This window comes from Hippichthys cyanospilos, chromosome 9, assembly GCF_059441005.1.
Source record: "Hippichthys cyanospilos isolate Australia breed blue-spotted pipefish chromosome 9, RoL_Hcya_1.0, whole genome shotgun sequence".
NCBI classification, from domain to species: Eukaryota; Metazoa; Chordata; class Actinopteri; order Syngnathiformes; family Syngnathidae; genus Hippichthys; species Hippichthys cyanospilos.
In genome coordinates, this window is record NC_142377.1 from 5004215 (window position 1) to 5126110 (window position 121896).

General features: G+C 38.9%; 5 protein-coding genes across 8 annotated transcripts; 4 read left to right on the plus strand and 1 right to left on the minus strand.

Annotated features, from left to right (window-relative positions):
- Window positions 1-59875: 59875 nt before the first annotated feature.
- Window positions 59876-70533, plus strand: slc16a1a (solute carrier family 16 member 1a). Its single transcript, XM_088424282.1, has 5 exons — window positions 59876-60202; window positions 64205-64472; window positions 67404-67547; window positions 68147-68920; window positions 69597-70533. The coding sequence occupies exons 2-5, from the start codon at window positions 64256-64258 to the stop codon at window positions 69818-69820; spliced, it is 1359 nt and encodes a 452-aa protein (XP_088280408.1). The 5' UTR covers window positions 59876-60202; window positions 64205-64255; the 3' UTR covers window positions 69821-70533.
- A 753-nt stretch (window positions 70534-71286) lies between these two features.
- On the plus strand, window positions 71287-83169 carry sycp1 (synaptonemal complex protein 1). Of its 2 annotated transcripts, none has more exons than XM_088422655.1 (32): window positions 71287-71378; window positions 71644-71790; window positions 72339-72423; window positions 72514-72554; window positions 73876-74040; window positions 74118-74185; window positions 74270-74343; window positions 74417-74475; window positions 74690-74756; window positions 74831-74904; window positions 74972-75080; window positions 76017-76111; window positions 78002-78118; window positions 78205-78297; window positions 78386-78489; window positions 78554-78671; window positions 78740-78810; window positions 78880-78961; window positions 79042-79104; window positions 79169-79228; window positions 79293-79355; window positions 79430-79546; window positions 79626-79736; window positions 79817-79909; window positions 80001-80066; window positions 80138-80230; window positions 80325-80414; window positions 81899-81952; window positions 82053-82124; window positions 82193-82297; window positions 82373-82438; window positions 82529-83169. In XM_088422655.1, the coding sequence occupies exons 2-32, from the start codon at window positions 71677-71679 to the stop codon at window positions 82661-82663; spliced, it is 2724 nt and encodes a 907-aa protein (XP_088278781.1). In that variant the 5' UTR covers window positions 71287-71378; window positions 71644-71676; the 3' UTR covers window positions 82664-83169. The 2 variants fall into 2 exon arrangements, with proteins under 2 accessions (XP_088278781.1, XP_088278782.1); XM_088422656.1 differs by having other exon boundaries at window positions 71370-71502.
- Window positions 83170-83277: 108 nt separating this feature from the next.
- On the minus strand, window positions 83278-95699 carry slc5a8l (solute carrier family 5 member 8, like). Its single transcript, XM_088422657.1, has 15 exons — window positions 95171-95699; window positions 93950-94015; window positions 93714-93765; window positions 90674-90741; window positions 90385-90539; window positions 90128-90268; window positions 89923-90052; window positions 89757-89845; window positions 87576-87688; window positions 85231-85298; window positions 85071-85157; window positions 84805-84986; window positions 84338-84447; window positions 84171-84256; window positions 83278-84085 (listed from the first exon to the last, which is right to left on the minus strand). Exons 1-15 carry the CDS (start codon window positions 95522-95524, stop codon window positions 83972-83974), a joined length of 1815 nt encoding a protein of 604 aa, XP_088278783.1. The 5' UTR covers window positions 95525-95699; the 3' UTR covers window positions 83278-83971.
- On the plus strand, window positions 87340-104807 carry tshba (thyroid stimulating hormone subunit beta a). Of its 2 annotated transcripts, XM_088422660.1 has the most exons (7): window positions 87340-87443; window positions 89751-89833; window positions 92596-92701; window positions 93724-93808; window positions 95178-95525; window positions 102225-102416; window positions 104304-104807. In XM_088422660.1, exons 5-7 carry the CDS (start codon window positions 95523-95525, stop codon window positions 104574-104576), a joined length of 468 nt encoding a protein of 155 aa, XP_088278786.1. In that variant the 5' UTR covers window positions 87340-87443; window positions 89751-89833; window positions 92596-92701; window positions 93724-93808; window positions 95178-95522; the 3' UTR covers window positions 104577-104807. The 2 variants fall into 2 exon arrangements, with proteins under 2 accessions (XP_088278786.1, XP_088278787.1); XM_088422661.1 differs by lacking the exons at window positions 87340-87443; window positions 89751-89833; window positions 92596-92701; window positions 93724-93808; window positions 95178-95525 and adding an exon at window positions 102137-102151.
- Window positions 104808-105960: 1153 nt separating this feature from the next.
- On the plus strand, window positions 105961-118312 carry LOC148418593 (mitochondrial glutamate carrier 1-like). Of its 2 annotated transcripts, none has more exons than XM_088422659.1 (10): window positions 105961-105978; window positions 106493-106568; window positions 106979-107104; window positions 110593-110648; window positions 116288-116378; window positions 116468-116586; window positions 116839-117034; window positions 117119-117273; window positions 117354-117429; window positions 117588-118312. In XM_088422659.1, the coding sequence occupies exons 2-10, from the start codon at window positions 106549-106551 to the stop codon at window positions 117745-117747; spliced, it is 999 nt and encodes a 332-aa protein (XP_088278785.1). In that variant the 5' UTR covers window positions 105961-105978; window positions 106493-106548; the 3' UTR covers window positions 117748-118312. The 2 variants fall into 2 exon arrangements, with proteins under 2 accessions (XP_088278785.1, XP_088278784.1); XM_088422658.1 differs by having other exon boundaries at window positions 105978-106113.
- Window positions 118313-121896: the final 3584 nt, after the last annotated feature.

Genomic DNA, 121896 nt, shown 5'->3' on the forward strand with positions numbered 1-121896 from the left:
CTAGTCATACAGGCAACTTGGACTAGAAAATGACCTTTCGTTCCATGGTATGTGGGGGATGTTATGATTGAACTGTACCAACCCTGTCTGGCAACAACATGTGACATATCCTGGAAGAAGAACAACTTGAGCAATTTTGTTGATGTACGCTAGTGTCTCGAAGATACAGTATTTAAAGGAGGCAAATCATGCATTCTATTTCTACTATCACTAAAATATCATATTTCCCCAAATTTAAGACACGCCTGTGTATAAGACATACCCTCAATTTTGGGGTCAAATTCTGGTATTTTCTATGATACCGTGTAAAGGGCACCAACACTTTGACAACAATGTAAAAACTATAGCAAAACCATATTGATAGTGCATTTTACTGCTTAATTCAAACTTGAATGGATTAGCCATGGGTCCAAAGAGTCCTAGTGATGTTGAAGAGAGTAAGAAGTAATAAGATGATTTATATGGAAACGAAGCTGGAGATAATCAAGAAATACGAAGCTAGCCTAGTCCAGGCTACCATTACTTGAGAATATGGGCCTAACAAGTGCCACTCAAAGGTAAATAAATCCTTTCTATATTTTTTATTAATGATGTTTTCTGATTGTTTACATGGATATTAGCCTATATATATATATGTAGCACTTAATATACTATTTTGGTCCCAATTTTTAAGATGTATGTACAATTTTGATCTTTTTACCTGGGGTTCTAAATGCATTAGCTATTTAATATAGGTTTGGAATGCCCGCCATACGGTGAATTCGCCTTACGAGCCCCAACCGCGGAACGGATTAATCTCGTAACACGGGGGCCCACTGTATTAATGTTGGTGAACAAGGATTGAATCGGATATTGGTTCAATCTGCTCACTCATTTTATTGAAAATAATGTAACAACAACCTCAGCTATCACAAGCTGCTGTCAGCTGCAACAGGCGCTGGTTGCTAACAGCCAACTGACATCCCCCTCTAGCTACTCCAATTATTGTAAGTAAGAACACGGGCGATATTAAAATGCACACATGTGCGTCAACACTCAGCTTTTGTGACTGACAGATCACTCTTCCTTGAATGGTTTTGAATTCAAACAACAACAAAAAAAGAATGTTTATCAATCAATCAATCAAATTTGATTTTTATAGGCCTGAATCACCAAAGTCTCAAAGGGCTTCACAGATTATAAGAGGTCCTGTCGAGACTTCTTTCGAAAAAAGAAGTCACACAGAGACATCTTTTCGGTGCAAGGTACACAACGGCATCCGCTGTCAAAGCTCCCAGAAGGGGAAGGAAAAACTCAAAAACCCCAATTTGGGGAAAATCAGAAACCTTCAGAAGGAACCACAGGTGTGAGGAGCTCCCTTCCAGGCCCACAGGTTGAAGTGGATGCTGCATGTACCAAATACAGACAAATAGATACACAATACAGACAAATACATGTACACAATATAGATTACAGAAAACCTATTGTGCTATATAGTGCAATGGTGACTTGACAGCAGTCAAAGCCATTGGGCAGGAACCCTCTCACAGTCCAACCAAGTGGACCGCAGACGGTCTATCATTTACTGAACTGAACTTCCATAGGTAGAGCATTCCAGAGTACTGGCGCGCGAATGGAAAAGGCCCTTACTCCCGCGGACTTCTTTTTAGACCGTGGGGTCGATAACAAGCTGGCATTTTGTGACTGAAGTTGTCGGGACGGAACATATGGTGATGCTAAGTCGATGGTGTGTAATATCGCCAAAAGGAATCATGTAGATGTTAAACAGTAAAGGACCAAGTACTGACCCCTGCGGGACACCACATGAGACAGCGAAAGATTCAGAGATCGCATTGCTATAAGAGACACTATGCGTCTTCCCAGGATGGAAGATCTGAACCAAGAAAGTGCCGATCCCAAGATATCAATACATGATTTAAGACGTTCTATGAAAATATGATGATCAATCGTGTCAAATGCGGCACTAAGGTCAAGCAATAATAGTATTGATGAGATGTTGGAATCCATGGCTAAGAGAAGCTCATTCGTCACTTTTACATGGGCTGTCTCAGTTAAGTGGTTGGCCCTAAAATCTAAATGAAGGAATTCAAATCTATTGTCATCTATCATGAAATCGACAGACTGTTGTGCTACAACTTTCTCAAGAATTTTGGCAATAAGTGGAAGATGTGACACAGGTCTGTAATTAGAGAGATTTTTAGGATCTAGGTAAGGTTTCTTAAGTAATGGTTGAATGACAGCCGTTTTAAAAGCTTCAGGTACAATGCCAGAGGAGAGCGACAGATTGATAATATTCAAGACAGCTGACCCTAAGATCGGGAATAAGTTTAACAAGTTTGCCTGGAAGCGGGTCGAGCATGTAGGATGTCGGCTTTGCTGCATTAACCAGGTGTGTAAGACACTCCAGCGATACTAAATCAAACTGGGACAGGGTTACCAGACTTTCATGAACCTGATTGTCCAAACAAGCATCAGCAGTCACAGAACCCGAGGGGGTAAGTGGCGCTGCCTTTTTTATTTCGGCCCTTATTAGCTTAATCCGCTGAGTAAAGAATCACATGAAATCGTGTGCTGAATGGAGGGAACTATGATTAATCTGCTGCTGTTGCGTTAGCTTTGCAGCCGCATCAAATAAATATTTTGGGTTGTTTTTATTAAGACCAATCATTTTGGAAAAGTAACTTGTTTTTGCTAACCTAAGAGCCTCTTTATATTTCAGCAAGCTATCGCCCCAGGCCTGAGGGAAAACCCCCAGTTTGGTTGTTTGCTATTTACACTCAAGTTTTCTACTTAACAATTAAACATACGCGTTTCATCCGTAAACCATGGAGTGTGCCGCTTCGGACGAGTTTTAAGTCGTATCAGTGCTATAGAGTTTAGGAAATTTAAAAGAACCGTATTAAAATTGTTTGTGACCTTATCATCATCGAATTGAAGCAAAAAATGTGGTAAAAATGGACTTTTTTTAAATTTCACTGTCATTAGTGTATTCTGTAAACTAGAGTGCTACTTTTTTGTAGGAAACTACAAAAACATCCAACATTTTGGCTGAACAACTCTTAAGATTCCCAAAGCATTATTGCACACAGCAAAATATAATTACAGCATAAGTAAGGAAAATATTATTAAAATTAACATAGTTAATGACTTCTTGCCATTTTGGACCTATGGATTTCAATATAAAACGATGAGGTGGGATAGATCCTACCACAGATCTTGAGTTTGACTCCAACGTAGGCAGAAGAAGTATGCAGACGATTACCTGAATGTTTTACATGACATATCAGAGCGACATCATTTTTGCTGTTCCCCAGTCCCGCCAATTGTCATCATTCCACGACAGTAAATTGCTGCCAAGTTCTCCCTCTCAATCTACACTTCCATGACAACGTGCTGCAGAGAGCTCGACCAAGCCTGAAGGCCTCCGCCGGTCGAGGGGGCTCTGCTCGCCTCTGCAGATGACTGCGCCCTTTCATTTATTTTCAGGATGGGGGGGCAAAACAAAAAGCAAGATTGAAGAAGTGATAAAGCTGCCTGACCTAAACACGCCTGTGAGACAGAGCCCACATAGTGCTGCTGGCAGCTCGCAATTTGACAGGGGAATCTCTGCTGTCTGCTGTCATTGAGCAGACAAAATGAAATATTTCTCCCTGAGATTAATTACCTATTCTGCTGTAGGTCCTGAAAAACCATCTGGGCTTGATGGTAAAAATAATTTAAAAAAAACAAAACTTTTAATTCAGAGGGGAACAAAGCAGCTACAAAACTTCAAGTAGCTCCAAACAAAATAGTGGAGTGTTTGTATTGAAGTGGACAGTTATTTAAATATGAGGCTCACAAAAACAATGTGGTAATCATTACAGTGGGCTTTTCAGGATGAAATATTGCAGCAACAGGAGCAATAAGAGTTTAATAATTCCAATTTATATGTAATACACTAGTAAAGTCAATGTTAATACGGAGAACATTTTTGATTTGGATATTGTATTCTTTTTTTTTTTCAGACCAAAACAAAGTCTCGTAAAAATAAACCAACCCTTTGTGATGAGCTATATATTTCAGGACGGTCAAAATTGTTTTTACCTCAGGGGCCGCATGGAGGAAAATCTATGCTCATACCCACCGGACAGGTAAATTCTTACAATACATCTGTGTGTACATACAAGTGGTACGCAGGTATGCATTCGAGACAGAAATCATTGATGAGTAATGTCGCACATGAATAAAGAACACATGAATGTAACACAACCTCTGGCTGACAACCAAGCTAATTGAGAAGCAAAAGCTAATCACTCTCTTGCTGGGAGGAAGACAATGTGCAGGAACAACGCAGTAGATTCCACTTGCCCCACAAATTCCACAAACTGCCACGTCACCGCAACAACGCCGCACACCCCCACCCACTGCATGCACACCATATTGCAATGGCCCAGCCACAACTCAGCGAGGCGGATACTCAGGATGTGGAAACACTTCCTTTTATTTACATGGCTGCGTAGTGCTGCACAGTTGGGATGCAACACAGTATGTTTTATCCACGGTTATAATTTTTTCCTCGCTTTTCATCAAGCTTAGAATGCGCAACCTATGTCATACTATTCTAAGGATATTTGCTTGTTTACTGAAGCAGTTTGCTCTGGCTGTTGGCTGTGTAGTTGTTTCATGAGACCGTTTACACTTTACAGTGACAGAGAATTTACCTCTGAGTTGGGCTAAGTAAACTCGGTCCCAAAGGAACCACATAAACCACAACTGAAGGACTTGTGAAACTTTTTGAGCACGCAGGTTTGAATAATGCGATATTGCGTTATGCATACAGACTAAGATTTATTTTTCATGGAATAAAAGGTAGAAAAAAGAGTGAGTACCAAGTACCACACCATGTGCATGTGAATAACCCATGCACAAAATGTATGTGTATACTGTATGTAACTGAGTGATATATGCTTTGTTAAATTATGGTGGCGGTGACGCAACAGTGCACAGTGTTGCACCTGTAGCGGTCTGCAGCAGACTTGTCTCCCTCAGCTCATGGACATGTGCTTGAAGCAGGTGGGGGGAGAAACAGTGAAGGGCAACCTTCCAGACTGTGATCTCACAAGAATGTGGGCAGTCAGGACAGCAATTAGTGATGTAACTAAGTGAGTACCTAATTGTTTTTCCCCGAATGGGTGTGGCTGGGACCTGGTAACATAGCAATGATCAGAAATGCTCTGATGAATGGAGGAAGTTAAACACTATTGGAGGGGGGGTAAAACTGGTTGAAAGCGCCAAAAAGTTGAATTTGCATGGTACAGGGCCTTTAAATTTTAATGATCTATAATAATCTTCAACAAAGCACACACACAGGCACCTGTTTTTAGTTTTTGAAGATTTGTTCATAATTGTTTGCTTGTTTTCGACACTCCTTGCCTGTCACCATTTTACGCTTATATTTAACACCAAAGAATTGAGCCACGGATTGATTCATTGTGTCTTGAAAAAGTCAGGTCACTCCTAAGTCAAGGTCCAACTGTCTGAATTCATGGTTTAGCTTCCTACATCTGCCAAGCACAAGACAACTACTCCCTGTAGTGAGTTTCAAGAAGACCTGACTTGACTATCCAGTCAGGTCTGAAGAACAGCTAGGTGCACTGGTCTTGAGTCTTTCAAATGAAAGCTGCATCACGCACTTGATGCAGGCTCTGATCGGAACAAAGTGCGTCGGTGCCCTACAGCGCTCATTAATGAGTGCTTAAGCCAGTTGCCAGAATTGATGTGAACTTAGAAAATAACTCCAAACTACTTTGAAAGAGAAGGGGAAAGTGAAAGTTCATTCATCGCCACAGTTGCCAGTTGAAAAAAGACAGCTTGAAAGACGGCGTGGCGTGCCTTTAATGAGGTGCACAGCAAGATGCAGACGATTGTGCTTCTTTTTGGGGTGAAAAAAATGCCAGTCAGCCTCTACGTCTACCCACTTTTTTTTCTGCTTTGAAGGCGCCGCCAGTGCCCGGCTGCGGGAGGAAAAAATGGAGAAAGAATGAGAAAAAGAAAGAGGCCTCTCGCTGCTTTGATGCCTCCACAGGACCACGGCCAATCGGGCACAAAGAAAGGCGGAGAGATTACTGATGCAACTTAAGCGAGGGGATGGATGGCTGATGTGCTCTGGGGCACGGGAACAAAGTCGGACGTTCAAATTTCACAAGCAACCTTTCCTCGCTCGTGACAATTTCAAGCAATTGCCCCAGAGAGGTTGGGTCTTATGGTCTGAGCTGACTTTAATGTTGGCATTATGAGAATTACAATTTCAGGAGGCGTTATTCAACACTGAAAATATTTTTCTTCCCAGACTGAATCCACTGGGTATATAATTTACACTTAAATTTACCTGAGCCTTACGGAAGTATGGCGTTGTCAATCGGCGTGAGCATTCCTGACTGGCAAATACTCTCAAGCGTATTTGCAAATTCGCTTGCGTGTACTTGTAGGCTACATGCTAAACCCATTTATTTTCATAGTTCAATGGAGGCCTGAGTTGCACGTGCACATATGTCATGGTGTTATGGGATTAAAAATCATCATTATACCATAAAACATTTGCTAATGAAATATATTTATTTGATTTTCTAACTTATTGGTACAGCATTGGCCAAATGCTAAGAAAGAAAAAAAAATCACTTGCACATGCACAACAATTTGCTGTGGCATTATGGGAAAAATACTGTTATAGCATTTATCCAACAACTCCAAATTGAACATATTTTGCAAGCACATTTGAACATACTTGCAAACTCAAATCAAAAATACTGTTTGCAAATGTTTTCAAACGTAGTTGCAAGTATGTTGCACCATGCTTCCATACATCCCAGATTTCGTTCAAGTGGAAAATATGTGGGTCTGCATAAAAACGTTTGTCGTACTGTAATACTAAAAATTTCGACACACACTTATATATATTTTACTCTAAATAATCATTTTAGCCAGCGGTCACCAACTCCCTATCTATCCAACATGTTTTCAGTCAAATCCCCCTATGACCGAGCTATCAGGTAACTTGGCAGCAGCTTGATAATGATCCTGGTCATTTGAATCAGTTGGACCGAAGTTGACGACCCTTGGTTTTAGGGTGTGCAACATTATTTTATTTTATTTATTTTTGCCTGAGATAATACTACGCCCCAAAACTGATTTAAATGTGTATAAGTCCATGTTAAGTTTGTAATTCAACAGAAAGCTGTCAGAGACGTTTCATTAAAACATCTATATTGTAAAAAGTCATGCCTTTTAAGGCCTTTTTTTTAATTGCACGGGCTATAGGTCAGGGTATAGGGCTAAAATCGTTCATAATTTTTGGGGGTGAATTCAGTTTTCACTTTGTGGAAAATTTGAAAATCTTACTTGAGCATGGTTCATTTTACTGTATAATTTAGGCACGCACAAATCTGCTACATTGAAATGTGTCATGATTCGGCATGGAGGAGTGAGGTGGCGGAAGGTGTGGACCCGAATGCAGGGAGGCAAAGTGCATTAAAAAAAAAAGCTTTGATATAGAGAGGGTAAAAAATCAACAAGGGCAAAAACTGCATAACAAACAAAAACCCAGAAATACAAAACACTTGAATGATGGGGGAAAACACAGGAATCAAACTCACGGAGACTTTGATGAAATCTCAGCTACAGTACCATCAACAGAATGACATCAATGATCCAACAAGAACTGAAAGAAAACAGGAAAATAAATACACTAAAAACGGATGAGACAACAAGGAATACCTGATCCAGACACAATTGGAGCAGGGAGCTAATTGGTAAACAAGGGAAACAAGGCCAGGTTAATGAGATCACACTAACAAGACACAAGCGAAACAGAAACATTAACAAAACAACCCACACAACCCAGAACTTGAAAAGACTAATTCGGACTGATAATGAGGGATGACGGAATAATCAATTAAGTTGTACACGTTTAATGGTGGGAAAAGCTTTGAAATGATTTATCTTGTTCTTTTATACCACAACAACATTGACATCAAAAAGGGGTGGGTTAAAATCCACAGGTATTATTCACTTCTGTTTCGTTACTGCCTGGTGTTTGTGACGTTACTGTATTCATGTGCACGTTCTTTGATGCATTCCCTGAATACAGCCATACATTGTCACTTGAAATGTATATGGACCATGACAGGCCGCCCAAATACAGATATGTTGGAATTGAGAATTTGATCCTGTGTCAATGCACCCTTGGGGTCACAGTTTAAAAGAATGCGGGGCTCAAAGAATTAAGCAGATTCCATGCACTTTCTGCAAAGTGACCATGATGATTTACGTAAACACGTTTAGTGCAGATGGGCTTGGAACGAGAGCAAGGGCAGCTGACTCGGGGTCCTCTCTTCTGTATTGCATGCTGTGTAAGTGTGCCTCTTTCCTTCCGCACGCTGCTTTATGGTAATGTGATTCAGTGAGGTGTCAAACACGACTCCAGGCGTATTCCCATTCCCAACTCTCTCCTCAGTGGCAGTCCGAAGAAATGAAGAATTCGACAGTTGCCGATGTAGCCTCATCATGTCATACATGACACTCCGGTTTGAACAGCGCGACCCTCTCGTAGACAAACGCAGGGCTGAAGACTCATTTAGATTGGACATATTTCTGTGTGGGTGAGGCCCCTTTGCTGTCGTGTTATCCATCCATCCATTAAATCAAATCCTGCCTCGGGGGCTGGCATGCATTTGGTTAGGAAAGTGCATGAGATGGAAGAAAACAACAGTATGTGCGTGAATTTCTTATTTTTTACACCAACAAATATCAAGAAGGTGTGGGGGGGTCATCTTGGGCTCAGTTGGCAGCAGTGGACCACAGAGCAAACCCAGGGAATCATGTTAGCAATGAAGAGGGAGAACTGTAGCGCGGTTTGTTACATTTTCCATCCCCAGCCTCAACATAAGGTGCACCTCTAATGAAATATAATGATGACCTACTGTACATGGAAAAAGTCTGCCAGATGAAAGAACTGTTGTAATAAATAGTGCACCAAGTGCAGCTTTTCCATCACAATTTGAGAATTTACAAAGAAACTGTTCATGCACTCTTTCCATAAAATGGCTGCAGGTTTACGCCTAACTTACGCCTAACCTAGTTACTGTAAAGTGACGCCTTGCCCCAATGCTGTTTACAGGGATGCGCATAACTGGTATGCAGATACACATGTAAGACGGAAATCATTGATGCGTACAACAGGTCTGTTTGATACAGGGGCTAAAATTTTCAGCCATCCTTTATTTGACAAGTATGAAAAGAGCCTGTGAATGTAGCGCAATTTATGGCTAGCACACAAGCTAGTCGAGAAGCATTTTTTTACTGGCCTCTTACTCGGCAACGAGACAAACTGCAGGAACAATGCTGGTTCGTATAGTTTTCTCCTCGTTCTACATAAGCTAAGGATGCGTCTCCCATCTTCTCCTATTCTGAGGATATTTGTTTGATTAGTGAAGAAGCTTGGACTGACTGAGCGTGTAATGATAAGAGTTTGAGCGCGCGCCAATGGAGTTTGAACACAGAAAAAGAAATTGCTCGCTCAAAATTCCTTTTTGCTCGCTCGCAATAGCATTCTCGCGCTCAACATCTCCCTCTCGCTCGCGATACTCCTCCCTCCCTCGCTCAACATCGTGTTTGCTCAACATCGAGCTCTCGCTCGCTCGAGTCGTCCTCTGCGCTCGCTCAGTTCTGCTCACGCGTTACGTTTGTGCCACAAAACCAGCCAATCAGAGCTTGTAAAAGCACATTGATTGACAGCTTGGTATCCAATGAGATTGCTTGTTGTGTTCACCCGGAACGAGCAAACGAGAGTGCGTCACATCGACGTGGGCGGGAGGGGTGGGCTTATATTATTAAAGTACAAAAACTAACAAGGTATTTCTGTCAAATGATACAATACAGTAATAATAATAATATTAAAAGTAATTCTCCAGCCTAAGTCCGTGTTGACGCACTCTCGTTTGCCCTTTTCGGGTGAACACAGGGCAAATGAGAGTGCGTCAACGGATAGCGTACAAGCAATCTCATTGGATACTAAGCTGTGTCAATCAAAGTGCTTTTACAAGCTCTGATTGGCTGGTTTTGTGGCACAAACGTAACGCGTGAGCAGAACTGAGCGAGCGCAGAGGACGACTCGAGCGAGCGAGAGCTCAATATTTAGCAAACGCGATGTTGAGCGAGGAAGAGAGGAGTATCGAGAGCGAGATGTTGAGCGAGAGAGGGCTATCCCGATCGAGCAAAAAGGAATTTTGAGCGAGCAATTTCTTTTTCTGTGTTCAAACTCTATCGGCGCGCGCTCAAACTCTTATCATTACGCGCTCATTAGTTTTTTTCTTGCTCTCAAAATCTGTTTTCGCTCGCTCAGTTTGATTTTCTCCGCTCAATTTTTTTTTCCGCGCGTGCGTAATTGTGGCACAAATATAACGCCATATTGGGGCTGTTTATCATTCTTGTGAGGGTGTGAAAGAGAACAAATGTTGTCACTTTACAGTGACAGAGAATTTACATATGACTTCCTGGGACAAATTAAACTAGGTCCTGTACGAACAGAGCAAACCGTAATTGATGGACTTATGAAAGACTTATGATTATAACGAGACATCGCCGAGTGCACACAGACAGTGCGCTTAATGTGGGAGTCACACTAAGAATGATATTGAGGAAGAATTTTTATTGAAAGAAAGTGTGTGTACCAAACACTACACCCCTGGTTCTAAGGTGAGTGACCCAAAATTCTCCACAAGGTGTTACAAGCGGGTTTGCTTTCATTGCTAATAAGACAAGAGGTTTTGTCCCTTTTCATTGCTTCTGATTTTTGACATATTTCATTGTCAACATTGTAAAGCCATTTGAGAGTGGCAGACTGATTGCTTTACAGGCTATGTTGCTGACTCCTCTCAGGTTGTTAGCTAATAAGAACTAGAAATGTCGGCCTGTAAAGTGTAGACAAGCACATGGATGTATCCACCAGTCCATCATTCCTTTTTAAAATGAAATACAACTTCAATCCAGGACTGAGCTTTCCCGTAGAGAAAAAAAAAGAAATAAAAAATCATAGCACCAGTTATAATGTTTCTAGGGGTACTGGTACGAAATGACCTCTGACCAACATGTTGTACATTTAAACGTTTGGGTTTCTTGACAGATGTAGCAAATATTGTCAATTATTTAAAGATTTGCATCTTGGGGTTAATTTCCTGCATTTAACTCAATGTGCCTAACAAGACACCATGTCAGTTTTTTGACCAAATTGAAAGGACGAACAGACAACCATTTGGAATCAGTCATTAGTGAGAAGCATGCTACATTTGAAGACTTTTGAGTTTTATTTTGAAGTACAGAGGGGTAATTGGTTTTTTTATTTTTTTTTATTTAAACACACACAGACTACACAAATCTATGCATGCTTATTCTGTAATCTTTTCTTAAACGTTATTGCTTAAATATGTAGCTACATCACAAACACACTAACAAAGGGAAAAGGAGTATCAAAGAATGAGAACGTAATGAGATCAAATAAAATGATAAAAGAAAATCCAAAGGGCTGTTCTTTAGATGAGATGGTATTAATTTTCAAAAGAGACAAACATGCGACTCACGGCCTAATTTTACCACTTAATCCCAATGTATGCATCAATTTGTACACCGTCTGGCTCATGTTTGCAATGTTGCACTCACAAGATTTTCAAGTTAGTCGCCTAAATAAAGGAGTTTTGGGAAGTGCACCCTGATTTGAATCACCCAAGCAGAGGCTAGATCATTTTAAAAAAGGATATGGCAGGAGAAAGTTGGAAAAAAAAAAACATGATAAACAAGAAGACTTTTGTGTGGTCTCACAGCACACGGTGGGTTGTTTGAGGCAAGAGATGTGCTCTGGTGAACGAGTTCCTGTTGCGAACGTGGTCAAACGTTTGTTTGGGCCAGCAGACCACACATGGGTCTGTCTTGCTTGACAATGGCTCAGCAAGAGTGAATGACTTGCACTCAAATATAAGAAAAGGGTTAAGAAAAGGAAAGGAACAAAAGGGCTCAATCACAACTGATTCTGGAAGAAAATGCTTGGTAATTCAAAGTTGTGGATCTTGTACATACAAAATGATGAGTCTAGATAATGCAAACTGAAGAACTGTATACAAACATAACACAATATTTGATAGTGTCACTGATAAAAATTGCATGGATAGGAAGTTTCATAGTTTCAAAAGAAAATATCCACACTTTCTATGGTGCAAGAAGAGTCCAGAATGTTTGCAGTGGGAGCTGGGCACTTTTAATTCGGAGATAAGAAACGTCCCTTCCATCACCTGGTCCTGCAGCTATTGGTATTTGCTATATTACATATAAGTAGGTTGAAAAATCGGGCGAGAATCAAAATCAAACCAAACCTAATTGAGGAACCAAATTAAATGGCCATTGTCAAATCATTACAAATGAGCCGAACGGGAGGGAAGACCTTCATGAAAACGTCCACTATTGCCTTGTGTATCATCTATCACTTATGTGTGATTTATTCTTAAATAATTTAAATGCAGAATAATTGCCAACTTTGTAAGGGACCATACACACGTACCGTGATTGCTTCATTAAAAAAAAAAAGTATATATATATATATATATATATATATATATATATATATATATATATATATATATATATATATATATATATATATATATATATATATATATATATATATATATATATATATATATATATAGAGAGAGAGAGAGAGAGAGAGAGAGAGAGAGAGAGAGAGAGAGAGAAAATTAAAAATTACTGTTCTGACTTCTATTCTTTTGAATTTAGTTTTCCAAGTCAGTTTCTGAGTTTAGTGTTTCAAGGCAAGTTCTAGTTTCGGATGGAGACATTGAATTCTTCTACATAAAGACTTTCTACTGCTCCACTTCTGTGTCCTGTCTGCTCTTGAGTCCAAATCTTTCCTCTAACCTGAAGACTTGATTGAAAAAAATGTTGACTGAGTTACGTTGGTGGCCAGCAGCAGCAATAGCAGTTGATGCTTTCTAAGATGGAACACAGCCAACGTGGTGAGACCAACTTCAAAATAAAATCCTCCTGGAAGTCGGTACTTGCAACCCAGTTTAGGTTTTAGTTGCCATCCAAGGGTGTGGTAGCCTGAAGGATTTCCCTGAACTGCCAGTTTTGGTCCATGTAAGTCACCAGCCGTACAACATTATCCCTAAAACTAGAAGTAATTCAAAACAGCAGCCAAAATGTACCCAGAAGCTATTAAAATGTCTGATCTCAATACTAGTCATCAGCCATTTTATAGGGCGGGGCTGTTAAAGTCGTTCAAGCTTGCGTGCAGCATGGAGGAAAACAATTTTGCAAGTGGGCCAGACCAATGAAATCATGGTGTATATTTATATGAAGAAAACAAACAAAAAAAGAAAACCCCAGCTCATTTTCATGCTTCATGCTACAGAGTCATCTCACGTGCTGGATTAAACCCATTTGTGGGCCAGAACTGGCCCACGGGTTGTATGTTTATCACCCCTGGCTTAGGGGCTAGGAAATGCAGTGCATTGTTAATAGTTGTCCCCAAAATGAAGGGGAAAAAAATTGTGAGTGTGTCTCCTTGGTTTTTTGCTACAATATGGGGAACAAGACCCGTTTTTGTAGGAACCTCTTGCCCTTGTTGGGACCATTTTGGTGGACCCCTCAAGTTGAGACCTCTTTCTAAGGGTCAAGACATGTTTATAGAGTTTGGTTGTGAGGGCTAACATTATGCCATCTGTTGTAATGGGAAAGAAATGCAATGCATTATGTTAATGGGATATCCCCGCTATGATAGAAAAAAAGGATGTGTTTGTGTGTTTGTGTGCGCCCTTGGTTTTTGCTGCATGGAGTCAACCAAGACCCAGATTTTACTTTTTGGTGGTAACTTCTTGCCATTGTAGTCAGAATCTTAACGTCAACATTTGAACATTGCGGGCCACATAAAATTATGTGTCCGGCCGGATTTAGCCCCTGGGCCTCTAGTTTGACACCTGCGTTATCGGGTCTTCCTGTCGTCATGAGCACCATGTGCGGTTTGAGAAACTAAAAGGGGCAGACATAAAAAGAGATGATAGTCATAACGATGATTTGTCTTTTTCTTGCTCAGACATAAGGCACATTCCCCTCATTGGATATATTTTGGCTATTTCCATACAAGTCAGCACTCTCCAGCATCATTAAAAGCAGCAAGAAAAAGGGAATAGACAGCTCCTGGCTAAACAAAATATTTCATTCTTTCCCCTTTTGTCATTGTGCAATCGCCACCCCACGGTGGACAGTACCCCTACAAATACATGCATCCCAGATGGAGCTTGCAATTGGAGACCTCTAGAGAATAATCTTCTCATTACTTATCATGATGAACTGTGGCATGCAAATATCAATAAGGGACTGCAGTGTAGCAATCCAATTAAGGCCCAAATGCTGAAGTCTCATTAGTGCTGAGTCTCTAATAATGCAAATGACACCCCACTGTTAATCAACCTTGAATATAAACAGCGCCAGTGAATGCACCACCACAGGTGACGGCGCGCACCTGCACATGATGAAAGGCCAGCATCAACACCACTCAGGAATAGAGGTTTTGGATGGTAGAAATTAGCTGCTACTTCCCCTCGGTGAGACAACACTGGCCAGAGAACTTTTCCCAATAATAAAATCTGCTGATGTTTGAAAGTACCGAAAGGAGTCAGGGCAACAAACCTATTTATTGTACTCATTTACTTTTTATTTTCTTGCCTTGAATGACTTTACCAAAAGTTTTTTGTTTAGTTGAGGGACCATTTGTATTCTGCATGCTTGTCGCATTTTGCACTAAACATTCATTTTCATGGAAAATGGTCAAAAGACAGTAAAACATTAGCTGGAGTAGGTAAAGTGGCTTCGTAATGTTGCGTCGGAGGTGACGATAGGCGTTGAGCAATTGTGCACATGAAGGAAAAAGCGTAATTGATGGTCACCCAAATAGGTCGCAAATGCCTGATGATTCCACACTATAGAGTCAAGCGCCGCTTTATTGTCTCTTTGTTGTCAACAACGTACCTTGTTTGATTACACACAAGGCAATAACCTGACTCGATGAAGCTCCTCCTTCCCATCTATTCAACCTGACCCAAAGACAGCACCAAAGCAATATTTTTAATTGGGTCCAACTGAATAGTTTGGTTGTTGATGTTTTTAAATACTGCTGTTGGTACAAATTGGTGGCAGAAAAAAATGCCTATTACTAATTACTTAGAAAATTAATGAAAAAAAAATTATAAAGAATAACATTGTTTGCATTTCGCACACTTGGCTAGTACCTATTTCCCACAAATAGCTGTAGACATGTATAATAATGACATTTTTAACTTTTAATAAAAATTTAGCCAGCTAAGTTAAACTCCGGGCGGCTTGGTGGCGCAGAGAATAGCACGTCCGCCTCACAGTTCAAAAGTCCCGGTTCAAATCCACCTGGCTCCAGCCTTCCTGTTTGGAGTTTGCATGTTCTCCCCGAGCCTGCGTGGGTTCTCTCCGGGCACTCCGGCTACCTCCCACACCCCAAAAACATGCATGGCAGGTGAATTGGACATACTAAATTGTCCTTAGGTGTGATTGGGTGCATGAATAGTTGTTTGTCTCTGTGTGCCCTACGACTGGCTGGCAACCAGTTCAGGGTGTCCCCCTCCTACTGCCTGAAGCGAGCTGAGATAGGCGCCAGCAAGCAATCCCCTGTGGGGATGAGTGGCTGTAGAAAATGGATGGAAGATAGACTACAGTTATTAATGACATGACTTTCACAAGGGTCATGCACCCTAAAAACAAAGACAGATAAAGTATAAGATATTGAGAACTAGCTTTAGTAATTAAGCCGTTTAAACTAATAACAAGGGCCTTTTTTGTTGATTAATGGAGTAGTATATTTTGTTTTCTCTTGATAACACTGTTATCATTATTGTATGTTAAACAAAAAAAACCAGATGTAACTCTTTTGTGTTTTTTTTTTTTTTTTAACTCTGGCGCAAGCACAAACAAACAATAAAAAAAGGTCACACAGGGATAGAGAGGAGAGCGAAGGGAAGGGTCAGAGCGAGTGAAGGGTGGGCCTTGTGTGGAACGGAGCAAAGGATCTGCCAAAGAGGTCGAGTGGACGTGAGTGGATAGAGCAGAATTGATAGATGATAGTTTTTGTCAAAACATTTCAGATGTGGCGTACATACCTATGTTCTAAAGAAAATAAGAGTACAGTGAATGTTTTCTTTCAATGCGTAATGTACTTACTATTAAAAATATTTCAGAAAAACACAATATTAAATGTCCTATCCCTTAAAAACTTAGAGTATGACTAATACCAGTGTTTATTTTATGAGTAAAACATTGCTGTTTTGAAATAAACAAAAAAGCATAAAAGAGACAGTCTTTTGAACGTCTCTTTTTAGTGAACGCTTCATGAATGAATGGACCTGTAAAACACCTAACGTCTCATCATTGCTTGTTACATGGTTGGGAGACACAGGTACTCCATGGCGTGGAAAAAAGTCCACTGAGCTTGCTGTCCTCCAGATGTATTCTGCCATTTGCCAGTGAGGGTGGGAGATGGTTACCAAACAAACAACAAAGGATGGGGGTCACACCGCAGTGATGGCTGTACAGTATTTATGGCACTCGTTTCTGATGTTCATTAAATTCCACTCAAGATACTTATATGCTTATAGTTTTCCTTACACAGTTCCCACACAGCTGCACATGCAAGGCAATTAAATGCATGAATATGGAAGTGTGTTCAAGTATAAAAGTTTATATAATTGATTGTTTATTCTTCTCATTACAAATTTCTTTTGAAAAAAAAAATCATCCAAGTAATTTAATTTAAGGCAATTTTCTAAAATTGTGAAAACAGTTAGTTTACATGGTAACATGTTACCTTTACTGTGAAGTAACTCAGGTACTTTTTTGAGTTTGCAATGAGTATCTTAATTCCCGACAAATGATGCCCAAAAGTATGGGTGTGTCAAATAAATGGTATCTTAAAAATATTTTTTTTTAATTTAGTTTAAGGCAATTTTCTAAAATTGTGAAAACAGTTAGTTTACATGGTAACATGTTACCTTTACTGTGAAGTAACTCAGGTACTTTTTTGAGTGTGCAATGGGTATCTTAATTCCCGAAAAATAATGCCCAAAAGTATGAGTGTGTCAAATAAACAGTAACTTAATTTTTTTTTTTTTTTTTTTTAAGTTTCTTTTTATTCAACACCATTCAAGGGAGATTGATCCGTCAACGAGATGAGACGAGTTTTGACACACAGATGTGCAATTTTATACCGGACGTATTCATACATATTTACCGCAATGGGACGAGCTGGAGTGCGGAGGTCAGATTGCTGTTTGCTGCAACAAGCAGTGGTTGCTAACAGCAAATCCTGTTAGCTGAGGTTCATATGGCATTATTGTCAATAAAAGAAGTGAGCAGACTGAACCACCTTCCGAGTCCATTCTTGTTCACACACAGGAATAATTAGCAAAACAGAGAGGATTATGTAAAGGTTATGACGTCTCCAGCTCCTTCAACTAAGAGTGCACCGGTTAGAGAACACTGAAAGCTATTCTCTTTGACTCATTAATTAATTCCGGTCGTATGGCATATACACATATACATCATAAACTTGGTGAAACATGAATGGTGCTCAACTTAAGTATTTATGGTCAAATGTACTCGCGCCGCATCGCAAGAAAGAGGAAAAACAACACAGGAATATTATTAAAAAAGGTTTCAAAACAAAAGTTATGATGTCTCCAGTTTATTCAATTATATATATATATATATATATATATATATATATATATATATATATATATATATATATATATATATATATATATATATATATATATATATATATATAATATACACACACACACTATGTTGGTGCGTCTTATGCACTGTAACATAGAAAATACCAAAATTTGATGCCAAAAATAAGGGTGCATCTTATACATAGGTGTGTCGTATATTCGTATATTGTATGTACAATTAAAATCACCATATTGCTCTGAGTACAAGCCAACCTCACTTACAAGTCGACCCCCCTTTTTTATTGCAATTTGGGTGAACTTTACAAGAATGTTAGTATAGGTGTAGCCTACCCCTGACTTTAGAGGTTACATAGATCATTCTGCCCAATTAAAACACATGGTGTGTGTTATAAAATGACGATATTACGGTACTTTTAGAAGAATTTCTACATTGTATATCGAGTGACATACTGCTGCGGTTATGGGGGAGAGGAGGTGGGGCGGAAACGAGACAAGTACGATGCAATGTACGTGTGTGCATAGACACATTTTCTGAAAGTAATGTTGCAACGATAAAATGATTTGAAGTTTCAATGTTTTTTGTTTTTTTTTTGACACAGCAGAATTTTTATTTTTAGGGACTAACAGCCCTAAAAGCCATCATTCCAATCTGAAACGCAAAATAGTTCCTCCCATTTAACTCAAGGATGTCCTCTCCTTCCTGCTCAGTATTTGTTCAATCATCCTCGTTACTCTTCCACGGGTAGTCATCTTCAGATTCGTCCAATTTCTTTGAAAAGGAGGTCTTCGGAGATGATTTGCTGGTCATCTTACGTGGTATATTATCCCAAGCTTTCTTTACCCAAATGACGACTGTTGTGAGATCAGAGTGTGGAATGTTGCCATTCGCTGTAATAAGGCGGTGCTTGGCTAAAGTGCATTAAAAAGTCCAAACGCGCTAAAACAGATGCATACTATATCGAATTAAAGGTATTTATAATCATATAATCATTTTAAGCCTTGTAAATTGCACAATATCCCTTATGTCAGTTCAAATTTGTGTTATTCAAACACTGCTATGTGTTTGAAGTCGAACCTTCTAATGTGAGGGTTGAAAATGAGAAAGAAAAACTCGACTTGTACTCGGAGGAATACGGTAATTCTTTTTATAATCTCAATGCTAGGAGAGCAAAAGCAGAGAAAAATTTTATTGCAAAAGGGGAAAATGGCTCAATATGGGTTATGTGGCATACTGTAATTGAATCTTTGGATGGAATTTACTCTGGATACCCGCCATGCACCAATTCTTGTAAACAACTTCCACTTAGTAAATCAGCTTGTCATGCCCAATTGTTCAACTCATGATGGGGGCAATCTTCTCTTCGTTTCTCCCCTGCTGGGAATTCCTGTCACACAGACCGCCCCTCGCTGTCAATATCCTTTTTGTTTGTGCTTCTGAAATTACCACTTGTGTCAAATCATTGTTCTCCCAGCCAATCACTTCTAGCCGCTAGCTTTTAAAATATCTGCTGCTTCCCTCTTTCAGATCTCTCATTACATGTCCCACCTATACCTATTTCTCATTATTCAGTAGATGGTTATGGATGCCAATTCCCATTTGACCTGGATCCTCGTGATGGCTTAGGTGGCCTTCACACTTATTGTTCCTCCAGAAGTGATAACAGCAATTATATTTCACCGTCATTGTGGACTCAAAATGTGAACATGCGTGTACCTGCAATGGAGAAAAAAAAGCTAGGCTTAACAGTCAAGAGCAGACATTCAAATGGGCATTTCAAATGGGCAGGTACTGACACTTTAATTATTGTACAATTTGCACTTGAGAAAAAAGTCAATCAAGCTGTACAAAAACTATAATTTTTTAAACCAATGTACAGTATCACCAATGTATGCCATGTTTTAGTTACAGACAAATATAATGAACTCCATTCTGATGGAAGCCTAACTGCTGATCTTGAGCACATCATGTTTTGTAGAGGTAACACCGCTCACACCTCTGTGTGATGACAGATGACATTTTGGTATCCACTGAAAGACTTATTTTTCATAGCAGTTTCAAAGAAAAGACAAGAGTTGACAAATCCATTCCAATTGCTAGTGCTTCATTATGGAGGTGCTAGCAGTGGAATGTCCTGTACTATGCCCCCATCTCAAGTAAGTCCAGATCAATGTTTTATTTGCCTGTTGCAAATCACACCCAGTTTTACCATTTAAACATCACTTTAGCAATACAGAGGCTAAATTTGTCACAGGAATAAAAACATTTAAGCAACATTTTCAGGCTTGACACAACATATCATTATGTGCTCGGGGGATAAAAAAAGTGTGTTGTTGCGTGTGATCTAAATGCAAAGGTTCATTAACATAATATGACCACCTCCCCATTTCACACATAGTAACAACCACCGTTTTAATAAAAAAAAATATATGAAGCTAGTAAATCTAATTGTGGGTACTTCAGCTTGATCTTCTTCTCATAAACCATACGTATGAAACATTCATAAGAAAGAAAACTCAAGGGCGACAATATATAAATCGTGTTTTATATTACACATATTTTGTCCTAGTTTATACTATGTCATTGTAGAAAAGCTGTTGGCAGCTGTCTGAGAGGTATGCTAAGAGTCTTTAGAATAATTTGAGACTCATTCTAGTGTTTTGTAGTTTATTGCTTAATTTGTCTTTATGTATTACTGAGGCGTAAAGTGCTGAACAACAAGCATTGATTCTGTTGATCAAAATAAAAGGGGCATTTCAAATTAAATTGATATCGGACTTATTATCTTTTAAGGAACAGACTGTCCCTAACATAAGCTATAACTACTACTTTACAGTATCTGCTCCGATAGTAAACTATACTAACAATATAAAATAATACTACCTCTAATAATAGCAGCAACAATACCATCTGCACATTAAACAATATTTACCAGTCCAATGGGGAGAGAGTAAAATAAACCTTTTTAATTTGGCCTTTGGCTTTGCCACCTTGACACAATTTGGCCCTCAGTAAGAACTAACTGGGGAACCCTGATATACAGTCAACCATTAAAGCTGGAAAATAAATAATGCTAAATATCAGAGGTGAGCAACTTATTTCTTGTTTTGCCCCCCTTCCGTCATCGTCTGTCTGTTAGTTTTTAAACAAGACGAAATTGACATCGTCAGTCCGCTGGTGTATGTTTGCCCCATCTTCTGCCACCACTAGAGGGCAACGTTTGACTTTTTTTAGGTCCGTCAGTCATCAGGCACTGGTGTACCTCTGGCTGCACTCATACTAATTCTTTTTTCTGTATCATTATTTACACTTACCATTAACACCATGTCTACAGTTCTACAGTTACACTGCAATACAAACACAACACAGCAATATGGGTGTAACATGAAAAAAAACAAAAACAGCTAAGGGGTTTAACCCAAAGCTATAATACACCATCATGTTTAATACAGGGGGCGAGCGTGTAATTCACAATCATGTCTACTGGTTTTATCATGCTTTACTTGACTCTGAAATGGTAGATGTTGATTCTCATTTGTAACTGCCTGCCCTACAATTATACAAGATGCATTCATTGACATTTCTCTAAATTCTATCTGTCATATACACAACAAGTGAACCAAAGTATTGCTGAGGTTGAATTTACTAAAATAAAAACATCTTTAATTAGGGAATTAAAAAACCTCTATCTTGCATTTCCTGGCCAAGAGACAATCAGAGAAACATTGCATATTTGGTCTGCATTCGTTGGTTATTTGAAACGCATACACGAATGCTCTTATCAGGAAGAACTGAAATCAGGACTAAGACAGGGAGTCTACAAATAAATCTCTGGTATGACAAGTATTTAATTGAATCAACCCAATTTATTTATTATTCAACTGAACGTTAACTGCAGGGTCATTGCAGTTTGAGCTGTAAAGATGCAACAATATAGCAGATAAACATCCAAGTCAATTGAATTATATTTCCGTAAGCAAAAAGAGGTGTTTTGGGCTAACGGACATTTGACATAATGTCTATCCCGACGGTTACAACTACGTATGAAAACTGCAATCCCTACATTTTTAATTTGGTGTTCTTTTTAGCATTCTCGTCATTCGTCAGTCCGTCAGCAAAACGGGCTTCCGTCGGCGACAGACTGACAGACTGTCTGTCAGTGCTGATGAAGTACCCACCTCTGTTAATTATATAACATGGCAAATGCTGATAAAATATGTTCACCTCATCTACAAATTATTTGGTCCGTCAGTTCACGTAAAAAACAAAATGTGGCCCCGGAGCACAAAGATTTGCCCACTTTTGAGCTATAGAATCTAGGATTGTTTATGATCAGGAGTTTGGAGATGGATGCATCCAGCAATGCTCTTCCAGTCTGCTCTATTTGTTTTTATTCCCGTGCAGTGTCTGAAGTTTTGCACACTGTGGTAAACACATTCTTCTACATCTCTAGCCTTCCTCTGCTCCTCCATTATGAAGTGCTTATTGAACATAGAGTGAATCCATTCAAACTTTATCCGGTGAGACTTTTCCACACTCGCATCTAATCAGATTTATGTTGAGCGGGCGCCTCCAGAGGAGGTTATTTTTCACCAAGCTTGCTCAGCTCACAATCATTAATAGCAAAGTGAGCGGTGTGTGTAAAAAGCTGTGAGCAGCCAAGAAAAGAAAATTAAATGTTTTTTTTTTTTTTAATCCTCTGCAGAAATTCATGTCATTTCCAATAATGTCGTTTTTAATGAGGGATTGTGCACATATAATACATGTGACTGTTACCATAGCAGCAGTTTGAGCAGAATTGTCTTCATGAAAACAGAATCAGCTTAACAACAAACTCGTTTTTTGAAGTAATTCAGGAGCATAACTTTACTGAGTGTCCAAGAATAACCTTGGTTGGGCTGTGCCACTTTTCATCTTACGTATTAGATGGCTTGCTGCAGAGGTCCCTGTAAGAAAGACCAAAAGTAAAAATGATAGCAAAAGGCCATCAGCCTTTCCCGACATATCAGAAAGCTGGTTGGATGAGGTTATGTTTGTCAGAAGTGGACTCATGGGTTTCGATCTCATTTTCATGAGAAGTTATCTTTTTAACAATGTTCCAATGTTGATTTCCCACCCTAAACACTCCCAGAGGGTTATTTTCCTTCACTGATGTGTTTCGAGCATTCCTCGCTAATTCCGCACTCTCACACTGGCCCCGTCCGAGCAGATAAGAGAACTTATGACAGAAACAGAAGATTTTCATATCTCCGCCCCGCTTCCATACACGCCAACCTTATCAACATCTTTTCCTTTGGGTTCCGCAGTGGAGTATTTTGCAAAGAGTCGGCCAAGTAAACAAGGAACGTTTCAGTTATTAGTTACAACGTTTTACTGTGGAAAATGTCGAAGTGGGAAAAATGTGTGTTTGGGAGCATTCTTTTTTTTTTTAACTGTAAAAACATGGTTAAGCAGGTGTTCCCTTGGTAAGTATTCAGCACCTTTGTCATATAGGGTTTTGTACTTATACCCGTGACTGGTTCCTTGATATATCAGTTGTAATGTAGTTGTGGTGGTCCTTTGTTTCGCTTTCTTATGACATATATGATTGCTGTATGGCAGTATTTGAGTTCAAGGTTGTCAGTAACACGTCAATATCTCAGTAGCCCTTGAAAGCGGTCACATGGAGCTGTCTTCCTACTTTTCTTAAAAGTCAAGTTTTCGTGTCTCATTTTGGAGTTTAGTTCTGGACTTTTGGTTTTGTTGGATTTTGTATGTAAAGACTTCCTGCATTTCCACGTCCATGTCCTGTCTGCTTCTGGGACAAAAATCTGCTTCACTGTTATTCAGAAGACCTTTTACATCCAACATTCAATGTGTCTGCTTTGAATAAGCTCATTTGCTTGCAAGTAAGACAACACTTGCTTTCACCATTTGAAATAAATCCCAAAAATGTAAAGTGGAAAGATGATTAGAATTTTCAAAGAATAAACAGTACAAAGTGTAAGAAGAATGTAATTGCACTGTGAATATCTCCTGTGCACTTAATTCTGACAATGGTTTCACAATGCGAGCTCTTTCATCGGTTGTTATTGTTGGACGTAATTGACTTAGGAACAACAATGATTTGCTCTAAACTTATGCATCATTCATGAGCTCATAGTTTAGCACTGTTATGGATTTTAAAACCCCTGAAGGCATCACACTCATCATGGGACGCTGGAAAGGCGCCTCAGCAGCAACCACCACAACTATTTTCAAATAATCTAATTCTTTCAGGAGGAGAATATATATGTAAGAGGGATGTCTCTTCCCTCCATTCCGAGGCTTCACAAAGAGAGCCAGCAGATAATCACCCTCCGGGTTTCTCCCAAAGTTTCTTCGCCGTGTGCTGGGCCTTACCGTGTCGTCATGTCGTTGCCGCTGGAGGAGAGCTTGTCATTTGTTATGCAGCATGTCAAATGTAACAAGAGCACCTGTCAGTGTTTCTACTAGTGATGCCTCCAACAGCTCTGGAAGCTTTTTTCTTTCTTTCTTTTCTTGGACCCATTGGCTCACAGGGTGAGTCTTCGCTCCAAGCCATTAACGCTCTGGACCTGAGGCTAAGCGCAAGTCCCCAAAAGAATATGCTCAAGTTGAGATCGTGATGGTAACAAATTTGAAAGTAGCATCCTTTGGCTCGAATTTCCAAGCGTGGTACAAGTACCACGAGGCCCAGGGCAAAAGTGTCATTCGCTAGTCAAGTCATCCACGGCCAGGATCATGCATGTTTTTGATGTTTCTCTCTCAACCACACCTTATTCAAATGGTTATGATGATTCCCAAGCTCCTGTTTATCTTGCTGACGAGCGAATCCTTTGAATCAAGTGTGTTGAGAGAGGGAAGCCTGGAAAACATGCAGGATACCAGCCCTCCAGGACTGGATTTTGACACCTGTGCACTCAGGGCACATGGTCACCCTCGAGTGTGTGATGATCACCCGATTAAATAATACATAAAGCAATGATGTATTGCAATACTTACTATAAAACATGGATACAATCGATATATCAGAATGAAGCTTGTAGGTTTAATTAAATATAATACAATCATATAATAAAACTATTTACGCTGTTAATAGGGAGTGGAAAACCAGCCAGCCCTCCCCAGGTTCCCTCAGCCCCAAGTCCAACCCCCTGCAGCCATACTAAACTTCTTAAAGGGCCAGGCTTAGCTCATGTTGTTCATTCCTGCTGCCATTCCCTGAAGTTGTTTGGAGGTTCAGGGTATGCCCTATTCAGATCTCAAGTTGCCCTCAAGGTAGCGCGGCCATTGCACGTCGACCAACCTGGAGCCTGTAACCAAATCAAAACAAGACAATGCAGAGGGAGAGTTGACAGTGCAGCAGTTGTTTTATCTTAATTAATTTTATTTTATTTCACACAGCCTCTGCACAGCTTTCTCTTGCAATTGGTGATTATCAAGAAACTTCCTCTTATTTAAAGATGTTGTCAATTAATCCCAACTGAACAAACAAGAGAATGTCATATCTTGCGATTGGTGATTGGCAAGCAATAGATCTCTGTCAACAATGAGCTTACGGTCTTAAATAGTAACTACTCAGCAATACAAGAACATGTGGACACGGTACAGTGTGACAATTCATTTACTTTCTATCACCAGCATGCTAACCCTTAGTCCCTTCCCGCAAATATGTTAACGTGCCAAAAGGAACCCATTCTAGGTAACATTCCAAGGTGTGTCGATGGATAATGTGCATATGAGATACTGTCACTTGGCTTGAAAATGCAGATTTTCCATGTAAACAAAACTACAGTGTAAATAGTTGAAGTCTATGTGAGTCACATGAATACGTAGCTATAGACAGCACAAGTTTCTACATTAAGTTTTTGCAAAGTGTCTTCCAAGTCCTAAACTGTCCTGATTATGATCCGAATTCCATGTTGAATGCATCCACAAATTCTCTTCCAGTCCACTACATTTGCTTTTATTCCTGTGCAAAGGCTGAAGTTTGTGCACCATAGTAAGTAAGTTTGCCGCGTAGAGATGGACGCCAGCTTTTTTAAAATTTGGAACAAGTCTGTTAATTTTTCACTGCTTGGAGCAAAAATGTGCAGTAACACCAGCAGGGCAACTCTCTTCTCACTTGCTGTAAATTATTTTCAGTGATGCATGGCTAAGTAACTTATACTTAAGGTGGACATTTTTGATTGCATAATTGTAGGATTCAGTCGTTTTGGTTTTTTTAAGTTTCCTCACTGACGCTAGTCAGAGTCTGCAATGTTGACATTAAAACTCAAAGCATACCATAGCATCATGCCAAGTGAAATTTCACCGCGCTCCCTATGGGAAGCTGGGGAGTTGCCAGCTCCAGATGAATAATGAAACTTCGCCTGCTTTGCTCATTTTTTATTTAATGTGGAACTCTCCTTTGTTGTTCCCCAAGAAGCGCCCACAGGAGTCAAAAGAAAACACTCGAGTCGGCTTTTCACACATGCGTGAAATTGCGTGTGAAGGTTAAATGGCAATGAATAGTCTTTTGTTGTGAAGTTATGGATCATGGCTGGCATTCATTCTGACGCATGCTAAATGTGTAAAGTGAGCATTTTACAGTGGGTCTCTCTTGGGTTGTAATTGAGCTATTCACGAACACAGTTTAATTGGTGCTTTTAAGATGAGGTTATTTCAATTCGATTGCATGTACAAAGCTGATTTTTCATGCAAAAACAAGTTGTATATTATAAAATGCTTTTGCTGAAGTTGTTATCGCTGGGCAATCATTGATCTGTGTTCATGATCAAACACAATAGGACGTCCATATACAGGTATGAAAACCGGTCAGAAAGGAAAAAAGTGGAAAGTATGACTGAACTGGTGTGGGGATTAGGAGACATGCTGACCCGGACAAATATTGGTATAATAATAAGTTACTTCTCAATATTGTGTGCCCCCACTATTTGCAGTGAATAGGGACCGAGCCAGCCCATAATTAGCGAAATACCAATTGCTCAGTTAGTTTTTTTTATTGTCCATAATGTGGACATTTGTCTTTTGTCTCAATTACAGAGGGATAACAATAAACAGCGACAAACGCAAAACATCTTGAAAGTAAAATGCAAAAATACTAATTCACCTTCTCTTATTTTTGTTTCAAAATGGCAAATTTCACAAAAAAAGTTTATCTCCATGCTTAATATAATAAAAGCAGTGTTTAAAGGGAGCCTTTAATGAAATGCATCGTAGTACCTCGGGCCCCACATCGGCAAAAAATAAGTGGCCATAGGACCAAAATTTGCGGATTTTTTTTTTCTTTATACACACGAACAATTTACAGCAGTTGTAAACAAATGGCACAACTGAATTGACCTGCATTTCCCGTCACTTTACAATCAACCTAATGTCTCAGTTTATTATTTTTTCAAATAAAAACACAATGCAAAATTAATCAAGCATGTGTTAAATATACATTCACCTACTGGTAAAAAACAAACAAACAAATGGCATGATCTATGACTAGCAATAATACTATTATCTTTCACTCTTCTTTGCTACTAAATATAACAATGATACTCTGGACTACGACGGAGTGTTAACTCTTTATTAGCATAGTACATAGTAGTAGCAAAAGGCGGTATCACGCAACCCAGAGCTGGGTTTACCCATCATGCATTGCATGACAAAACTGTGGGTAGCATTACAGCACAAAATACACCACAGATATTGCGGGGAAAAAAAAAAGATTTTCTTAATTTACGTTCATTTTTTTAATCATTTATTTATTTTTGTTTTTTAATTGATCCATAATCTGTATTTTTATCTGCCCCAAAACGGCATTAGTCTCAATTAATCGACAGTCATAACCGAGAGTAAACACAAGTATAAATGAAAAGGCGGAGTATGAATGACTTTTCATTGGGATTAAAAGGGGAGGTATATTTATTTTGCCAATCCTTATATCTGCTCTGAGCGAAGACTGCCCCCTCGGTCTGCCAGAACGTGCCGTCTGCCAATTTCTCAGATTCAATAAAGTAGACTTGCCCTGGCATGAAAATCGAGGTGTAAGTTTTTATGCCGAGCATATGCGCCTGGTCTATGAAAAGCTTGTTCAGACCTGTGCTATTTAAGCCATTTTGAATGTGTCAGTTTCAACAGGTTTCTTGCTTAGGCAAGGGACAGCAGCCAGTCAGCAAAGGTTTATGGACGTTTTGTGGTTACTGTCCTTCACATAATGGGAGCATGAGGAAGAGGAGGTGGAGATGGCGTACCTTCCTCGCTGTGCTGCAATCACCAAACTGCACCTTCCAATGAAAACAATGTTTTGTCATCTTGAGAACACACACACGCACACACACTTATGCTGTTGTATTGGCTGCCATTTCTATTTGTCAGAGGCTAGCACATCTTTGCCTTCTGGTAACAAGCTCCTCGCTGCATTAAAAATGGAGTCGCATTCCCAGCAACAAGATCCATATCCAGCCACTCATGTATGAGATTATACTTGCCACAACAACAAAACAAACACACACACATAAATACACACAAAAGTGCTGTTTGTTGCCTTTCTACTGAACACATTCATTGGGCTTTTCTTTTTTAAGCATCTGTTGCCATTCTGGTCTTTCCTCATTCACCTGTTTCTACTCCACCAGCCCACGTAGCCTTGAGGGACCTTTGAATAAGCTCGCAAGGCCTAAAGGTTAATAACCTCAAGGGAAGTCCAAAGCTGAGTGCGAGGGGGGAAAAAGGAGGTAAGATGGAGGGAGAACCTGCCAAGGTAGTGTATTGGATTTTGATTTAAAAAAAAAAAAAAAAGTGCGGCACTGCATTCAGCTTAGGGCAATGGAGCTTTTGGGTTCTTTTTTATTTATCTTTTTTTTTCTCTACAGTTCACAAGGTCAAGGTGCGTGAGGGTTGTTTGTGTGTCTCCCGTTATGTTGTTGTCTTTGAGGCAAGGCGGGGAGAAATGGTGCGTGCTGCCAAACACAAAGAAAAATTGATTTGCCGGCCACATCATCAAAAGACAAATGGCGTCGTTAACCTTGTGAGCCAGAAAATTAAATATTATTCTCTGTCCATGAGTGTGGTGAAGAGGTGATTTCTATGTGTTTTACACAATGTTAGGACATAACAAATTAAAAGTATTTTGTTGCTAAGTTGCTTGTTCAGGTGCAGTGCATATAAAAAAGCTGACATCCGTTTTGAAATACCAGATTGTGATTAAAAAATAAAGAGGACAATCATTTAAACAGTTTTTCCTCCTTCAGTCCAATAAAATCTGTGTAAATTCTTTTTTATTCCTATTTGCATTTGAATTTTAGAGGTTATAGGCTACAATGAGGGTGGAGCAAGTTTATCTTGTAACGCAATCCGCAAGTGGATGCCGATTGTTTTATTACTGACAGAGGAACAGGGCCGATGAGTGACAGTGGCCTGCTTGCACACAGAGATTTAGGAGGGATGGCGTCCCATCAGGGGCAGGCAGAATCGTAGAGAGGCAGGCAAAACGGGTCTTCTTACCAGAGAAGCAGGCGATAGGGTATTCAGCATATCAATATATAGCATATCAAAAATTTAAACAATCCATTATATACATTGCAATTGTAGCAAAAATACAGAATTGAAATACAGGGGTAAAAAGAATTTACATGGTGATTTTTTTTTTGGCCCCCAAAAAAGGTTTATGAGATGTATAAGACGCACTGGATTATAAGGCGCACTGTCAGGTTTTCAGAAAAGTGAAGGCTTTTGGGTGTACCTTATAGTGTGGGAAATACAGTAAATTATGATACGAATAATGGAAACACTACTCTGTATCGATAACTCGATGCCACACATGGTAAAGGAGGTTAATCATTACTTCTACTTAGTATCAGAGCAGTTTTATTCACAAGTATTTACATCTCCTTGAGAGGTGAGTGTTTTTACCACTATAACTGGCAATACATTGCGGTGGGCCGAAGGACACATTATTTTACTCAGAGTGACTTTCAAACCCCTAGTGAGAGTAGTGCGTCATGTACCCGTGAGACTGCAGCACCTCTGGGTCATGCTAATGAGCAATTACATACACAATCAGCCATGCTAATTCACTTAGCGGAGGGCTGAATACGTTCTAGGGAACCAGCAGTCACATTAAATTAATACACCTAATGTGGTGTTTAAGTACCAGATTCAGTCACACTCGCATGAATAGTCTACTAACACACACATAACACATACACACACACGCACACCTACACACACACAAAGACACACACACACATGCAGGGTTTCTATATATTGTTAAATTTTTACTTCAAACCCTCGGGGACAATCTTGATCTTTTCTCAGTCCGCGCCAACTGTAGCTGAGATTTCATTTCTCTTCAAAAATAGGATCCAATCTATCTAAAACGAAAAAGAACAGTGCAAGATCACACTTTGATTTGTCTCTGGACTGTAGTTTTCTATTGAATGTAAAACGTGGAATTCAACAAAAGACAAATTCCATTTTAATGAAACCTCATTAATATGCATTGACCTTAAATATCCTAATACCTTAAACTAGCCCCCAAGGGCACCTTGGACTAACATAATTCCATGAGATAACTGGAAAAAAAAAACTTAATTTACTACACAGCGGATTATTTCATTCTGAATATTAATTAATTTTATATTATCAGAATTACATGTTCACAATTCTCACTCTAGATGAAATCTGCATTATTTACATATTTAGATTTTTCATTAGAATTTTGATTTCTTGAACTCTGCTGTGATAACCACTGGTTGTTTTCACGTTTAATATGATTTTAAAAGTTTTACATTTCTCTTGATGAATTCATCCCATTTCGTATTTAATTTGTTAATATTATATTCAATCAACCAATCGAATTGTATTTGGCTGAGGTTCTTTTTGGCTGAGGTACTGGTTAGCAGTAAAACCCAATTTTTGGGTGACTATATTAGATGTGAGGATTTGCTTATATTCTACAGTGAATACATGCAAATGAGCACATCTTTAGGGAGATGGAACACCTACTAATATGTATTATTTTGTGGCAAGACATAATTGCAACGAGCAATCAGGAATTCTTTCCTGGCGCGTGGAGGCGGCACGCCATCCATCACGCGGCTCATACGCCCTATCAGGAGATTACTTGATAAGTTGCCCTGCCTAATCTAGTTAACATGGTAATTTTTCAGATTTTAACGATTCATTTCCTCAATAAATGTGTCTGCTGACACTCCTTGTGTTAAACTGGGTAGCCAAAACATTTAAATATTCTCAAAAAGAGAACTCTGTAGTATCAACCGTTACAAAAAGTGTACAGTAATAACATGATTCAACAGAATGTAAAGAATTAAATTGTTTCTGCATCATGATTTCATGCATTAATCATTGGTGGTACTCCTTTAGTTGTGTGCCCCTTGGCCACCAGGGGAATATAATTAATACTGTAACTACGCGGTGGTCTGTGTTCAATGAAGTCATTGTAGATAGTACTATATACAATGACTTCATTGAACACAGACCATCACGATTAAGATGCACCAATAGTAGTAATTTTATGCAGAGGATAAAGAATATACATCTGCAAATCTAGTCCTATGCTCTGTTTGTATGTGATGCAATTTATGTCCAAATGCATGCCATGTAGGTTTGCAACCGCCACAAAATGGACGGTAGGCCATTAGCCTTTCAATAGTGTTCTAGTTGTGTGGTAGTATAAAATAAATAAATAATAACAGCAAATTTGCAAACGCATAGGTGCCAAACCGTGAGTATGTTGACTGCATCAGTGCTTTATGTTCACTTTGCCAGTAAGCTTCAAGTGACATCAAAAGGCCAAACATCTTTTTAAAGAATTGTTTACCTGCCTGCCTCCTTTGAAGTTTGTGGCCACCATCTAATTTTCACTCACAATACAAGATACGAAGGCCCCTCAAAGAAATTTGGAAGTACCACAAAAGTAGTATAGGAGTATTTTATTTATTTATTTGTAATCACATTTAGTCACACAGCAAATAAAATTGCCGCCAGTATGCTGAACCCCCATGTGCAGTATATCTGCATTTGTAGATAAGCACATGTAGAAACCCTAATATGTGTTGCCTTTTAAGTCCAGGAGCGGTCCACGCATCCTGAGGTATTCTGCGCAACTTTGGACCTTTCGCTGAGTGTGAAACGGCAAACGCGGACATCCAATAAATTGCATCAGATGCTATCGTAAGCCAGCGTGTCTTTTAATCTTGCCATGAGCAGGTGGTGGTGTTTAGTCGTAGTACGCTGTATCTCACTCACGCAGGCCTTTTCACCCAGGTCTGTGCTGTGAACCGTTAAAAGTGGTCACGATCGACTCGATAACCCACACACAGAGTTTAGTTTTACAGAGGGTTGGTGATCGTTGATAATGCTTTTTGTTCAAACAAGTGTTTTTCTGGATATTACATGTTGCTCGCGTGGTGCCACGTGTAAATTTGGAGTATTAACTAGGATTTTTAAAACTCACTTGTGCGCAGACACGCTATCGGATGAACTGCATCATTTTGATCCTTGAGCGTACTGTATCATTCGCATCCTAGTGAATACGACAGCAAAAATACATGACGTTTTTTCTTCAGGTCATTTTTCTGCCATTTTAAGAGGTACTCAGGGGGTAAAAAGTAGGTCAAGGAGTATTGGAAATCTTTCCACAACCACACTCCCCTCTATCACACTGGCAAACAGTGAAAAATGAAATCACTTTTCTGGTGAGGTTGAAGTGTCACTAAAATACGAACTATTTGGTTTCAAGATTTGGCAAAACCTTCATGTCAACACTAGGGATTTTAAGTGGACATAGAAAGGGCAACACTTTGCTCATTTTTGTTGTGAGGTTGTTTATTCAATAACAAAAAGTAGTACTCTGAAATCTTCAACAAAGAGGCCAAAGGCCAGTCTCCTATGTGCCACATAAAATAAATAAATAAATAAATAAATAAATAAATAAAGTGTTTCTCCAGAGGTTCCATCCATTCATTCCATTATCTATGGCCGCTTATCCTCAAAAGGATCGCAGGCTTGCTGGTGCCTATCCGAGGCTGGCTACAGGCAAAAGGCGTAGGACACCCTTAACTGGAGCAAGCCAAAGGCACCAAAGGACAATTTAGTATGCCCAATACATTTGAGGATATCTAGTGGTCGTTGTATGGCTCAATGAGGATACAATATCTAGTGGTCGTTTTCAACGCAGGTGGTCAAACTTTCAAGCAACCTCTTGCACTCAATTTTTGCATTTTGCTATGGGACAGAAAATGCAAGATTCACATTTTTTAAATTCCCTAATTAAAGACTTTCTTCTTTTTTTTTTTCTTAGTAAATTCAACCTCTGCAATTCTTTGCTTTACTTGTAGTGTATGTGACATGAAATGGAGGCAAATTTAGACAAGTGATAATGAAATTGTGTTCTAAAAACATAAGATAGACAGGTATAAAGCCATAGCTGACTTACTTCTAATCACAGCCATTTAAGGCATTTAAGTGATTGGCAACTACGCCGATGTTTTCTGATTTTCCATCAAATGAGGAGTGCTAAAAATGGCTTTATACTGTTTAAATTGCAGAGTAACCATTCAGTTGAGTTGTTTTTGAGCGTAAATACAAAAACAGGGAAAAAAAAAAAGAAACGATATAATGAATGCAGTCAGAAAGAGATCAGGCCTTAATGAACATCAGATTAGAAATAATTGGCAAATTTCGCACTTTAGTGGTGATGGGAAAAAAAATCTAGTGGTGGGTAAAGGGTTAAAGGGTGGACATAATACAATGATGGACCAGAAAAAAGGTAATTTTTGCCCTCTAGTGGTGACAGGAAGGGTGGGCAAAAATACATTGGACGTCGGACTGATTGACTGATTATTACAGTTTTGCCTGGCTCAAAAAATGACGGATCGACGATAACAGAAAAGGGGGCAAATGCCAAATGTCGGACCAGCAAAATACTCTTGCCCACCTCTGTTTTTTTACATCAAAATATTAATCATCATCCATCTATTAATGACATGTAGCTTCAGCGGGGTGGGGGAGGTGGCCGGTGTCGCAGGAGATCTGCAGGAGATGAGAATCCCAACAAGTCAATAAGTTCATTACTTTGATGACTTAAAGTGGAACTCCGAGGATATCAGAAAGTTATTTGCATGCAGCAGGGATAAAGCAAGGAGGACTGCTGGAGGTAAATGAAGTCTTAGCTATCTAGGCGACATAAGTCTGTCTTAAGTTCATGCAAAGTTAGCTAACATTATTCCTTGGCCAACCATATTCATTTGCTGTAGGAGCTATTGGTGGAATTTGCATTACTAGAGTAATTAATTGTTACTGTTAACTCCACACAAACAAATTACACATGGCTTATTAATATTGTCATTTTTTCACATGTAGCTGCATAAAACATAATACTGCTTAGTGTTTGTTGGCTCTGCGTATATGATAATTTTGAGAACATAGCATTGAGCTTGTGTTACATATACTGTAGCGTCTGAATCAGGGGTGTCAAACACATGGCTCACGTTCTGGCCCGCAAATGGGTTTAAACTGGTTCTCGAGATAATTTTCTGAAGTACAAAAATGAGCTGATTTTTTAATAAATGAAAAACATGAAATGTTATGAATAATAAATTTGAAGTTTTTGTGTTAAAGTTATATAAATGTATATCATGATTTTATTGGTCTCGCCCACATTGGATCAGATTTTTCTCCATGTGGCTGCAAGCTCAAACAAGTTTGACATTCCTGCTCTGAATGGTGCAGTGGTTCTCAAAAGGTCTACCTTCAGGAAGAAAAACAACCATTATCTGTTGTTGGTTTTTGCTCACGTCTTGTAAATGCATTTTGAACCTTGGACTTAATTTGTCCTTTTTGTTGCTCAATTTTTGGGATTCCAACCATTTCTGTCGGGACCCATAGTGTTTTTAGTATTGTCCTGGGGACCCAACGGCCTTTAGAGGTAATAGCGGGAGTGACCGGAGAGAACCCACGTGGGCTTGGGGAGAACATGCAAACTCAACACTGGAAGGCCAGAGTCAGCTGGAATCAAACTTGGGTCCCTTAACTGTGAGGTGGATGTGCAAATCAGTACACCACCAAGTCGCCTCCAGAGGTTCAATTTTTTTAATCTCGCATCACAAATTTGAGAAATCTTGAAAATAAACACACCAACATAGGGATTTGGACTTGTAAATGGCAAAACATTGCATTTCTTTGTTTTGTTGTTGTCCTCACCCCCTAAGATACTGCGTTTGCCCTAATATTTTAACATTTCTGACATTAAACCTCTAATAAGCTCCAACCAATTTCATTCAGGAGGTGATGATCCTGTGTGTTTTATTCATAGGTTCACCACCTTAAGCTTTACTTTTGTTGCTGCAAAAATACAACCTTTTATTGAGTTGACAAAAGCCCAGGATAATTCGCATAGCAGATCAGTCGTCCTTAAAAATCTGTGAAGCGGTGACAGCTTGTTTTGTGAAGAATGTTTCTTGTTTAAGTTCCAGGCATTCACTTTCAATTAAATTGATACTTCATCAGTTTGCCAACTTCCATATGCACACAAAGGCAAATCTAAAATAAACAATGTGAACAGTCAACATGCTGTGTGGGGCCCTTTTGCGAGCGCAGTCAATTATCCACTGTTTTGTGTACTTGTCCTGTTCACACAAAGCCATTCTTGATGCACATTTGTTTACAGTGTTGCTCACACACACAAACAGACTAATGCAAACACACGCATTTATTTACCAAGGCATCAATGGCAGTTGCAAGACAATATGCACGGATTGCGTCAGCATAAACATCCAGCGATGCGTGACCTTTTAATCATGGCTGAGCCGTGAACAATTCTATGGAGATGAAGCAGCTCTGGTTTTGTTGCGAAAGTGTGTGGCATTTTTGATTGTCCATTATATTTGCGGCATAGCCTGTTCATCCGTGACAAAAATTGGAAACTGCAGCAAAACTTGTTGCCGACTGTTGGTGATTCAAGTTGCACGACATCACAAATTGCGCAACAGATAAGTGGATCAGGTAACGATGCGGAGAACATTAGGCTTAATGTTCTGTAAATTGTATTGATTGATCATATAGCACCTGGTGGGCAGCTCAGACTGGTTCATCTGCTGTTTGTTCATATCGAATGGATTAAAGGTCAGAGTGTAAATCTTATTTTTGAATGGAAACACTCCCCTTTAGAGTGTTTCCAAGAGATTGAGAGAAAACACTAATCCTTAATATCACAAATGTGTATAATCCCCTCTTTTCTTCTCTTTTTGGTTTTTACTTTGACCTTTTGCTTCGCGAGTGGCTTCAAATCCAATTCCATGGCCCGCCTCATCACGCCGATCTCGGCAAGCTGTGAAAAGCCGAAGTCGTCATCCAGCGCCGGGTCCTGACATTTAAATAAAAGATGATGCAATCCAAAAGAAACGCCACTCCTGCTACAAAAATCTGACAACACAGAATAGCTTTTACCCCATTTCATAAGAAGGTCCTCACTTGACGGGTGAATTATTTTTATCTCCTGTGCTACACTGTCAGGCCGTTAAATATTCATGGGGTTGCTTGCGCCATATTTACATACAATGTGCTCTCTTTAGGTTACCCCCCCCCCCCCCCCCTTCAAGGGCAGATTTTTTTTACAGCATTAATGAACGAACTTTACGTTCTGCTGAACTAAAAGCAAGCGATGGTGTAAGGTGGTGGATTTCATCTCACATTTTGATATATAGAACTGCCTTGCGTAACTTCATCGTCGAGAAAGGGACGGCCTGAATATTTCATCCCTGCTTTGCGATGCACCTTTGCTGCCTGCATACAGATGTTTTACATCGCATTAAAAAACGGACGCTTCTAGTTTAGGGAGCTTGGATGGTATCATCAAGCACTTTATCAGAGAACCTCCTCTGTTTATTGTCACCTCGCACAAATGAAATTAAAAAATGCTTGCTTAGTCTGAGTCTGTAGCAGAGATATTCAAATCCAATACTAAAAGGACAGCAAAAAATAACTAAAAAAGTGTGTAAGCTAAAAGCTAAGCAAATCAACAATATTTTTGAAAACTTCCATGTGTGTGATGGTCGGTGCTCCCACTGGACAAAAACGATGACTGTGGCACAAAGAACCCAAAACCCATAAATGGAGGAAACCACATGCTTCGTTACTGCTTTACATATTTGGGGTGTTATTACAGCTTAAAGCTTTAAACAAATTGCGAGCGTCAAGAGCAGCTCATGCAATGCTGTTTTGTGACACTCTATTGGTACAGTAGCAGAGAACGCATGCAGTAGACTGAGGGAGACAATGTGCTTTGACCCTTGTCGTGTGTGTGGGGAGCGTGTGATTTGTTTCAAAAGAACAAATCTTTTGAGTGAATGTGAGCTTACGGGTCACTTCCTAAAGTGATTTGTTCTTCCCTCAGTTACGACCAATCAGCAGCCGGCATCAGGCAGGGGAGGGGTTCTGCTGAATGTATTGCCATGCTATTTTTCATTTAATTTATTGAGTGAATAAACCCTTTGAGATGGACCATCTCGTTTTCAAGAGGGTCGGTCCTCAATTATCACAAAACAAACAAATCAAACAAGCAGATACAGCAGCACAGTCATTCAAAAGAATCCAAAATAAAAAACAGATTGCACACTCACTCACACTTTCAATCAACAACCACAGCTCTCAATCACTCTATACACACGCGCAAACACATACACACACATACGCACGCATAAAAACGGGACTATTCCAAAACAGTTTACACCAGTGGTGTAGTGGTCCCTTGAGAGGTGGATATACTCCAAACTGCACCCCTTTTTTAAGTATTAAAAAAAAAAAAGGACAGTTTTAGAACCAGTGACATATAAGACAACTTTTACCAAAAATCTGTCTTTATTACTATCATGACTTAATTACGAGCACTACTTAAAGTATTACTAGTCACACAAGCAGAATGGATGGATAAAAAAAATGTATCATGTAAAATATATCATGTAAAAAAATGTATCATGGGGCAAGCATGTTTTAAGTATTTTTTAGACATTTTTGGGAATTCTTAAAATTGTTTTGAACTCCACAGGTCAGGACATTTATTATTGATATCTACATAATACCTCAAAAGCCAAAAATGATGCATCTCCCGGTCTCCCTCACACACAAACTACTGTGATCACGACAGTCATCGGCAAGACATGAGCCCCCCTCTTTCCATTGACAGTCTGTATCACCAAGTGGAAATATTTTTAGCTAGATGAAGTATACAGAAGATAAGTGAATGAATTAGCACAATTCCCCAAGTATAAGACGCACCTGTGTATAAGACACACCCTTAATTTTGGGATCAAATTCTGGTATTTTCTGTATTACCGTGTATAAGATGCAGCAACACTTAGGCAAATATGTAAAAATTATAGCAAAACAGAATTAATATTATCTTTTGTGGACTTTATATTTTCTTGTCTTCGTATCCGTAACTTATATATTTGTTCTGCATCAAGTTAAGCGTGTTTCAGATTTCCCACATTGTGAGCTGTCGGTGAATGCCTCGCCAGTTTATGTTCAATGCGCTCAAAGTTTTAGCTTTTCCTTTTCCCAGCGACTTCGTTTGAGTTCCTTTGACCATAAATACCCGAAGTTGAGCAGTATCCGTGTTTCACCAAGTTTATGATTGTGTGTATATGCCAAAAGACAGCAATTAATAAACGAGTCAAATGAAATACATTTCCGCGTCCTTGAACCAGTGCAATCTTAATAGAATCAGCTGTAGACATCATAACTTTTACATGATCCTCTCGGGTGGACTTGGACGTTGGTTAGTCCTCCTCTTTTATTGAAAATAATGCCGTAGCAACCTCAGCTAACACGAGCTGTTGTTAGCTGCAAAAGGTTCTTGATGCTAACAGCGAACTGATGTCTCACTCCTCTAGCTCAACACATTAAGGTAATTATTGTAAGTAAAAATACGGCTGATACAAAAATGCACATCTGCACATCAAAATCAACCATAGATCAATCTTCCTCGTGTTGAGCCATTCTTGGAGGAAAGAAGCTATTCCTGAATGGTGCACATCGGGGGAGGTTAGAAGTGGGTATACGCAATTCTTACTTTAAAGTGGGTATACGCCTTGTACCCCTGTATATCTGCCACTACACCACTGGTTTACACATACTGTGCAAAAAAATGGGCTCAAGACTCACACAGACATATAATACTGATATCCATAGTTTGTTAGTCTGAGCAAAAATAGCCCGCAATGGTTCAAATATGGTTCAAAAATGGGTGGTAAATGGTTCGAGTCAAAAGTTGCCTTCTAAATGAAAGTTTACCAATTTCCTTTTTGATTTGTGGAACTACAAAAAATATTTGAGATACATGTCTTAAATCTACTGAGTATGTTTTTGATGTTTCTGTTGTTCACTGCAGCTGATTCAAATGATCAGGAGCTTTATTATGCTTCCACTGAGCTTGCTGATGAGCTGATCATTTGAATCAGGTGTGTGTTGGGAGGATAGAAATCTCAATACCATGCAGGACAGCGATCCTTGAGGAATAGGTTTGGACATGTCTGTCTTAAACTGTGAGAGGAGGTAAATGGAGTTAAGTACTGCTTCAAATAGTCAGGACAAATGAGGTGGATGCATTCGAAAAAAAATCATTCATGAGCGAGTCAATGAGTGAACGTACTGTATGTCCTTTCACTTTCAAGATAAAACGGGGAAACATGTCATTTCCCACTCAGAACAAGTCAGTAAATGAACATACTGCTTTGTCACTGATTTGTTTGTGTCTCTCTTGAGCCAATCTATGAGTGAAATGTAAATCATTTTTCGCTGAGAAAGAGTCAGCGAGTTCATGTACTGCTATTACCAGTTCAGTAGTAAAGGTGAGTGCTTTGTTAATTATCAAGGCGGGAACCTTAATGTTATCACTGAACCACCACTCTTAAATCTTGAGGGGATAAACTTTCATTAGCTCCTTTCAAACCGCAGGAACCAAAACAGGAACTTCCTGATTTAAAGTACACTGGTAGTTTTGGTTCCCTTTTGTTCGCACTCAAAAACGTTCAGGGTATGGAATGGTTCCCCTAGAGTTAACCTGCGACTTCCTAAGCACCTAGTCCCTACTAGGGTCTTGGTATACCTACCGAGTAGGTATAGGGGGCGTGTTGTGCTAACGAATACTGAATGATTTGTTGAACTTAAGGATGTTTTGTTTAGGTACGAGCAGTCACCATTATGCAACTCAGCAGTTGTTTTCACTGTGGCCAGTTTAATAGAGAAAATTGATAGGTGGATCTATGCTCTGAAACACACTCTACTGAGTATGTGCGGGGACGAGGACATCCAACGCTAATTCGCTTCTACAAGAAAAGGCGAGTCGCTGACACAACGCCTAATTTGAGCGAGCGCTTTTTTTTTCTCAAAAGTATTTCAAAAATACACGGACCGAACGCTGACTAAAGCAAACTTATGTCCCGGCAATCTAGATCAGACGCCCACTACAGTTTGTGCTCAATCCGTATGTTATTTTCATAGCTTTTTGTTGCAAACAACACGGAAGTGCGAGTGCAGTTTTTTTTTCCGCCACTTCACATCATCAATCTAATTTGAATAAATTATCTTGACCTCTGTCAGTGGGTGTGAAGCTTGGGGGCCACAGACCAGGAACCTTGGAACAGGAACCCCTGCCACCAGGCACTCAGTGTTCCTATGGTTCTTGTCTGGATTTCCTGTCTACAGTTAATTGTTGAGCCCAAAAGGGCATATGTATCCTGTAGTGCACAAGGGTCAAACTCCAGTCCCCGAGGGCCGGCATCCTGCATGTTTTCCAAGCCACTCTCTCAACACACCTAATTCAAACGATTAGGCTCATATCAAGTTCCTGTAGAGGTTCCTAATAATCTAATCATTTGAATCAGGCGTGTTGGGGAGAGGAAACCGAAGCCCTCGAGGACCAGGGTTCAGCACCTGTGCTGTAGTGGGTGGGGATGTGGTTTTTTTTTGTTTTTTTTAATCAAACTTCCGACACCTTGGATTGGAAATACCTATCAAATTCCAGAGCAGATATAAAAAAAAAAAAATAACCTTTCACATGCAATTCAGTCTTCCATTAATTTAGAAAACTGTCCCTGGAAGAAAATCAACAAGGATGCAAAGAACGGTATTCAAATAAACATCATGAAGGAGGCATGGTGGGTCGGCGTGCTGCTCATTAGTGCAACATACTATACTTGGATTTTTAGAAGACCTTCATGCAACTATAGAAATCACTTTTAATAATTGTGTTGCTACAGAGCTGCGCCGCTGACATTTTGGGCCGTTTTGACTGTGCGTTGCCTGGCAACTTTAGATAAAAATACCATAAGAGCAAATGGTGGTGTCTTTACATTATTTTAAGTGAGGCGCTCAAACCTGTTTACGCCATAAAGTTCACATGAAAATCTTTTAGTGTTTTAGTATAAGTTTGTAAGTGCGTAAAGTATTTGAATTCAACAGCTTCCACTTTTCTGGGAAGACTTTACATAAAGGGAAGGTTTGTGTTTCATATCAAAGACATCCTCTAAGATTTTTTGGACTTTAACAACTATTAAACGTGTGTTTTAAGTTTCTTTCTAAAACTTCCCCCAAAAGACCAATGCATGTATTATTATTATTAATTATGTCAGGAGTAAATGTAGTGTGTAAAACCTCAATGAGAGGTCACAAGGTACAGAGTAATCAAAGATGAGGGAAAAGGCTCAAATTGAGTCAAATTATCAATATGTAATGCATTTAAGATGAAAAATTAGGAGTCCTTCCAAAATTATGATTGAAGAGTTCACTGATTTAAAAAGTGTGTCGTATCCCATGCGTCTTCACCACTGTTTATGGCATCGACTCCTCTGAATCCATATAGTAAATTCCAAAGAGGCTTCTTTTAATGCAATACACACACCCTCAATGCCCTGTTCACAATTACATTTTTTTCAAGAGGTGGAATTCATTTTCAACGTATCCCCTCCACCCACACACCCTTTACTCCAAATCTTATTGATGTGCTGCAGTCCATGAATTTTGCATGGATTCCTCGCCAGCCCATCAGTGGTCCTTAATAAAATCAGTGTGTAATGGTGAGGTAAATTACACCCTAATTGTGGTGGCATCAATTAATTATTCATCTGCTTCCTCCCTGACAAATCCTCTAATGTAGCATTATTATTCTGTGAAGAAGATGTGAAGGATTGCATGTATATCTAGTGCTAATGTAATTATATAACAGGTTCCTACATGTGCGGGAGCTTTGTTTACTGAACTCGGGACTAAGATTGCAGCTTTATTGAGATATGATTGTGATGGATATGTTGTGCATGCTAACACATTTGAGCTTAGTGGTAAAATTAGATTTACTGGAGAAAAAAAGCCATATTTGTGCGCCGTGTACTGTAATCTTCCTGGATATGAGAGCAGTCGATGGTTTATATGAAACAAACGAACCAACCAATTAGTTGTACTACATAGCAAGAATACCACTGAATGTACTTGCTTTTGCTGTCTGATGTAACTCTGAAGCGTTCCAGTATTTATATAGGGTAAATGATCATTAACATAAATGAACATTCTATTTTTTGATTTACAAAACTTAAATACAACATAATCTGACAAGAGGTCAACTTTTAGATTCCTGTGGGGTGCAAGATCACACAGCCCATGTAACTTAAAGCCAGGGTTTCAAATCTCATTACGAAAGACCCATCCAATAGATTTGTGCCTACTATAGTGGATATTTGTTTTTGGTCCATATCTATTGACATTCAAGCTACCTTCTTACATCCTAGTGTGCTTAGTAGAGGACATTTAGGCCTTTGCAATGATGGCTCATGTTTTTGGCGAGATGCAATTAACTATATTGTCTTGTTGAAAGAAAACAGAGAATGCAACAAACCTTGAATGGAATATTTATCGTATTTCTTAGAGTACAAGTTGACCTCAGCTATGTCAACCCTCCGACCCGCCCGCCCTCCTATTTTAACTACAATTTGGGTGAATGTTACCAAAAATTAAAAAAAAGAAAATGTCTACCGCTGACTTTATTCGTTTAGAGGCATTTCTATGTTGTATTTCAAGTAACATACTGTTGCAGTTACAAAGGAGATATGCTGATCATCATACTTGAGATATTCTCCCAAGCTTTCTTTACTCAAGTAGTGGCGACTGTGTGGTGAGATCAGAGTGTGGAAGTTTGCTCTTTGCGTTCCTAATTTTCAGGCTTCTCAGTTTTCTCTATGAGAAATATGCTACAGCTGAGTAAATACAGTATATTGGTGTATCATAAATAAAACATGTACTTTGAAAATTACATTTGGGTTCATCCCGGTGGAGGAGAGGGTAGCCTCCTTCCATCCAGCTTCGGGCGGGGGCAACAGGTCCAGACTGCTATTTGTGCCTATGCACCAAAGTACAGTTGAGAGTACCCACCCTTTTTGGAGTCTTTGGAAGGTGTGCTGGAGAGCGCTCCCTCAGGGAACTTCCTGGGAACTTCCATTAGTTTCAGATACACTTTAAATTCAAAATGTTAAAGTTTACTGATGACTGATTTCAATAGGTCATCTGAGAGTTAAGTTACCTAAAAACTTTAATGTAAAGTTTACTGTAAACTTTAATTATAAACTTCATGCTACAATATATATGTATACAATTAAATAACATCATAAATAAAAAAAAATATGATAAAAAATATAGAAAGGATTTATTTACCTTTGAGTGATGTGACAAGCTTTTATAGCCATATTCCCTAGTGAGAGAAGCCTAGCCTAGCCTTCTTCGTAATGCTTGATTATCTCCAGCTTCGTTTCCACACTAATCATCTTCTCTCTTTAACATCACTAGCAATCTCAGGATCCAATTGCTAAACAATTTAAATTATGAATTAAGCACTAGAATGCACAATAAATACTATATTGTAATCTTTCACATGAGATAGACTCTAGCATGTCACTCTCTTTGTGATCCCCTGACTCCGACCAATAGCAGACCAGGATCTTAGGGAGTCGTGACGCCGACCAAGAGCAGACCGGCATTGTAGTGACGTCAGCTGTGACGCGTGTAGTGACGTATGAGCACGGTACCCCTCGCAGACACACGAGCACACAGACGGCCATGTTTGAGAAGAAAAGTTGTTGTTTAGATGTTGTAAGGCGAAAAAAGTGGCGTAAAGAGGGGACTAAAAAACGTCGCGACCCACGTCATAAGGAGAAGAAAAACATAAGGCAGAGACGTCCACTCTATTTAGAATTAAATATGAAGAGATATGTGTCAAGTTGCTTTTTAAATATAATTCCAATGAATAAATCGCTTCCACAAAGTTGATAATGCATTCTGCGATGCTTGGGATGTGATAGCATTCAAGTAACTAATGGGCATATCTCAAAGATACTCTCACACGGATTGGCTCTTACCCAGGAAATCCAAGTTAGATGGTTAGAAATGATTAGAAATGTTTTATTTATTTATTTATTTTGGGGGGGTATGACCATGATGGGAGTGCGCGACGACAGACCATCAATTGGCTGATGGCGCCCACCAACAATTACAATTTCTGGCTTGAAAAAATGGTGGACCAAGGATGACAGAATGTTGGCGTGGCACTGACAACTGACGGACCAACAAAAAATGTAAAATGCCCAAATCTGGTTGTTTGTAAATATAGCCTACTGTATTGACTACTCTAGTCTAAGGAATCAGGTGAGTTTCTGTATTTTATTATTCATTACATTTTAAATTGGACAAAGAAGAAATGTGTGCTTTGCATTTAATTATTTTAATTCGCCTGGTCGTTATTTGAAAATGTAGTACTAATGTTTTATGAAGGTTGTGGGTCATCACGGTCGTCACAACTGCCTGGTTGTCATATAATGGAGAAGTACTCACCATTGCAGTGCCCATTTTCTTTAGATCTGATTTTGGGTTTTCAACTGAGGGAAATAGTAGAATCTCTCATTTAAACATTATGAGAAGAATGTAGCATGGTTTTACAATTGAAGGAGTACTCAAAGCTTATTTTAGCAAATGTCCTGGATCAGGTGTGACACACATAACAAGACGATATTCATTCAGCGGTGACACACCTAAATGCACAAGAAATAGACAAGCTTAAATAAGCATGCCATCCTCTTCTGCTCCAACCACAACAAATTGGTTTTCAAAGAAGACCAAGGTGGCACTTTGACTGCATAATCCATTATCATACCCAAGCATGAAGAGCATTTTTTTATACGTCCCTGCGGGGGACACAAGCGGCATCGTAAATGCGTGACTGCTGATGGCTTTTATTTGCAGGACGGACGCTCAGGCGATCTCCCATTATGGGACGGAGCCTTATTGAAAACCTTGCTCTTACCTGTGCAGCACTCCCAATGTGGAAAGAACAGCTAGTTTGCATTGAGCAATTCCCAGTCAATTTTCCTGACTTCCTCAAGCGGAAAATGAGCAGAGCACAGATAAGATCCAAAAGTGCACCGTTAGGGTACGTCATATACACACAGGTTTTATAGTGGCAAACAGTGAATGTCCTGTAGAGCACGTCAGCAAGACATGCTTGAATGGCAATGCATACATATTCTCAGATGATCTGTACGGTAATGTGCCAGGCTCAAGTAATCATTTACAGTAAATGTGCTCCGGTACTTCTAAACCTCCAGCCAGCTCACATGAAAAGTCAAATGTAAATATAAAGTGATAACTAAGCATGGTAAAAAATGAAGCCACTCTTGTTAAACAAAATACTGTATAATAAACTATCATCATCTTGCACCAAAATTAAAGACATTTCTTGTTTATTGCAAAAACGCATTGATTCAAATTGAAGTCATTTCATCCAAGGGTTAAAATAAACCCTGGAATTAGTGATGCATCGCAATGTATGTCAGTGTAAAGTTAAATGTTGTGAGTTAATATTGTCTTCCTCTAAAATACTGTACATAGTAAGTTAGTTTTGGAATCATGCCAAACAGGACTTCCCTGTGTGTGACGGAGTATTGACCGTCCATCACATCTCGCCTGGCGTGTGCTGTTCGGCAGAAGGAGGCAGCTGACGCAGACACGTGATAAGCCACGAGTCACTAAACTGCTCCCCTTGGACACACAAACATTCGAACGCATGGAAGTCCATCTCTCCTGCCCGGAGTGTCTCCCCACCGCCAGTGTGCACGTCAAAGGTGCACACTCAACTCTCACACGCCACACTTGGACTGTAAACAGTAGCACACCAAAACACTCACCTGCGTACTATCGCCCGGATGGGTGGAATAGCATGGAGCAAAACAGAGGCACTTTCTGCTTGTCACTGAAGTAGTGTTGAGTGGCGCGCTCTTGAAGGTCACATGATTATGAACTAAACCAGGAGTGGGCAATTCCATCCCTCAAAGACCGGTGTCCTGCATGTTTTCCAGTTTTCTCTCTCAAACACACCTGATCCAGATGATTAGGATTAGTTTCAGCAGAGCTTGGTGATGAGGGTTACGTCATGTTCTGTTGTGGGGTTGGTGTTTGTTTTTTAGGATTTTTTTCGTATTTGTCAAGTTGTGAATTTGTTAACTGTTGTGTCTTGTTCCCTTGTGTCTGTTGTCAGCGTGATTTTTTTCCACCTGTCCGTGTACCTGCCCTCCCCATGTCATCTATTCAGCAGCCTTTCATCTCTCCCCAGCTGTTTCGTGTTTCCCCGTTAAGTGTGAAGTTTATTTAAGTCCCCAGTTTGCAACTGATGATGATCCTGATCATTTGACTCAGGTGTGTCGGGGAAAGAAACCCTTTAGGACGGAGTTTGGAGACCCCTGGTCTAGGTCTAATGTAGTTGCGTGCTTTTGGCCCAAGAAGTCCTTTGCCTCCCTGTTGCTGTTTTCACCATGAGTTTGTTTTCAGTTTCAAGTTTTGTTTGTTACTTTTTGGATTCTGTGTCGTTTGTGCTGTGCCTATTCCATGTGTGGCAATAAATCCTCTTTTTTGAGCACATCACCTCCAAGCTGCCCTGCAATTTTGGGTCCATCTTCCTTCATCTTTCACCAACGTGCTCTGGAATCATGACAGCTAACGGTTTAAATCAGGTGTGTTGGGGAGAGAAAACTATTTAACTGAATAATTTGTTGTTAAAAGAGTTGGAAACATTTATACTTCATGCCAAGGGACAGAGATGTGGTGTACTAGACGGTTGTATACAGCTGCAACCACCCGTAAGAACCTGCACCGATGTGACCGTACGCATCAGGTGATCAGTAAGTTGATTCCCTTTCTCATCTCAATTGGTTGTACTTGACCAAAATACAAGATCAAAACCGTTAATTTTTCAGCTTGGCAATGCAACATCATGAAGAAGTAACTCTAGCAATGCACAGTGAGCTGGAGGCATTTTGCGAAAGAAGTGAAGCTATATTTAAATTTGGCTAACACCTTCAAGACTGCAAACTCCACTTTATGCATGTGGTGTCTCAGAAACGATTATAAGTTGTTCACCGGTAAAAATGAGAGTTTGCCTCCTTTCTTTATCTTCTACTCTCCTATGACACCTTGCTGCCTCTTACAGGTTGGTCTTGGTAATATGGTATAGCAGAATATATTTATATTAATCAACAGTGTGTCCAATTTTGAGTCTTTACACATTGCAGTAGAATGAGACGTGGATATGTCCCTATTTTTAACATCTTAACATGTATTTAAATATTTATTTTGGAAAGAATTAATCATGAAATCCTGCCATATTGCTAAAACTAAAAGAAAGACAACCGTGAAAGCCATTGATAGTGAATGAAGTTATACCAGGCAGCCATGCACCTGACAACACCTCAGATGAAAGAAGCCTATGCTCATCAGCGGCAAAGAGCCTTTGCAGTTGTACTCATTGATTCACGTCAAGTTGGCACGATCGATATGAGGGACACGCAGGAGTTTTTTTTTTTTTTTTTTTTGGCCTATAAACCATAATGTGACATATTTTAAAAGCTGACAAGCTCATAACATCACAACAGTTTTAGGACTGTAAAATATGTTAACATTTAACAAATGATACGTCATTAAGTGCAGCCATACAGTCGAATGAGACTGGGGCGCAGTTTAAACCCTGTCCACAAGATGTCCTCCTTTATTTAGTATACCTGTCTATTAATAAATTACATAAATTGAACTAATTTCATCAGTATGCCACTGACCAGCTCATTTTATACTTCGCAGCCTAAATTAGCTGCAGACAGCACCTACTTAAACCATGCAGATGGAGGCTTCAATGAAGATGATGATCATAAAGAATTCAAACATTTTGCAGTACTATGTGCTTGTTCCAGATCTGGGCTCCGAGCCAAAGGACCGCAGCACCACAGTGCGATAGGGCTCTTGTCTCAAATTGTATCAGTTGACGCAGCGGCCATCTGGCTTCTCTCAGTGGTGCACTGTGACAATGGTTCAAAATAAGACAGGCCAGGCGCGCTCGTAGTGGATTTAAAAAAAAAAAAAAAAAAAAAAAGCATCACCTCAGTTTTAATTGTTGGTCTTCAAAAGATGATGTGCCACAAACAAATAAAAAAAAAATGAATGAAATGCTTTTGACTGTGGAAGAGATCCACTAGTTGGGGTCAGTAATAGCAGTTGGGCTGGACCAACAAGCTATAACTTAAATTTGCTGAAAGTATTGTGAACTCACGCTGTGCTGTTACTGCAACATGCATTGCAATACACAAACGAACTCTTTAGATAAAAATAAGAGACTGGTTGAAGTTTGTCCTCCACTACACATAGTTGTAGCAAGATTTTTTTGTTTTACTTATTGCTTACTTTATTATTTGCTTGCTTATGGAATGTCGTCTGCTCGAGGGAGGTCAAAAGAGAAAGAGTTGCCAATCTGCAATTTTCCGGCAACCAGTCATGGAGGTCCCCCGCCTACTGCTCAGCAATGGCTAGGATAGGCACCAGCAAGCCAGACACCCTCAGGGCAAGCGGCTATAGAAAATGGATGGATAAAAATCAATAAAACGGATCTATTCAGCTTTCCGTGACGCTGGATTTTATTTGAAACTTATTTAGGACACTAGATATCACTGTTTCTTTATTTCAGTTGGTGCCTTGGCAAAGTTGAATTATAATTTATAATTTAACAGATATTGCAACGACGACAGAGTAATGATTCAATTCCGTGACTCTAAATCTTTGAGACGTGAATTTTTATCATGGCGTGATGACTTTAAATCTCATCTCGTCTTTTGTTGTTTCCTTTAGATGACCCCAATACGCCATCACCACCAGCACCAAAAGACTTGCACGTTCAAAGTGAAAAAAAAAAAAAAAATCAACCACCTGCATGGAACAGTGAAGTCACTTTTCGACATCCGGTTCACTTAATTGTCAGTCAAACATAATTAGTCATTTCGGAGCCTTCCTCGATTAGCCCACCTACCCATTATGTTTGTGCCAAAAGTCGAAAGCAAAACTCATGGAGGGCAGGTGGAAGGAGAGGAGGATCGGGACGTGACCAAGTTTTGGGTGAAATCAAAGGTTTCATTTGATTTTTTTTTTTTTTTTAGCCCAGAGGTTTTTTTGGTTGAAACTTAAAGTTTCGTTTGATGCTAAAAAAATGTGTTTTCTTCTGAGAAGTTTTTCGTTTGAAAGCAGTTTTGTTTGCTTCTCAGAAGTTTTTCGTTTGAAACCAAAGGTTATGCTTGATTCTTTTTAGCCACAAATTTGATTCCATATACCAATATCTTAAATATTTTAAGATATCTTAAACAATATCAAACATTTTTGTAATCATTTATAGAGAATATTCACTGACGTCACAATCTTGCAAGTAGGCGCCATTGTGTGGGTCAAGCTTATACTTGTTTACATTGTCAGTTATTGAAAATGTCAGACTCATCTACCTCTTATGTTACTTCTGTAAAGAGAACGTATGCGGAAGGTTTAGATCAACAGTCCCTGTGACTGACCCAATTGACTGGGGTCAGTGACGTCACGTGAATACTATTGCTACTCTGTGCGACTTTTAACCGCAGTCAGTCGATATTCTTCCATACTATAGGTAGCAGTAAATTGAGTCTGCAGCATACAAACAACAATATTCTATAACAGAGGTAGAGAATCCTAGTAGATTCAAACGATCTAAATGTTTCCAACCAAGACTCCTCATCTCTCCCCAGCGTGCATGATCACCAGGAGTTGTTCACAGTATTTAGGTCACTGTAGTTCTTTTCAGTCTAATCATAAAAGTGTTTGTAAGACGAACTTTCATAAGTAATAGTCATCTGCCATTTTTTTCGCGCAGGAGAAACCTCGGAAGGTGCGCGTTGCGTAAAATCTGCCCCGCACAGACTCCGCGCGTAGGGGCGTGCTTGTCAAAATGACGTCATGTGACGAGTCACGCGGCAAGCATAAACCAAGTGTGCTGGAGCTCTTCTGCAGAATTTGCTTAGAATTTCTTAAGCTTAATGAAGTCTCAACCTTGCGTTTGCCCCCTGGTTATAGACTGAATGCTTGATTTGACATGAAGTCGGCTTTTTAAATGTTAATATCGCCAAGGGTCAGGTTAATGAATCATTGCAGCCAATGTTGTGATTGCAATGAATTCGATTAATTGTGCAGCTCTACCAGGTAGGGATGGAAATTGGTACGATTTTTTTTCCAATTCCACTTACTTTCCTGATTCTTTTTTGGCAAAGCAATTGTTTATATATACTTTAATGAAGAAAAACTAAACAAAAAAACATCCGCTCAATATATTATTAATTGATTATTGAATTGAAAACAAGCCTACTGGGCATCTGCATCATATGCCAGATGGTCAGTCTAGCCCTGATTGTACCAGTAAACATTAACAAACATGTTCAAAAGTAAATAACCATCTCACAAAAATACAAAAATATATACTGTAACACGTGTGAAATACATTGGCTAATCAGCAAAAACGGTTAAGATACAAATGAACTGAAACAATTAGAAGGAGTTCTAAACTAGACCCGGTTTTTGATGCCCGTCCGTACTACTACGGCTGCAGTTGCTATATTGCAGTGAACAGCAATGTAGCAGGAAAAACACTATTTAACATTGCCCCTGCAGCCACAAGGAGTCCTCATCTGGATAGATCCAAGACCAAAATTCTCTTTGATTTTTAATGAGGCATTTGTTCATATTTTACAATGAAGTGTCATGCAAATGAACTATTACTTCTACAAAGAGAATGCCATTGAACACAACACAAAGGAGCAGGAAACACACTCCAAAAGGCCATGTTATTTCTCTTTATTCTACGCATGTGGCATGTGTCTCAGGCGATAGAGCAAGTTGTCCAGTAACCGAAGGGTTGCCCGAATTCCCTTCTGTCTGACATGTGTCGTTGTGTCCTTGGTCAGGGTACTTCACCCAGCTTGCTTCCAGTGGTTAATCGGAGGGGCCATAGACCTCACACATGATGAGAAAGCTGGAAAATACACAAAAAGAGTAGTCGTAATAGGAGGTGGTAGTAGATGTTGTAATTGTAGTATTAAAAGTAGTTGTAGTACAACTAGTAGTAGTAGGAGCAGAAGTAGAACAGTACAAGCAGGAAAAGCTCCAGTTGCAGCAAGACGTAGTAGTAGTAATAGTACCACATAGGGCTGCACAATTTTGTCCAAAATAATGAGGCCGTTGTGGTTTGTTTCCAGTTGGTAGGTTTTGGTTCTTTTATCATCAAATTCGTGAATATCTTCAATTTGACATGGTGGCCTTGTACATTGTGTAATGTAGATGACTTCAAAATAGCTCGCAAATTCGTGCATCCCAGTATCTCCTGCAAGAATAGTCAATCCACTGAAGGCGATGATCTGGACTTTGCTTTGTTTTTTTCCACTCTTTTCCTCTGGCTGTTGCAACTCTACAACCTTTAACGTTTGTGCTTGTCAACATTTTTTATTGTTATTATAATTATTATATTATCAGCAACATTATCCTTCCATGTGCACAATGACTGAATTCTGAGGCATTTTATACAAACACAATGCAATCATTTGCTCCTCTGTGTGACATCCAATAACAGAGTTTCAGTTTATATTCTAATTGACTGCTGCTCCAGTTCACATCACAGAATCTCAAAATCCATTGCGCGACTTAACTAGGTGTATACCAATGATGGACCATCAAGGCCACCAAGACCTTCTTTGCTGGCCTGATACAACCTGATAATGTCATAACTATAATAAACTATAATAATTATAATAGCTATAATAAAAGTCAATTACATTTTTAATTTATTTTGACTAAATAAATATATTTCATACTGTTAATACATAAAATTATTCTCCATATTCGTTCTTTTCATGCCATATATATCCATTTGGTTAAGATCCTTCAAGTGCTGGAGTCTGATATTGGAGTTTTTAGCCAATTAGAATTCAGCTAACTTGTGTCACCAGGCTGTATGAAATCTACCAACCACCCTAAGCGCTAGGGCATTTGCTTCAAAGATACATGTAAACAGGCCCAAATTTTTAATAGACTGCTGCAATAGCCAACCGAGTCATTGGATCACCATCCAGAGGCCTCATGTTGAACGCGATGTGTTTCACTGCAGGAAGGCTTTGCTATTCTAAGCAACCAAGCTACGCAATAGTGTTAGCTTGGCTGATCTGCATTAATGGCATGGCGTAGCTATTAGCTAACCTGTCCACGAAGGTGTTTGTCCACCACTTCCAATCAACAAACAATGAGCTGTACCCCGGCCTTACACATTTTGTTTGCAAAGGATCGATTCGGTGTTTGGAGCTACACTGGATATGACACTTCAATTATTTAACCACGGCAGCAACGAGACACCAAAGCACACACATGCTAGGGTGCTTTTAAAAACTTTTGGGGACACCCGAGTGGATATATAGTATTGTACATCTCATTACATTATTCATTTTTTTTTAAGTTTTGACAGCATCACGTGTTCATCATCACAAGTTTTAATTGCTGATGCGGGTTTATTGACGTTTAAATGCTCCAGAAAAAAAGCCCGAGTGGTCCAGTAATACGTACATGTGCACATGATGGGTATTTATTCGAGAGTCTTTGCTCCCTTTTATCGCAAGGAAGGACAACAGTACATTTTGTTTGATTGTCAATAATCGTGTGTCCCGCTTTCGTAGCTTTTGTTGATTTTAGGACCTTTTATTTTTTGGGGCCTTGAACCTCTGTCTTTATTTAAGTGCTATATAAATAAAATTTCATCTGTACTTTACAGGAACATTAAGATGCTTTTAAACTGGATATACAGTCAGTAAACATTGTCAATCCAATATTTTGCCACACGGGAAAACAACTTAAGCATGATTTCAATACAGATATTTGACATTATGACAGGAAGCATTGTATAGCCGGATATCTGTCAGTACAAAGGAGGTGCTTAAAATGCTCCAAACTAGATGGAGAGTGCAATGTGTGTATAAGTGTGCATATAAATGTGTGTGTGTTTTGTATATAAAACAAAGGATTAAAAAAAAAAAAATCTCATTCGACTGGCATATTTATCAGGAAGCTTTCCAAGAGCTGTCGCTTCCGATGCTGTCACGGCTTGCCTTTGTAGCGCCCACTGGTGTGTGTCGCTCCGCTCTTTTGTGCGTTGTTCACAATCCCAGCGATAACATTGAAATGTGCTGCGCTCATTCACAAAGCGGGTCCCAAACTGCTTTGTAACTTCATGAACACCTTAATGCATGTCACCCTGGCAAAGACCTGCAAGATGTTTTACTTCTGTGCCCCAAATAGATGTTACATTGTATAATTGTATGTCAAAATAAAATGATCAATTTAGTCTTATGTTTTACTCAAATTAAAATGAAGAATAATCACAATAGAAACCTGTCCTGCAGGCCATACTAGAAAATAATGTATAAAGGCTGACTTCAAAAAGGTATACACTCTGACTAGTCGTTGTGCTATTTTGTTTATGATACTGTATTTTATAATATTGTACAGCAATACACACTAAATGTAAATAATTACAGTTTGTGACTCATGCCTAATTCATTGGGGCTCTAGTGTGCACAATGTTGCTTCCAAGGGGCAGTGTAATACGGTCATGCAGACACAAACAAAGAAGAGTTCACAGCTACTTTGACTCAGAGAACTGCAGTAATATTGGTCATTTATTTTTAATAGTATGAATAAAATATGCCTATGTTCTACAAACACATACAATTAATCCAATATCAAAATGTATAGCAATGCACATCACTTGAATATGCAGTTGCAACTTAAACCAAAATGTAGAACACAATCAAAATTAACTCACTTGACAACAAGCTGCAACAAGTCATCATGTTTACTAGAATGGATGCAAGTGTTTGCAGGCAGGACTAGCCTGCAATTAGCAGTAATGTCTGAGGAATTATCATGCTTTACATGATATTCTAACACAGTAAGTCTGTTCACTTAGCCATAGAATTAGAACCAATTGACCAATCATTACAGATGACGGTGCCATTAAAATTTGTGACATTTGTCTCAATTTCATGCATCTTGCGTGCTCTTTCTTGCATTACCAGGCTAAGAGCAAATCAGAATGAGCTTGTCACTTTGGGATGTACCCATTGGTCAATGGAATGATATCACCTCTTTGCTACAGAAAGGCATCCCAGAATGCTTTGCTCAATTATTGGTAAGCTATTTTTTATGTAAATCATATTTTAAAAAGCAAAATAACACAATCAAAATCTCTTAGCATCTAATTCTAAACAAGACTTTTTAATTTAAGCCTGTAAAATAATCCACTGAGCAAGATTGTGTACAGTATGTATTTTGGTTCATGACACCTCGACTCGGAAAGGCAACATTTTGTGGCACATTGTGCCAACTACTGTGCAGAAAGGGCTGTGGAACCATTAGTAGACATCACATTTAAATATGTCGCCGCCGAGATATGTCGATCATTTGGTGCCTGGAGGATGCAATCATATTTTAGTGGGTACAAGTGCCACTCTGGCTACTGTAGTGGCTTTGGCTGGTTCCAATGTCTGAAGCAGAATAAATCAGTGTCCAATCTTTTTGAACAAAATGTGAGCAACTTCATTACTGTAGAGGAACTGATACACCTCAGTGCTTTTGAGATTGCTCCTGTCTGAAGCAAGGTTTAAGAAAGTAGCAAATATCACTGGTCTTTTTTTGTCATCCTCTCCTACCACATAGTGATGGCCGAGTGAGGCTTTGTTGAAGCTGCGAATCTTTTCACGAGCGCTGGTTCATTGCTTGGAGCCTTAACGATATGGTTTAAGGAGGAAATCGAGTGGTCGTTAAGCGAAGCATAACAAAATCATATTGAAGAGTCAAGTGACTTTTTATTCCGCAGCATTCATATTTAAATGCACAATAAACTTTATAAACATTAATGGATTGTTTGGGATTCGTTTTTCACATTCCTGTTTGACTACACCAGATAATTGCATGGTTTGTAGTCAACAAAATAATATAACTAGCAATAATAACAATAATTACTGAGAACATGATCCTCTTTTGTAATTTCTGTTTGGAAACCAAAGGAGATCTTCACTTGTGGTATGGGACATGTTGATGTTGCTGCTACATTCATGAGACAAATACAGACTGATGGCATTTCACATGAGGTGAGTGTAAATACACATTGTATTAAGCAACTGGGCATAATATGTGATATGGTCTATTGGTAAATATATACTGTACATATCCAGCTATATATTTATCTGCCTATTGATATATCAATGTATCTATCTATAAACATCCATATATTTATCTGTTTTTTCTGATTTATCTGATCATCTATAAACATATATAAAATTATCTATTTTTCTGTCTTTATATGCAATCAATCAATGTGGAAACAAAATGAACCGACAATCTCAAAACCGACACAACTCACTCTCAATGAAAAACATTTCAAATGAAGGCCACATAACAAGGGCGTGAACATTCGAGCCTGGCAAGTGACTCGATTTTAAACAGACCAATCCATTGATTCAAAACACTTTCTTGTCACTAAAGTGTGTCCGACGTCAAATGTCTTGTGACCAAACCAGGCCTAGGCGCAGTGATTCGAAGCAATGACTTTCTGAGCTATGGCGCATGCATCAGAGCTTTGCGTGTCAGCAGCCCATCGCTACAACCACGTGCATGAGTAGGAGGGAGAATTTAATTTATTCTCTTCAACAATTAGCATTCTCAAATTGTGTAAGTGTAATTTTGAATGTGAACTTGCACAACAATATAAACAATACGCTGCTTATGATATAATGGAAGGCCTTAGCACAATTCACGCAAAGGCTCATATAGCGTAGGAATAAGGCAGATACTGTGCTGTGAATTATGGTTACAGTAATGGAAACATGAAGCCTCATGAACAAATTTTATTTTATATTTTTACTCATCTAGTTGGTGCTCTTTGTTTAAAGATAAAGCAAAATTATCAAGCATGGTTCATGAGGCTTCATTTTCCCATCACTAACTTTTACCCCGTTTACTAGAATTTAATGATATATCATACACATAAGCTACTCATGTGCCTAATGTCCTTTTAATTGCTTATCTGAGTGAGTAATACTGTGAAGTATCTTGCTGGCAGTGTGGCTGCAACACGTCTTTCCTAAACACAGAAAAAAGCACAGTGACAATTGGTGTGTGTGTGTGTGTGTGTGTGTTATTGTGTTATTGGTTCACTGTGCTTGATAAGGTGTAAGTTCTCCTGCCACTGCAGCCTCTTTAAAAGAATGGATGCTTCCTTACTTTTAGCTAATTGAGTTTGGAAGACATTTAGCGCATGACCCTTATAAAGACCCGGCTGCCTCCTAGTCCATCAAGACGCGATATACTCCACTTTCATTTGTACCGCACGCACCTTGGCGCGGGTAAAAGGTAATTGCCACCGACTTTTTGCACCACAAAGTGTGTCTTCCCTTTGGCAATCACACTCAGTCACGTCAAAGTTGTGGAGGCGGTGCCCCTTTTATTGCTTTCCCGCTCACGCAGCGAGATGTTGTTTTGCAAACCAACTCTAGTTAAGATCATGCATTATGGGTGTAAAATGAAAAGCTGCATGCAGAACACATTTTTGGGGCTCAAGCGAAATAATGAACACCAGCACGTTGAAGGAGAACGTGTGCCACAACGCCTTACAGCTGATTATGCTATATAGGAGCCGTCTTTAGCTGAGATAATCAATTTTAATCCTACTGAAAATGCTATATGGACTTTTTACTCAAACGCTGAGCTGTACATATGCCAAACCTCACGTAGCAAATGAGTGTTAATGAAAGCTCACTTACAGCTTCTTTACAACAAAATTAAGCCAGATGTACATGAAAAGAGCACCCGAATTAAATACTTGTATGAAAAACACTTCAAGAAAAATATGGTGCCTTGTAACAACTTAGCCTTGTGTCGTTCCTTATAGCCATTATCAATTTCAGAAAACACTCTATATCTGGACTTTTTTTACAGTGAAGCAATGGCTCTCAACCACCAGGTCAGAGACCGTTACATTCAAGACATTTTTTCGCTCACCAGAGTCTGAATTAAGTTTTATTCAGAAAATGACATGCATCTGTGTCAAGTTCACCGAATACTGTAGACATTTGTGAAAAACTATAAACAAAGAAGGAGAAAAGGCATTAATTTCTGCTCATGCATGAGGAGATAGGAGAAGGACAGCAAAAACTACAATTCTGCTGCGTTGTGAAACAGCCGCTCTGAACCCTCTCTTTTTATTTGGTTCAGAGGTCTCTACGTTACATGAAGGTTCCGGCCCTAAAAGGGCAAAAGAGCGGCTGGGGGGAGAAGCACGGCCAGAACCCAGTGTATTTATTCATCTATGTGTTTGCCTGTGTAGGTGGAAGAGTAGTACATGTATGGCACAACATTTCATGGAGCAAGACATTCTGCAAGATATTTTTAATCACAAGTGAAGGGACATCTGTCTGTGGTTTGATCTTGGCCAAACATGTCGCAGCAACCTTGTCACAGCAAAGCATTTTTTCATTGCAAGCAGCTATATTGCAGCAAAGCATTTCTTCATAGCACACAGTTATATTGATTGTAGCAAATGTATAATCACTATATTTACAATTATTCCAACAATCTGCCTGTGCCTCTCTGTTAACAAGTCAAACCTCTCCATTATGTGATAGTAAAAAATGTAAGCCAAGAGAGCTAATATGTGTGGATAATCTTCTGAAAGGTCAAAATAACAATTAATGAAATGAAAAAATAGCCTACAACTAACTGAAAACAGGTATTAATCCTTCATAATGATTTTCCAGGCATGTTGTGTAAAAATATCTGTCAACAAACTCACAAACGAAGCGATGAAGTCCTCAAAACTGCTGGGTTAAAAAAAAAAAAAAAAACACTGTCTATCTGGCTTTCATTTACAACATTTCTGAAGTAAAATGTGTTTGTTAAAGCATCAATCCCCAAAACTACTGAGTAAACTGAAGAGAATGATCTCACTTTAGGTGGAATTTTTTTCCCATTACCTTAAGATTGGAACGGCTTGTTGAAGAGTAACAGGTGCAAGGCTCCCACTAATTACAACAACCATATCCAGCTTAATGGTCTTATTGGTTGGTGCTTTGCTTCTCTCCAGTCAGTCAAAATATTAGCACAGTAGGCCTATGTATGGAATCCATCAATCGATCCATTTTGTTTGGCTTACCCTGTTCAGAATCTTGGGGTAAGCTGGAGCCTATTCAGTAAGCAATATAATGGACTGGTCGCCAGTCAATCAGACAATTTAATGTGAACGGTAAAACAAACTACATCCTGTAATACAAGCTACATGTCTGAAATTCAAAATCCAAAGGGGGAAACATTCCAACAAGAAGGCATCCTGAGATGTGATGGTCCATATGAGGAAGGCTTTTTTTCTTCCTTTACAAGGTCGTACTGTACTTAGAATGGCTAAATGCAATTAGGCCGATGAAATGTACAGGTTCAGGATTTGTTGCCAGTACAGGACCAAGCAGCCCAGAGCAAAAACATGTCCTTCTTGCCTCTGAGGGATTGAATCCAGAGACAACGATTGTTATCCTGTATATAATCGCAGTCCCTCACTGATTTAAAGATCAAACTGGTGTATGGCATAAATATGGATATGTGAACTTTTCCTTTTCTTTGCGAAGTATGCAGCATACAATAAGATTAACTCTTGAGAAATGTACCAGCCGGTGACCTGGTGTTTGAGGGCTGCGCTGTCGTATGATGGGCAAAGTAGCAGCTCTGAGAAGACTATATTAAAAAAATAACAATTAGTAAATAGGAGAACGATACATACCCATACCTTAGTTTTAATTTTTTCATATACAGCCTCATTTCAATGATTCTTAAGGCACACCATTAAATAAAGTGCAATGCTGAACATTAAGGTAAGCAAAACAGTGCAGCAAAAACGATAAAAAAATGTTAACTTCAACATTGATACATAATGTATACTTGATTATAAGGCAGAAAGTTGATTTCTCTTCTTTTTTGAGAAAAGTAGAGGATTTTAATTGTGTCTTTTAGTGGAAAAAATACAGCATATGTCATATGAAACAGCTTTGTTTGTTTGCTATTTAATGTAAGATAAAATGGCTTTCCTTGAGTCAATGTATAAATGTATTGGTTAGACAACTGCTTCTGGTGAAATTTGCCAAGCATGTAGCTATGAGGTTAGTGTACTGTACAGAACTTGCTCTGATGTGTTTAAGTGATTTTTAGAGTTCCAAAAAATGGTTGGAAACACTGAACCTCTGAACAAAGAGAAGACATGCTTCATAAAGATAAGATTTCCCATTCCCATGTCTTGATACAAACTCACTGGGAAGGAAATGCAGGGCCAGAGCTGACCTATGAAGTGTTAAAAATGACAACTATTAACAATAACTGTTGTTAGACGGCCACTACTTGGAATGTTCAGGGCTGGATAAATCAACCAATAGAGGAAGTTGGTGTGACAGAAAGCATCTTATCTCTTAGAGTGCAGACATGATTGGATATCCTCGTAGGTCAAACGTGTCATAGGTCCCAGCCGTGAATGAGTGTGGCCACGGCACATGACAGAGGGGTGGGGAAAGCAATGTAAGGCCATGGCATTAAGCCTCCCGCAGCTAAATAGGGTTGACCCACCACACTCCCTTGCAAACAGACTGTCATCTGGGCACTGAATTGACTCCAAACTTTGAGGTCATCTAGGAAATATAAAAAAAGCAAAAAAAAACAAAAACGGATGACGTTGGAGGCAGAGTTGCCCCCAGTGAGGTTTATTGCTATCAAACTGGATGTAAATTGACAGATTGCTTTTGGAGCATCTGTGAAACATATGCTGCATATTCCTTTCACTACATTGTCAAAGAGTCTTCTCCATGATCTGCATTGACGTGTCCCGCTGAGCTTATCTGCCCTCGTTTGATAGCGCCTGCCAGCCAAGGTAAGATGCTTCACTTTTAACACTAGCCAGGCTCTGCTTTCAAAATGCCTGATCATGTGCATGGCCTATTACAGTATAGTTGGAAACGCCGGCCGCTTTGTCTTGATCTAAATTCTCTGTGCAAATATTTAATATTCATCTATTTCATTGAGACAAAAACACTTGATTAGCAGTCACGAGTCGCAAGAGGCCCAAACCTCAGCTGCAGGGAGAATAAATGAAATTGCTAGAAGCATCACAAAGATGCATGTTCATCTAATGAATTTCCAGTGGCTTCGGTGGGAATTCTCCCCAATTTGGGATGTACATAGCTAATTATGAATGTGAAATGAAAAAGAGCAGCCTCTATAAAAGACTCCTTGTAGCTGGGATGTTGTTTCCAGGCTACTTTTAATGTTGGCACAATAAAACAGCTCTTATTTCAACATTAAACTTCAATTAAGTTAGCAGTGTCTAGCAAGGAAATAGCTCGTAGTGTATACATTTGGCAGTAATGTGCACTCCCACTGGGTCTCTACAGAGTTCCCCGCAGCTGCCTTGTACTGGTATTTGTTTTTAAGAGGCACAAAAGCCACCAACTGCTCTTTTTAGACCTTTAAAGAGTCAGTCCATTTATTGACTTTAATTTTCAGCAATTTAGTTTAGGAATTGGCTATCAATCCTTTTCATAAAATGTGGCTTTTTCCGCATTACCTCAGTGCTTCTGTTACTTTATCTAGAGCCTTGTCAGTGTTTAGCATGTTCACCATTCATCATTTTCAGTAACCCGCTGAATTTTTCATCCTTAGCACCACCCCACAACCTTCCTTGCACATTGTCATATTTGGAAGCCTGCGTAGTGGACGCGTGGCAACAACAGTCTTTCTCCACAGCAAATATTTCCCCCAAAATATTTGTGTTCATCTATCAACACATAGCAGCATAAAGTGGCAGGGCAAAACACTTTAATGTTTGTTTAAAATGGATGTCAGATGGTACCTATGTAGTCACTCGTTGCAGTCATACAACAGAGACATGTGATTATGTCAAACCAAACCGCCTGAGAGTCTTCACTAAGGAAATACATTTGGGATTAAACAGAAACGAGATCCTATGCCTTGTCTTAAAGGGACAATGTGTAAGATTTAGACCGTTTTTCATGATGGACAGCAAGAGGTGCTGCATTTACCATTGTTCGTAGCTACAACAGACTTGGCAGCCTCCGGAGGAGTGTCACCCACAATGTAATATAATTTAATGATAACTAGACCCACGATTATCTTTAAAACATACTGTTGGTCGTCAAGAGCACATTTATTTTCAAGTTTTTAAAATTGATAATCATTTAATTTGTTCCTTTTTAATGAAAAATGATCTAAATCTTTCACATTGTCCCTTTAACAAAGGATAAGAAACACTGACATAGGTTACAGTGTGGCTGAACATGTTGAACATATGTTGAACAAAATGCACAAGTCGATAAGCATGTAAACTGTATTCCAAAAAGTCATTGCAAAGCAATATACTGTATATTTTCAATGTGTTAACTAAAAATAAAAGGAATTAGCACTTCTGCTTTCACTAATTCAACCATCTAAAACAATAATGCTCAAGAAGGAAGTGACAACTAGTATTTATGTAATACCGGGTGTCATCCAAGGTGTGTATGAATGTTGTAAATAAGAAAAACATGACAGTTTCTCCTCCATTGCTTCACTAGTTCAATGCTGGAGGCACGTTTACAGCTGCATAGCAGCAGCCAAAATCCCAGCTCAATAACAAAAGTTCTTTAACACATTAAATATTTACTCCTCACTGCACAGAACTAACCTATCCAATACATTTATAAGACCAGTCTTTTATAAGAGTACAGTATTTGTCAACCAAATCAAGAACAAACAGGCTAAAGAAAAAGGAGCACTTTGCAGAGCTAGGGGCTATAAAGCTCTGTGAATTCCTCGTGTTCATGCTCTGATTGATGCGCTCACCGAGTGGCCTCTCCAGTGTAAACAACACAATAAGTTGTTTAACTCAGCACGTGGACTCTTATTCATCGCGACCTAAGCAAAAGTGCGGGTGGGAGCGCATGAGGAGCCAAGCTAGCTCCTAAATAGCATTTTCAATCTTGCACCTTGATGTCCGGTTGGCAAAATGTTTAGGATGTGCTCGACTCAAAGCGCTCAGAGGCGCACTTAGGCCGTGGTAGCTACCATGCTTGTATTGATTTTAAAATGTACTCAAGTCAGGTCAAATCAAAGTTTGTTCATAAAGAACATTTAAAAACAACCTCAAAGAATTGACCAAAGTGCTGTGCGGTTACTAAAATATAAACTATAAAGCACAAATATAACAATAGAATACAGCAATGAATATAAAAACAGAATAAAATAAGGTAAAAGCAGATAGAGCTCAAACTTGGACAGGTAGGTTGTTCCTCAGCTTTGGGTCGGACACGGAAAAAGCTCGGTCCCTACGTGTAGCAAGCCTGGACCGAGGGACTTCCAGGAGCAACTGGTTAGAGGATCTAAGTGCTCTAAAAGTAATGCGAGGCTGAACAAGCTTAGATGCTGTAGGTAAGATGGCACCGACCCCTTTAAGCACTTAAGTGAATTTCATTTTGCACGGTGGTTTTCAGTTCCCATTAACCGCGAAAAACGAGGAAACACTACCCGACACATGATTTATCTGTCATTTTGGATGAATGTTTTGAGGTGGCATATGAGAAAAAATTTCCCCACTCAAAAGTTTGGGAATATTACTATAATTCCCCAAATATAAGACGCACTTTTTTCACAAAAACGAATGGGTGCATCCTATAAACAGTAACTTTAAAATGTTTTTTTCTATTCAACACCATTCAAGGAAGATTAATCAGTCAGCCACATAAACCGAGTTTTGACACAAAGATGTGCACTAATGTACGGGCCGTATTCTTACTAACAATAATTACCTGGTGGGACAAGCAAGAGTGCAGACGTCAGTTGGCTATGAGCAGCAAGTACTTGTTGCAGCTAACAGCAGCTTGTGTTAGCTGAGGTTGTTACGACATTATTTTCAATAAAAGAAGCGAGCAGAAAGAACCATTGTACGAGTTTAACCTTGTTCACACAGGAATGTTACTGAAACGAGAGTATCAAGTAAAAGTTGTGATGTCTCTAGCTGATTCAATTAAGAGTGGCAAGGTATAGGGCTGTGTGCACTGGTTAAAGTACATGGAAAGGTATGACTTGTTTTTAATGGTGGTCTTTTGGCATATCCAGTAGAGCTTATTAATTATATTTTGCCAAGCGTGCTGACTATAAATAAGATTATTATCGATAACATTGTTTATCTATGTTTATCTATAAACTCTATAGTATCCGTTTTAACATTCACAAAAGAATAAAGCAGTATAAATCAACTTTCAACAAATGTTCATTCTGTTATCATATTAGCTTATTTATAGCTTTCACTTTAATCCGATTTCCGGGCACCCCTAATATGACCGCAGCTGCCGCGAGACTTAAAAGAAGTGCTGCCTTATTGCCTCTTTGTTGTTAACAACGCGACTGCGTGGATAATTTTTCCGGCGGCGTTTGACAAATTCATATTCAGTTATGTCAAAAAAAAAAAAATTGAAGAATTGAAACTTCAAATCGTTTTATTGTTGCAACACTAGTTTCAGTGTTTGCGTCTCCGCCCACGTACATTGTCTCTCTTGTTCCAGCCCCGCCCCGTTCCCTCCAAAAAGGCAACAGTGTGTTATTCAGTATACAATGATGAAATGCATCTAAAAGTACCGTAATTTTGTCGATTTTATAAGACACACCATGTGTTTTAATTGGACAGCCATGATATATGTAACCAGTAAAGTCAGGAATAGACTTAAATATGTGTTTTTGTATAATTCACCCAATTTGAAGTAAAAAGGGAGAGTGGCTTGACTTATGCACAAAGTCGACTTGTACACTGAGCAATACGGTACTTGATACTAAAATAAATAACATAACATAATTAATACATTTATTTTGCTCTTTTCTGTAGTTTCTCCTGTTTGCACCACATAGAAACAGAAATCAACCCTTGCTAGTCAAAATGGCACCGGCCGTCGGAGGTCCAGTCGGCTACACACCCCCGGAGGGTGGCTGGGGCTGGATGGTGGTGATTGGGGCCTTCATCTCCATTGGATTCTCGTATGCATTCCCCAAGTCCATTACCGTCTTCTTCAAGGAGATTGAAACAATCTTCAACGTGACCAGCAGCCAGGTCTCTTGGATCTCCTCCATCATGTTAGCAGTTACATACGGCGGAGGTAACTACTCTACATATATACCAGGAGAACATTTCAAGCTGACCATTTTGGTCAATTTAATATTATTCAAATATTATTTGTCACAACCACCTATTTAGGGTCATGGGTGTGCTGAAGCTTTCCCCAGCTATCACTGGGTAAGGGGTACACCCTGAGTTGGTCACTAGCTATTTGCAGGGCACATCACCCCCAAAAATTAACAGAAGTCTGCCACAACCCTTTCTTCAAAAATGTCCATCTGGTCATAACTAGCAAACCCTCGATCTGACTAACCTAAAATTTGAGTTTCATTTTTGTGCCCACACTTTGAACAAGTACATCAAGCTTTCATTATAATTGAACATTGCTTGGTTAAAACCCAGTAAGGAATTTGAGTGCCTTGGCCAGGGGTACACTAGCATTTCTTCCAACAATTAGCTCCAATACCCTTTATTAGTCTTGCAACAAGATTTCTACCCCTCTGAAGTTCTGAGTACTGAACCACTGCTGCCTCCCATCGAGTTTGCTTTGAAGACTAATTTTTCTTTGAGGTTTACAAAACATGAGCATTGGATGAATTCTTTCACAAGATGGATAGATTTGTACAAATCCTGAATGTGTTTCTTCAGAAATGAAGACACTTTAATAAGATAAGTGAAAACAAGCAGGCAAGTGATGTTTTTATGCTGCATGATGTTCCACACAAAGGGGAATAAATGTGCTTTGTGCCTTTTGGCTTTCTCCACAATGAAAACGAGTTGCTGCCCTACGCTTTATTCCAATGTGAAACTGCTAAAATGTATGATATGTACCACTTCTCTGAAAAATTTCTGGAACAAATTTTGACAAACTGATAAGATGCGAAAAATATTACACAATAAGCCTATCACTATTGAATCTCTGCCAAATTCATTATCCTAGCAATTATTCTATCGAATAATCGACCCATCATTGAAAATTATCTCAAATTTGTGATATCTATTTTTTTTTTTGGGGGGGGGGGGGTCTATCTCTGTGGCCACCATTTGCAATGTGTGTATCTGCTAGAAAGGTCAGTATCGAAAATGCTGACGTAAGCATGGTTTGAGGCGGGTATTAGTCGTCGACCTATTTTTAAAGTCAAACTACCTGCCTTGGTTGACATTTCTCCCCCAGCCCAATACCAGAAACATTATTTCAAGTCTTTAAAGGGGTAGTAAATATACCCGACCATTTTCAACAGCAAAAAGATTTCAGCCTGCCCCAGGCAACTGTGGCTACTTACATAGTTTAACCCCACCAGACTATAAATGTGTGAGTTTGTGAGTAATGTGTTCTTTATGATCGCTTTGAGTGCATTTGGCAAAAGAGAAAGCGCTAACTAAAAAAGGTGTACAAAAAGGTATTTTGCCATTTGCGTTTGCCTGAGTGACATCATATTTGCTGTTGTTAACATCACATGACCAAACCGGATAGCTGCATTTGGCTGTTACCTGAGCCTTGAGCACATGTGATTTCATTTTTTTAGTCGAAAATGCGTGAAATGTGTATTTAAAATCATTAATTAAAGATTAAAAATTACTTAGTTGTAAACATAACTATGGACAAATCATTACTTTTTACTGCTGAAAATAATAAAATGAGTTTCGTATCTCTTTAAATGAATGCATACAAAGTGTAAAAAAGTTCAAATTAGATAGGCTACAAATGCATACCATGGCACGATGCATTATGTAAGTGAGTTGCGCTGCTTAAATCAACAAAAGCTCATTTCATGTCAAACTCAAGTGAAACTACACATCCATCTTAATCCCTCATTCCTCATTGCATCAGCAAGCAGGATGTTGAACATCAATGAATCAAAGCAGCTTATCGTACAGCGACACATTCCACCGAGAGGCCGACTGACACCACCAATTAATGCAAATGTTTCGATGTAAATATACACAGCTGACAGCAAGTGGCACATTGGAAATTGAAAGTTAGTAGGGAAGGGTGTTTGCTGGCACCGCTACGCCAACACTTCACGTGCTAAGCATTCGCCGCACGTCGGCGGGATGGGTTCATTAAAAGACTGTTGCGCAACCCTGCACTCCCTCCATTTTTGATCCATTACCTTCATAATATTCCGCTCTGGTTCGTCTCCAACCTTTTTATCCCGGGCAGCTCTCCCCTACGGGCCGCCAGGAAAGAACTCATTGATAGCTCGGAGACCGTCTGCGTTACAATTTAAACACTCTTTGTCTCGTGCTGCGCAGGCAAATGAGTTTGGACAACCTCTAAACAAAAACTGTCAGTTTCTATTTAGATGGAATGGGCAAGGTGGGGATTTGGCAAGATGGCGATATCCCCCGAGGGCCCTAATAGACTCTCAGGCTTGTTAGAACCCATATATGGTCATAAAAATTGCCTGGATGGCAAAAAAATAAAATGTTCATACAGACTGTACTTTGCTCCACGAGCAGGTTTCCTGTTACTGATTTAAAGATTCCTTACATGTTGCAAAACCAAAAGCTTGTGGCTGAGTTATACCATTAATCACAGCCAGGTAAAAAGAGCCTTGCGGTAAAAGTTTGTGTATCTTATAATGATATACACTGTCTCCACAACATCCATCCACCTAATAAAACACGCACGCCTGAACTTTAAATGATATTTCAAATGTGTTTAAAGTAAATTTAAGGAGATTCAATAAATCGCATCTGTCAATGTGTATGCTTCTAAAAGCCAAATAAATGATTATTTCATTAGGGGTTTGACAGCTTTTCCTGACAGATCATATTATTAAAGGAATGAAAACACATCTACTGCAGTGCACCACAAAAAAAAAAAAAAAAAAAAAGATGCACAAGTTGTTGAACGTTTGCTGGGTCTCAGACGTGGTTCTGTGGTCCTCTTGTGGACAAAAATAGAACTGCGCTAACATCCAACCAAACCTAATCGGCATCGTCTTTATGGTTGTTTTTTTTTCAGGTCCTATCAGCAGCATCCTGGTGAATAAATATGGGAGTCGTCCTGTTATGATGCTGGGAGGATGTCTTTCCGGGCTGGGCCTCGTCGCTGCCTCTTTCTGCAACTCTGTCCAAGCACTTTATTTTTGTATTGGTGTAGTGGGAGGTACATTGCTTAAGTTCTATTTTTGGATCACCAATCCTGCACACTTCTGTTATCTAGTGTTCTGAAATGGCAAGAGGTTGTCTAAATAACGTCTGTAAAAATCAAGAATTATAGTACACATAAACACATGTTTATTGTCTTGAGAAATGTGTCAGTTTTGAGGGCATTGTCATATAAATTGAGCCATACAAAGAGCCGCAAACAGCAAGCTTTGGTTACTTTGTAAAAGGTTATTGCAATGGCCTGGGTTTGTAGAAGAATGGAAAGTGCCAATAATATCAAAAATATTTTCACCTAAGGACTGACTATACCTCGCACACATATTCAGTAAATGGCAAATAATCTAACTTCTAAGTCATGGATGGAAAAACTCTTAATTAGGTACTGTTTAAATCAGCTATATTGCACTGACAAAATTAGCTAATGTCATTATGATTTTTTTTTTTTAAAAGAAAGCAAAATATTTACTACTGGTTGTTAAATGTCACATTTATTGATTGAGCAGGCCATTCAGAAATCCAACCTTTTGCATGCATCATTAAATAGTATATATTCCATAATAAATCCCAATTAAATACTAATATTTGTGACTGTTTTAGGATTGGGATTGTCATTCAACCTAAACCCCGCCCTCACTATGATTGGTAAATACTTCTACAAGCGGCGGCCCATTGCCAACGGCATTGCCATGGCTGGTAGTCCAGTCTTCCTTTCCACACTGGCGCCTCTCAACACATGGTTCTACGACCGCTTTGGCTGGAGAGGAAGCTTCCTCATCCTTGGCGGCCTTCTGCTCAACTGCTGCGTTGCTGGATCCCTAATGCGACCCATCGGACCGAAACCCAAACCAGTAGAGAAGACTACAGAGCGGAGGTCCTGCTCCCAAATCATGAACAGCTTTCTCGACTTGTCTTTGTTCAAGCACCGTGGCTTCTTGCTTTATATTTCAGGCAATATTGTCATGTTCTTCGGCCTTTTCGCACCATTAGTGTTCCTGAGTAATTTTGCAAAGAGCAAAGACATCCCCAAAGAGAAAGCAGCTTTTCTACTGTCTGTCCTGGCGTTTGTTGACATGGTCGCTCGACCCTCAATGGGCATTGTGGCAAACACCAAATGGGTTCGGCCAAGGATCCAGTACTTCTTTGCTGCCTCAGTGCTGTACAATGGCGTGTGTCATGTCTTCGCCCCGATGTCAGTCGACTACAAAGGCTTTGTGATCTACTCCATGTTTTTTGGCTTTGCTTTTGGCTGGCTGAGCTCCGTATTGTTCGAGACCCTGATGGACCTGGTGGGAGCACAACGCTTCTCTAGTGCCGTTGGCCTGGTCACGATCATTGAATGTGGCCCCGTGTTGCTGGGACCCCCTTTGTTAGGTAACCGACTCAATCGCAAATATTACAGTGGTACCTCTAAAGTCGATCTGTTCTGTCGTTTCAGTTTCAAAACATTTTTACGAAAGGAAATAATGTAAAGTGTGGTCATTTATTCATGATGACTCTCACCATCATGAAAACTGTATTAACAGTATAAGCACTGGTTTAAGTAACGTTCCTAAGTTTTTGTTGATTGTTTTACCACTCTTACATGTTTACAACCCATTTCAACGTATTAAAACACAATTTCAAGTTTGCGATAGTAACATTGTTATTGCATTGACTATTTGGATGAAAAATGAGTAGCAAACAGGTACACTGATTCACAAACTATTTAATCGCACACTGTTCCTACCTTTAAAGCTTCATTTGTTTGACCAGTTGTAAAACAGAGGACCCATGTATTGAAAATGTAAAAAAAAAACAAAAATTCTAATCATGGTCATTGTCATTAAATAATTTTGTGCACATGTATGATATCATACATAGTACAGCACAGGCTGACTGATCAAAGCCCCATTAAAATACACATACGTTTCTGAGGTTACCATCACACTTTTGGTTGTAGTCTAAATATTTCCAACTTTGGCAATGCTTGACTTTGAGGGCGCCATTCAGTATTGTGTTGTGTGGTCTAATGAACTTATATCACATTGATTTGTTTTCCTTTTCACAGGGAAGTTTAAAGATATCTATCACGACTACAAGTACACGTACCAAGGCTGTGGCATCCTCCTCATTGTCTCTAGTTTCTTCCTCTTCATGGGCATGGGTCTCAACTATCGGCTGCTGAGGAAAGAAAAGAAAGAGGAGGAGCGAATGGCCAGAGTGGGAGATCATAAATCCTACAGGGACAATGCAGCTAAGGTGGTAGAGGCCCGGAACACAGACACTGTCTAAGTGTTTTGGTCTCATTTTAACTCTTTGACATTCGTTTGTTTCAAGTCATAGAGAGAAACGTGAAAAGAAACCTGCTTCATTATGGACAAAAGATAAACCTATGATTAGCACACATTATGACTATTCACTCACTCACTCACTTACTCACTCACTCACTCACTATATATATATATATATATATATATATATATATATATATATATATATATATATATCTTGGCATACACTTAACGACAAAATATGTAAATGCTACTACTGTTAGATTCTAATCTTTTTTTCTAAATGAGGTGTTCAACAGTCGTTTTGTCTGGTTACAATAACCACTTTGCATTTTTTTTCAAATATTAATACATGCAATTTCTCACATTTTATTGCACAATATGCTGTTTTGTCTTCTGATAATTATAGAAAGCGTCCAGCACAGGGCGTTCCTTCAAGAAATGTATGTACTGTACATTATCTGTAAAACTGCAAAATTATTCCGCCAGTAATGTTTGCCAGAGTGATATTGTTTTTATTTTTTTTCTTTATAGAAAATGTTTTGAAATAAGAGGATGGAAACCACATTGTGTCACTTCTGTGTTCTTTTACACGAAAACTGACTGACTGAGTTGCTATACAAATCAAATATATTGTATTCACAATTCCAGGAGTTTGGCAATTTACCAACTGTTTATTTTTGCTTCACACAAATAAATAGGAAATCACTGCAATATTTGTCTGGTGGATAATTATAATTTTTCCTCATAATTACCCTACTTTCTACTCGTTGGAGGCTTGGAAACATTAAAATTCTTCCAGAAAATCTATGTTAATTTTGAGAAAGAAAAACAACATTTGAGGATGCTTATTTGTCTTTCCATAGCAAGCCTTGCATGCCTGATATGCCAACGGACTGGACGGTTGGTGATTTGGTTCCAAGACTGATGTCTTGGTGCATTTCTTTAATTTTATAATTCGATCCGGTAATAAAATATAAAAAATAAAAGAAAACCTGTTATTGATGGAAATGAAGTATGAAGGTATTGTCCAGTTATTCAGGTTTACATTTCTCGTTATCTTTGTGGCATTGTATTTTTTTAACATCTAATTGTATGTATTTTTTTAACAGTGCAATGCATATACTGTACTGGACAAATTGGAGGTAAGCCATAATATGTATGACTGTTCATAATTCTAGCCTACCAGGCACTTACATTATCAAGATACCTGCAATATTCCTTGCAATTTTCAGTGTTTAAAATATGGGCATATGCACACCATGTTTTTAAGGTTTACATGAAACGAGTGGTTCGTTCATTATAATTAAGATTATTATCATTATTACTGATTACAGTCAATAAGTAATTACAATTGTTATCCGTTGAAAAACAGCTTTGCTAACAAGGGTAGTATTTTTTCCAATCAGACGTTACGTCGCCATTTTGCAAAATTAATTAACTGACTGCACACGGGCAGTTTCTAAAGTGAGCAAGTTTCCCGCGGTTTAGGAAAGGAACGAGCTAAACAACGCGTTTGCTGGCATTTGCTCGACGTTTTTCGACAGATACCTGATTCTGTAAGCTTGTACTCACATTTAGCGATTCGTGCTACACTTTAATTCTTCTCGCGCGCCTTTTAAAAACAAAACAAATAATACATCGTCGCTATCAGCGTCCGTGAATTTGTCTTTGTTGAGCTAGGTAAAATAACACTCAATACGTTCGTCATGACCCAAGTCGATCCCTTAACACGCAACATCCATCGGACCCCCCCCCAACAAATATATTGTTGAAGTATTATTAATATTTTTTCATACTAATTAAGTCTCCCCTGCGTGGCAGTTATTCAGCAGAGGCGTCGAATTTGAATCCGAGATGGAGAAAGACCGAAGGTTCAACTTCAAACTCTTGGTGCCACCGAGGGTGCAAAACAGCAGCCTGCTGTCAGCCGTTAAACCCCAGGAGAGTGTCGACAGCAGAGTTGAGCCTGTAAGTACGACCTATTTTGTTCTTAAGTAAAAATTACAGATATCTATGCTTTACTTATTTTACAGATCTTACTCTTGTTATACTGTTTTGAATAAATGACGTCTATTGTTTATAATCTTATCACACAAAGTTGTGTGAAAATCTGTACATCTACGCAATTATAGCATTTGAGTTCTCATGTACAGTATATGTAGCTTATTTAGATAAATAATGTCCCCCCTGTATTACTGTGTCATCAATAATTTATATATACAGTGAATTAAAATAAAATAGGACCACCTGGTCAAATACAAGTTTTAATTAAAAAAAAAAGACCAGGATAACACACCAGGATGTTTCATTTAAACTTTGTGCACCCACATGGTCACAGTTTATTTTTACTTCCCCTATGCAATTTGTCTCTACTTGTTTTAAATGTAGTATAGATTACAAGTCACATCATGCTGGAAAAAATGCATCACAAAAACGTGTCCTTTGAACAGGCGTGTACACTCATTTTATAGCCACTGTGTATGACAGTATATTCAACTATGTACTACTTTCTTTAGGGTCCCAGTAAATATTTTGTGAAAAACCAAAGCATGCCAGGCCTCAACAAAAGTGCTGTTGCCTTCACTAAACCACTCAAACAAGGTAATGTTTACCAAGAGAATCATATGTATAAAAGGTGATAAAAGTGATAAAAGCCTAAAAGTTATAAATGTCCATTTTTGTCTTTAAAAGATTGTCTCAAGATGACTGTTGCCCCAACAGAGAAAGATGAGGTAACCTTCGAAAGTCAACTGTTTAAAATCTACATCGATGCAAACTGTTAGAGCTTTGGGTTGTGCATCAATTCTTGAGGGTCAATTAGATCTGGGAGCAGCATTTCAAGTGTTCACATTTAAAAATTTCAGGCCCGTGTTTCGATGCTCAAGATGTCACCCTGAATATGTGCATACACATAGTGATCAAAAGTGTTGCTTGAGTTTGTTAAACCAAATGAACTATCATCTCTGTGCAACACTTATAATAACACTACATTGTGCAAATGAGATTACCCAATTTGTTCAAAGTTAACTGTGCCATTTTTGACTAACTCTCTCACAGCAAGTGTTGCTGTGTAAAGCACGCACAACATCAGTGGAGTCATCATTGTGTTAGTAAAACAGTTTAACAATTAAGGAAAGTAAATTAATAGGCAAACTTGAGGCAGTTGTCACAAATAAAGCTGTCTTGGCAAAGTGTGACCTTTACTCCTTCAAATAGAAAATGATAAAAATAATATTAACTTCGAGTTCATCTGTTTGATATCAATACTGATAAAAAAGAAAGAAAGAAAAGAAAAAAATGAAATGAATGGCATACTAAAGTTTAAAAAATAAATTATAGAATCACACATTGATGGAGAAGTTGCAAAAATGTAATTAAAAAATATCATGTTTGCAACACCTTCTAGCCACAATGCTCAAAACAGTTTTTTTGTTTTATTTTCCCCCCAAAGGTCACTTATTAAAAAAAAAAGCAGACAAATCCCATACTTTTTTATTACTGTGCATACTTGTACGCATAAAACCTAATATCAATACTTTTTTTAGGATTTGAGTATGGTACCAAATACAGTACCATATTGGTTGAAAACTTAGAGTTGAGACCAAAATGTTGTTCTCTTCTTTGTCGCCACCCTGTGTAGAAAGTAAGTACCGTAGTACAATGCTTCCAAACAACGGTGACTACGTCAAATATTGATTTTAATCTATATTGAAGGCCCTCTAAAAGTGGGTAGCTGTGGTTTAGTCGCCACACATTTAAACCATGCAAACGTTTTTCACCCTGCCTCCAGATAATTTGGAACTGAAATCAAAACAAGGCACCAGGACCATAATCATTCAAATCTAAACAATCCCCAACCCTAGGCACCCTGTATAATGTACACCACAACAAGCATACAGGTTGGGCCCACAGCACAGGACACCATTGTGCTGTGCCACTGCCACTTTTAAAATGTCGTTTAGAGCCACCAAATTACAAAAAAGGTACTTTTATATGTATAATATGGATCGTATATAATATGGATGGTTTCCACCCATTGACAATGTTCCACAGAGCCACTGTACCCCTGTACAGCTTTGTTCTAAAATGTTTGAAGAGGTGGAAAAAATCAAAAGCTGGAAAGTCAAAGTGACCTGTGACGCTGTGCAAAGTGAGAGGAAACTTCAGGAAAACAAAAGAACAATCGAAACTCAGCGCCTGGCTATTCAGGAATTGCAGGTGTGTGCCTTTCAAGTCAAATGCTGTGAATGTCTTACTGTAATTTTACATTGTGTATTTTTGCACATGCAACACAGTTTCAAAATGAAAGTCTCAGCATCAAACTTGAGGAGCAGATGTGTGAAAATGAAGATTGGCGGAACAAGTAAGTTTATTTTATTTTTTTGTTTGCATATGCAGTCTTTTCCATGAGCAGTTTTGCACATGAATAATTGATGTTTTGATTCAGACACAATGCTACCCGCAACTTGTGTAACTTGCTGAAAGAAACCTTTGAGCAATCGGCAGACAAGATGCAATTATGTGAGTGTGTTCAGCTCTCTCACTCACCTTCATTGATGTGACGAAAATTTACACACGCTTCTGCATTTTGTAGTTGAATCAGAGAGAGAGGAGACACATCAGCTTTTCATGGAAAACAGTGAGAGAGTTCAGGTAATAATATATATATATATATATATATATACAGTATATATATACAGTGTATATATATATATATATATATATATATATATATATATATATATATATATATATATATATATATATATATATATATATATATATATATATATGTATGTATGTATGTATGTATGTATGTATAAAGAGAGAGAGAGAGAGAGAGAGAGAATACTGTGTGTGTTTCCAGAAATTGACAATAGCATTTGAACACCTTCACGGAGAAGCTAAGGCCGAGCACAAAGAGATGCAATCCGGTGTGTTCTTTAACATTTTTTCTTTTTTACATTTTGACGCCATTTGTTTTGAAATGATTTCTTTTTATTCAAAGTCAAAGAGAATTTGCAGATATGTGAAGAGCAGAAAGAAAAGTATCAGCAAGAATACACCATAAAAGAGAAAGAGGTCAGTAAGTACAAAACAAACATATATGCCTTATTACAATTTACTGAAAGACTTAACTGTTCCACAGGTGGCGACACTTAAAGCTAAACTTCAGGATAAAGAAGGTGAACTGGAGAAAGTCCAGTGTGCTCTAAATGATACTCAAAGTCAGTTTAGACTGCTTCAAGAGGCCATAAGTAAGAACAATGCCATAAATCAAACACATAGTTACATTTATTGTCACCCCATTAAGTATTTTCCTAAAAGGTACTTATTATGGTAAATTGACTTTAATGGCTAGCTTCAAATAGTTGGGTCTCTGGAGTGCCTGCCCATCCATCAAGTGTGAAATGACACAATTAGGGCTTATTTGCTGCATTCTAGTGCAGTAGTAGTATACACAAAAAGATGAATTTAACATTTGGAATGTGATTTACAGTGGACATAAAAAAGTCAACACTGTTTGAAGCCGGGTATTTGGGATATAATAAAAACAAAAGAGCCCCAAAGCATGACGCGGCCACTATTATTTCTGGATCGGCAAGGTTTAACCTCATGTTGGGGAGATGTTGTTATAGTTGGACATTTTGGCCATAATCCCAAAAGTAACACGCACACACAAACACACAGACAAATACTAGAAAAAAACAAACAAAAAACTATTGTTCCCTAAAGTATTTGTTCCCCACATCCCCAACCTCCATTCAACATTTGGTTGAAATGTAGAAGTAGTCCCAAGTAGAAATAGCAATTTGTATTTCAGAATCCAGAATATTTAAACAAAGCCTGCCAGAACAGCTGAGATTAAATTTGGAAGAAATCGGGGGCATTGGAAATTATGGAAGTATTGGGAGTTCACTAGGAGTAACTTTAAACACAGCCACAACTTGGGATAGGTACTGAAGACTAAACGTTTTCTGGGTTTAACCGATTGGGGTTGGTACTACCGAGTACCGATTCACGTGAAATGAAACCGTACCAACATCTTAAATTGTAAAGATCTAGGGAATTGTGAGGCTAACATGCTAACCAGTCTTCTACCATGCCGTCCCGGATGTATTTTAAATTGTGGGAAAAAAAAATGTGAGTTCATGTTGTAACACTCATACAGAAAGTATATTGAACTTTTGCAGCTCAACACAGTGAGAATCTGAGAAACTCAAAAATCGAGCAAGAGTCCCTTCTTGAAAAACTCCATTCAGCAGAGCAGCGATATAAAGAAAGCGAGGTAAATCCTGCTTTTATTTTGCCTGTCATTTTGATCTGCATAATGTATCCGTTTGACTCATAAAACTGTCCAACTGTCCTTCACTCTTCTGCACACACTCAGCAAACTATACTCATGTCATTTTGTAACTGCTTTTAAAGGTGTAATAACGAGGCTATTTATGATTTTTTTTTCTTCAACCACTCAAATTGTTCAGTGTCACTAGTTTTATGTCTTGAGGTGAAACACAAATCAACAAGAATTTTCTGTTTGCTGACATAGTATGACTGCCGCTCAGCAAAATGTTGCAAAAATCGTAGGAAAAACAATGGAGCAACTCCTTTTATAATGCATCTCAAAAATTGTAATTACCATATAATGGTTTTCTGTGGAAAATAATGGTTTATTTACACAAAATCCCGCATGTTACATGTGTTAATCCTCTGCTGGAAATTTCAGTTCCCTAGTGTTTTTTCCCCAATTGATTCTTTGATGATGTCACAAAGAGATCAAAGTACCGTATTTTCCGCACTATAAGGCGCACCTAAAAGCCTTATTTTTTTAAAAAAGCTGATGGTGCGCCTTGTGATTAGGTGTGCCTTAAATATGGATCAATATTGAGATTGGGATTTATAGATGGAGAATGAACTGATAAAGTAAGCTTTACCTGTTTCTTTTGTGTGTTTACAGAGGATAGTGAGAAACGCAATTTCGATTCCTTTGTATTTTAAGCACATGTGAAGAAATTGACAATAAACTTGACTTTGACTTTGACAGTTGAACAAGGTTGGTCATATTGACATTGAGTTGTTATGCTAATGAGCGTTCTGGTTATTATTTGAGTTATTATTGTTATTACTTTGAGTATTACTATATTGTGATTGAAACAAATTTAAAATATGTAATTAATTGAGGGTGTGCCTTACAATCCGGTGCGCCTTATAAATGGAAAAAGTTTTTAAATATGTCATTAATTGAGGGTGCACCTTATAATCTGGTGTGCCTTATAGTGCGGAAAATACGGTATTTTCCAAAATACTTCAAGGGTGTCCGTAAAATGAGGCCCAGTTGTGGGTATTCTGCTTAAGCTAAAACATATTTCTCCTCTCTCAAAGACAAGCCAGGAAGGCATGGCTGCCATGCTGGGATCCAGCGAGTTAAAAATAAACAATCCCAGAAGTTTGAACAAGTTCAGAGAACACTTGTGGAGGTGCATAATTCATTAGCCTCTCCAGAGATGTTCAATCAGGTTCAAGTCTGACTCTTGCTGGACCACTCCAGGACATTCACAGAGTGGTTCTGAAGCCAATCCTAGTAGTCTGCCAGATCTTGCTGGTGAAAAACACCCCCAGAGCATGATTCTGCCTGCGGCATACTTCACTGTAGGGATGGTATTGGCCCAGTGATGGGCGGTTTCCTCCAAACATGATGCCTGGCATTCACACCAAAGTGTTCAATCTTTGTCTCATTAGACCAGAGAACTGCATTTGTCATAGTCTGAGAGTCATTCAGGTACCTTGAAAATTCTATGCAGGCTGCCATGTTCCTGTTACAAAGTAGTGCCATTTGCCTTCGCCACTCTACCACACAGGTGGTGGATTGCTGGGAAGGCTTTCCTCTCCACAGAGGAATGCTGTAGCTGTGACAGAGTGTCCCTTGGGTTCTTGGTCACCTCTCTGACTTAGGCTCTACTCCCCCAATCGCTCAGTTTAGATGGCCGGACAGTTTTAGGAAAAGTGCCGGTGGTTTCAAACGCCTTCCATTCTCCAATAAGATTATTTTTTGTAGAATGAGGCTGTAATGAGACAAAATTAGGAAAAGTGAAGCGCTGTGACTAGTTTTTGGATGCAATGTAGATTTCAATTGTGACATGAATTGGAAAAACAATTTCTGTGTTCTTTGTGCTCTCAGGAAAAAAATTCAAACTCAATAAAGCTTGCCAAGGAAAACACGGATTTGCTTGAAGTCAGAGTGAACAAGCTTCAAGCTGAACTTTCAGCAAAAGCCATAGAGGCCCAGCTAGCCATGGTGATGCACACCAGTCATTTTGGAATGGATACATATTTTAACAACCCTACAATGACCCGGCAACTTTTTTTTCTTTCGTGTATAAGGATGAGGCAGAGACCATTCGTGGAGACAACGAAAAGCTCAAGAAAGCCAGTGAAGAGGCAGATATTTTCATTGAGAAGCACCGCATCGCTGAGGTTATTAAATCAACTGTGGAAATCGTGAGAAAGCAGACACCTCATAACACTTGTACTACTCAACTTGTGTTTCTGTGTTACTCCGTAGAGCAAAGTACTGGATCTAGAGGAAAAGTTGTTCAATGAAATGAAGATAACCGAGAACTATAGCTTTGAGATAGTGCAACTCAAGAAAGAGCTCACAGAGCACCAGTAAGTCACTTCATAATAAACGTCTTCTATGTTATTTAACGCTTTTTGAACATCTACTTTCCAGAGTTAATTACAAAGAGCTGCTCTCGAGCTTTCATGAGGTTCAATTGGAGAAGACGGCTTTTGAGCAGAAGTTTCAGAGCATGTCCTCTAATATGAAAGCCATAGAGGCAAACATGAAGGTCTGTTTTACCTTACGTTGTGCAAATTGTGTCCATCAATTAGTAAAAAACAATTGATCTGGTGGCAGGTGAATGAGGAGAAAGCTGTGAAGTTCTCCAAGGAAATTCAGGATCTGGAAGAGGAAAATCAACGTTTAACGTATGGATAAAAGATTAATTTGGTGTTTAATTTAGAGATCCTACGTATATTTTTTTTTGCATTTTATAGGACAGAGGTCAACACATTTCAGAGCGTAACCCAAAGACAGTGTGAAGAAATTCAGATGCTTCAGAAAAAAATGGAGGACAACGTAAGCACAACAATTTAATGTTGAGCAGGTATTTTCCTTACTGTTTTTAACCTGGTTCAGTGTCTCATGTCTATGTTTAGTGTGAGCATTTGCAGGCGAAGGTAACAGAAACAGAAGGACAGATCAAAGCTGCAGAATTAAAGGTGACAAAAATAAACATGTGCTACTAGGTGGCTCACTTTGGAAACAAATGTTTCTTTGTTACAGTGCTCTCACCTCTTGAAGAAAATTGGATCTTATCGTAAAGCGGGGGAATTCCAGAAAGAGGTTTGTACGTCTTTTGAGCTAGATCATCCAAACTTCAGTTCAACATTTCACTTGTGTATTTCAGATTAAAAAGCTCAGGGCACAAATGGCAAAAGAACATGTAAAATACAGTCAGCTTGAAAATAAGGTATGTTTTTTCTCTTATTGTTTTGTAAGACACGATAAAAGAAACATGTTTAATGCATGGCCCTTTTTTTTTAGATGAGCACTCTGAATGAGCAATCCCAAAATCAGAAAAGACAGCTTGAGGAAGAGCATCAGAATCTCCTTAAAGAGCTTCAGGATAAATCATCATTTGCAGCAGAACTTGACAATGAGGTTGTTGGGTTTTTTTCATAATAAACTAAATCGTTGGCCTATTAAAGTGTAATGTGTAAGAACAAGTTTTTCCCCAAAGGTACAAGAGTTGCGATTAACAGCAGCCAACGCCATCAAGAGCAAAGAGGACACAGAGCTCAAGTGTCAACAAAAGAAAGCAGAAATGGTTGCACTGATGGAAAAACAGAAAGTATGTTTTACACCCCAAGAAGTGATCTATGCATTGCTAGACTATCTGTTCAAACAAATACCTCATTTTGTCTTTCCTAGAGCCAATATGACCAAACGGTCAAAGAAAAGGATGTGGAACTGGACGAAATAAAAAAGAGCGAGACAGAGGCAATTGGCTCCATTAGGACACTGGTACTGAGGACAAAAAGGACTCTGGTCAAAATAAAAACCGAAAATAAAATTGTTCCTGTTGAACATTGGTTGTTTAAATTATCTTAAATAGGAGTTTGATGTCTCGAAGCTTAAGGCAGAAAATGATCAACTAAAGAAGCAGCTTATGACTGAAAAGGTGTCATGAGTTTATTTTTTCTTTATTTAAGTATAGAGGTGATAGACTTAATGTTCTTTGCTGTTTTTTAGGAGGAGGTAAGTTATCTGAAGAAAGAATTGTCAGCACTTAAATTATCTCGGATGTCCCAATTATCTCAGCTGTCCCAAGACCACAAAAACACGGTAAGCATACTTTGCACAAATACAAACGCATCCATCACACCAATCTTCCACAGTATATATGTACATTAACTACTACTACTACTGTTACTTCTAGGCAAATGTTTTTCACATGAATGTAAGCGAGAGAAATGCAGAAACACCAAGAAGCAGGTCTTCGAAGATGAATGTGTTTGACTTTGCCAAGGTCTGTGGACGACCTTATATATAGTGATCCCTCACTTTTCGCGATTAATTGGGACGTGACCCCCCCCCCCCCCCCCCTGCGATAAGTGAAAACCACGATACAGCCCCCCCAACACACACACACATAATTCATAATTCTTTGGAAAAAAAATGTAATGTAGAAAGTCTTCATACTATACATATTTCAGACAAATATCACTTCAGTACAGTACATTAATTTAATTAAATTTTATATCATTAAACCTTATACAGTAACTGCTGTCATCCCTCCCCATCCATTCTGCTGTAGTCTCAGCTGTGGTCATATTAGCGGCGCCAGAAAGTCAAATTAAAGTGAACGCTGTAAAAAACATGATAAAAGTCACAGTTTACACTTGAAATTCCAATTTATTACAAAAGAAATCTAACCAGCGTGTATGTTTTCAGTTTACCGACGCTGCCTTGCTTGGGGCGCATAAAATGGTCAAACTAATGCCGCACGGAAGTTTAATTAAAGTGACGGCTGTAGCAGGCATAATAAGAATAAGAATCCGTTTTTACTTGAACTTGTAATTTATTACGAAATAAATCTAGGTCCGCAATTTCCAAAGGAACAGCAAAACCTCTTCACCCTAAAAGCCTGCATGTTTTCTGGTTGAGATCAGTGCTGGTCTCTTAAACAACCACAAAGCGGAAGTTGGGGCAGGAGTAGATTACACTCCTTCCCTCATTGGTCTCGCCGGGGACCAATCAAGTATCATATAGAAGTGCCAATCTCCCTCCTGAACTCACTTATGAGTGCCCTGCACACGCGATTGGGTCCCGGCGCGACCATCGACCAACGAGGGCAGGAGCTGTAACCTACTCCCGCTCCAACTTCCGCTTGTTATGTTGACGAAGGCAAACACCTCAATGTCATTCAAAAATCACGTAGGCTCTTGGGAGGAGGAATGGCACTTCACCGTGCCATTGGAAATCTCTTATCTAGATTTCTTTTGTAATAAATTGGAATTTCAAGTGTAAACTGTGACTTTTATCATGTTTTCTACAGCGTTCACTTTAATTCGACTGCCTGGCACGGGCTAATATGACACAGCTCTCTGTGAGACCACAGCCACTCAAAGTTACATTTACTGTATAAGGTTTAATAATTTAAGATGTACGAAAATATGTGTTCTGCAGTGGTTGGATGTTGAAGGAGTGTCCGTGGCAAGTGCATTTATAGTTAGCTCGTCTGCCTGGCATGCAGGAAACCTTCATAGCACGTGTATTGGCAATATAGTTTTTTTGTTTTTTTTTTAATTAAAAAAAAAAATCTGTGATGCACTGAGGGCGCAATAGGCGAGGCGCGATATAGTGAGGGATCACTGTAACTTGCAAAACTGAAGAAGCTTGAGCAGTTACTTGGGCATTCATATGCACTGGTCACAATTTAAATATAGTGAATTAGATTCAGTTTGATGACTCTAGAATAACATGCAACATTTGGTTTATCATGTTTGATAGGAATCCGCCGTTGGATCCACAAGGATGTCAGGTGAAAAAACACCAAAAATTAAGGTAGAACCCATTATTGATCTGGGATGAATGGGTATTGATTGCGTATTGCGATTTCGAAAAGATTTACCTAATCATTGAATCAACTCAATCTATGCTCAAGGGACTCAGCCGTGAAGACTTTGATTCCCCAGTAAATGAGACAAAGCGGACTGGCAGAGCAGAAAAAATCAAAGTAATTTGTTTAGCTTGTAAGTCTCACTTTCACTTCTTAGCATGCTGCCACACATATCTGTTTTACAGACCTACAGAATAAGGACGCCACCTAGTGCTGACAAGATAAGAAGCTGGGGGAAGAGAGCCATTGAGCTGGTGCCCAAGTCTGACAGCTCTGATCCAGACAATACTGTGAGAATACTTTTATTTCTTTCCCAATAACAGCAGATCATCAGTAGTGTCGTTTGTTTTTCCGATTTCTGACAGATTTTTAAAAACAAAGCACCACCCTACATCTCCATTCCCTTGTCTAAAGACAATCAATCCAAAAAGGTAATTTGATAATATGAGACATATAATGTGAATAAACTGCATGTTTGAAAAGAAAAAAATAAGTATTTTAAAAACCATACTCACCACCAGAGCCCCAGTTCTGTGAAGTCACCAGGAACCTCCCTTAAGTTAGCGACCATCAAGAGGATACGTGATGCTGGCTGGCTTGCCCCTACTGACAGTAGGAAAAAGAAGAAAAAGGTTGAGAGGAAGATTTTTGCATGAGTAGTGCCTTTGTATATGCAGTTTTCTCATGTTCTCTTTAGTGGTAGCAATATAATAGTAGAGTTGTAGTCAAAGAATAGTAAGAATTTGTACTGTTTTGTAGTGTAGGTATTATTGTGGTAGCACACCAGCACTTATGTCATTGTGTTTAGTCATGATTTTCTAGTATCAAAGTCACCGAAGTGGTATTGTTGTACTCTTGTTGTCATAGTTTGCAAGCGTTGCAATATTGTAGTTAGTGATTTAGACAATAGCAGTAGTAACATTTTGCTACACACGACTAGTAACAACTAGTTTAATGCAGTAGTCAATAGTAGTCAGGTCCACATTAGTTTGAGTCATTGTGTGGTAGTATAGTACTACCCCTATGTGTTGCTATGATTTAGTATTTGTATGCATTTTCAATTTGACAGATTTCAATGGATTTTCATTTGAATAACCAAATGTGAACTGCACCGTCCTCATAAGTTCATTAACAGAAATAAAATAATGTTGTAAAACCCAAATTGAAGTCTCCAACTAAAAATGTGAATTTATTGTTTAACTGTGAAAAGCTGAGGTCATGTTGCTGCTCTAAGTGCCAAAAATCTACAATACAAAGGAGATTAAATATATAGATTTTTTTATGAAAACTTTTATTTAAACAAGATGATTTAAAAAATAGCTATTTACTATCAAATGAAATGTAGGCGATAACATTTAAAAGAGGAAACTATAATAATAAAGTCTTGTGTTACTCACCAAAAGTGGGATTTCATGTAATAATAGTGATTAGTGAATGGTAAATTTACTCTTGAGAATGGAAGTAACCCAGAAAGTCTTGCGCATTTGTTTTCAGAACACAAGTCAATATCATTTAGGGACATCAAAGACTTAGCAATTTCACTGTGATCACTGAATCTCTTTGTAGAGTAGAATGATGGATGGCTGGATGGATGGAAGATAAGACAACGCGAAAACCATAGACTGCTACCATGAGCTGTATGCATTACTTATGTTAAACATTTCAGCAAGACTCTTGTGATGTTTATTTACATCTGCACGTCAGACTGTTAATTCCCTTGTAGGCTATTCCATAAAAAAGAAAACATTTTGAAATCTGGAATGGTATATTACAAATTTTGCAAAACCCTTGTCTCATCCCCAATGGGCAGTACCATTATTTTACTGTTATATTACATGCCTTAAATTCTTCAAACTAGCCTCTGAATTAAGTGATCTACGGTACAGTACATAGAGTAAATGTATGAACAAATAAGCCACAGTATTTATGTTAAACACACGTCAGCGTTACAATATCTGGAGGTATTATAGTTTGGTCGCTTCGACAATGTCTTCACTCGTAGGGTCACAGTGTACAAATCCTGACATGTCAGCTCCCTTATAGAGGTCTGCCACACCCTGTCCTGTTTTCGTTGAGGCCTGTCATGAAAGGGTAAAGGAGTAAGTAAGACCGCTTTAACTTGAAAGCTTATTTTCCATCATTTTTAGCCCAAAACAGCTCTACCTGTGATTTACTGTGGCAACGGAAACACATCAAGTCACTTTTCCCCACAAATACCTGGGGGTTAAGCTTGCCTTGCTTGCAGCCACCTAAATACAAAAGGGGGAACTTATTGCATTGTCTGCTTGTGTTATGAGCTTTCATGCATATGCTACAGTGGAGGTCCTCACCTGTGATTACGCTCACCAAGATGCCGACTACGATGGTTGTCAATGTTCCAAGAAAGGAGATGTAGAGGTAGGACAGAGAGTACCATAAATCTGCCAAAGGGGGCCTAACACTGATACATGCACAGGAAATCACAGATGACTATATATGGTACTTAACATTCATAAATCACACTTTAACTAACTCCGCTCCTGAGTGGATTGTTTTTAGGTCACCAATTGTTAGCTCAAAGTGTACTACAACAGTGGTCCTCAACCCCCGGTCCGCGGACCGGTACCAGTCCGTGTATTAACTGGTACCCGGCGGCGTTGATATGACATTTTTGTTAAAAAATGTAGCGTGACATTTTTTTTCCATGTTAAGTATGCAAGTCCTGAGTTTTGTTTCTGTCAGATGTCAAAGGTTAAAATTTAGAGAGTTAAGTTCTCCTTGTGCTTGTATGACAGGAATGTTGGCTAGAACAACTCACTCGGCTTGTGAGGTGGGAGTGACTGCAGTGGTCCAGGGAGCTACCGTTGTGACTGTGCTGTTGCAACCCACGGTGTTGACTGGGAGTGGATTTGTCTTGGCTGCTGTCGGCGGATAGATCTGCCCTCCGATCCCCACCCATAATGTCAACACCAGGCTGAGAAGCATTCCTGCGAGGCCTCCCTGCAAATTCAACAGGCAGGTGCTGAAATGGTCCCTGCTTGTTTCCCCTTGGTTTTGGTATTAGGCAAGTGTTTCGCTACTCACGATTGAGTTGGCTGAGCGGAAAAGCATGCCTAATAGATACAGACCCAGAAGAGGCCCACTCAGCATGCCAAATATGGAGAGAGCTGCCTGCGGTCACAAAACTATCAGGACTACGATGTGATGTAGAGCATAAACTGTCAGTGTGAGAGTGGCCGTCTACCTGCAGAACGCTTCCCAACTGTGAAGCGACTCCAGCCATCCCAATGCACACAGCACCAAAGAACACACCTAATGAGAAAAGAGTTGCTTTCGGGTAAAGGATACAATACAATATGCAATTACTCGATTTAACAATTTAAAACCGTTCCTTGGTGCCCTGATAGAAGGTCGCTGACCTTCTTTCAAAATTCTCACAGGAAAAAGAACGACACCACAATTGTGATACTTTCGTGACAATGGGGGTTGAATCAAGCTGTTTTTGTCAGACTCATGCAAGCGTCATTAAACCAATATTTACTAGTGGCCGAAAGTAGACAAGCTAAGAAGAGGGCCTTCTCTTTGTGTCGCCAACTTGTTTTTTTCGCCAACTGAATTATTTTTTTCCCAAGAAACTACTTGTGCTGTTTATTGAAATGAATAGGGATATGAAACTCCCTTGAGATCAGGGGACCTTTAGTCTACCAATCAGCAACAATGAAACAAAACTATCATCATATTTGCTCACAGACACATTTTCAGAAATAGGCAGCTGGCAAATTAATTATTTGGTTGTTAAAGGCACAAGACACTGATAAAAGAGAAAAACCAGTGTCCGACATTCGATAAAACAGCGTGAACAAAAACAATTCTGCAAAATCAGTGGCATCTGATGACTTGTAAAAAAACATTTTTACTGATTAATTCTCAAGATAATGGCATTACCCTAATAACATATGGCATTCAGTCATAGCTGATATAAACCACCGCTTGGTTTTATGTCTTTGGAAAGAATTTTTTTTTTACAGATACATCTCTTCTCATGCCCACTTCATCCTCTGAAAATTTCAGAAATATCACCTTAAAATTTAGTTTTTATGAACATAGATTAGCCTTTTTCTCTTCCTATGCACTTAAAGTGACAATATGTAAGATTTAGACCGTTTTTAATTCAAAATGAATAAATTAAATTATTATTAAATTTAAAAACCTGAAAATAAATATGTTCTTAACAACCAAGAATATGTTTTTAAATATAATCGTACATCTAATTATCATTAAATTGTATTACCTTTGAGGTGGCATTCCTCCAGAGGTTGCCATATATGTTATAGCTACGGACAGCCAGAGGAAGAGTGGGTATTGCTGCATTTACCGTACTGCCCCTAAAGCTCTCATGGGCGCATGTGAAAAATTACACCTACTCCCATTCACTCCCATTCAGTTACTCAAAATCATAAATGAACATCTAAACTCATGCCCACTTCATCCTCTGAAAGTAATTAAACAATACATCCCGGTATTTTGGATTTGATAGATTTTAAATGACTATGAAAGCATATGAAGAGATAACGACATCAGTAAAATATAAAATATCGGTGTCAACATTATATTTTCCAAGGATGATATGGGCTTGAGTTAGAGATCTGTACCTATTAGAATTTTGGTGAAGATTGTTCATGTGTTTCGGACATTAAGATACATTTCCTTTCTATACGTTAAAGCCTCTGAGGGGCAAACAATGGCAAGGGGAGCAGCTCTTTTGATTTCGTCATCATATGGTATTTATCGGCACACAATTAGGCCTAACCCATGACTGTAATAGAAAAGAGTGCAAGCCAATGAGGAAGCCACCTCAATAGAGCCGCTGCTAGCTGTTTTGAGTGTTTCTACAACAGGTCTCATAAATCCTTCACCACGGTAAAAATGATGAGAAGATTTTACACCCACAATAGAGAAACCAGAAGTTAAAAGCTATCTGGCTTGTGTTTTGGGGTCTCTCACATTTTTGAAATTGTTATAAAAATGACTGCATGTGTATCTCTCTTAACAAACTGTATACTCTCGAAAGAGTCGGGCGGGCAATTACAGTAAAATTGTTAGCGCTTTAAACTGAATATGCCCAACATAAATGTGATTTTCTAACCCGCAGCTACTTCCTGTATTTTACGCTCAATCTTTCTTGGCAGCCTTTCAAAGGCACTTGCATAGTTTTACCTGTAGATGCTTGTTCAAGATCAGAAGAATGCTCGAGAAGAGTGTTGCAACATCGGCCTTTAAAATTTTACATAACTTCTCTGATGTAACAATTACTGCGCAGTTCATGAACTGCGGTTACCGTACATGGCTTCACTGGCAGATGAACAAGCTCCCAAGGACCAAAGAGTTTTTACTTTCTGCACCTGGTTCTGCCACCTCTGCATTTTTCACAATACAATACAAGATTTTCATCTGTTGGTAAAGCTATTCTTCTTAAGATTTGGTTGTGTTCATACAGAGAAAAAAAAGGAACTGTTTTTCTTAGTTACCGAAAATCAATTATATTCATTACAATACAATTCATCATTTAGCCTGTTGATTGACACTTACTGAGGCCCATGCTCAACCAGGTTATCTGCTTCACCGAGAGGTCTTTGCACATGGGATGAAGGAAGTCTTCCACAGTAACAGCAACAAGGGCGTTGATGCTCGATGATACTGTGCTGGAAAACATACACTCATAATACAGCACACATTAGACAGACCTGCCCCCCTAAAATGCCTTGATGAAAGAAAGTAAAGTAATGCCTTGTCAGAGTATAATTGTGGTTGTAATTTTTGGGTGTGGAAGTATGTTAGTTGCAGGGTTATGTAATTGCATTCGTCTACATATTGGACATATCCACTTTCACAGTGACGTTCAAAAGGGAACGTTAAGACACAAATACTATAAGTGGTATGCCTCATATGGGTTGAAGGATTAACAACACTGCTCTAACTCAATGATATCCAAATTGCAGCCCGCTGTAGCCTTTTTTATAAAATGACATACATCATGCTGTTTTCCTTTTTGAGTGTGACACCCGACACAAAACTCCAACTACCTTTTTTTTTTTTTTCCAATTACAGACAGCAGGAGGTGCTGTAGGTGTTGCATTTACCATTGTCCGTAGCTATTACAGAGATAGCAGCCTCCGGAGGAGTGCCACGCCCCATGTAATATCATTTAATGATAACTAGACCCACGATTATATTCTAAAACATACTGTTGATCGTTAAGAACACATTTATTTGCAAGTTTGGGAAATGTGTAATCATTGAATTTATTCCTTTTTTTTAATGAAAAACTGTCATGTTCTGTTGGTTTTGGGTTGTGGGTTTATTTTGCTTTCGGTTTGCATGGTTCTTGTTTATGTTCATTTCATGACTTTCCGCGTTAGTTTTGATTTGGTCCATCTGTCTGCGTCTACCCGTGCCAACCTGCCCGTTTGATTTGTTCCCGTTTCACCTGCCTGCCTGCATTTTTGGAGTTTCTTTGCCCTGCTGTTTTCCCCGCATTTTGTTCTTTGCTTGTTCCCTCAATTAATCATGAACTTCAACTTGCCTTTACCGTCTCTGAGATTCCCTGCGACTGGGTGCATCACCCCCGCTATAACATCTGCCTAGCTCCCTGCCTCTCCCAACCGTGACAAAAAAACGGTCTAAATCTTGTACATTGTCCCTTTAAATGTAACAGATTGTACTGTAAATTTTGTGGCTTGGTTATGACAGCATTCGGCCATCCAGTGAGGTACCTCCGTAAACACGCTGTGTGTTATGTCATAATGTCCTCTGCTCATGCCAGACAATTTTGGGCGGTTTGGCCGCGTACAGATTGCATTCATCTTGTAATGTGAACGAGCTCATGGAAAAATCGAATTCCACAAAAAAATTTGAATTGAGCATTAAGCCCTGTGTTGTTAACCTAGTGAAAGAATGCCATTTGTTTTTAATGAGTGGCAAATGAGTATATTACACTGTCCGGCTTTGTGCATCAAGTTGAATGATTTAATAACATTTTGCCTCACAGCACAGTAATTGTTTGCTCCAAAATATATTTGAAGCTGCAAGGGACTGGATTTAAATACACAAAAATGGGAAAATACACTTATTTGTGAACATATTTAACAGAAAACAATAATGAATTGGGTGTATATTTTCTTAAAATAACTTGGTATATATATATATATATATATATATATATATATATATATATATATATATATATATATATATATATATATATATATATATATATATATATATATATATATATATATATATATATATTACATTTGGTTCTTTTGTCAAATAAAAATGCAACCAACTCATTTGGGGGAACTTAACATTTTAAGGAGGTGTAGCCTACCGACATCACTGCAAATTTTATAAAAATATTGGCACCTGGTGTCCTTTCCCATTCTTCACAAATTGTTCTTCCTGTCACAAACCAGGAAGTTACCTGCTAACTAACAGAACAAACCCCAATGCAAAGCTCAATGTATTGCTTTTAAGTTTATTGCTAGTTTATTTCACATAGAGGTCTTCGCTCTGATTAGTCATATTCTTGGTTACAACAAATAGAATTTGGCCTTTTACACAGTTCAGTACTAGATTGATTGAATACATGCGCATGTTTACCGATACTGATGAACTTGTTTTATTAAATAGGCCTGTGCATGCATGCATTGGAAGAAAAGGTTTACACACCCTTGCTCTAAAATCAATGCATTTCTTACTCCTTAGCCTTACCTCAGGGTCCCACTGTAGGCAGCAGCTACAAACAAACCAGGGATCCCAGGAAAGGCAGCCAAAATGTCCATGACCAGGTAGGGAAGCAACTGTTTTTTGCAAAAGACATTATCATTTAATGCATAGGTGTGTGTGCGTGTATGTGTTGTTGTGAAGTTGTGGCTACCTGGTCGGTGGAACTGACATCACCGTTGGTGTAAGGGTCGCAGTTCTTGTAAATGGAGAACATGGTGAGACCGGACAGCATGGCCAGACTGAGAGTCACGCACAAGCCCACCATGTTCACATACAAAGCCCTTTGGAGAGGAGCGCTGTCAGGGAATGAAGGCTCTTTAATTTTAACAATAATGTGGAAAGAAAAGCGGGCTCACATCTTGGCATGACGGAGTGTTTTGCATGAGATGTAGCGCTGCACCTGGGACTGGTTTATAGAGTAGACTGACATCCATGTCACACTACCACCTATAGTGATGCTCCAGAAAGTATGTCGCTTCAGGGGATCTGGGTCAAAGCTGAGTAAGGTCCAAAATAAAAGACAGTTCATTGGTGGAAAATAAGAGGGTCTTCATTTTTGGATTCTTAAATAGATCACAGCTTTCCATCAATGTTACAATCCATCCATCCTTACTCAAATGTCACAAGTCTGCCGCCTTGATTGGCATCTTCCCAAATCTTGTCCAGGCCGCCCTGAAGCACGGCCCCTCTCGCTATTACAGCCACAAAACCGGCCAGCATGATCACCATCTGCAGCACGTCAGTCCAAATGACTGCCTTCAGGCCGCCCTAAAGACGACACCAACACAGTGATAGAGTTCAACTAGTTTAAGCAAACAAACGAAATAAGGCCCGGAGATATTTGAGCTTGCGGTACAAACATATCACAGTAAACACAGGAAGAGGTGAGGTGCTTTACCAACCAGAGTACAGTAAATGATGCACACGGCGCCCGTAGCCACCAGTACTCCCCACAGATCCATTCCAGTGACTAAAATATAAAAAAGACACTGTTAAGTGTGTGTCAACTTTTTTTTTTTAACTAAATGCAGTTTAATAATCTCAGTTCAGTGAATTACTAAATTAACCGCTGAGTGTGTTTCAGTTCTGATGTTAAGGAAAGCATTTTTGTACTAGTTTCTCCAATATTTTTTAGACTTATTTTTTAAAGGCGGCACTCCTGGGCTATCAGATACTGCCCCCTTTATGTGGCCCCATTCATATCCCTTTATTCTAAGGACGGCATGGAGCTAGCAAAGTTCAGCAAGAGATTTAGCAGAAATGATCTCCAATAACTCATGTCTCCAGCCACCTCTAAACACAGTAAAACTTACGGCCATAGCTTTTGAAAGCGTATGAAAAAAGAACAGAAACAGAGGACGCCAGGTGGAGTGATTAGTGGCTCGCTTTTGTTTTGCTTTGTTTTTTTTCTCTACCTGGACACGCACTTTGTTATCTGTATCCATTGCACCTTCCTTACTGCACCTCCAAAATAAAGTGCATGCAAACGGATGCTGACCACATTATTCTTGTTTATTGTATTGTTAAGGACCAGTGTTGGGAGTTATGTATTAAAAAAGTAATGTAATTACTGTAATACTTTTTTTGCTTTAATAAGGTAATGTAATATATTACACGCAAAAAATAGTAATATTTTACTTGTTACCAATCAGAGTAACACAATGCATTACAAAGCATTTTTAGCCTGAGGGTGGGTTATTATTTCTTTTTTTACTTTTCAAAATTCACCTAAAACAACGCGAGATCGGTGGAGAGAAGTCCAGGGAAAAATGTTTATTTGCTATTGTTAGTATCTACTATAGCAGAGATAAATGCAGATGACAGTTTGAATATGTTGAAGATGGGCACATCATATGCCCATTGCATTCAGTTCGTCAGAGATAAAGGCAAGAAGAATATATAAGTTAGGTGCACTTTGTGCGGGACGCCTAAAGAGCTGTCCACTTCACGAAATACCACCAGTAATTTGACAAACCACTTAGAGCGGGTCCATAGTAATGTGAAGTTAGCAAAAAAAAAATCCTGGAGGGATAAAAGAAAGTTCTCTCGCTCAAACGATGTGTACATTACTATGCTATGTAGCCAAGTAATTAAGGGATTAAAATACTGTCCATCAAAAAGGATTTTGTATATTGTCATGTCTTTAAAGGTTTACAATACAGTACAATACAGATCAAGTAATATTTTAATGTAACTAATTACTTTGAAATGACAGTAATAAGTAATAAATAATGCATTACAATTTTGAAGTAACTTGCCCCAAACTGTTAAAGACTGAAGAGGACTGCATTTTAATTCCAAGCAGCGTTCTGAAATTACAGGACTTCTGTGATGCACGGTTGATTTATTTTTTGGAATCCTCAAAATAAAAATGACATAAAAATCTGATCATTGTTTTTTCTATAATTTCATCAACACAATGAAATAAAATACATTAATATTTAAACGGAAGTTAAACGTCACGCTTGAAGAAACACGTCATAACCAATAAGCATTTTTATTATCATCTTTATTTGTGTCTGTCTCTTGTCTTGAATTTAAAGGGAATAAATGCAGGCCAAGGCAGCTCAGTGACAGAGTGGTTAGCACCTCTGCCTCACGGTTCAGGGACCTGAGTTCAAATCCAGCCGTGTCCGGCCTTCCAGTGTGTTTTTTTACATGTTCTCTCCAAGCCCACATGGGTTCTCTCTGTGTACTCTGGCTTCCTCCCACACACCAAAAACATGCATGGCAGGTGAAATTGACATACTAAATTGTCCTTAGCTGTGATTGGGTGTGTGACTAGTTGTTCCTCTCTGTGTGCCTGCAATTGCCTGACAACTAGTACATGGAGTCCCCTGCCTAATGCCCGAAGTCAGCTGGGATGGACACCAACAAGCCTGCGACCCTTGTGATTATACGTGGATCGACTCACACCGACTGCGACATATGTAATTGATTTTCTCTACATGATTCATTTGACACTAGTCGCTTGCCTTTCTGCAACCCTACCTACATGCTGTTCTATAAACACCTTCCACGTACAGCTGCCCAATTATGTCCAAAATAATAATCACCATTATTTTGGTCAATATTGAAATCACGATCATTAACCAGTTATTCATCATGTTTGGTCAAACATTTTTTTAAAGAAGCAGTATATAAACTCGGCTTCAAGGCACGATACTTAATAAAATAATATTAAACTAAACTAATTCAAGTAAATAATAATTAAAACATTCATCCAAGACATGGCAAAACCTTGGCGCACCGGGCAACACAGCTAAACCTACTTGCTGAATGCAAACCAATGAAAAAATGAAGGCAACTTAGAACCAAGCACATACTGCAACAACAGGCCTGAAACACCTACAACCGCCTTACTTTTTTTTTTTTTTTTTTGCCGCGCAGACGTCATGCGGAACTCACAGAATATCGCGTCAAGCATAAACCCAGTTGCCGCCTTTGTTGCAGGATTTGCTCACTTGCTATTTCTTAAGCTTAGTGAAGTGTTAATCTTCCATTTGCTCCCTTGTGGTAGGATGACTGAAAGTGCTTGATTTGACGTATGCTATTTGACGTATGTAGCCGGCTTTTTAAATGTTAAAATCGCAAAAGATCATCTTAAGTAAACATTGCAGCCAATATCGTGATTGCCATTAAAATTTGATTAATTGTGCAGCCCTACTTCCAGGCATACAGTATAGCAGAGCTTTTTAGCATAAAATTGCCTGCTATGTACATCCAGAATTTCTCTGCACTAAATATATGTTTTTGTTTTATCAAATCTAGAACATACAGTATTATTCTGGATATTGTAGGTTTGCTGAGTTGAAAAAAAAAACCCTTTAACTACTGAGTATGAACTTGTACGATAACAGCAGTTCAGGTTAAGTGTCCTTCATTACAGATTGAACTTTTATATCTTGATTTTTTATTTATTTATTTTTTTTGGTGACTTACTTTGATTCAGAGCGAGAGCTGGAGCGTAGATGACCAAACCAGTGTACAAGATCTGTAACAAGAGGCCACCATTAGTTGATTGAATCGGAAGGGGGGTAAGATTTCCATTTGTATTCATGGAGGATGGAAAGATGTTTTATTTTCCATAACACTGGCAGGAAAAACAAAAGTCATTCTGTTTGTCATGACGAAGAGTGCAAGAGCACATGCTGTCTCAGCTGTGTTGAGGTACTAACCGTCTGCATGATGTACATCAAAGTCCCAAGTATGCGAATGAGCCGGTTGAAGCGCATCTCCAGGTACTGCAATGGAAATGTAATCATACAAGTTTAAATTACAGATGTTAGTTTTTATTTTCCTGCAGGCTGTTGTATATTAATTTGCTCCACTTCATTTCTGGGCTCTATGCTGACAATTTGTGCCCACCTCTCTACCTTTTTTAAACTATTTTACCTGTAGCTTTGTCAATACATAAAACGCAGCTTTACACCCAATTTTGTAATTTCACATTTCAGTGTGTCAGAAACGTGAATGATTGTACTGTGAACAGTACAATAAGTACATCAGTACAATATATATATATATATATATATATATATATATATATATATATATATATATATATATATATATATATATATATATATATATATATATATATATATATATATATATATATATATATATATATATATAGATGGATGGATGGATGGATGGATGGATGGATAGATAGATTAGTTTTTAGTTCATAAAAATTTATAAAATTAAAATTTTATAAAGCATTAAAAATAGAAAAAAAACTGTCTTTATATCTATGTGATGATGGTAAGGAAAAAGTGTCTAACAAGTCAAATTGATTAGTTTTTGTATTTTGTAGCGAATCATACAATCTTACAATATTTTGTATGTATGTAAATATGAACGTAACATGTTTTACTGTATAATTTTTATTCTTTGAAGTAGGCACCCTTTGCTCAGTTGCTGTTAACTTTATGAAGTGCTTTATGACCTGGAATGACTTTCCAGATGTGCATTATCAAGACATAATGACTTGAATTTCTTTGTGTCTTTGTCTTTGAAACCAGTTGAATTTTAGGGTGTTTTTAAACTTTTGACTGGTACTGTACATGTAATATGGTCATTTTTGAGAAACTACATTATGCAAATGAACTGGTATTTGAAGGGTAAGAAATAAAAAGACATGGATGTGCTAATAACCAAAATGATTTTTGTCAAAGGAAGGAACACATTTTTCAGAATCTTAAAAATGACTAACAATCAAGCTCAAAGGTCGGAAAATTAAACCAGGCCTGTTAATTAATCTGAAGATTAAGTAATTGGTAAACGATTTGTTGTATTTTCCAACTCAACAGTAAAATCAATGATGTTATTGTTATTCTTGTTTTTTCTTTTTAATTCCAATCAATAAGTACGATAATCAGTCGTCTTCTTCTTACTTCATAGGCGCTAGTGATCCCCAGCCGGTAGAAGAGGGGCACAAAAATCTCAGCAGTGACGGCTGACATGATGACATAGCTGATGCCGAAGAGCCAGAAAGACGTTCCGTACAAGTACGCCTCGGCCGGCGTGCCAATGACGGTGACGCCAGACATGAAGCTGGCCGTGAGCGACATTGCCACGGGTACCGCTGTCATCTGCCGCCCGCCCAGAAAAAACTCGGCGCTGCTATTTTCCTTGCGTCCTCGGAAGGCCTGGAAGAGGCCAATGGCGGCGGCGCCCACAATTATACCGGCAAACACCACATAGTCCCACACGGAAAAGGTGGCCACCGGACCACCGGTGCCAACCATGGTGAGTTCAGGTACGGAAGATACTTTGGGCTTGATTCTTCAGGTTGGAATATCTCAAACTACTTGTGCAAAAACAAATAAGATCAGAAAATGTAGCAGGGAGAGAAAAAGTCCTTTCCGGGTTGATCCAAAACAAATACTGGTCACACACATTGCGTGAAGTCACAAGCATTGATTCACACGGACACTCCTCTGCACAGCAATCTGAAAGAGCCTACCTGAAGACCATAAAGATTATTTTGCTTTGTTAATAATCTATCAAGGACAGCCCGGGGCTTTGCTCAGCCGTCATCTCGTGCGATGATTGAAAAAAAATAAAAAAATAGCAGGCCCCGGTGCTTTATCTGCAGTTCTGATTTCAAACAAAACATACACCATCAGTGAAATGAGCATCTCCAGAGTACTGCCTATTCCCTATCTAAGAAGGAAGCTGTATCACCCAGATTATTTCATCATAAAGTCACATTGCTATGATTGCACACGACCAGAAATGTTTCAGGCTTAGTCATTGTATCATTTTAACTTTCTTCCACCCATCCATTTTCTATAACCAGTTATTCTCACTTGAGTCGCTGGCTTGCTGGTGTCTATCCCAGCCGTCTTCGGACAGTAGGCAGCCTGGACTAGTTTCCAGCCAATTGCAGGGCACGCAGAGACAAACACACTCACAAACACACTTTGGCATGTCTCATACACCTACCGTGCACGTTTTGGGAAGTGGGAGGAGACTGGGGTTCCCAGAGAAGACCCACGCGAGCATGGGGAGAACATGCAAACCCCAGACAGAAAGGCCCGGTCTGCCCTTATGTATTTCAGTTTAATGTAAAATCCGATTGGGGCTGCACAGCGGCAGACTGGTAAGCACATCCGACTTACCTCTGAGAAGTTATGGGTTCGATTCCGGCTCCAGAATTCCTTTGTAGAGTTTACACATTCTCCCCGTGCCGGTGTAAGTTTTCTCCCTGTATGCCCTTTTCCTCCCATATTCCAAAAACAAGCATGGTAGGTAAATTGGACACTCAAAATTGTCCTTAGATGTGTTTGCGTGTATGGTTGTTTATCTTTGTGTGCCCTGCGATTGGCTGCATATTGGTTCAGGGTGTAACCCACCTACCGCCCGAAAACATGTGGGATAGGCTCCAGCGCGGCCGCGGCCAGTCTGTGGATAAGCGGCTACGATAAGACGTAGATTTGTGTATTGATTGATAAAATTCTACTGCCTTTGAGTTTACATCAAATTTAAAATGAGCCAATAAACTTTACGTGCTGTAATTTTGCAAATCTGATGTAAATTAAAGAATTGAGAATTGAAATTGTGTGAAATATCTCAATATATCTAAACAATGATAATGGTTAGCATTAGGGGAGCTCAGAGTTCAAACCAACCATTAATGGAGTGGCATTTAAAAGCTGCATGAAAATGGATTAGGGCCACCAACAGAACCGTCATCAGCACTATGTAGATTCTTTTTAAACCAATTTAAAATGTTTTAAATGTTTTTAAAGAGGTTTTATTACTTTGCTGCATGATCTTACCAGTTGTGTTTTTTGAAATGTTTTTAGGTGCTTTGTTTGCTTGTGTGAAGCGCATTACATTGTCTTGTGGCAGAAATATGCCATATACACATAGCAAATGATCAGGAAATTCACTGTGTGAATTAACAAATTTAAAAATATGTGTGTGTATTCAATATGAATTATTCTCATATATTTGAAATACTCAGAAAGAGTTTCATGGATCCCAGTACAGACACATTGATACATTTATCTATTACTTAAATGGAAAACAATTACATATATTTTGATTGACTGAATGTTGGTTTTAACAAAATAAATCTTGGTTAATTCACATATTTACACCGTATATATGTTTTAACTGATTTACTTTCACTAGTTTTTGAGTTCACAGATTGTTGCAGAGTTTAACGATGAAATACATTTGAAAAATACCTAAAGATCTAATTTGTTACCCATATTTTGGTTTGTGTGTTTTTTGATTTACAAAATACCTTACCACTTCCATGTCCTATCTGCTTTCTAGGTCCAACATTTGTCGCTCATGTCATGTAATTTAATATCACGCCATTGTTCATTTTTATCACTCAAATCAAGGATAGTGAAATATTTTTTACAGTATAACTTGGCAACTAACGTTTGGTTAATATAAAGATGTATTTGTGTAATTACAACAAATGACATGTACTATGTGTAAAATGATATACAATAACATTTTCTGCCTGATTTAATTCAACTCGAAGTAATGTAGTAACTCAGTGAGCTCATCAGGTTCGGTAAATGCTTAACGTTAACTTCAACTAGCACGTTAATGTTTGTTGACTGACCGTATGGCTGCGTGGCTTTGAGTATGCCATGTGAGGTATGAAAAGCTCTAGAAGATGACTTCATATGACTTGACAATCACGTTTGTCTTCACTAAATAATATCACCATAAGGTGCCTTTTGTGTGAATCATTCATAAAAATAGAACAGAAAAATGACACTTGGCCAGTCATTTCCAAGCATATAAGTATAATGGTAGTCCTCCTAAAATGTTTGCTCCATTCTTTAATATTTGACTAAAATTAGTCATTTTGATCACATTTATTCTGTTTTCATGAATATACTGAACATTTTGCACATGCCCCTGAAATGATTGGGTAAATGTTTGTTTACAAAAAACAACTAAAACACGTTCAACAAAGATGCCCAATTTTTAGTCATTTTTCAGTGATAACCAAAACAGTGGGTAGATCGCAGAATAATTACACTCGGGTTTCATAATATTCATCATGTTATATGTGTGTTGCTGGATGTTGTCCATACTAACGTCTGCTCTGTCATTATAAAATATGAATTGAATTTGATACTGTATGTGAATCCGAAATTCAAAATACATTTGCAAAGCATTTGATGCCTTGCTGGCTGAACAATGTCGTTCATTAAAGTATTTTTTTTGTTTTTTAAAAGTCATCATCATACAATGAATGAGTTGTTCATTTGAATATCTTTTTGGGTGGTGGTGGGGCTCTTAAAGCCGCTTTATGATTTTAATGACTCGTGTGTTTCCAATGGATCCCACCTGGATAACATTTTGAAAGCCTTAATGTCAGATAACACAAGACATATGCCGAAATGATCCACGACAATGATTCAACAAAAGACTAGATAAGGACATCACAATATCTTTTTAGTTTATAGAGTCCAGGAAGTTTTTGAAGTTGATAATACTTTTTGTATTTTTATGCTCCTGAGACAAGATAACACATATGAGTGTGGCAACTTTGTGCAGCATTCACAATACTGCTTTTACTGACTACAGTATAGCCACTAAACTAATAATAATAAAAAAAAAAGAATGTGAAGACACTTTTCCTGGTTAATGTATACACAAATGACAGACAGATGAGAGTATCTTAAAATGTAATGAAACTTGGTTTAATATTTAAGAGACTCATAAGAACTATCCAATCCTTCCATTTCCAGCAAGTACGAGGAGTACTGCGTCTGTACTGTAGTGTTTGTTTTCCCAACCTTTATTGAGCCAAGGTACATTTTATATTGAAAAAAAAAAAAATTCTTATGGCACACCAACAAGCCCGGGAACTTTTAGTTTCTGGAAGTAGTGGTAATGCAACATTCCAGTGGCCCAGGTGGTTGGCATCTCCACAGCAATTTATTGTTGTGGCTACATCATGCAAATGAAACTGATGACGTATGGGGGAGGTGTTGTTACTCATTACTGAAACCCAAGTGCCCTTAAACATCATTGCAGTGGCCTACAGTTAGTGTGTTTTTCTATATTTTCATCTAAGTATAAAACATTTTGGATAACATAAAGATATATAATCAATATTTGAATGTGGTGGCTCGGTAGAGTAGTGGCTAGCGTGTCTGCCTCACAGTTCAGTGACACGAGTTGAAATCCATTGCATGCATCCATTTGCATGTTCTCAACAAGCCTGTGTGGGTTCTCTCCGGGCACTCCGGCTTCCTCCTACACGCCAAAAACATGCATGGCAGGTGTATTGGACATACTAAATTGTCCTTAGGTGTGATTGGGTCCATGAATTGTTGTCCGTCTCTGCGTGCCCTGCGATTGGCTGGCAACCAGTACAGGGTTTTCCCCGCCTACTGCCCGAAGTCAGCTAGGATAGGCTCCAGCAAGCCTGCGACCTGGGTCCGAATAACCAGAAAATGATTTTTTTTTAACCCTTCGATAAGGCGGTTCATAACTGATTCTCATTTGAAAAGTCATCCAGGCAGCAGTATGACAACATGTTCTCCTTGCACCTGCGTGGCTTTTCTACAGGCACTATGCACTCTCAATTGCGTCAAAGGTGTAACTGTGTGTGTAAATGATTGCGAGTATGAATAATTGCTCATCACTCGTGCAATTGACTGGCAACCAGTTCTTGCTGTACCGCCCACTGCCCCATCCCCGGCACGCCCGCCGCTTGTGCCTCCGTGTACAAGCCAGCTACGGTTGCCGTCCAACGCTGCCTTGTTGTTATTGGAAAAACAAATGGTCTCAACTACTTCCTGCCTCAAGCGTGCACTTGAGGCACACCCCTTGACATCTGGTTGGTTTTATCCCTTTGACAACAAGCAATAACAGATTGACAACTGGAGGGACTAGACAGGTGTAGACTCAGGTTTGGAGATTTAGGAGGGGCAGCGGGAGGGGTCATCGGGTGTTGGTGGTCAAGGGAATGGATTGGCAAGTCAGTCCAAAAGCAAACAATCCACTTAGGTAGAGACAGAAGCTTGGTCAGGCGAAAGGTATGGTTCTTCTTACCGGACTAGCAGCTGTTTGGAGCAATACTCACCAGCGTGATTTTTGGGGCTCACATTTGAAGCAGAAAATATTGGGAGTGGAAATTTATCCTCAAGATGGATGAACACCAAACAACAACTATTGTCTTAAAAATTAAGACAAGGCATACAGTTGGTGTTTGTTTACCTATAACAGTGGTTCTCAAATGGGGGTACTAGTACACCTGGTACACTTAAAGATACTTGGGTGTACTCCATTTACTCGAGTAAATAAAACAAACAAACATGCAAAAATCCTTTAAAATTAATCATTAATTTTTCTGAAAAATATAAGTTCATAAAACAAATTTTATATTCAGTAGGTTATACAATTTTATTATTGTAAAAAAACATAGCCACCTCTCATTACCTGTCTAGTTAATTATTTATTTTTGTGAATACATCTCTACTATGATCTCAAACGTTTAATATTTTTCTGTGGACAAATATTTATTCATAATTATTTCTTTTTTAGGTCTGACACTTTATGTTGATTATTTTTTTGTGGACAAACATTTACTAATAATTAGTTTAATGATATTTTGTTGTGAAGCAATCTCTACTACAACTCCAACATTTTTTTGTGGAGAATTATTCATTTATGATATTTTTGGGGGGCGGGATAGCTCTGACACTTTATATTGATTATTTTTTTGAGGTAAAATCTTTATTAATAATCAATGTATTCCTTTTTGATAACAAATTTCTTATATGATCCAAAAGAGGACACTTAAGGATAATAATTTTTGTGGACTAATGGACTAATGAAGTTTGAAAAGGTCTAAAGTTATATATTCTGCACTGATGACATTTTTTTTAACCCAAAAATGCTTTGCACTGGTTAAGGGGTACTTAGCTGAAAACAGATTTCACAGGGGGTACATCACTGAAGAAAGGTTGAGAACCACTGACCTAAGACATGTTTTATTGGACTCTTTATCAGGCACCATATAGTGCAGTCGCATGATGCTTTGCAGCAATCTTGTTGTTTTACAAACCCCAGAGAAAATTATTTACGGTGAAAATATGCTAATCAAGAGGCATTGCAAGCTGTTAAAGCAGACAGACATCCAACTGCAGTAAATCAACTATTATGAGATGGTTATGAAGGTAGAGTGAACATTTTAAATGAGAAGTTTTAAAATTGAGACAGCATACGCACAAAATTTCACGTTTCACCTGTTTATCTGCTCAAGAGTAAGTGGCAAACCAGTGGAAAAATTGTCCTCCTGTTTATATTTATAGCAATTTTCATGATGAAGTTCTATTTTATTCAAGGCATAGAAAAGAAATGTGCCCCTCTAAAATGGCAGGGGTGTACTTTAATGGCGTACATCATGCAGACTGGGCTGCAAGATGGCACCTTTTGTGCAACTTGTCCGGTCTCTTTTTTTTATTTGACACTGTGCATATAAGAAGGGTGAATTTATTTGTTGCACCTGATTTTGTATTGCCTGGCTGAGATTGAACTGAGATTAAGAATTTTTAGAACTGTGGCTGTCTACCAATCTCATGATCTTGCTTCAATTTACTTATACACAGACTTCCAAGTGTGAAACATCAGTTGGAGACAAATAGAAAATTAGATTGTCTGTATGGATAGCACATCTGTGGTCAACTTCTGACCAGATACTGATGGAAATTAATAAGTCATTCATGTAATCAGTATAATGGCCTTCTCAGTGGTTGCATTTGATCACAGATACCAGATGAAAGGTAAACAAGACAGCACACATTGCATTATGTAAATAACTGCATTGAGTATATAAGTTCCTCGGTTCTTCGCCACATCATCGCCAGACTTCTCTCAATCAGGTGATGGAGAAGAGAGCACATGATAATATATTGGAATGAACTGACATGCTTGAATAGTCTCTTCCTTTGCCAGGTGTCCCCATTAATTGGACTCCAGCTGACGATGAACACTGCCGTGCTCACCTGCTGCCTCTTCATGCTGCTTTTTAGCCCGGCCGCACCAATGTGCACAGCCACCGATTACACCTTGTACGTGGAAAAGCCCGAATGTGACTTCTGCGTTGCCATCAACACCACCATCTGCATGGGATTTTGCTACTCCAGGGTGCGTACTGTACATGCTAAAAAACTAGTAAATTATGTTGCCTTCAGTTCAATCATTCTCTAATTGATAAGTATTATAAGACTGGAAGAAAACAAATTGAATTTAAAAAAAAATGCACCTAGATCGGCACACCAGATTGATAACTTTGATTGATAACTTTTTCCTTGTCCAATACCTTTATATTAACCAAATAGTATAAAATATAAATATAAAAGTAGTATAGTATAAATGTTCAAATGATCACATCTACTACATTATCTAGAAAATCAAAATGTCCGATCCCTGGTGAGCTTTTTTGTCAACAGGCTCGCATGCTACTTATGTGGTTTTTGAAGTCTACCTGCTGCCTATTGCCACCAGGTTGGCGTCCCTGCTCCAGAGCCTTCAGTCGGTCAAGCGCCCCATCGTAATTTACAACACATGTACAAATACCATACTGAAAAGCAAAATGTCTTAAATGTTAACTTTCCACTGTCACAAAGTTTATATTCTTGGAAACGTTCTATTTCTTGTTGTATACCATATTTCTCTGTGTACGTCGAATTTTTTTTCTCTCATTTTCAACCCCCATATGGGGGGGGGGGGGGGGGGCGGGGGGCTCGAGTTGAGATTGACCACAACTTTTCACACATCCCGTGAAAGGTTGGCTTAAGCCTAAAACCAGTACAAGTCATTTCATCTGTATTGTATTGTAAACCTTTAAAGACATGATACAAAATCTGTTTTTGTATTTTAATCCCTTTATAGCTTAACATCAGCTGTAGGCAAAAAACAGTTATAGTGCATTTCACAATTTCAATTTTAATATTCAAATTCAAGTTAAGTAGGCTAGGTAAGGGGCTCATGTTTCAAAAATAGATGGTTTCGGTGGAGCTAACATTAGCCACTACCCTATATCTTTGTTATTGTGTTTAACGCACTGTTTAACATGAGTTTAGTATGCTTCATCTTGATACATATTGACCAGAAATAGGCTATTATTAATAGCAATTGTATAGTGAAAATTAGTGTTAGCTTACCTTATCATTATGTCATTATTGCTAGTTGAGACAGGGATCTTGCTGACAAGGTTTCGAAATGCTGGTGAATCTACGTGTGACATACTCCGCCACGAATTTCCTAACCTCTTGAGGTGGGAGTGGCATCCCTCAGTGAGAGAGCGCAATCCTCTGTGGGTTTTCTTTTTGCTAACCTATGGCACCGCTCTAAATGGTTTGTCAAATTAATTGGCAGATTTCACAAAATGGGCAGCTTTTTAGGTGTCGTGCACTACGAGTTATCTGCTGAAGTAGGTACTAACAATAGAAAATAAACATTTCGTCCCAGACTTTTCTCCTACAATCTTGCGAATTTCGGGAATAACACCACTTCCAAGCTAAAATTTCATTGTAACGAATTACTTTACCCTCATTTGTAACGGGTACAATATTACTATTTTTTTGTGTGTGTAATATATTACATTACTGCGTTACTGTAAAATGTAATGCATTACAGTAATTACATTACTTTTATGATGCATTACAGTATTTACATTACTTTTGTCATGCATTACTTCCAACACTGTGTAAGAGCAGTCAGACTGTGCATTTTTAATTGTTTAATGACTTGTGAAACACTTTATAGTTGTAAATATTCTCATTCCTTCATGTCGTTTCATTCTCAAGTAATTGTATTGATCAAAACAGGAATGTTCTGGTGTTCCTTAACTTCCAGTTTCGCCTGGTATCTTGCTTGTGAATGAAATTGAATGCAATTGTATTGTATTCTACAATGTGTACGTGTCACAAATCTTACTTAACAAGCTTCATTTGTAAATGTTTCAATATTAAACAAATGCTGTGACTGATTTGTTACACTAACACTGTGCTGCTTGTGCACTGTGAGCAGGACAGCAACATCAGGGATTTCCTCGGCTCACGCTTCCTGATCCAGACAGGCTGCACCTATGACAAAGTGGAGTACCGCACAACCCAGCTGCCTGGATGTCCCGGAGCGGCCAGCGCCACTTTCACCTACCCAGTAGCCCTCAGCTGCCACTGCGGGGCCTGCCAAACTGCCACTGACGAATGTGCCCACAGGGTGGACATGGGCGGCGCTGCGTGCACCAAACCTGTTTTACATATATACCAAGACCCTGATGACTACATACTCGCTATCTAACTACACGAATTTGCTTTATGTTTACCATTTATCCACTTATCTACTTGTGATGTCAAATATCATTGTTATGACCTGGAAAATGGATGCTGCTTTGTCGAGTATCTTTTTCATGACTGCTCATTACTACAAATCAGAGCTGCAAAATATAATCTGCTCAATGCATGTGGTGGCTGGATTAAATTGCATGCTCCTGTCCCTGTCACGTTCTATTAATAAAAGAAAAAAATCACACCCCTCACTCTCTCACCATACTTTCAGCCGACAACGAGCCACTCTAAAGCAGTCAAGCCAACCCAAAGCCGTTAAATCTGATGCTGCTCCCTGCTCCCTTTTCCACCTTTCTCAGCATGATGCGCACACACTTAACAGCCAACAATAAGGTGCTTTGAAATTGCCTTGCCATATGATTATCTGAAAGGAAGATTTATGTTCAGAGAGTTAGCATAGCCACAGCTACTTGCATTTTTCATACAGATCGTTCTTAATTTTTGCTACTTTCCAGCAATTATCTATAAATATGGGTCATGCATTTAGAAACAATCCCCTGAATTAACGCTTTAACGTCTTTAAATAGTTTCATTAAACTATCCTCATTTTATGGGTTTCAGTATTTGAGCAATTGACATAATATTAGATATTAATATTAGTTAGAAGCTTTGTCTGCACATTTTGCACTTCTGGGAGATGCCACTAATTTTGCAACATGACTAAAAGTGAAAACGATTTCACACTTTCGGAGAAATTAGCAAGAAATAACAAATATTTAGTGGGCCACAAAAACATTACAAACAAGCCCCCGGACTTTACGTTTGACACCTGTGCTCTCTAAATCAGGTCACTGATGATTTACCCAATGAAAGACAAAAAGGGTCACTAGTTTCTGTTCTGATGGCATTGATGTAGACGGAATCTCTATATTATTAAATGACTATAAGTAACGACAATAATAATAAAAAAAAATAATAATAATTTGTAGCTTATTAAAAAAAAAAAAAAAGTTCAGGGGTAGCTGCGCAAATATTCTTACGCCACTATGCTACCATACTGTGCTGGTGATGTTGTAATTGTTTAAACATTTTTTTGCCTGCAATAGTCTTCAAAATGACTAATGTCATTTCGTTGTCTTCAATCAGCAAGTCTGCGTTGAAGCAGAACTGCTGGCTGATTTAAATATACTGTAGTGATGCATTTAGGTCGGATTGTCAAACCTGTGCAAATAATATTGCATTCCTGTGCCCCAAAACACATTTAAGTTCTGTGGTAAAATACCACGAAAAATATACAGTACTGCGATGATATTCCGAGTTATTTCGTGGTACTGTATTACAACATGTTGGGTTTAGCTAACCAGGGAGGGGTTGATTGGTTACGTAACCGTCAAAGGGCGGACCTTTCCGCAAAGGTAAGGAGAGGTAAACATCCAATGGAAATTTCCAGGCGTCTGTAGAATTTCGCAAATTTGTGTATGGCCGGATCAATCGCCGATGATCAGATAATTTAAAAAAAAAAGGCAAAGACCGAGCAAAGGCTAATTTTGGTGAGTTTATCTTTTAACGTAATGTAACGTGTAGCTTTAGCTTCCTATGGCGTACTTGGTGAGGCTATTTATGTTTTGCATAAAGATGCCAGCCAATGCTATCCTCGAGGAAAATAGAATGCCACGAGTTCTTTTATTCGAGTGGAGGCTTAATTCATAACGTGGTGCTAGTTTACCAATTTTATATACCGTATATGTATGTTATATGTTTTTACTTTTTATTACATCACTGAATCTTGAGCTAAATGTGTATAAGCCCCCATCTGTTGTGACTTACCTTTCACTACACTAGAGCTCTTAGTAGCGTGTGTTTACCAGTTAGTTAACTTATTTATTGTGTATCTATAAGCAACTCTTGACAATGTTTTAATCCATTTAGAACTCTCTTTCGATTTTTGACGGGACGTTCAACTGTACATCGTAAAATCAGTCATCATGTCTCAACAGCAGATCAGGTATGCATATTATTATTCACCCTCTCTGTTTACTTTTGATTTTTTGAATGAACAGAAACAGTGGCTTCCGTTTGCGTAAGTAGCAAATGTGTTCAAGGGTTCGTCTGAGGGTATTCAAAGTCACAAACGTTCCAAGATGTTCTCCAGATGATTGCTAATTGTTCGCTAACAGTTTTAATGGTTGCAGTTTTAATGGTGGTTTATGGTTATTTCAACATGTTCAAGATGTAAATGTGACTAGAACAGTTACAGTCAAATGTTTGCACAATTGAACAAATGTGTACGAGATCATACAGTATTTACCTCCACCTCCAAACATTCACCCCTCAGTAGGATAGGGACTGAAAGGTCAATGCAATCCCTAGGTATGAGGTTGTACTTTTTCAATGAATGAAATTTTCTTCTTACAGCCTCCCAGCCAAGCTCATCAACGGCGGCATTGCAGGCCTTGTAGGTGTAACTTGTATCTTCCCCATTGACTTGGCAAAAACTAGGTTACAAAACCAAATACAGGGGCAGCAAGTCTACAAGAGCATGTAAGTAGTCATGCATATTCTTATACAGTTGACATTCCCTGGCCATTGTATACTCTTCTATGCCTTGTTTTCAAACGTTTTGAGCATTTTTAATCCCTGTTTGTTGCAATTGACTGTGTGAAATGGAGAAATCCCTGAAATTTCAAATTTTGTGGACTGTGGCAGGGTAGCACTCATGTTACATGGCATGGTATATTTGAGACAAATAAAACAAGATTAACATCAATCAAATTTTATTTGTATAGCCCTAAATCACCGAAGTGTCATAGGGCTTCACAGATGAAAAGAGGTCATGTGGAGACCTCTTTCGAAAAAAGGAAGTCGTACAGAGACTGGTCTTAACATGACCAGTTCTGATTTAATGCGGATATACATTTTACTGTAATCCCACAAATATGATGCTCTTTTTGGCCAAAAGAATGAACGAATGAATGAATGAATGAATGAATGAAGAACAATAAAGGCCAAAAGTGGGTAACTCCGCGAGTTTTGATGCACACGTGCATTTTTATATCCGATGTATTCTTACTTACAATCATTGCAAGTAAAAATACAATAAGATTGATGGTAGACATTAGCAGCCAGTGCCTGTTGCAGCTAACAGCAGCTTTTGTTTGCTGAGGTTATTACGGCATTATTTTCAATAAAAAAAAGCCAGCAGACTGAACCAACGTCCAAGTCCATCGAAGAGTGTACCAGTTAGAGAACTTGGACATGGTGTTCCATTTGACTCGTCTTCTGGCATATAACTGTACACGACCACTCATAAACTTGATGGAACACAGATGGTGCACAACTTCACATATTTATAGTAAGAAGAACTCGAGTTGTGTTGCATTCACTGACCGCTCACAATGTGGGTAATCTAAATCACAGTTACCCCGCAACAATTAAATCACTTATGCGATTGGATGGCAACCAGTCCAGAGTGTCCCTGCTGGGATAAGCACTAGCAATCTAGCGACCCTATTGAGGACAAGCAGCTACTGATAACGGATGGATGGCAAATATATAAATTACGGATATGAACAAAAGAAAATATGAAGAATTTACAAAGATGAGTTTTGTTCTTTTTTTTTTTTTTAAACATTGTCACCAAACTGTTGGTGCGCACTATACACAGTAACATAATAAATACCAGAATTTGACACTAAAATTAAGGGTGCGTCCTCTTCACAGGTGTGTCCTATTTTGGGAAATTACGATATTTGTTTATTTTATTGTCTGGCATATACATTTTAAGTGATGAATCTCATATGCAGTTGCTTTTTTCCTTATGAAATCATACTTTAAGTACCACAGGAATGACCGCAAGAAAGTTGAAATACTGTTGCATAGTATGCCCAAGTATTCATCAGAAACAATGGCACAGTATTAATGGAAAACAGTGACACAGTTTAGAGAAAATAACTGAAAATGGCACACGCAAAAGTTAAAAGCTGCACCTAAGTAAATGAAGAAAAGGGGAATGCATTAGACTTTTAATCTCAGACACTTACAGTGATCCCTCGCTATATCGCACCTCGCCTATCACGCCCTCAGTGCATCGCAGATTTTTTTTTTCATTTAAAAAAAAAGCTATGTTGTCGATGGACGTGCTATGAAGGTTTCTTGCATGTGAGACAGACGAAGTAACTATAAACGGACACTCCTTGGACATCCAACTACTGCAGTACACATATTTACTTACATCTTAAATGATTAAAGCTTATACAGTAAATGTAAGTTTTAGTAGCTATGGTCTCACGGAGAGCCGAGTCATGTTTGTGACAAAGTCCAATTAAAATGAACGCTGTAGAAAACATGACGAAAAATCACAGTTTATACTTGAAATCCCAAATTTATTATAAAAGAAATCTAGGTAAGAGATTTCCAACGGCACGGTGAAGCGGCTTTCCTCCACCCAAGAGCCTGCTTGTTTTTTGATTGACATGGAGCTGTTTGCACTTAGTCGACATAACAAGGGGAAGTTGGGGCGGGAGTAGATTACAACCCCTGCCCTTATTGGTTGATGGTTGCGCCGGGAGACAATCACGCGTCTTGCAGGGCACTCAAAAATGTGATAGCAGGAGGGAGATTGGCACCTCTAAATGACACAAGATTGGCTCCCACTGCAACTTTTGACCAATGAGGGTGTCACAAATAACCCGCGGAGCCTAAATGGGAATGGACCCCAACCAGGCACAAGAGGTGATGTTACAAAGTTAACAAAAGGAGCGCGCAAGGCGTGAGAAAAAACTAAAACAGTCCGAATGCAAAGTAGCAAACCAAAGTCACAAAGTACCAACACAAAGCGAGACGAGAACGTCTGGATCTAAAGTCCACGGGAAAGAAGGGCAGCAAGGAGGGCGTGAGTCCACAGGGGATGGCTGCAAACAAAGCAGCAACAGAAATCGTTCACAAGCCGTAAAACATAACACGCACAAAGTACAAACCAAGATGACTCGAGAAGGTAGGACGTGAGGTCAAGAACGCTGGGATTCACGGGACGGCAAGCGAGCTTGGCGAAGGAATAACCCGGCAAAGCCTTGTAAGTGCCGGCCAGCTTATAAAGCCCTCTGACGAGATGCACAACATGTGTGAGTGTCCGATGGCCCCGCCCCATGCGGAGGAAGGAGACTTAGTCTGCAATTCAACACAAACTAAAAAGGCAAGAAACGTGACAGAGGGCAGGAGTGTAAACTACTCTCGCCCCAATTTCCGTCCAAGAGATGGCGCGGATCTCAAGCAAGGCAGCGCTTTTGTCAATCAAAACGCTCACGCTGGGGGAGGAGAGCAATTTCACTGTGCCGTTGGAAACCTCTTCACTAGATTTCTTTTGTAATAAATTGGAATTTTAAGTGTACACTGTGACTTTTATCATGTTTTCTACACCGTTCACTTTAATTTGACTTTTTGGCGCTGCTAATATGGCCACAGATGAGACTACAGCAAAATGGATGGGGAGGGATGATAGCAGTTACTATATAAGGTTTAATGATTTAAGATTTAATTAATGCACTGCAGTATTATTTGTCTTAAATATGTATAGTATGAAGACGTATCACATTAGAGAAAAAAAAAAAATCACGGTGTTCACTTAGTGCGGGGGAGTCCTGGTCCCAATTATCCACGAAAAGTGAGGGATCACTGGACACAAAAAAAGAGGTCGAGAAATAATTACGAGCAAATTGACAAAACTTAAACAATACTCATCAACAATACCCATGTACTGGTTTATGAAAAAAAAAGGTTTAAACCACTCCAACATGGCCAATTTGAACATTCGCTTAACATGCTGCTATTAATGCATATAGTTTGCAATCTGAAGATATCGACACCATGCCCCCCCCCACCCCAAAAAATGTTAATTCTTGACTCAATAGAACTTTAAAACAACAGCAACAATTTTCACTTGAACCATGCAGTGTAAATTCACCTTTGTGTAAAGACAAGGATTGTAGATTTTGAATGGTTGCATTTTATTAATTCATTTCTCTATTTATTAGGATGGACTGCCTTGTCAAAACAGTTCGAGCTGAGGGCTACTTTGGCATGTACAGAGGTAAGATTCTAAACTTGCTCAACAAAGATATATTATAAGTTGAGGAATGGGTTGTTTAATTTCACTGGCTACAGGGAAATATTTTTAATACAGTGGAACCTCCAAAGTTGAATGCCCTGGAAAAGGCATACAATTTGATGTATAGAACATCATGCATGACATGCAAATCTCAATGAGAGTTCAGCTCAGAAAGCCCCTAAAGCATAAGTGTTGAACACCAGTCCTCGAGGGTCGGTATGCTGCTTGTTTAATACTTTTTAACAATGTCTCATCCATGTCGACATGGATAAAATATTCATTAAATTCATCTGTGATAGCTTTTATCTTTACATTTACAACATTGTTATCTTAAATATCATATTATGGATAGTTCATTTTTAGAGTCATTGTTTGTATGATTTAGTAGTTTCCATGATTTTTGTATATTACTTCTGTTGTGCTCCAATAGTACCTGGTAATGTTGTGTCTTGCTTGTTCCTATCATATTAACTAATTTATTTTTATGTTTATCATTAAGTTCAGCATCTTTTGATCTCAAAAGATGATCAAATGATTAGCTTATTAGCAAGCTCTGCTAATTATCCTAATCATTTGAATTGGGTGTGTTTCGGAGCGAAAACTGTAAAACATGCATGGTACCGGTGGACTGGAGTTATATGTACGCATGTGCCCTAAAGAATTGACTCTTTGTTCATTTTGTTTTATAAGCTATTGGATAGCTTTGATTATTTTTGCTTAACATACTTCGTATTGATTCAAATACTGAGAAATAAATCACATGCCACACTACTATTCTAAGTTCCCCGCAACATTGCCCAAGCAATATAACACGATCGTCTGCAGCCGGCGATGGAAGCGAGCGTGTCTTCACAAACTGACAAGATGAGTCAAGTTTGTCTTGACTGCAGCGGAGGCTCTGTCAAACACCTGAGAGGGACTCACTGAACCCTTAGGGTTCAACCGCACCCAGGTTAAGAAGCACTGCTTAAGGATATCATAGCAGTGAAACAAATTGAGCCATGAACAATCTACATCACTGTTCACTGTTTTATGATAATATAACTTGCATCCTTTGTCTTAATCGTTTATCCTTGCTAGAGTCATTAGCTTGCGGGGGGGGGGGGGGGGGGGGGCTATCCCAGCTTCCTTCAGGCAGTAGGTGGGATACACCCTGAAATGGTTACCAGCTAATTGCACAGCACACAAAGACAAACAACCATTCACATTCACAAACACTTCATTTAGAGTGTCCAATATACCTACCCAGTATGAATTTTGGAATGTGGGAGGAAACCAGAGTGCCCTTAGAAAACCCACACATTCACAGGGACATGCAAAGTCCACACAGGAAGGCTGGAGATGGAAGGGACACCACAGCCTCCGCATGTGAAGCGGATGTGCTGACCAGTCTGCTACCATGCCCCTACATACAATGTATAATATAATACACTACAACATGGATTGTCTGACTTTGGATGTTCCACTCTATTAAGTAATGTAAGACTACTCTTTATTGGTACTGAGGACGCTAGAAGTGTATTTTAGGTACATCCTTTACAACATTTAACAAGTAAAGTGCCTGTTTTATTCCCATGTTAATTGTGAAAGCAATACTGGCAACATCAAGTTAAATACTGCAAATTCTTTTTTAAAGTGTTTAGTGAGAAAAAATCGAGGCCCTTATGTTGTTTCCCTGTCTGTGTGAGGAATGTTTGTCTGCTTCTGTGTTTTTCATATTACAGACGTGGGTGTCCCTGGGATATTGAAGGCTAGCCGATAAGGTGCAGCCACGCTGGAGGCCAACCGTTTATGGTTCTTACTGTATTGCTCTATTCCTAACTCGAGGCAAATAGCGTAAATCCCCAAATATAAGACGCACCCTTAATATTGGTGTCAAATTCTGGTATGTTCTATGTTACCGAGTATAAGACGCACCAACAGTTTGGTGACCTTGTAAAAATTGTAGCAAAAGAAAATAAATCTCATCTCCTTTACTCATTCAATGCCAGGGACATATTTTCACTTTTTTTTGTAAGTGTCCAAACATTAAATCCCAGATACCTACGCATTAAATCGATACTTAAGTACATTAAGGACATTAATTTCCAGATTTCCAGATACGTTTGTATTGAATCAATACATAAGTATCTGCGATTGAATGTCTGGACTCTTATTAAAAAAATGCAGCCCAATTTCATTTTACCATAAATACCCGAAGTTGTGCCGCATTCGTGTTTTACCAAGTTTATGATTGTGTGTATATGCCAAAAGACCGCAAATAATAAACCAGTCAAATGGAATACCTTTCCACGTTCTCCAACTAGAGCACTCGGCTATATACCTTGCCACTCTTAATTGAATCAGCTTGGAGACATCATAACTTTTTTTGTACTCACACGGTGTTTCAGTCTACTAGCTTCTTTTATTTAAAATAATGCTGTAACAACCTCAGCTACAGTAGCTGCAACAGGCACTTGTTGCTATCGGCAACCTACATCCGCTTTCTAGCTCATTCTGTTACGATGATTATTGTAAGAAAAAAGTGTGTCTGATATTTGGAGAATTACGGAATGTTGTTTTTGCCATCTTTACTTGCCCTTTTGTGTCAACGCCTCCTAGTTGTTTTTGCCATCTTTACTTGCCCTTTTGTGTCAACACCTCCTTGTCTGTAATTTCCAAGTTGCTCGTTCACTTTCCAGCCCTATGGAGGGTGCTTTCATTAGCTTCGCTTGATCTTGCAAATGACTTGTGTAACTCACAAGGGTTTATTTTCAAGTTTGATCAAAGTCTGATCACTAGCAATCTAACGATTTGCATCCATAAAAGCCTTAACAATTCGACACAAAGTGCGATATAATTTTTTATGAGCGATACAATTCAATACAACCAAGGCGATTTCAATACAATATTTTCATACAGTAACAGTGGCTTTGCTGTAAAGGAAACTCTCAATTTCACATTAACAGTGGCTTTTCTGTAAATGGGAATTTACAAATTTAAGACAACTCCAAATAAACACAATAGAATCAAACAAACTCAGATTTACTGACTCTTAAATGTAAAAAAATCAGAACAAGCTAGTTCTCTGAATATTCTAGCACAGGGGTGTCAAACTCATTTTTATTGCAGGCCACTTTGTATTTATAGTTTCTGTTATAGGGCCGGACTAACTGTGATGTAAAATAAATTTTAATTGTGTTTGTCAAACATTTACCTAGTTTTGAAATTGTAGTCCGATAAAATCTGTTCAAAAGCAATTCAGAACAAAAATTTAAAAAAGGTTTGTTTTTTTTCTCCTCAAAATTTTTAAAAGTTAAAGAGTCATAGAAAAATTTTCTCTAGTATACATAAAATTAAATGATCACAATAAGCTGGTTCATTCATTAAAAGTGTCGTAACGTGAAAAGTCAACTTTTTAACTTTGTTCCAATGTTGTTTTCTCACCTTAAACTCTCCCAAAGAATTATTTTCCTTCATTGATGCTTATTCTGTGCTCTCACACGGGCCCCACTCCTACAGATGAAAACAGCTTTAAGTAGAACGAGACAGGGGCAATTTGCAACTCCCTGCACCGCCTACGCAAGAGAAAATACACGCGAATTTTATCCACGTCGTTTGGAGAGATTTTGCGTCGAGTCGGCCAAGTAAACAGTAACGTTTCATTTATTAGCTACAACGTTTTACTGTAGAAATGCCGAAGTGGTCAAAATGTATGTTTGGGAGCACACAGCTAGACAATTAGTGTCAGTAGTAATTATTTCCCCTGTGGGCGGAACTATTGTTACTGGGTTCCCCGGAAGAATGGTTTGATAGAAGGAATGTGTGTTAGGATGAGAAGTAGATCGACATTGCTTTGCATTTTAATATCAGGGAAACGCCTGTTTTTTGCCCCGTGAGTCATGCTGTTGGAGTCATCTTAATCAGCCGCCACCCTCGTGACGACGAGCGGTCAGGATGACGGATGGATGCATGTTGCGTGGCCCGCTGCTTCAAGATGGCGCGAAATGGGTTGGGCAAACGAGCTGATTAACTTCCTGGTTGGAAAGCTTGATTTCATAAAACTCATATTTAGGAAGAAATTAAATTGCCAATGGGCCAAACATAATTTATATGCACATTTTACACTGTAAAATATTTAAAAATAATCTAATGGCCCATTTAAAATATCTGTAAGTAATCCCTTTTGAATTTTTTTTTTTTTAGTATGTTCAAACAATATTCTGCATTCTCTTTTGACAAACAAAAAACATACAAGTATTTAATATGTGTATTTCCACAACAAATTGATATAATGCTGTGATTGTTTTGTATAAATGACAGCTGTATGGAATAGTAAACAATGTTGCAAAAGGCCTACATTTTTTCCCTAAACTGGTCTACATGTCAGACGGTTAGACGGGTCTCTGTATCCTTTGAAGGGACCTTATTGATTAACTTTTTTGAACTTGCTTGACTGTCGTTATTTGTTGTCTGCCTAACCCTAATCCAACTGAAAAGATGAGCACAATCATAGATATATTTATTTTTCTTCACAAAAGTATTTTTTTTCCAAATTTCCCCCTTCTTTTTTCAAAGAAAAGAACCAAAATTACAGAAAGAGGTTTCACTTTTATTTTAACCAGAATTTAACACACATAGCTCCCTCAGAATTAAAGTGCAAAACATCTGTCTTGCATGAAATACTACTGTTAAGCAATGTAGCACAGTATATCAATAAAGTGCCAAATAAAAACTATATTCAACTTAGTTAAAGATAAACTTAACAACTTAATCACTTAGGACTGTTTGGATAAAGTGCTCCCAATTTGGTTGTATTGAAAGCATTCTATTCCATGTAATAGCTGAGGTGTGCGCTTGTTGCCCCCCTCCCTGTTTTTTTTTGTTTTTTTTTATCTAAATGCACATACAGGGTTTGGATAGGCTAGGAAGACCTTTCTACTGCCTCTGGCTTTAGGCTAGGAAGACCTTTCTACTGCCTCTGGCTTAAGGCATTTTCTGCTGCGTGACAATTCCGCCCCAGTCTTTTCCACTGGGTGCTTGAGCTTTAACAAAGTACAATGTGACCGTTTTAGGAATTGCCCTAAAAGTTGATTAAAATACTCACACTTAATAACAATTAATACTGACACATAAAATGGTATAAGGAATTTTGAGTATGAAATTATTTTGTTTATCATAATGATAAAAATAACTTTAAGAGTGAGTAGGTGTGTGTGGCCAGCATTGATGTAATCAAGTCTAGCACTCATTGATGAAGCTGGATCTTGGACAAACATTGATGCATCAATTAAATAGCTATATCGTTATACTGTTACTGATCATGCACCATTGTTTCTGTTTTCTCACATGTTCTTTTGTGTCGTCAACTGATTCTTTGCTCCTTTGTGTCCATGTAATGTCTTTGCCTGTCTTTGTCTATCTTATCAATATGTCTCTGTCTTGTTTGGTACCACCTTCATTTTCTCTTTGTAACATCATCTATTCTGCCTTTGTGACTCCAACTTTGTATTGTATTAGCCTCATAAAGGAATTTCAATTTTAATGTCGTAATGATAATGGCAAGTAATGTTTGTGCTACGCAATGTGCGAAGACCAACGTGACCACTTGACATCTAACTGTTAGCTTGTTTGTCCCTTAGGCGCTGCTGTGAATCTGACTCTAGTAACGCCCGAGAAGGCCATTCAGCTGGCCGCCAATGACTTTCTCCGCCACCACTTTGCAAAAAATGGGTGAGGCTCCTCTCATTTTTAGCCCCCATTACCATGGAAGCGATTTGATGAATTATGCAGTTTGACTGTTGAGATGTTTGTCTTTGCAGTCAGGGCCTAACAGTGTTCAAAGAGATGCTGGCTGGCTGCGGCGCGGGCATGTGTCAAGTTCTTGTCACTACACCCATGGAAATGCTCAAGATACAATTGCAGGATGCCGGCAGACTCGGTAATAACATTTTAATAAGACGAGACATTTAGATAATCCAGTCCCAGCCCAGTAAAAATATACTTAACATCTTTAGCTGTCAGTGAGGCAGTTAACTCATTCACTGCCTGGCTAGTAAATACTGATCTTTGACATCTATGGTCAGCATTGCCAGTGAATGAGTTTAGTATGTTGTCATGGCTCTGCATTAATGTTGAATTGATGTAAAGATTTCCGTTCTGTTATTAATGCTTGTTATTGTTCTGTCTGTAGTTGCCCAGCAGCAAAAGCCAGTCACGTCGTCTCCGGCTAAGCAGGTGGCCGCCAACACGCTGCGTAGCCGCTCCTACAACTCAGGAACTGTGTCGGCGACACCGCGAGCCAACTCGGCGTTGCAGATCGCCAGGGAACTCCTCCGCACACAAGGCATCCAGGGGCTCTACAAAGGCCTTGGGGTCACGCTCATGAGGTAAGAATCCTCAAAATTCCTCTCTAAAATGTACTACTTTTATAAGTGTCTTCCAGTCTAACATTATCTTCTGTTACACCTCAGGGATCTCCCTTTCTCAGTGCTCTATTTCCCATTGTTCGCCAACCTGAACCGACTCGGACAGCCGAGCGCCGACCAGACATCTCCCTTCTACTGGACCTTTATCGCGGGCTGCGTGGCGGGCTCCACTGCTGCGGTGGCCGTCAACCCCTTGGACGGTGAGACCTTGAAATCATATGCAAAATTTCCGACTGCATAATTAGAAGTATTGTCTCTAATGTCTTTTGTTACTTTCCAGTTGTGAAGACCAGACTGCAGTCACTGAAGAAAGGCTTGGCCGAGGAGACGTATAGTGGAGTAATGGACTGTGTCAGGTTAGACTACAAGCTCTATTTTCATAGAAGGCACATGTGTGCTTGGTGTAAAAATTGCTGCATCTTGATTTTTCTTTTGCTAACATTGCTGGCAGGGCTACGGGGGTTTTCCTTTACATGGACAATTTCATATATGTGCTCTTGTTTTGTGTCCACAGCAAAATCCTGCGCAAGGAGGGACCATCCGCCTTCCTAAAAGGCGCCGGATGTCGGGCCCTTATCATGGCTCCGCTGTTTGGCATCGCTCAAGTCATTTACTTTGTGGGTGTGGGCGAGTACATCTTGGATAACTTGCCTCTACCGGTCTTGCCACCGTGAGAGTTTGCTGCCATGCTTGCAGAGAGACAACAGGGAGCCAAAAGCATAGTGGGAACTGGCAACTAGATCTATCGGTTTACTACATCCGTGCAAGGAGGATTAAGAAAAGTGTTTCACTTGAAACACGGTGGCTTTATGCTCATTCGGCCAATAAGAGCCGATAAGGCGCATCCACGCTGGAGGCAAACCATTTATGGTTCTTACTATATTGGTCTATATCAAACTACAGGCACATACCCTATTTACATACCCAAATATACTACACACCTCAATTTTTATTTGTATTTTTTGGGGGAAGAGGGGTCCTAGTAGCTCCTTTATTCTACCTCCACGAGGGTGCTAGGAACTGAAAGAGGCACACCTCTTATTTCCAATGTTTTTTTTTTTTTTCTGTATAGTTAGTAGTTACAGTGGGTGATGCTATTGAAGGCATTTTTAAGTGTAAAAAACTTTGTTACCCCCACACACGTGAAATGTGTTTTGTTTTTTTGGAGGAAAAAAAATGTTACTTCCCATGTTTTGGTGCTGTATATGGTTTACACATGCATTAAATGATGCAATCTACTTCCTTTGTTGGTTCATTTATCTGAATGATAGCACACAATGACAATGCAATGCATTTTGACCTAAATACACTTATTAGCACTCCCAAAAAATGTACAATACATTCACAATTATAGAACTTAGATTTATATGACTGCGACGTATCTCTTGAGTTTGCTTCTGAGCTTTGCTGAGTGGTGCAGCCTATCCCAGATGACTGGGAATATACAGTAGTACTGCACTTTTGCAAATTTTACCATTAAACTGTTTTTCACCATATCCTAATTCTTTTGGCCTTAGACCCAGGGCCCATGGGGAACAAAAAGGCTTAAGTTTTTTTAGTTATTGATTCTCTGTGAAGGAAATTTTATACAGTATTTGGTTGTTATCATTATGTGCTTATTTCTTGTCTAGAATAGTGTGCATTGCCATCCATGTGTGCAGTCCGAGTTCATCTCGCCCCAGTCCTTAGATAAAGCTGTTGACGCAGGAAAGTGTGAGCTGGGACCTTGGCCCAGCTGTTGGTGGCGCCCGACTGGCTCTTTTTGTTATGTCTTGTAATGTGCAATGCTTTGCTGAATTAATAAAAACCAGGCAGGGGCGCTTGGGCAGTTGAATTAGCGTTGGAGAACGTACAAGTTCTTTTGCCCAAGCTTTTTCCATGTCCATGGCATAGAAAAGTCAATCTTGGCTGGTCTGAGTTACTCTTTTTGCTGCTTAGCAGCTAGGCTTGTCCTAGTCTTCTTTTAGACATTTCTCTGACAATCTCCCACTGCAGTTAAATTCTTTACTGCCTTAATGTGTGAAATAATCCAGCATCTGTTTGTGAATTAAGGTATTGTGGAGTTCACAAAGATTAACTCTAGACTATCTTTGATTTTGAATTTCATTGCAAGTAATTTTGCACAAAAAAAAGGCAAAACAAAAAGAGGCAGCCCTTCAAGTGTGCATAGACCAGCATGTTTTTTTTTCATGATTTTGTGTTGCATTGCTGGTGCCACTGCCAAGAACAGCAGTAACAGCAAAAGCAAAAATATTTACAGTATTCGTCCAAAGTTTGGTAACAAAATTCAAGCAGCCTCAAACACACTGTCAAATGTCAAAATATTCTTGAGAATGCATAGCTGTGAACCAAGCAAAAGCAGAATCTACGTCAAAAAGCTGACTGAGAAAGTACAAAGCTATGCACAGCTGTCGCCTCGGAAAAAGGATGCCTACTTTCAAGAAACAGAAATCTAAAACATATAATGCATAGTCAGCATTGAAAATTGGATGGAAAAAAAATTAAGCATCTCATACAAAACAAGCCAAACTGAGTAACAAAACTGGTTAGACTGGTACTAATAGCCCGTTACCTAATATACTGTGGATGATAAAAAGCAAAAACGCAAAACGAGGTAGACCGTTGCATGAATGCTCATCATGAAAATGGCCTATCATTATTTTCATGTTGTGACAAGTGTTGTTTAATATGTTTGGAATTTAGCAAACGACGGTGCTCAAAGCTGGGCATTCCAGGAGAGAGTGGGTGACTTCTTTTTCAGGCTTGGCAATTTTGTGACAAAAACTAGGCCAGGGGTTGGCAACCTTTCAAGCTGCCATATTGGCTCCATGGAGCGATTAAAAAAAAATGTATGAAAATGGAAAAAAAATAGGTATATTATTATTACCGGTAATTATCAGAAAAAAAAAAGTCATGTGTATAAGCCAACATTGGATATTTACACAGAGAGATGGTACATGGAAATTTTTTATATGCTTGTTTTCATTTAAAACATTTTTAAACTGCCTCGTTACAGCAACATCGTGCCTTCAACACTGACTGAACATGCCTGAAGGTTTGGAAATAGGAGCAGTACCAACACACTTTCAACACTTATTGAACATACTTGCATGTTTAGGAATAAGAACAGCACCAACATTTTCAATATAACACTGACACACTTAGATTGTTAGAATACTGCACCAACACAACAATAACACAACATGACTGGTTGACCTACCACAATTTATTGGGCACTATCATCTTCACATCCATTCACAATTCACGCTAATGTCCAGTGGCTGTACAAAATGTGATATGCCCCAAAAAATCACAGCTAGTATTGTTTTTTTTTCTAAATAGCTGCTTTTGCAGAATCTGGTGGAGATTGCTCCCTGGAGGCTTGTAAAAAAGAAAAAACACTGCAGATACACCACACTGAACTACAAGCCAAAGGGTTTAAAGCGTGAGAAAAAAAGTGTTGGAAATTTACACTACATTGATATACATTTGCCCACTAGAAAATAGGTGCTATCAGTAGCTAATGGAGGCACAAAGGAGGCACTAGTGGCTTGGAGGTACTTAGACTGCCCCTGGATCAGTCACTGTACTTAGGTCCAAGTTTTTTCTACTGGTGCTAAACTCAATTTACCATAGTAAAGTGAAAGTTTTTTTTCCAAGGTTCCTGCGGTGCAAAAGGGGCTATCGTCACAAAAAACAAAAACAAAAACAAAAAAACAGCTTTAGTGTATACCATCAGAATCAAAAACAGCCCCAAGAGCATGTGGAGACAAGTGTACAGATTTCATAAAGTGTATACCATCAGAATCAAAAACAGCCCCAAGAGCATGTGGAGACAAGTGTACAGATTTCATAAAGCCTGCCTGCAGTCAAACACCGCTTACCAGCTCAGCAAAACACCTGTCTTTTCTTGTGAAGTCCTCATCAGATCGTCTCGCCCTCATGCCAAGCTTTCTCACGTTTTACCTTTTCTGCCCATCTGTACCCCAACCCGGCATTGGAGGGGTCATCGGGTGTTGGTGGTCAAGGTTTCTCTGAGGGCGCATCTCGACTCCAGACAAGAGTTGACAAGGTAGTCCAAAGCAAACAATACACTTAGGTACAGACAGAATCTTGGTTGGGCAGAAGGAACGGTTCTTCTTACTGGGTTAGCAGATGTTTGGATCATCGGGGCAGGCAAAACTCACCTACGTGGCTTTTGGGTCTCACATGCGAAATGTTTAAGATATGACGCTCCATAGAACAAGACAGAAAACATTGGCAGTGAAAATTCACCCCCTGGATGGAACACACCGAATGACACCTGTTATCTTCAAAATTAAAAGACAAGGCATTGAGTTGGAGTTCGTTTACCTAAAACATATTTTGTCAGACTCTTCATCAGGCACCACATAGTCCAGTCGCTTGATGCTTCGCAGCAATCTTTTCGTTTATGCAGGCCGGTCCAACAGACTAGAACCCTTATCGGCAACATACTGGCAATCTTTCAGTGCCACTGACATATAGGACAAGCTTCAGAGAAAATTTTTCACAGTGTGTCTGTACATGCGTGCAAAATATGCCAATCAAATGAGAGCAACATTTTAAGCTGTAAAAGCTGCAGTAAATCAATTACGATGAGATCTCTGGTTACGAGGGCCATATAATATGACTGGTGTGAAATATGGTGTGCGTCATGTGGATTGGGCTGCAAGATGGCAACTGTCGCTCAAGTTGGCTTGACTTTTTCTATACGACACTGGCCTTCTATGCAGAGTGGATTTACTTGTTGCAATTTACAGTGACCGGGCCGGTTGAGTGGAACACAAGCTGATAAGTAGAAG

Coding starts and splice junctions, on each gene's coding strand:
- slc5a8l (XM_088422657.1), bottom strand. CDS start 95,524: ATGGTTGGCACCGGTGGTCCGGTGGCCACCTTTTCCGTGTGGGACTAT. Junction 90,540..90,673: donor GCATCATTTACTGTACTCTG/GTTGGTAAAGCA, acceptor TGTCGTCTTTAG/GGCGGCCTGAAGGCAGTCAT. Junction 84,987..85,070: donor TCCGCTCAGCCAACTCAATC/GTGAGTAGCGAA, acceptor TTGAATTTGCAG/GGAGGCCTCGCAGGAATGCT.
- LOC148418593 (XM_088422659.1), top strand. CDS start 106,549: ATGTCTCAACAGCAGATCAG. Junction 106,569..106,978: donor ATGTCTCAACAGCAGATCAG/GTATGCATATTA, acceptor TTCTTCTTACAG/CCTCCCAGCCAAGCTCATCA. Junction 116,587..116,838: donor GCAGGATGCCGGCAGACTCG/GTAATAACATTT, acceptor TTCTGTCTGTAG/TTGCCCAGCAGCAAAAGCCA.
- sycp1 (XM_088422655.1), top strand. CDS start 71,677: ATGGAGAAAGACCGAAGGTTCAACTTCAAACTCTTGGTGCCACCGAGG. Junction 80,067..80,137: donor AGCAGCTTATGACTGAAAAG/GTGTCATGAGTT, acceptor GCTGTTTTTTAG/GAGGAGGTAAGTTATCTGAA. Junction 82,439..82,528: donor AAGACAATCAATCCAAAAAG/GTAATTTGATAA, acceptor ACTCACCACCAG/AGCCCCAGTTCTGTGAAGTC.
- tshba (XM_088422660.1), top strand. Junction 102,417..104,303: donor TGGGATTTTGCTACTCCAGG/GTGCGTACTGTA, acceptor CACTGTGAGCAG/GACAGCAACATCAGGGATTT.
- slc16a1a (XM_088424282.1), top strand. CDS start 64,256: ATGGCACCGGCCGTCGGAGGTCCAGTCGGCTACACACCCCCGGAGGGT. Junction 64,473..67,403: donor AGCAGTTACATACGGCGGAG/GTAACTACTCTA, acceptor TTTTTTTTTCAG/GTCCTATCAGCAGCATCCTG. Junction 68,921..69,596: donor GCTGGGACCCCCTTTGTTAG/GTAACCGACTCA, acceptor TCCTTTTCACAG/GGAAGTTTAAAGATATCTAT.